Source organism: Meles meles, chromosome 1 (assembly GCF_922984935.1).
Source record: "Meles meles chromosome 1, mMelMel3.1 paternal haplotype, whole genome shotgun sequence".
NCBI classification, from domain to species: Eukaryota; Metazoa; Chordata; class Mammalia; order Carnivora; family Mustelidae; genus Meles; species Meles meles.
Window position 1 is genome coordinate 171130816 of NC_060066.1, and position 130291 is coordinate 171261106.

At 38.4% G+C, this 130291-nt stretch overlaps 1 protein-coding gene across 5 annotated transcripts; it reads right to left on the reverse strand.

Moving 5' to 3' along the window:
• Positions 1 to 1572: 1572 nt before the first annotated feature.
• PRKAA2 (protein kinase AMP-activated catalytic subunit alpha 2) lies at positions 1573 to 70754 on the reverse strand. 5 transcript variants are annotated; one of them, XM_046017318.1, is made up of 10 exons: positions 70510 to 70630; positions 52396 to 52552; positions 38884 to 39025; positions 22098 to 22191; positions 20883 to 21027; positions 19358 to 19445; positions 17450 to 17674; positions 6279 to 6783; positions 4284 to 4410; positions 1573 to 3075 (listed from the first exon to the last, which is right to left on the reverse strand). In XM_046017318.1, the coding sequence occupies exons 2-10, from the start codon at positions 52403 to 52405 to the stop codon at positions 2837 to 2839; spliced, it is 1575 nt and encodes a 524-aa protein (XP_045873274.1). In that variant the 5' UTR covers positions 52406 to 52552; positions 70510 to 70630; the 3' UTR covers positions 1573 to 2836. The 5 variants fall into 5 exon arrangements, with proteins under 5 accessions (XP_045873274.1, XP_045873265.1, XP_045873289.1 ...); XM_046017309.1 differs by lacking the exon at positions 52396 to 52552 and having other exon boundaries at positions 70510 to 70752; XM_046017333.1 differs by lacking the exon at positions 38884 to 39025.
• Positions 70755 to 130291: the final 59537 nt, after the last annotated feature.

The window sequence follows — 130291 nt, forward strand, 5'->3', positions numbered from 1 at the left end:
ATCCCGGACCCCGGGATCATGACCTGAGCGAAAGGCAGAGGCTTTAACCCACTGAGCCACCCAGGCGCCCCAAAGTTTTTAATTCTCATATCCACTGCCATCCTCAAGCAAGAGTGTGGTGTATAACACTTTCCAAACTTGCTCAATGGACTCATTTTTCAGTACAGCACCTCAGGGATACAGTGTGGGAAATGCTATTGTAGAACCATATGGAGTTCATTTCCATGATGTAGCTAACTCTTTATAACCTAATAATAGAAGCTCTCCTCCAAAATCTTAACTTGAAGAAATTCTTCCCACTGCAGATCTAACAACCACATACCACACCCTTGATTAACCAGCTTACAAGATTGAAATGTGGGAATTTAGCAACTGATTCTTTCCCTTTTTCTGCCCATTAGCAACAAAAGCCTCCTGTGACATTGTTCCAGCCCCTATTATGCCATACTAAGCCTCCTGAAATCTCCTCAATATAAAGCAATTCACTGTGCCTTCTAAATTCAGAGTAGCTGTGCTTTAAAAATATAAGCATAAGAGAACTGAAACTGCAACCCTGGTTCTCCTAAAATTCAACAGATAACCATCAAAATGTAGATATTCACAAATACTGGCAAGAATGAGAAAATAGTATATAATATTTTTAATTCTCAATAAACATGATAATCACCAATATAAAGTATTTTTATATGAATAAGTTCTTAATATCTGATTTATTCGACTAACAAAGCTAAAAACGCCACTGTATTCCTTGCTGTTTTTCCACCGTCAAAATTGTTAGGGATTTTGTCATTAGGGAATAGGAATCATCAGAATTCCTATTTCTAAGATCAATCATAGTCAAACAAATCGTATGAGGTGGACCTGTTCTTCCCAAAAGAGGTATTTACACATTTGAAGAGGTTAAAATTATGCCCTAGGTATAACGCACAGCAGGATGCTTATCCCTCTAAAAACAATCACAAAAAGTACCCTTTCATGCCACTAGATGGCAATCTTTCAAAGGTTTAAACAAACCCACCCTTTTTCCCAAACTGGCGAGCAAAGATTCCTTTAGATATTATGAAGTCAGATTTAAAAGTTACTTAACACCATTTTTAAAAAGTTCTATAAATCAATATGATGTGACACACTGCAAACTCCTGACTCGAAACTACTTAAAGACAGACATGCTTATCTTCCAAAAACACAAGAGAAACTTGGCCAAAGATTTTCATTTGCTTCTTGGTAGAAAACATTATTTTTGGCAAACAGAAACCTGTTTTCAAGAGCTTAAACTTATCTAGGGTAAGTCAGGTGAATGAGAGTGTTAATTATAACACATTAAACAAAGGAATAAATACAAATTAGATAAATTACACATAATTTAAAAATTAAATACTTTGACTAAAATAATATAAGCAATGAGCTATTATCTAATCTGCTGTATATAGGTTTCTTTTTAAACTTAAAAAAAACCAAAAAACCTGCACAAAGCAAAACAAAGAAACTGTTTGGTTTTTCCTTTAAAAGCCCTGGTGTGTGAATACATATATGTATATATGTAAACAACACATACATTTATTCAAGAGGTTTTTTGTTTGTTTGTTTGTTTGTTTTAATGTTTAAGGCTTCCCTAGCCTAACAGCCTCAATAGGTAAGGTCACAGCCTAATAAGCTTTGGAGGTACACAAAAGTCCTTAGGGCCAGAACAGTGTTTTCAAAATGGATGGCTAACAATCAATACAGAACAAAGAAAGGGAACAAGAAAAGCTAAGTAAATCAGCCACTAAGGATCAGACAACAAAGAAACTGGTGGTGGGATGGGTGGGGGGGACAGCTGTGATAAAAAACTTGAACTTTAGATGAAGAATTAGCATTGTGGGATGCAGGGGGACATATGCACACACTCCCCACCACCACATACATTAAATCAAAGGTAAAAGTTCTATTTTAAGGGACTGTTGGTATTTTGCTTTGTTTCATTCAACTATTTTATCATGCTTGGTGAAATACAAAAATAAATAGAGGCAAAAAGAACGTGAGAAAGGTAGTTTCGAAGGCATGTTTTAAAATGATGTTAAGTTTAAAAAAATGTTTTTTATGAAAAACCAAAAATTGTAATTTCAGATGTTCTAATACTGAGTAGAACACCGAAGACTCTTAAGTAAATATATTATCCAAGGAAATCTCGAATAAAATCTCTAGCTGGTTATAAGCTGTTTTTAAGAAACCTGGAAACCAGTTACCTGTTTCAGGACCACAACCCTTCTGTTAAACACTAGGCAATATTAACAAAACCTAAAACTACTAGAAGAACTTGCCTTCTGAAATTCTGGGGGCCAGCCTTTAAGGTTTCAACATTTAAATACCATCTTACTAATGGCTGTGTTAATTTTTTTTTTTTTTTTTAATCTTGTGCAAGAAGACTGGGTACATAACACAGCTTAAAGCCTGCTGAACTTTATGAAATAAACTGGATTTACCTACATTAAATAGTAAAGCAAAGAGCTATTGCCAAACCACCCTTTGACTGAGATGACTCACCAGTGAAGGTGTATTAATCATCTGTAGTGAACTCACAATTTTAAAGTAACAATACTCTTCATCGATGTTCGCCAATTAAAGATACTGCCTCTATGAATTTATCATAGGCAAAACAGAAGTACAGATAGGTAAATAAAACGTCGGACTTTTTTGTTTTCAATAATTTCAATGGCATTGAGTGTCCCCTGGAAATACTCATGACTCTCCATCAGTATTCCAGGGTGTATAATATCCATAAGTAAAATAATAATTTTAAGAATCTATCTGATTTTCACAGTGCTATAACAGAAAGACAGAAACGAAAGAAACACCATCAACGGGCTAAAGTAGTGATAAGACTGGCACACATTTCAAAAAAATCCATGGTGTGACTGCCTAGACGGGGTGGAGCTGAAGACAATGTGCTTCCAGTCAAAGAGCCAGTGAGAGAGCCAGAAAGTGAATGGCTCTCCGCAGTTACAGAATCAAAACTTGATCTTGGTCTATGTAAGCCAGCAGCAGAACAGGAACGCTGAGGTGTTGAAGAACCAGACCTCTGCTCCACCACCTCATCTGAAATGGATGAAAGAAGAGCAATTTATATGAAAGGTATAGTTGCCCAAGCCCTTCCTATGAAGATGCTATATTCAGAAAACTGAGTAAACATATCTGAACAAGGGAAACTTCATGGATGGCAGGTTTCAGAGTTTTAAGAGCAGGGGTAGCAATACCCCTTTCCTCTCACAATTATAACAGACATCACTCATCAACTACAACACTAACAGTCAAAATGTCACCCCTAAATCCTTCTTAGCATAGTATTTGGCATCAGCCTTGAAATTAAACTGATATCCCATTTGAAGAAAGAACATCCCTGAATGATTATTTTCTTGCAGCATATCAACAAAAACCCATTAAAATAAAAAGTTACCATTATATAGTGGTTCTGAACTTTCAGTACACAATGCCTGGGGATGGGGTGAGGAAATCTTGTTAAATATAAAGATTTCCAGTTTCTCAGGACTCACCTCTAGAAATAAATTCTGATTTGGTAGGTCTGGGGGTAGTTCCCAACAATCTGCATTTTACTAAGAACTCTGGGTAATTCTGATGAAAGGCAGTGATAGCTCAGAATAAAATTTAACTGTTCTACAACTTCCCTAACTCTGAACTCAGTTTTCCTGTGGTTCTGTCCTGCACCTGACCCCTGGTTTACTGTTTTTATCCCACTTGGGCCTCTGGACTGAACATCTGGTTCATGAGGGTTTTTACTTCTGGCACCCACTAAACACTTGACACAAACCACAACCATCTTCCTGACTCCTTCATCTCCTGAATGACTGGGGCATCAAAATCCAACCTGAATACAAGGAGAGACTCCTTTGGCCAACCAGGTTGAGGAAAGTTGATGAAGAGAGAAGTTTAGATATTATAATCCTAACAATAAGAAAATATGAATGAAGAAATGTGACAAAGAACCGGACAGCATCACACAATATTAGGTAAAAACTGCCTCCCTGTTATTCCTTACTTTAGCTCCACAACCAACACTGCAAGTGAGTTTTTTATGCCAAGGAAGCACATCTTTTGGAGAAGTGCTGGGTTAGAGATATTCCACGTCTTCAATCCTTTTCATTTCACTTGCATTTTTAGTTAACTCTAGATTACTTAAAAACCAGCATAGAAGACCTACCCACCATGTCTTTGAGATGATTTTAACATCTTGTCAACTAGTGCCAAGTTTTATCTTCTCAGAGCTCATGCCTGCATAGCTTCCTTACCATCAATGCTTTTAAAGTCCAGAAGATAGCTTCTATTGTCAACCAGATAAAGTTGTAAGCTCATTTTCACATAATTGCCAGTCACTGGATTTTTTCTTCTTACACGAAGATGGTATGCGTTCACTACCTAAAGTGAGAAACATTTTTTAAGGAAAAATGTTAAAAATAACAAGCTACAGTATCTCCCTTATTCTTACTGCAAAGAATATTGAAATAGCTGACAGGAGGGGTAGAGAAGGAATTCCTGAATCATCTTCTAATATTACATGACACTTTAGTATTTATTTAATCTCCACTAATAGGACTGTTTGTGCAGATCACCAGAAATTTAAAGGGAACTCAGAGATTATATAGAGTCTAGCCTTCATTCTAGCTATGCCTTTGCTCTAAAATGTCAACAACAGGGGCGCCTGGGTGGCTCGGTGGTTTGGGCCACTGCCTTCGGCTCAGGTCATGATCTCGGGGTCCTGGGATCGAGTCCCGCATCGGGCTCTCTGCTCGGCGGGGAGCCTGCTTCCCTCTCACTCTCTCTGCCTGCCTCTCTGCCTACTTGTGATCTCTCTCTGTCAAATAAATAAATAAAATCTTAAAAAAAAAAAAAAAAAAGAACCAGCTTCTTTAAAAAAAAAATAAATAAATAAAATGTCAACAACAATTCTGGTCACCCAGCCTCAACTTGAATACCTTTACCTATTAATATGGAGTAGGAGGAATGAAACAGAACTAACTTGTTAACAGTTTGTATTAGGCAGTATAAACAGGTACTGTCACAAAATTTATGTACTCCAATAATTCTGTGAAGAAGTATTATCTGCCCTTTGAACAGAAGAAAACTGCAGCTCAGATAAAGATGATTCTGGGTTTTCAAAACATCTATCAAAGGAGTTCCAGGACGCCTGGGTGGCTCAATCTTTAAGCGTCTGCCTTCAGCTCAGGTCATGATCCCAGGATGCTAGGATCAAGACCCACATCGAGCTCCCCGCTTATTAGTATGAAGCCTGCTTCTCCCTCTCCCACTCCCTCTCTCGTTGTGTCTCTCACTGTCAATTAAATAAATAAAATCTTTAAAAGAAAAATGAGTTCCAAATTTTTTTCAGTATGGAATTTTAAAGAAATTAATGTCTTTCTTTTAACCAAATTGCTTAAGAAAAAGCGTATCTGTTTTTAAATGGTTTTAAGGAACTATTATCTTGTTTATTCATTTCTCATACAAATAAAATGAAAATGATAGATGTTTCAAACATGTCAAATGAATAAACACAAGGTATATTTGAATATTTTTATTCTGCCTTTAAAAATACATTCATAGTCCTCAAGAAAGGAAGAAGAGTAAAAGATATCTGAAATGAAAAAAAAAATGCTTTCCCTTCCACGTATACTCAAACAGAATTGCAATGAATTTGAGCAGTAATTTAAAAAAAAGAAAATTGGGAGCTAAGAGTAAGAAAAATATACCATAACCAAGGATTAAAAGCACTAGCCAAATAAAAGAGATTTTCTTAACCTAGAGAAAAGTATTTGTTGACTGAATAAACATGTCCTGATGATATCACTTGTATTGACCCCTAGCTGTTATAGCTAGTGGGAAAAAGAAAAGAGAGAAAAGTAAAAACACAGCATCTTCAAAGACACATGACTTTTTATTGCTATGATGCAGACAGAAATAGGTAGACTATTTTCTCAGGTGATTTCAGGTTGATTACTTTCTGTTTCTTGGCCAAGAATGCTAGTCTCTAAAAATATTGTAGGTCCCCAGCATCAACAACTCTTCATGCTTTCAGAACTGTGTTTAGTTTGGAATATACTTGGTATATTAATGGAAAAAATGGGGTTTATCATCCAGAAACACAAAGACCACTAAATTTGTATCTAAATCAAAAACAACTTTTTTAGAGACCTAAGTACTCAACTCAGTAGATCAGAGCAGCTTACTATACAAACAAAAACAAAAAAGCAAACTTTTACAAATGATCTTAAGATATTACAATTTCCTACCTTCCATTCAAAATCCAGCTGCTTCATAGCTCGGTAGACTTCAGCCATAATGTCATACGGTTTGCTTTGACTTCTGATTCCAAGATGCCACTTGGCTTTTTTCACAGCTAAAGATTTGGGCTTAGTTGTATTCAGTGCATCCAATGGACATCTCGCTTTAGGACTGTCTGCTATAAGAGGTGGCATCCTTTCTGGATGAGGTTTCAGGCCTGGGGGAATATGCATGGTACTATCATCCATAAAAGAACCAGATGGGGGACTAGAGGCAAGGTAGAACTCACTGGCTTGGTTCATTATTCTCCGATTGTCAATGATAAGATGATAAGCCACTGCAAGCTGGTCTTGAGGGTCACCACTATATAAACTGTTCATTACTTCTGATTCTGTACACTCAAATTTTTCACACACTTCTTTCACAGCCTCATCATCAATGACGTTAGCATCATAGGAGGGGTCTTCAGGAAATAAGTAACTGGGCAAATCTTGTTTAAACCATTCATGCTCTCTAGGAAAAATACCACAATACACTATTGTAAGAACATGCTTTGGCAAGTCCCAAATAATTTAGACATGGGGCAATAAAATATAACAGAACCAGAAAGACCTGTTCTCTTTATGATCCTGAGTAAGCTAATTAACCCCCACCCCTGAATAACTATGATTATTCAGACTTGGGTATTTGGCTGACATTTCTGAAAAATTAGTAAAATGAGCCTGTCACTTCAAAGGAAACAACTAGCAGTATTTTTTGCCAATGATAAAGTTCAACCTTTCAAGCAAAATTTTAGAATTTTATATAATTTGTGTCTGCCTCCATGAGTTTGACAGCTTCCTACGACTTTAAGACTTTTCTAATAACTTTATAATGATAACAATGAACATGGTTTCTAATACTTTATAATGAACATGTCACCATTTGGAAAATCTTTTTAACTCAATAACCCGGTATTTTCAGAATGACCAAGATAAAATATCCACAAAATACACACACACACACAAAAAGACCAGTGAATTTTAATGTAATAAAGTACAAATATACACTGAAATGTTTTCTCATTTGATACTGTAACTAACAAGTTAAGCTTTGGCTTAAAATCAAAGAAGAATATCCACAACTATCTGAAAGACTGTTAAAATGTTTCTCCTTTTCCAATCACTTATTAGAGTGGTATCAGATTTTCTTCATAGACTGCAACCAATACAACATATTGCAATAGACTGAATGAAGAAGTAGACCTAAGAACCTAGCTGGTGTCTCTTAGTAAAGCCCAACATGTATGAGATTCTGAAAATGTAAAATAATTCTATTCTTATTACCATTTTTTTATTTTTCATAAAAGATGTGTTCTTTAGATTAACATGTAGTAGCTTTACTGTTATTTTTAAGTGAATTGTTTTTTTAAGTTTCAATTTTTTTTTAATTTTCAATTTTTTATTTCTTATTTTTTTATAAACATATAATGCATTTTTATCCCCAGGGGTACAGGTCTATGAATCGCCAGGTTTACACACTTCACAGCACTCACCATAGCACATACCCTCCCCAATGTCCATAACCCACTCCTCAGTTTCAATTTCTTATATGATAAATACTGATATAACCTGCATTAAACAACACAACTCTTTGGAAGCCTCAATTTTAAGACTATAAAGGGGTACTAAAACCAAAAAGTTTGACAATCAGTCTCCTAAATCTTATTTTCTCACACTTCTGGGCTTTTGCACATCCAAGAACATCCCGCCTCTTTTCATCTGACTAACTAAGTACTATTCCTTCAAGACTACATAAGCATTGCTACATGACAGAACTGGGCACCCTCTAAACTAAATTCAGATCGATCTATATTTTGCTTCCATGCTTTCTATTGACTGATTGTTTCATTTATGAATTTAAACTAAGAGTATAGGATAGCAAAAAGACATTCCTCCTCTCAGATTATATTCTAGAAGAATACAGATAAAATATTCACAAAAATATATAATTTCAAATATACAAATGTGAAAATCCTGTGATAAAGATTATAAGAGGAAAACACAGGGTAAAATAAAAATATATAAATCAGAATGGGAGCCATGTAATTAGAGAAGCTACAGAGTAATATTTAAGCAGATATCAGAATTATTAGAAGTCAGCTGGGAGCAAAGAGCTGGGAAACAGGTATTCCCAGCACAAGAAACAATGCAGGTGAAGACTGAGACAAAGAGTTGTGCCATGTTCCAGAACAGGACTGAGGCCACTATCATGAAAACAGGAGTTATAGGTTGGAGGGGCAAAAGCTATCAAATATTTCTGACAGCTATAGGCTAGAAGAACGATTCTGGGACTAGAAACTATGCTTGATGAAAATCACTGAAAGATTTTACAGAGACAGGGGTGACATAATCTAATTTGCATTCTGTAAAGATAATCTTGCTTGTGATACAGAAACTGAAAAGACAAAAATGATGATGTTGATGATGCTGATGAAATAGTCCAAGTAAGAAATGATGGTGTGCCAGGCCTTGAGGATGAATCTTCTACAGCTTCTAGTAGATCTTTCTATTGTAACACTCACACTTTCTTATAGGTGTTGATTTTTTTCTTAATCTTACTCACCAAACTCAGAGCTCCTTGAAACAGGGACCATGCCTTATTTAGTTGTATTCAACTACCCAACACTATGTAAATGTTCAATAAATGCATAATAAATAAGTGACAAATACATAAAATATGAAAGCCAAAATTAATCCAATAATGTGTTTATTTCCGATATCATACTAAGCACCAAAGGCTTGGTAATAAAGATGTGATATATTAATTTCTCCCATAGAAACAGGAGACATTATATATCTAACATTTTAAAAATAGTAATAAATAGGGAAGATGAGCATTTCCAAATGAACTCCAAAAACTCACTCTTCCATGAAATCATTCAGAGTACTAGCAAAAATCATCAAAATCAACTTTTCTAAAACCATGGAAATTTACCAAAAGACTGCAACAATCTGAGAAGTGTTTACTCAAGAAAATAGCCGATCTCAGTAAAAACAGTGAGATCTGAAACATTTTAAGTTGCCCTATACCCATCTTCCTTTTCCCACTTCTATGGTAGCCTTGAAAACCAGCAGTCTCACAATCATGGTAGCCCAGAACACCTAACAACCTAATAACGACCTAACAACCACTAAGGGGAAGATAGGTTTAGAATTAGAGCAGAATAGGTTTAGAATTCTCCAAAAGTCCTAGCCTCAGAAAACTGTAATTATTTGACATGTCTGGAAGTTCCCTGGAAATCTCCATTTTGCAAGACTTGTCTTTTTCCGACCTGATTCAGAGTTCCCTCACTGCAAATAGCCTTCTCCCCAGGACATTTGTCAAAAACAACCAATGGCGGGCGCCTGGGTGGCTCAGTGGGTTAAGCATCTGCCTTTGGCTCAGGTCATAATCTCAGGGTCCTGGGATCGAGCCCTCCATCGGGCTCTCTGCTCCGCAGGAAGGCTGCTTCCCCCCCGCCTCTCTGCCTGCCTCTGCCTACTTGTGATCTCTGTCTATCAAACAAATAAATAAAATCTTTAAAACAGAAAACAAAAAAACAAAAAAAAACAAACAAAAACCAACCAATGGTAACTGTGACATCCCAACTGACTGAAGAGGCAGTAAGATTTGGGGCAAACAAGAAGCTAACCATAAACCTTAAAATGAAAAGTTCAGGAATAAGAGTTCCACTGAGGTCTTTGAAATACTCTGATATGGGGCACCTGGGTGGCTCAGTGGTTTAGGCTGCTGCCTTCAGCTCAGGTCATGATCTCAGGGTCCTGGGATCGAGTCCCGCATTGGGCTCTCTGCTTGGCAGGGGGCCTGCTTCCTCCTCTCTCTCTCTCTCTGCCTGCCTCTCTCCCTACTTGTGATCTCCATCTGTCAAATAAATAAATAAAATCTTAAAAAAAAAAAAAAGAAAGAAAGAAAGAAATACTCTGATATATTCCTGGGACTCAAGCAGGCCATGCATATATTATGCAGGGCTGTGTGCTTACCCAAGAAAGACCCTCATTTCTTTTTTTTTTTTAAAGATTTTATTTATTTATTTGACAGAGATCACAAGTAGGCAGAGAAGCAGGCAGAGAGAGAGGAGGAAGCAGGCTCCCCGCTGAGCAGAGAGACCGATGTGGGGCTTGATCCCAGGACCCTGGGATCATGACCTGAGCCGAAGGCAGAGGCTTTAACCCACTGAGCCACCCAGGCACCCCGAAAGACCCTCATTTCTAATCACTGGCTAACTTTGAGGCTCTCTGCTAATGTGGAATAAAGACTACATCAGAGTTATAAGCTTCTCTTCAGAGCAATGAAGATATACTCCAACATGTACACATAATCACTTAGCAAAGACTGTGAGACTTATTAGATCAAGGCATTTAAGGACAGCTCTAATAATAAATGACCATTAAGCTAACTAATCAGAGATTTCAGTGGCCAACCATGACAAAAAGTACAAAATCTGGGGAATTAATTCAGTAAAATCACTAACAAAAGGAACAGCAACAAGAATTACAAACTAAAGGCATACATCCAAAAGAAATGGAAACATGTGACCATAAAAAACTTGTACATGAATGTACATAGCAACATTATTCTTAAGAGCCCAAAGCAGAAACAACTCAAGTATCCATTAACTGATGAACAGATAAACAAAATGTAGTGTATCTGTACAATGGAGTATTTTTAAAGAACAAAGGAATGAAGTACTATACATGCTACACCATGAATGAACCCTGAAAACATTATGCTGTGTGAAAGTAGCCAGACTCCTGGGTGCCTGGGTGGCTCAGTGGGTTAAGCTGCTGCCTTCAGCTCAGGTCATGATCTCAGGGTCCTGGGATTGAGTCCCGCATCGGGCTCTCTGTTCAGCAGCGAGCCTGCTTCCCTCTCTATCTCTCTGCCTGCCTCTCTGTCTACTTGTGATCTCTCTCTGTCAAATAAATAAATAAAATCTTTAAAAAACAAACAAACAAACAAACAAAAAACAAAAAACGAAAGTAGCCAGACTCCAAAGGCTACATGCTATAGGATTCCATTCATATGAAATGTCCAGGACAGGCAAACCCATAAAGGCAGAAAGTAGATTACTGGCTTCCAAGGGATAAAAGGAGGGGGAAATGGGTAATGACTGATAATGGGTATAGAGTTTCTTTAAGGGAATTAGAAAATGGTGACGACTGTACAACTTTGTAAATATACTAAGAACCATTGAATTATACAATTTGAAGGGACAAATGTACAGTATGTGAATTATATCAATGATATAAATGTTTAAAAAATGATAAATAGGGAAATAATCTAAATTTTTATTTCTAATTCATTCATTTACACAAAGGACCATAATTCTTTACCATAAGAAACTGCCAATTAAAAAGTCACACTCAGCTTTTGTTTTCAGGAATCAGTTTCTGAATTAACTCTATCAAGATAAGCAGTAACCAGAATGTTTATGAGAGTTGGCCTGAGACAATATCAGTTCATTTCCCCATCAGAAATTAAGTCTTTCTATCACTCTTACCTGATATTCTATTTTTGATACTTAAGACTAATGACTTAAATGAGTTATGGAAACACATGAAAATGAGAACACAACAATCCAACATCTTTGAGATGCAGCAAAAGCAGTTCTAAGAGGGCAATATATAGTAATACAGCCCTACCTCAAGAAATAAGAAAAAGCTCAAACTACCAACCTAAACTTGCACATAAAGAAATTAAAAAAAGAAGAACAAAGTCCAAGGCGAGTTGAAGAAAATAATAAAGATCAGAGCAGAAATAAATGACATAAAAATTAAAAAACAATAGAAAAAAATCAGTAAGAGGCACCCAGCTTGCTCTTCAAGCCTCACATGGGATGTAGAGATTACTTAAATAAATAAATAAATTTAAATAAAAAATTAAAAATCATTAAAATTGAGAGCACTTTTATTCAATATGGTCCTGGAAGTCCTAACTACAGCAATCAGAAAAGAAAAAGAAACAGAAGGCATCCATACTGGTAAAGAAGTTCTTAAACTGTTACAGTTTAATATCCATCTAGTATGGGTGCCTTTGCAGATGATATGACATTCTACATAAAAAATCCTAAAGACTCCACCAAAAAACTACTAGAATAAATTCAGTAATTTATATTTATTTATAAATTATTCAGTAATAATATCCTGCAGAAACTGCAGGATACCTAGAAATCAGTAGCATTTCTATATGCTAATAACGAAGTACCAGAAAGAGAAATTAAGAACATAATTCCATTTACAACTGCATCGGAAATACTAAAATATAACCAAGGAGGTTGAAGACTATACTCATGGATTGGCAGAATTAGTATTGTTAAAATGTCTGTACTACCCAAACCTATCTGCAGATTCCAAGCAATACCTATCAAAATACCAAAAGCATTCTTCACAGAACTAGAACAAACAATCTTAAAATTTGTATGGAACTATAAAAGACCTCAAATAGCCAAAGCAATCTTGAGAAAGAAAAATAAAGCTGGAAGTATCACAATCCCAGATTTCAAGATACACTATAAAGCTACAATAATTAAAACAATGGTATTGGCACAAAAATAGACACATAAACAGAACAGAATAGAGAGCCCAGAAATAAACCTATGCTTATATGGTCAATTAATCTAAAACAAAGGAGGCAAGAACATGCAATGAAGAAAAGACAATCTCTTCAATAACTGGTGTTGGGAAAACTGGAGAGCTACATATAAAAGAATGAAACGGGACCACTTTCTAAATCATACACAAAAAATAAACTCACAATGATTAAAGACTTAAATGTAAGATCTGAAACAATAAAATTCCTAAGAAAAACAAAGACAATAATATCTCTGACACCAGCCATAACACTTCTCTAAATATGTCTCCTAAGGCAAGAGGAACAAAAGCAAAAATAAACTATCAGGACTATATCGAATAAAAAGCTTTTGCACAACACCCAAAGAACAAACAATCCAATCAAGAAATGGGCAGAGGACATGAACAGACATTTCTGCAAAGAAGACATCCAGATGGCCAACAGACACATGAAAAAGTGCTCCACGTCACTCGGCATCAGGGAAATACAAATCAAAACCACAATGAGATATCACCTCACACCAGTCAGAATGGCTAAAATTAACAAGTCAGGAAATGACAGATGCTGGCGAGGATGTGGAGAAAGGGGAACCCTCCTCCACTGTTGGTGGGAATGCAAGCTGGTGCAACCACTCTGGAAAACAGCATGGAGGTTCCTCAAAATGTTGAAAATAGAACTACCCTATGACCCAGCAATTGCACTACTGGGTATTTACCCTAAAGATACAAACATAGTGATCCGAAGGGGCACGTGTACCCGAATGTTTATAGCAGCAATGTCTACAATAGCCAGACTATGGAAAGAACCTAGATGTCCATCAACAGATGAATGGATAAAGAAGATGTGGTATATATACACAATGGAATACTATGCAGCCATCAAAAGAAATGAAATCATGCCATTTGCGATGACGTGGATGGAACTAGAGCGTATCATGCTTAGTGAAATAAGTCAATCGGAGAAAGACAACTATCATATGATCTCCCTGATATGAGGACATGGAGAAGCAACATGGGGGGGTAGGGGGATAGGAGAAGAGTAAATGAAACAAGATGGGATTGGGAGGGAGACAAACCATAAATGACTCTTAATCTCACAAAACAAACTGGGGGTTGCTGGGGGGAGGTGGGATTGGGAGAGGGGGAGCGGGCTATGGACATTGGGGAGGGGAGGCGAACCATAAGAGACTATGTACTCTGAAAAACAACCTGAGGGTTTTGAAGGGTCAGGGGTGGGAGGTTGGGGCAACCTGAGGGTTTTGAAGGGTCAGGGGTGGGAGGTTGGGGGAACAGGTGGTGGGTAATGGGGAGGGCACGTTTTGCATGGAGCACTGGGTGTTGTGCAAAAAGAATGAATACTGTTACACTGAAAAAATAAATAAAATGAAAAAAAAAAAAAAAAAAGCTTTTGCACAGTGAAGGAAACCATCAACAAAGCAAAAGGACACCCTACTAAATGGGAGAATATACTTGCAAATTATATATGCAGTAAGGAGTTAAGTCCAAAATACATAAAGAATACAACTCAACACCAAAACAAAACAAAACAAAATAAAAAATCCAATCAATTAAAAACAAGCAGAGGACCTAAACAGACATTTTTCCAAAGAAGACATGCAGATAAGCAATAGACACATGAAAATATGCTCAACTCCTATAATGAGGGACATGCAAATCAAAACCACAATGAGATATCACATTACACAATTAACATTGCCAAAGACTAAAATAAAAAAGACAAGAAATAATAAGTGTTGACAAGGATGCAGAGAAAAAGGAATTCCACACTGCTAATGGGAATGTAAATTGGTATAATCACTGTGAAAAATTGTATAGAAGTTCCTCAAAAAATTTAAAATAGAAAAACCAGGGGCACCTGGGTGGCTCAGTGGGTTGAGCCCCTGCCTTCAGCTTGGGTCGTGATCTCGGGATCCTGGAATCGAGCCCCGCATCGGGCTCTCTGGTCAGCGGAGAGCCTGCTTGCCCTTCTCTCTCTGCCTGCCTCTCCGCCTACTTGTGGTCTCTCTCTGTGTCAAATAAATAAATAAAATCTTAAAAAAAAAATAGATATACCATATGACCCAATAATTCCACTACTGGGTATTTACCCAGAGAAAACAAAAACACTAATTCAAAAAAATATAAGCACTCATATGTTTATTGCAGCATTACTTAAAATAGCTAAGATATGGAAGCAACCTAAGTGTCTATCAACAGACAAATGGTAAAGAACATGTAGTGTACATATACAATGGAGTACTATGCAGCCTTAAGAAAAGATGAGATTGGGGCGCCTGGGTGGCTCAGTGGGTTAAGCCTCTGCCTTCGGCTCAGGTCATGATCTCAGGGTCCTGGAATCGAGTCCCACATCGGGCTCTCTGCTTAGCGGAGAGCCTGCTTCCCTTCCTCTCTCTCTGCCTGCCTCTCTTGTGATTTCTGTCAAATAAATAAATAAAATCTTTAAAAAAAAAAAAAAGAAAAAAGAAAAGATGAGATTGGGGGTGCCTGGGTGGCTCAGTAGGTTGAAGCCTCTGTCTTCGGCTCAGGTCATGATCCTAGGGTCCTGGGATCAAGCCCCACATTGGGCTCTCTGCTCGGCAGGGAGCCTGTTTCCTCCTCTCTCTCTCTCTCTCTCTGTTTGCCTTTCTGTGTACTTGTAATGTCTGTCAAATAAATAAATAAATAAATAAATAATCTTAAAAAAAAAAGAAAGAAAAGATGAGATTGTGCTATTTGCAACAAAATGAATGGATCTCAAGGGTCTGTGCTAAGTAAAATAAATCTGAGAAAATAAATACCATATGATTTCACTTACAGGTGGAATCTTAAAAAAAGATATGAAAAACAAATAAACAAAAAGCAGCATCAGACCTATAAATTGAGAACCAATGGCTGCCAGAAGGGGGGTTTGGGGGGATAGGCAAAATGGGTGAAGGGGAGAGGGAGATGCAGGCTTCCACCTATAGAATGAATAACTCACAGGAAGCATATCTAATTTTCTTTCTAAGGAAAAGCCAATTAAGTGACTGAGGCACCTAGCTAGTTTGGTCAGTAGAACATGTGACACTTGAACTCAGGTTTGTAAGTTCAAGCCTCATGTTGGGTGTAGAACTTATTTTAAAAAAAAAGAAAGAAAGAAAGAAAAGAAAAAAAAACTGTGAACACAAAAAATTTTTTTCCTGCTAAGTACATATCTATAACTAAACTTGGTGCTATATACAATTACACATTTCGTTTATGTAGGAGGTCTGGAGCACTTAAGAAAAATAAGCCCCTTCTTGCAGTCTAAGAGATAGGCAGCAATCACATAAAAAACCATGTCATCATTTAAACATTCCAGGAGTCATAGTCTCTAAACAGCCATTTTGGCTTATGAAGATAAGAGGAGAGATTCTGGAAAGAGGGCAAAAGAATGTGTTTGTAAATGAATAAACGATGAAATGTTAGGTAAGAATTAAAAAAAAAAAAAACTCTAAGAAACATAACCTGGTAAGTAAAGAGTAAAAGGCAATGCATTATTGTGGCTTGTGTGTGCTATATAAAGGTCATATTCATAATAACACCAGCCACTGCAAGTTCCAAAGTTTCTCACATAACAAGAAATCCTTCACAGTGCTAGCAGCTATTTTTGGATTCAAAATCTTTTTTTTTTTTAAGATTTTATTTATTTCTTTGACAGACAGAGATCACAGTAGGCAGAGACAGAAGAGGAAGCAGGCTCCCCACTGAGCAGAGAGACCGATGAAGGGCTCGATTCCAGGACTCTGGGACCATGACGTGAGCCGAAGGCAGAGGCTTTAACCCACTGAGCCACCCAGGCGCCCCTGGATTCAAAATCTTAACAAAACTTTTAATGTTTCATTTCATCGACCATATGTAAAATACATTATTAGTCAGTCTGTATTACGCATAAGATTTATTCAGTTTCTCAGCATATACTACATTCATGGGCCATCTAGCATTGTGTGTACTAAGATGAGTAAGACACTCTCTCTACCCTTATGGAGTTACAATTTAGGACTGGAAAAACACACACTGACATTTGAAATGTTAATGAAAAAAAAACAAATAAAACGTGAAAATCACGGAAGTGGAAGCAATTAACTTTGCCTAAGGGAATCCAAATTGATTTCACAAAGGAGGTCATATGTAAGCAGAATTTTAAAGGATGAATGGAAGTCTGTCAGGTCAAGAGAGACAGAAATGGCATCAGAGGTAGTAATATAAATTAAAACCTGAAGACATAAAATACATGTTATACTTGATGAAGAAGGAAAAGCTGAGTGTAGCTGAAGCGGGTGTGGTGGTGAGTGCAGGAATGAAACCTCAAAGTAGGAAAAGGAGCCTCCTTAGGAAGGGCCTTAAAGGATTTGCTACCTCAAGGAAAAAGTATGGGAAACAATCTGAAATATTTAAAAGATAAGTGACATGATCAGGTCTGTGTAAAAAGGAAAGCAGAATTCCTATACAATAAGTATTAGAGAGTCTAACATAAAGCAGGCATTCAATTAGTGATACAATTATTAATATTCTAAAATGTACATAACAGTAACAAAAAGAAGAATCACCTTATATCTTTGATGGTCGCTCGTTTCAGGGGATCAACCTGCAGCATATGCATCAAAAGAGTGGCAACAGAACGATTAAGATATTCTGGGATATAAAAAACACCCCCTCGGATCTTCTTAAATAACGTAGGTACATGCTCATCATCAAATGGGAGGGTGCCACAAAGAAGAGCATACAAAATAACACCACAGCTCCAGATATCAACTTCAGGACCTGCATACAATCTAAGAGAAAAGATGACAACGCCAACCTGAAATGCAAGTGCCATTTGTTCTCATCCAAGTATACCTGCATCTGTATACACATGGTGTAGACTCGGTGTATATTCATTTGCAAGCCTTTAATGAAGTCCATGGCCACACCTCAACACTCAATGCTTGTTTGCCGTAGAGAACTGGTCTCAGCAGTTACTATTCAAGCTTTCCAAAAGAAAGTGTTACTTTATTTGTCACAAACTCACAACTTACTAATTAACTAATTAAAAAATATAAAACTTACTATGGTTGGTTTTTTTTAAAGGAAACATCAAAGTAAATGACTGTAAACTTGAAAAAATACTACTATAGTGTTTAGGCTACATCCTTTTACCACATAACTATAAGAAAGAAAATGCCTATAAAATAGAATTTTCCTCCCTGACATGCCTATTTTAAAGAGTTTCTAAAGAATTAAAGGGCTAGGGGCTCCTGGGTGGCTCAGTGGGTTAAAGCCTCTGCCTTCGGCTAAGGTCATGATCCCATGGTCCTGGGATCAAGCCCCACTTCGGGCTCTCTGCTCAGTAGGGAGCCTGCTTCCCCCTCTCTCTCCCTTTGCCTGCCTCTCTGCCTACTTGTGATCTCTGTCTGTCAAATAAATAAACAAAATCTTTAAAAAAAAAAAAAAGAATTAAAGTGCTGACCTAGTCCTGCAGCAATCTCTTTGACAGTATTTGTCCTGTATCATGTTATCCTGAGTATGACTTTCATTCTAATCACTTGTTAGATTAGCTCATGGGACTAAGATTAGCTTTGCTCCATGTAACCTATGTCTGGAATATTATTCCTTTTTTCTCTCACCTTTCTGCAGTATTAAAATGCCTCTGATACCCCATTGACAAATTCAAACCTGGGTCTGAGGTAACAAAGTAAATCTCTACAATTCCAATTAAAAGAATATAAGCCATTTCAAAAAATTGCTGTCCACCATTTATATCATTTGCGGTACTTGTCCAAAACTCCTATACCTGCTCCTTGCAATAATACCTTTTATTTATTTTCTCTCAGCGAGTTCTGTTAACTTTTTAAATCAGACACTGGTTACTGTAAAAAGTCTTCTGTTTACTACTGCAATCTGTATAAACATTTTTAAATGTTTATTTTCATGTAACTGAAAATATTTACATGTATATTGTCAAGTGTTTACAAGTATACTGTCATGTAAATGAATATACCAATGAGTAAGTTCTAATCCCTACTTATAGTTTAATTTCAGGAATGACAATACTGTCCCTGAAAAATCTCATTCTTCTAAAGAAAAAACAAAAAATAATACTCTATATAGTACCTTATAAAAGAATATATAAAATATTATTTAAGGACAGTGTCTAGTAAGTAAATGATGACATTAAATTTAACAAATGCTTTCTCTTATCCATACTTTTCCAAAATGAAGAAAATCAAGATTTGTTTCAGTCATTTTTTTTTAATGGAAGAACTCCTTAAATATACTCATAACAAAATCTAAACCAAATGTTTAAAAAAATTGTTTAATATAACTGTTCTCTCTTCAACAATGGGAAAATTAAAGGGACAATTTGTTCCTATTATGTTAACAATCTCATCCTCTGAATAGAACATATTTTAATTAAATGTTATTAGAATGAACAAAAGATTATAAAGAGCTTACTCTCTCCACTGATCTATTATTACCTGCCTGAGATGACTTCAGGTGCTGCATAATTTGGAGACCCACAACTAGTTCGCAGAAATTCACCATCTGACATCATATTAGACAACCCTGAAAATAAGAGTAATATTTACTTTGTGCTAGATATTTTTATATGGAGCCATAGATAAATGCATGAAGAAAAATGTCAAGTCTTCAATGTTTTGTATATCATATTTTATAATTATTTTGAAATAGTGGCAAGCACTTGAGAGACAAGAAGAAGACTATTTCAGAGTGTTTACACTCTGACAAAAAAAGATAACACACATCATATATGATTGGAATTAAATTCCTTTTCTAACTTAAAATGTTGATTCACTTGGGTCACCTGGGTGGCTGTTTGAGCGTCCGACTCTTGGTTTTGGCTCAGGTCATGATCTCAGGGTTGTGGGATCAAGCCCTATGCTGGGCTCCATACTCACAGAGAATATGCTTGGGATTCTCTCTCCCCACTTCCGAGGCCCTTCCCCCAACTCGTACTCTCTCCAAATAAATTAACCTTTTTAAAAAAATGTTGATTCACTTCACAAATATGAGGTTATTCTAAATTACATGAACTTTCCCAAGCATAAAAGTATCAAAATATTATTTATCTATTTCTACAGTTGAAAGAAAGAAATAGAGACCATTACTTTTTATCCTGTACTTTCAAAGCCTTTTAAAACAATCTCTAAGTAGAAATCAGACAAGCTCCAATTTATAAAGATTACATTACATTCCAAAACCTTTTAGTTTGGAAAGCTTTAATTCAACATAGAAAAAAATAATCTACGGAACCAAAAATCTAGTTGAAGTATCATACTAAGGAGTTTTGCGATTTAGAGAAGGAAGAGAAATAGGAAAACTAGTTTCCTAGTTTTTAGATTAAAGACAAGGTACAGACAAAAAATTTATATAAGTAACACTGAACTGTGGCACATTTCCATCTCTCTTTCTATAACCTCTTACTTCCTAATCCTTTTGCCAAACACCCTACTTTCCAGGAATGTTTACCCCAGAAACTGTTTGGTGCATTTAAATCTACATTTTGTTTTTTGTTTTACTCCTGACAAAAACTCCTATTCTTTTTAACAAGTAGTTAGATTTTACCCTGAAGTCAACCCTTGATCAAATGAGAAAGGCTGTAAGTCTTCAAAACCGCATGCAAATTTTCAGGTATTTCTCTTAAAGTGCATTCATCAAAGGAAGTGCCCATATTTTCATTAGATTTTCAAAAGAGTTTGTGACCCCTCTCCCCAAAAAAGACAGGTTTTCCTTTAGGAGAAAATGCAGATTAAATGGATGTACCTTGAAACTGGCCCTCTAAACTTCTCTAGAAGCATGTGCATTTTATAAATTGTGTTTAAATGAACCTAACAAACCAACATGGAGACTGTGCATTAACCCCTTTTTCATGGTATCAGATTTATAAAATTGAAACTGCAAGTTCATAGTTCTTTAATAGTTGCTACTGACATACTTTAAAAGGCAACTAGTACATTTCTGAACAACCATGGAGTTACATACCAAAATCGGCTATCTTGGCATTCATGTGAGCATCCAACAGCACATTCTCTGGTTTCAGGTCTCGATGAACCACCATATGCCTATGGCAGTAGTCCACAGCTGATAGAATCTGCTGAAAAAGCCGCCTTGCTTCCACCTCTTCAACCTAGCAAGTATAAAAGAAGCTGCACTAAGAATATTTGAGACATGTACATAGCAAGAGTTTTAGTTTCATAATCAGCCCAAATGTAACTGAGCAAGCTAATTAAATCAGGCTAGAATTCTCAACAAATCAGACAAACGAACCAGACACTTGCATTAGAGTTCAACATGTCAATCAATAAGGTTCCTTTTTTGCTGCTAGGCTAGGAAGATTTAATTTTCAATTAATATTACTAAATTTGTACAATGTTTTAGGAAATTAACAAGTAAAACATAATGTAAAACAGAACTTATGTGAAAGTGCTAAGAAAAGGAAATCCTTGAAGCTTCAACATAATGTTCTGGAACAGATTTTTCACTGACATCATGTTGGAAATTAAGTGGAATATGTTCCCTAAAATCACTATTTTTTTTTAAAGATTTTATTTACTTGAAAGAATGATGGCAAGAGAGGGAATACAAGCACAGAGGTGTGGGGGAGAGGCAGAAGCAGGCTTCCCTCTGAGCAGGCAACCCCATGTGGCCTGGGATCATGACCCAAGCCAAGGCAGAAGCTTAATGACTGAGCCACCTAGGGTCCCAAAATCAGTATTTTGGAAGGTATATATGTATATTTTTAAGATTTTATTTATTTATTTGAGAGAGCAAGAGAGCAGGGGGAGGGGCAGAGGGAGAAGCAGTTTCCCCTCTGAGCAAGAGACCCGACACAGGTCTCCATCCCAAGACCCCGGGATCATGACCTGAACCAAAGGCAGATACTTAACCATACGAGGCACCAGGTGCCCCAAAAGGTGTATATTATTTTAAGATTTTATTTTTAAGCAATCTCTATACCCAATGTGGGGCTTGAAATTACAACCCCAAGTTCAAGAGTCCATGCTCCACCAATTGAACTGCCAGGCACCCCTGAAAGGTATATTTTTTAAGAAAGAAAAAAATGTCTAATATTCTGTATCTTTAGTTATCTTTATTACAGAAGCAACCCTGACTTTGAAGATATCTTTATGGTTTGCTATTTCCTACTATCCTCTTCTTAGCTTAGGGGCTTATTGTACTAGATAGTAAATTACTCACCCGTCCATGTTTACAGATGTAGTCAAATAATTCACCACCAGACACATATTCCATTACCATAAAAAAATCTGTTGGAGTGCTGATCACCTGGTATCTTTTTTGTAAATGAAAAATATGATAAAAAAATGTTAGTTTTTTAAAAATTAAGCTGGTATTATTATTGCTACAATTTTGTATTTCAATGTTTTATAATATTTTAAGACAGCCACAAATTATGTTATCAAAACAATCACAGAGATATAAACATAGCCTTACAAAATTCTCTGCTTTCTGAGGCTTATGGACTTTTCTTCAGATCCTTCCTTTCATATTTACAAAATCTTTGAAATCCTTCATTCTTCAACAACTAAGCATTCATTTCTCCATTTAAACAAAAAAATTTTTATGGCCCATTGAGATCAGGTATCATATTTAAACATAATTTAAAAATATTCTTGCTAAGCTTAAATGATACCACAAGAGATTTAATCAGTGAAATGCAGAAAGTGGTCAAATGACACTTTCTCCAACAAATAAAATGTGAGAAAAGGAAAGAGGGAAGGGAAGCTATAGATTTATAGTAAATCAAGAGACATACTGACCTATTACACTGCAGAGACTTGTTTTGATTTTTTTAAAGATTTATTTATTCTAGAGAAAGAGAGTATGCACACGCACACAGGCTCATGTGCCAGGGGGAGGGGCAAAGGGACAGAGAGAGAGAGAGAATCTCAAACTGACTCCGCCCTGAGTGAAAGCCCAACCATGAGCTGGAGCCCAAGACCCTGAGATCACAACCTGAGCCAAGAGCTGGATGTGTAACAACTGAACCACCTAGGCACCCCAAGACTTATTTTGATTTTGACTCCAACAAACCAGCTTTAAACCACTTATGAAACAAAGTCTGAATACTGAGTGGATGGTTGATATTATTAATTCATTTTTTAAGGTGTGATAATGAACTGTGCTTGTATTACTAAAATTTAAAGAAGGGTATGTTTCAGAGTAGAAATTGATGAGTTTGCAGATTAAAATAGTAATATTTAGGATTTGCTTCAAAATAATTTGTAATGGGAGAAGTGGGAAGAAGCAGATAAAACAATACACTGGCAACTGCTGAAGCCAAATGACAGATACATGAGGCTTCATCACTTTGCTTTTGTATATATTAAAAACTTTCCATAATGGGTGGGGCATATGGGTGGCACAGTCAGTTAAGCAACCAATTCTTGGTTTCAGCATGACCTTAGGATCCTGAGATCAAGCCCGGCATTAGGCTCTAGGCTCAGCATGGAGTCTGCTGCAGTTTCTCTCTCCTTCTGCCTTTGCCCCTCCCCCGTGCTGCCTCTCACTTTCTCTCTCAAATTAATAAATCTTAAAAAAAAAAAAAAAAGTTCCATAGTAAGAAATTAAGTAGACAAATGATTGTATTTTTTTTTTAATTTACTTCTAGGCATTTAAAGCTGAGACCATTAAAAGTAAGACTCTTAAAAAAAAAAAAAGACTCTTAGTTGTATTTGAAAAAAATTTTCTTAAAAGACAACTTCCCCCCCATATAACCAATTTTACCAAAGTTTTAAAAACAAATTAAATACAATTAATATGCACAACAGCAATTATGTGCTACATGGTGGTTCTGGTTACTAATAAAGAGGAAAGAAAAAAGGGCCAGGTCATTGGTGATATAACTACATACTGTACATTTTAAGAAAAGACACATCCTGTATAAACACTTAAAAAAAGTAAAATATTAAAGGTATAGTATGAAAATGATTATAGAGTTTCAGAAGAAATATTTCTAATAGCAATCTTTAGTCTTTGGGATGAAAAGTGACAAGGTAACTCACTTTATATAAAATAAACTAACATAACTGAGGAATAAGGTTGAAATTACTTCAAATGAACTATGAAATGGGAATTTTACCTGAGAACTCCAGAAGAAATGGTTCTATAAAAGCAATCTCACCAGGCACCAAACTCTAATTGAAAATAAATGAATTGCGCGAAGCAGGGGTACCTAGTCACCTTACTGTAGGCTAATCTGATTTATTAACAGAATTCTCCATCACTTTTCTACCCTGTTACATCTTTGGGGCTTATTAGAAAAAAGTGATGAAATTTTAATATATTTAGCTGCTGATTCTTCCAAGTATATCACAGGTCTTCAGTGAACACTGTTGGACAGAACTATTTCATGAAACCTCTAAATCCACAGTAGCCACTGTTCATGTCAAAGGCCAATCTAGAGCAATGAAAACCACAGCCAGCATTACTGAGTACTTGCCATGTGCCAGACACTGAGCTATTAAGTAGTGCTATCCACTCTTTGTTGAAAACCTATTTGTATTATACTTCATGAGATCAACAGCTCCTCTTTCTACTTGTAGAGCTTACAGCCTATTCAGGAAGACACATATTAGACAATAATTCTTTTCAAAATATGAATCTGTTCTTCAATAGTCTCCTAATCAAAAATCTTCAGGGGGTTCCCATTGCTCTTAGGTCCCGAGTGAATCAGGCCCCTGCCTGAGTCTGTACTGTTTCCTGTTTGATATCCCACCGTCACCATGTGTATTTCTTTCTTTCACTCATTGATTGTACTGCATTTCCTTCTGCCACAGCATCTTTGTATAAGCAGTTTCCGCTAACCTGAATTCTGTACCTGACCTGTACTCCGCCCTTTAACAGTCTGCCAGTCATTCTTTCTAGCTTCACTTAAAGGTAACTTCTTTAAGTCCAGGTCAGCCCTTTTTGCTTTCACAAAAGCATTCCATTAGCATCAGAACATGTGTCTCAGTTTGTGATTAGACAATGATTGGGTGTGGACCCAGCAAAGTATCTGTATCCAAGTAGGAATTTAAGTAAACATATAAAGTAGCACTTTTAAATAATGTGAGCAGCTTGGAGGAAAACCAGAATAATCTGAAACAGAAATTACTGCAACAATACAACAAAAATTCAATGAATAAAATGTCAATTAACCAGAATGAAGCCAAGACAAAAGAAAACATGATTTTTAAAATAAAGAAATCCAAATCCAGCTTCATATGGGGACTTAGGGAAAAAAGGCCAATTCTAGGACTATGTTCTTAAATCTAGCCAAGTAAGCCAAATTTTGTGCCCTCCAAAATAATAATCACATAGAAGCATTATAAGAAATTCAATCATGAAATTCCTATATTTAATACAATAATTAACGTGCTTTAAAAAATTTTTTTCAGAAACAAGTATTTCTAATTAATAAAATAAAATTCAAGTATCCACAAAAACCTCAAGCATTCTCCAGCTGACCAAGTTATATGCATTTTTAGGCAATATCCATTTATACAGCATATAGAACTCAGGAAAAATCTTTCCAAAGTTAGGCAAAAGTCAGTATTCATGAGTATGCCTTTTTGATGGTTATATCCATAGAGATTTCAAAATATTATTTCTATAGCTACATATACAGAATAATATGTTTCTTTATTTAGAAATCAGTTATTAAAGAAATGTAGTAACCATTATCCTTGGTTCATGCCACCTGTCTTTACTGGTTCTTGAATGGCATACTTTTATTTAGCTAATTACTATTTTTAATATTATAATAAACACCTACAAACCCAGCACCCAAACAAAAAACCTAGGACCTCAACAATACCTTCCATCTAACCATACAGTGGAGTAATCTTCCCCCTCCCACTGCTTCTCCTTAACCAAGTTACCCATCATCCTGAATCCCCTTCCTGCTTCCCTTGTTTTCTCTTTTATACGGTTTATTTATACATGTATATATGTGTGTATCCCCCTGTCTTCATATATATGTAAAATTCATATTCTTATGTATATTTTTATTTTAATTGCTCTTAGCTTTAAAAAAGGATATGATGTGGGCCCCCTGGCTGGCTCAGTCAGTTAAGTGTCAGACTCCTGATTTCAGGTCAGGTCATGATTTCAGGGTCCTGGGATAGAGGAAGTGTTGGGCCCCACACCCACCCCAGCAGGGAGTCTCCTTAAGGATTCTCTCTCTCCCTCTCCTCTGCTCCTTCCTCCGCTTGCATGCCCTCTGTCTCTCAAATAAATAAATCTTTAAAAAAATAAAAATAAAAAAGAGCATCAGGATATATGTAGTATTTTGGGACCTGTTTTATTGAGATTCATCCACATTGTTGTGTTTGCTAGTTATCTGATGTGACCAATGTATAAAATTTCATTGTATTTATTTATCTACTCTCCTGTTAACCAAGAAGCTATTTATTCTTTCAATCTAGGGCTATTTATTCATCCAATCTAGGGCTATTTATTCACCCACTCTACTACTAGAGGGTAAATTGTTGCCACATTTTGCTATTATAATAGTGCTGCTGTAAACATTCTTGTACATGGCAAATTTTCTCTTTGATATATACCTATGAGTGGAATTGCTGAGTCATAGTTCACATGAATGTCCGATTATAAGAGGTAATGCCAACTATTGTCCAAAAAGATTTTAGTAATGCTAAAATCCTTACAAAGTTTGTGGATTTATATTTTCTCCAACTCCTGCAAAATACCATACACATTTCTTATTAAATGCTCACTCCTGCATCCTGTCCATTTTTATTAAGTTGATCATGCTTTATTTATGCATGGATATACAGAATAAATCAGTATCTTTTCTTACACTCTAGAGTATAAGATTATTAATATGCCTTGATTATTAACTTCATAAAAAGTATGTTTTCAATCAATTCACACTGAATGTGGCTTTCAGACACTCTGTAAGGAGATCTGTATATATCTCTAAAAAATAATCGCCTTAGGGGCGCCTGGGTGGCTCAGTGGGTTAAAGCCTCTACCTTCGGCTCAGGTCATGGTCCCAGGGTCCTGGGATCGAGCCCCGCATGGGGCTCTCCACTCGGCAGGGAGCCTGCTTCTCCCTCTCTCTCTGCCTGCTTCTCTGCCTGATTGTGATCTCTGTCAAATAAATAAAGTCTTAAAAAAAAAATCGCCTTAAAAAATGTATGTGTATATACCTGTGCAATACTACTGTCATGCATAAATTTAACAAATCATGAATGTCATCATATATTCCATCAGGTTTCCTGATTAGCTTTTACAATGCTTTTCTGGTATTTGTTTTAATATTTTGATTGAATTAGGATCCAACTATAATCTATACATTGTAATTGATTGACATATCTCATGTTTCTTTTAATTTATAGGCTGCTCCTCCATCTGTGGTTTTTTTGTTTGTTTGTTTTCCCTCATGCATTCATTTGTTGAAGAAGCCAGTTGGCTTGTCCTGCAGAGGATTTCATGGTCTCATATGACTGATCTGTCCTCTATGGCAACAAAATGTACAGTTTATAGCACCCTCTTAGATCTAGAGACTAGATCAGATTTCATTTTGATTTTTATTTTCCTTTGAAAGACTAGATGATGCTGGGCACCTCCAAGCAAAGGCATATAATGTCTGTCTCTCTTTTTTGAGGAATTAGCAGCCATTGCTGATCAGATCCTCAATTTATTAATTCACAAGGAAATTGCTGGCCAATTTGCAGAGTCTGATAATATATTATGATCTAAAGGAAATCCTCACTCAAAATCTCCTTCCTCAAAAACTCCACTGTCTCTGAAGCACAGGCCATTGGATTACACACCCAATACCTTTTTTTTTGTTATAGGCATCAACCTAACTCTCCCCACTCCCTTTCTTTCTGACTTAATGTCTTTTTCCCCCATTGCTACTGTTGTACATGATATACACATGGATGACCTGTACAATATATGGCCTCTAATTTCCTTGACCGCTTCATCCTCCACCATACCCAGCCACTCACACCATGGTCATATACTATCAAACACTAATTCTTCAATTATTCTTCCCACCTACTAAAGGACTTGGTTTCTACAATTAGCTCTTCTTCCTCCTGTATCAGTCTCTCCATCTTGACCAAATTATCCCTTTTGGTGTACAAGCATTCTATAACATCTTTCATCTTTAGAAAAAAAAAAAAAAAAGAGAGACAACAAGCCCTGTTTAGACCCCATATTTCTTCTCATTACCACTATTCCTCCCCTCACCTTTTAATAAAATTCCTGAATTACATATTATTACTAAGTCCCCTTCTTCAGCTCAAATTCTCTCCTAACCCCCTCAAAACAAGATTTTGCCTTCATTATAATAAATTGGCCCTTTGGAAAGACACTAGCAACCTCCACGTTGCCAAATCTAATGGGTCAATTCTCAATCTCGTCTTACTCAATACTCAGCAGTATAAGCAACAGCTAAAAATCTTTCTTTCTTCAAACATATTCTTCACTTGGCTTCAAGATACCATATTCTCCTGGTTTTCCTCCAACCTCTTAACTGTTCATTTTCATTCTCCTTTGCTGGTTCCTCCTCATCTTGGACATCTTAATATCATTATGCCCTAGAGATCAATCCATAGACTTCTTGCTTATTTATACTCACATCCTTGGTGATCTTATCTAGTTTTTGGACTCTAAATATCTTAAGTACCATCTACATGCTGATGACTTTCAAATTTATCTCTATCTTAAACCTGTCCCCTTAATTCCGGAGTCATATATTCAATAACCTATTTATAGCTCTACTTAGATGCCTAATAAGCATCTCAATAACACAAAACCAAAATCAAATTCTTGATACCATCCTCCAATACCCCATACCTCGAACTTGTTTCTCCTATAATCTTCTCCATTTCACTTAATAGCAACTCTATTCTTTTTTCCCCAAGCCAGATAACCATGGAGTCAATCACTGCCTTCTCTTTTTTCACAACCCTCATCTCTGTTACCCTACCTCAAAAGTATATAGAAAAGATAGCTACTTCTCAACATCCCCCAGACTTTGCTCTATTCTAAGCCAACAACTCTTTTACCCATAGTACTGCAACTGACTCCTAACTGGTTTCCCTGCTTCAATATAAGTCAGGTCATATCAGACCTCTGACCAAAACCTTCTAATGGTTTCCCATTTAGCTCAGAGTAAAAGCCTAAGTCCTTACAATGGTCTATAATACCCTACAAAATCTGGTTCCCCTTTATGTCTCTGTCCTTATCTCTTAGTACAATTTCCCCTAGATCACTTTGCTCCCTTGATCTCAGACCTGTATTTCTACCTCAGAGCCTTTATGTTCCCTCTATTTGTTATTTTCTTCCTCCAGATAATCTGCATGGCATATTCCCTCACCTTTTCATGGTCTAACTTACAATTTATTTTACTAACTTAAGTTTCATTGTCTACCTACTCACTGCCCCCCACCCCCTGCCGCCCCACTATACCCATACACGTGAACAGAAGCTCCATAGCAGCAGAGATTTTGTTGTCATCTTTTTGTTTGCCAGTATATCCCGAGTGACTGAGTGGTGTCATTTGCTAAATGAAGGGATGAACAAGCTAAATTTCTGTCTCGCTTTCCTCCATTTCCCTACACATATTCTATTTGCCATCCAAACAAGACAGCTGCTCCCAACATAACACGTTCTTTACATTTTCATTATTTTGCTCTTATTGTCCTCATACAACCATCAGGGCTTTGTTCAATTGGCACCTCTTTACTTATATATGCTGTATGTAATTAGTAAATACCTATTACTGTACTAGGTGCTAGGGACATAAAGATGAAATCTAATATCTCTATTTAGACGTCTAATGGGATTCTCAACTTAACATGGCCAAAACAAGTATCCTTAATATCCACCTGTACCCCAACATGACTCTCCACCATTCTTCCTACCTCAAAAAATAGCCTCATTATCAGCACTTAGTTGCTCAAGCCAAAATAAAAAATCCCATTGCTTAGCCTCCCTCCCAAAAAACAAAAAGAGCCCCGAAAACCTCAGATACTTTATTAACCTCAGTAACTCATTAACTTAACCTACAAAACACATATATTGAATCCATAGATTTCTCTCCACCTAGATCAGTAGTATCAAATAGAACTTTCTGCAATGATAGAAATGTTTTATATAGCCTTACAATAGTCATTAGCCACAAATTGCTATTAAACACTTGAAATATGGTTTGTTTGACTAGAGAATGAAATATTTTAATTGATTTAAATTTATGCAGTGGCCACTGCACTGGACAGCACAAATCTATAGACTACACTTTGGTTAAAGCCACCATAATTATAATCTCTTGGACTACACAACAACAGATTCCTTACTGGTCTGCTTCCACTTCTGACCCCATACCCGTTCTATACTATAGTCACATCATTTCACTAGATGGCTAGATCTTAATAATCTTTCAGGTCTTAGCTCAAACTCTACCTCCTCAGTGACGCCTTCCCACAACTTAATCTGAAGTAGCACTTACTGCTTGCTAGTCATACCCTAGAACAGTACTACCTTTCATTCTCCTCAAGGCACTTATCACTGCCTAAAGTAATCCTGTTAACTTGCTTGTCACTATCTAGAACTGTTAGATAGGTCTAGAACAGAGGCTCCATAAAGGCAGAAACCTTGTTTTTCACTATATTATGCCCAATGCCTAGAACAGTTCCTGTTAGATATTAGGTACTCAGTAAAAGTGTGTTAAATAAAAGAAAAAACAAACATAATTCCTGCTTCTAAAGAATGTGGTCTTGTGGGGGATACTAATAAAAACAAATGAGCAAGCGTAAAGTAATGTCAAGGGCTTTAGAAGGCTGACTACTGTGGTACACAGGCAATGATGCCTAACACAGACTTACAGAGTCACCTATAAAGGCTAAGACCTAAATGGCAAATTGGAATTGGACGCTTAGGGAAAAGGAGTTGTGGGAAAAGCTTTCCAGGCAGAAAAAAATAGCTGAAGGACAATAAGCAAAAGACAGTGGTGACAATAAAAGCAGAAAGAAATAGACTAAGGAGATATTTAAGGAAAGGGGCTGAAGAACTCAATGATTAATTATATGTACAGATGAGAGAAACAGAATTAAAGATGATCCCCAAGTTTTAGGCTAGAAAATTGCATGAAAGGTATTGTTGCTCAAAACAAAACAAGACATTGGGGTGCCTGGATGGCTCAGTCATTAAGCCTCTGACTTCAGCTCAGGTCATGATCCCAGGGTCCTGGTACTGAGCTCCTCCTTGGACTCCCTGCTCAGCGGGAAGCCGTTTCTCCCTCTCCACTCCCCGTTTGGGTACCCTCTCTCACTACTCTGTCAAATAAATAAAATAAAATCTTTAAAAACAAAACAAAACAGAACAGAAAAAGTCTGGGAAAGAAAAAAAAAGTTCAACTTAGTTTCAGATGATTCTATGACTTAAGAATGGAAACATCCAATACAGAGTTCAATAAGTGTGTTCAGGATTCAGGAGAAATAGCTAGCTCAGAAATATAGTTTTGGAAATCTTTAGCACAAAGATGACAAATGACAACCATCGTAATAGATGGGGTCAACCAAAGGTGGTTCACTAACATTACCCTATCTCACAATGCTGACATGCATCAATATTTAATGGCCATAAAGATAAAGAGGCCCATAAAAGAGAGTCTTAAGAGGAGGAGAGAATGAAAAAAGAAAATCAGAACACTGTGATGTTATCGAAACCCAGAGAATACAACATTTTAAGGTGGTGATGGTGAACAATGTTAAAGAGCTGTCTACAGGTTGAGTAAGATAAAACTTTAAAAAGTGAACAGATAAAACTAGGTCTACCAAATAAGTAAGTATTGATCTTCTGATTCGTTGAAGTGAAGTTCCCTAAAGCTAGAAAAGAACAGCAAATAAAACCTAAACCCAGCAGAAGAAGAGAAATGATAAAAATCAGAGTAGAAATCAATGAAATAGAAAGCAAAAGAACAGTAGAACATTAACAAAACTAGGAGCTAGTTCTTTGAAATATTTAATAAGACTGATAAACCCCTGGCCAGAACTATCAAAAAGAAAAGAGAAAGGACCCAAATAAAAAAAAATCATGAATGAAAGAGGAGTGATTCCAACCAACACCAAAGAAATACAATTATAAGAACACATTATGGGCAACTATATGCCAGCAAATTAGACAATCTGGAAGAAATTGATGCATTCCTAGAGACATATTAAACTACCAAAACTGAACCAGGAAGAAACAGAAAACCTGAACAGACCCATAACCAGCAAGGAAATTGAAGCAGTCATCAAATATACCCCAATAAACAAGAGCCCAGGGCCAGACAGCTTCCCAGGGGAATTTTAAAAAAACATTTAAAAAAGAATTAATACCTATTCTTCTGAAACTGTTCCAAAAAATAGAAATGGAAGGAAAATTCCAAACTCATTTTATGAGGCCAGCATTACCTTGATCCCAAAACCAGACAAGGAGAATTGCAGACCAATATCCCTGATGAACATGGATGCAAAAACTCTCACCAAAATTCTAGACAATAGGATCCAACAGTACATTAATATATATATTTTTTAATTTATTTGACAGAGAGAGGTGCCACAAGTAGGCAGAGAGGCAGGCAGAGAGAGAGGGAGAAACAGGCTCCCCGCTGAGCAGAGAGCCCGATGCGGGGCTTGATCCCAGGACCCTGAGATCATGACCTGAGCCGAAGGCAGAGTCTTAAACCACTGAGCCACCCAGGTGCCCCCCAACAGTACATTAAAAGGATTACTCACGGCGACCAAGTGGGATTTATTCTGGGCTGTAAGGTTGGTTCAACATCCTCAAATCAATCAATGTGATAGAACACATTAATAAAAGAAAGAACAAGAACCATATGATACTCTCAATAGATGCAGAAAAAGCATTTGACAAAGTACAGCATCCTTTCTTGATCAAAACTCTTCACACTGTATGGATAGAGGGTACATACCTCAATATCATAAAAGCCATCTATGAAAAACTCACAGCAAATATCATTCTCAATGGAGGAAAACTGAGAGCCCTTCCCCTAAGGTCAGGAACACAGCAGGGACGTCCACTATCACCACTGCTATTCAACATAATACTAGAAGTCCTAGCGTCAGCAATCAGACAACAGAAAGACATAAAAGGCATCTGAATTAGCAAAGAAGGAGTCAAACTTTCACTCTCTGCAGATTTTATGACACTTTATGAGGAAAACCCAAAAGACTCTACCCCAAAACTGCTAGAACTCATACAGGAATTCAGTAAAGTATCAGGATATAAAGTCAATGCACAGAAATCAGTTGCATCTCTATACACCAACTATAAGACAGAAGAAAGAGAAATTAAGGAGTTGATCCCATTTACAGTTGTACCCCAAACCATAAGATACCTTGGAATAAACCTAACCAAAGAGGCAAAGAATCTGTACTCAGAAAACTATAAAGTACTCATGAAAGAAACTGAGGAAGATACAAAGAAATGGAAAAACGTTCCACGCTCATGGATTGGAAGAACAAATATTGTGAAAATGTTTATGCTACCTAGAGCAATCTATACATTTAATGCAATTCCTATCAAAATACCATCAAGTTTTTTCAAAGAAATGGAACAAATAATCCTAAATTTTGTATGGAACCAGAAAAGACCCCAATAGCCAGAGGAATATTGAAAAAGAAAAGAAAAGCCAGTGGCATCACAATTCCGGACTTCAAGTTCTATTACAAAGCAGTAATCATCAAGACAGCATGGTACTGGCACAAAAACAGACACATAGATCAATGAACAGAATAGAGAGCCCACAAATGGACACCCAACTCTATGGTCAACTAATCTTCGACAAAGCAGGAAAGCATGTCCAATGGAGAAAGACAGTTTCTTAACAAAATGGTTTTGGGAAAATTGTAAAACCACATGCAGAAGAATGAAACTGGACCGTTTCCTCACACCACACACAAAAGCAGACTCAGAATGGATGAAAGATCTATATGTGAGACAGGAATCCATCAAAATCCTTGAGGAAAACACAGGCAGCAACCTTTTTGACCACAGCCATAGCAACTTCTTCCGAGATGCATCGCCAAAGGCCAGGGAAACACCAGCAAAAATGAACTGTTGGGACTTCATCAAGATCAAAAGCTTTTGCACAGCAAAGGAAACAGTCAACAAAACCAAAAGACAACCGAGGGAATGGGAGAAGATATTTACAAATGACTTATCAGATAAAGGGCTAGTACACAAAATCTATAAAGAACTTAACAAACTCAGTACCCAAAGAAAAAATAATCTAATCAAGAAATGGGCAGAAGACATGAACAGACATTTCTGCAAAGAAGACATCCAAATGGCCAACAGACACATGAAAATGAGCTCAATATCACTCAGCATCAGGGAAATACAAATCAAAACCACAGTGAGATACCACTTCACACCAATCAGAATGGCTAAAATTAACAAATTAAAATTAACAAGTCAGGAAATGACAGATGTTGGTGAGGATGTGGTGAAAGGGGAACCCTCCTACACTGTTGGTGGGAATGCAAGCTGGTATAGCCACTCTGGAAAACAGTATGGAGTTTCCTCAAAAAGTTGAAAATAGAGCTACCCTATGACCCAGCAACTGCACTACTGGGTATTTACCCCAAAGATACAAATGTAGGGATCCAAAAGGGAAGGTTTACCCCAATGTTTACAGCAGCAATGTCCATAATATCCAAACCACGGAAAGAACCTGTCCATTGATAGATGAAAGGATAGACACACACACACACACACACACACACACACACACACACAATGAAATATTGTGCAGATTTCAAAAATGAAATCTTGCCATTTGCAACAGTGTGGATGGAACTAGCTGGTATTATGTTAAACGAAATAAGTCAATCAGAGAAAGACAATTATCATATGATCTCACTGATACGTGGAATTTGAGAAACAAGAGAGAGGATCATAGAGGAAGAGAGGAAAAAATGAAACAAGATGAAACCAGAGAGGGAGACAAACCATAAGAGATGTTTAATCTCAGGAAACAAACCGAGAGTTGCTGGAGGAGAGGGTGGGTGGGAGGGATGGGGTAGCTGGGTGATGGACATTGGGTAGGGTATGTACTATGGTGAGTGCTGTGAATTGTGTAAGACTGATGAATCACAGACCTGTACCCCTGAAACAAATAATACGTTATATGTTAATAAAAAAAAAAAGTGAAGTTCCTTAAGAACTACAGGGAAGAAAAGAAAACAAAGACAAAAATCAAATCAACAAATTCTAGTTCATGGGAAAGTTTGGAGTTTCCTTTGATTCCTGTTTACTCTTTTCAATTTTCTCCCAGTGGGATTGTACAATATGAATTAATAGAGAAATCATGCAATAAATATCCTACATTCTTGGTTTTTGGTTTTCAAGCTTTCTTGCTAGAGAAACTAGAGGCCAATTCTGTAATAAGGGACTATTCTTGGCAGTTAGTCCAAGACTACACAAAACAAACAAAACCACTAAAAGGATCAGGTCTCTCTCCCTGTTTAAATCACTAACACTGTTAGAGGCTATGTCAATAAGCTTGTTCTATAGCAAGGATACATGAGTACTTTTCTTTTAATTCAATCCGCAATTAAAGAGGCAATCTGGCTGAATGGATTAAGCCCAAGGCTGGAAGCCAGAAGCTTTAAACATTAAATTCACCTCTGCTAATTACTTTCTGATCAACCCTGAGAATGTTCTACATCTCCCTCACAAAACAAAATAGCAAATAATTAAATAATTCTAAACCTCCATAAGATAATTAGCTAAACCAAAATTTGAAATTATAATTACAGAAATGAAAGCAAGAAAACACTGGTAGATTTGACATCAAAAATAAGCTTTTAAATCCTTTTACAGTTTACAGTTGCAACTGTGTACTTACAAAATCTGATTTGCATTTATAGGAACAGAACAGGAACAAGGACTCATACTCTAAGTGGGCAAAATTTCTCTGGGGTCTTTCAGGTTGGCATTCTAAAAAGGATGAGGTCAAGGAACAAGACGAACATAGAGATCTATCCCTTCACATTCATTCTGGCATGTAATACTTTTAGTCTGGCTTTCCAGCTTTCTCCTCTTATAGAAGTGGTTGCTTAGTAAGGAAGAGCAAAGAGATTTAGCTTAGAAGCCACTCAGTAACCAGAATCAAGTCATTATTAACATGGAGTCGAAGTCAGATACGAACTGCTTCCAGTAGGGGAAAAACAGTTAAGAATCATGCAAATGGACTGAAATCAGCTTGTAGGTTACCTATTCCTACTTTAAGCCAATTTTCATCAAATACCAGGCATTATACCACTGCAAACACATCCCCATTTTAAAATTAAGGAAACAAAGAATAGGAGAGGTGGGTTACCAAGATAGTAGCATAATTCTTATGCTAATCTTTTTTTTTTAAGATTTTATTTATTTATTTGACAGATGGAGATCACAAGCAGGCAGAGAAGCAGGCAGAGAGAGAGGGAAACATGCTTCCTGCTGAGCAGAGAGCCCCATGTGGGGCTCCATCCCAGGACCCTGGGAGCATGACCTAAGCCGAAGGCAGAGGCTTTAACCCACTGAGCCACCCAGGCGCCCCTTCTTATGCTAATCTTAAAAAGTCTGCATATACATATTCTGGATCATCTGGAATATAGGTCCTAGACGATAAGCTTGTAGTCAATCATGCATTGCCATGATCAGAGACCTCATTTCTTGTTTATGTCGATGAAGTGAACTTCATGTGAAGATGAGAGGACACTGAAGCTAACTGTTAGAATCCCAGCTACCCAACAGCAGAACAAGCCCCTCCAGAAAAAGCCTTCTTGAACAGTTAGGCACATATACACATTGCTGGTAAGATGCACTGAACATACCAATTTGCAATACTTCACTAACAATAAATGTAGCTAGTATGAGTAAAGACTAAACACATGCTCCCAATCCGAGCAATAATTACTGGATAAGCCACTCGTTTAAGGATTTCAGGAATGCTCCTGTATTAGTTTCCTACCGCTGCCATACTTCAAATTTGGTGGCTTAAAACAACAAAATGTATTATCTTGTAGTTTTATATAAGTCTGGCATGTCTCACTGGGCTAAAATCAAGGTTGGCAGCAAGCCTCTAAAAAGAGAACATTTTTATTTTCTAACTTTTAGAGAGCCTGCATTTCTTGGCTCATGGCCCTTTTCCTCCATCTTCAAAGTCCACAACAGCCAGTTGAGTCCTCACATTTTATCACTCTGACTTCACTTCACTCTCAAATCTCCTTCTGAGTCTTGACTCCCTCTTTCACTTTTAAGGACCACTGTGATTCTACTGGCACACCCAGAAAAACAAGGAAAATCTCCCTATTCTAAGATCAGCTGATCAGCTACTTTAAATCCATCTGTAACTTTAATTCCCCTTTGCCATGTAATATAACATATTCGAAGATTCTAGGGATTAGAATGTCTTGTGGGAGCGGGGCATGATTCAGTCTACCACAGCTACTATGCTAGCCTTGTCCCAAGGCAAATAATGTACCTCTGCAGATTATCTAGCTGTTCCTCGTTAACACTGACATCCAAAGACTGCTCACTAACAAAGTTTAGGCTAAATATAATATCTGATTATAATGAACTAGCAAACAAAGCCTCGGGGACATTAATGATTTTTTTTTTTACTTTCAATATTATTTGAATCAAAACATAAATAAGGATGTCCTTCTACTATTTAAATAACAATGATTTGGTTTTTGAAAACAACATTATTTATCACATTATATTACAGATACTACTTCAAATTTCACTGACTTCATTGTCTTATATTTAAATTGTGAATTTATCTTGGTTTCATAGTTATGTCAAAGCTCTAAGCATATGAAGTTTATTACACCTAACTTTTACTAAGTATATTAATATACTTAAGTATATACTTAAGTAACAATATACTAAAATTAAATCAAAACCAGGGATCCACAAATTTATTTTTTCCCTAAAAGGAATTCATATAACTTTGTTTTGAGAAAGACTGGAGTACTGGAGTAAAGCATTAATAGCACGGCATTTGGAGTCAGTTATGAACTCAACTACCAGCTCCTCAACTTACTGGCTCTTTGGCCTTACATACATTACTGATACTCTTTAGATATGCAATTTCTTTATTTATAAATTGAAAACAATAATACATACTCTATAGGTATCATGAGGATAAAGTGAAATTGTATCTGTAAAATGTTCAACACAGTTCCTAGCCACAAGCAGGTACTCAACAAGATTAATATTTATTTTACAAAACTCTATCCAAGCTTTAAGATGAAAAAGAAGACAATTTTCAGTGTTTAGCATATTACAATTTCTCAATAAATATTATACTGCAACTTTAAATGATTTCGAAGAATACTGCTACATACTCAATCTCTACTTTTCCTAGGTCTAACCAATTTTAAATTATTTCTTTCAATATAATTAATCAGCTTTGTCAATCTCTTCATATTACCTTTTAAGTTTGTAACTTGTCCTATCAAAAAAAAAAGAAATTCAACTGCCTTCCTAAGAGCTTTGCTATCAGTAATCACAGTAATTACTGCAGTTTTGGAAGTAATATATGATGACGGATAATCTTAAGCAGTTACATTTTATCTTTTCCTAAAAGAAATCACTGTGATGCTAATGAAAAAAAGACTAGAAAAAAAAATTATAAAATGAATTTAGGAATATCAGAGTCCTAAGTGCCCTTCAAAGTGAATACTAGAGTAGAGTCAACTTCCAAGGCTGCATTCATCACTTGAAAACAATACTAATTTTGAAAAATGACTTTTGTTTATAAACTAAAAGTATGCAAGAAAGAATTGATGGAGGCTAAATGAATTATTATTTGCTGAATGTAAATACTAAAAAAATTTATATTTTCATAACAAGTTAACTAATGATACACAATTTTTTTTGTAAATTCATAGGAAATATTTCAAGACAGTTTCTCTTTTGCATTTTCAGGTACATAAATACTTACAGTTTGATAATATGAGGATGACGAAAGAGTTTTAGGTTTTGAATTTCTCGTTTTATTTTTCCAACAACATCTAAACTGCGAATCTTCTGTCTATTTAAGATTTTAACTGCCACTTTATGGCCTGTCAATTGATGTTCTCCAACTAAAGAAAAGAAAAGGAAAAAACTTGCTGTCATAGCAACGTAATCATTTATTCATTCTTCCTTCCACTGTAACCCCAAATCTCTCTACTCATATACACCAGTTTCATATCATCTACTGCATAGAACTTAAGTTCTTTTACTTCTGTTTCTCTACTAGAGTATGCACTCCCTGAGGAAAGAAACTGCATCTTGGTCTTCTCTGTATCCTAGGTACCTAAGAGGAGATGTTCATTAAATATTTGTTGAAAGGATTACTGAATTCTTTAACACTACAAAAAAATAACCAAGTTTGGAACATCTTTTGGATAGAGCAGAATTCACTATGTTTTGTTAATCTCTTTATTTCTTCATTTCTGGTTAATGCTAGTCATTGTGTTATAGAATAAATGACTGCTATAATAAATTAAATACTTATAACTGGTTTCATTACTTCTTTATCAGAAAATACACATGTAGCCCTTATTTTATGTAGTTTTATCTTTTCCATAAAACTTTCCTATTTCCTCCTATTTAATGGGGTCTCTACTTCTTTCAAACCCTTATAGCATGTTTACAAAGCTCATCTATCATTTATCATTTTTAGGCTATGGTAAACATTTGTGGTTTTAACAAAACATAAGACATGAGCTATGAACACATACCCATCCCCACCTTGAGTAAGGCAGTCAATATTCATTTGACTCTCCCAGAAGTACAAAGAACAGTATTTTGTACATAATATATGCTAAATAAATCTACATGGCATTAAATGAAACATAGTCCTTCCCCTTTCATAAAACACATAGTATCCACACTACTAGTAATATCCAAATACTGCTCAGATGAAAAATCCGTCTATCAGAAAACAAATTTGTCAGCCTCCCCTCCTATTTCCCTCAAGTACTATTCTAAACATTGACCATTCACCTCACAACACATAGTCAACCATCCACTCCTTATAGCAAATTCCCCTTTCATTTCTTAGGGGGCAATCAAGTCCATAGGAGTGATTTCCTCTATCTTAAAGGCTTGGTTATATCCACATCTCTCTTCACTCCAGTCTTAGATGTTTCCACCCTTCTCCTGTTCAAGGCCAGTATCACCAACTTGTGGCCTTGAACTCACCTCTTCTACACTCTCCTGATACTCAACCATTTTCTTTTCTAATAGCTCCTTTTCCTTAGCCCATCAATATCCTGTCCATCTTCCTTCAGTTTTCAACATTTGCCTCACCAACATTTCTGAAAACAGCGGTGTACATTTATTGTCTGTGCCTCCTCCTCTTTCACCCTTCTAACATCACTGCTATCTGGCTTCTGCCTCCACTCCTCTACTGAAACCAAAGGTTCACAAAAGACCCTTTAATTATCAAGCCATGTATACCTTCTATTTCTCAGATCACTGCAATCTCTGTTGCAATAGACAACATTGATTATTCCCCCCTTTTGGTGGCACTTCTCACTCCAGTTTCTTCTACTCTCAGATGGTATGCTTTATGGCTTTCACCTGTTCTTTAAAGTTTAGGGTCCCCAGGTTTCTAATCTATAACCAAAGTAGATCCTTAAGTTATCTAGCCCATCTCTCATAGTTGTAATTATCAACCATGTGCCAAGGACTCTGCCCTTTTCTTCAAATTCATGTACCTCGTATAGTATTGTTCCACAAGCACCTCAAATTCAGCATGTTCAGAAGTAAACTCAGCATCATCTTTCCCTTTCTCTACCAAACCTATGTCCTCTATTTCACTTGATGACACACAGCTTATACACTAGAAATCAAAGAGCCAGTTGACAATATCTCTTAACTATTTCTTGGAGTCGAGTTTCAAAATCATTAAAATAAATACATTAATAACAATAATAGACCTGGCAACAACAATTATTGCTTATTCTGTGCCAAGAATTATTCTAAGTACTAACTACTCTGCTCACTCAACCCCACAACTCTATCAAGTGTTACTGTCCTCCACTGTAGTAATGAGAAACCTGAGGCACAGAGAAGTAACTCAACAGAAGTGATGCAGTACAAGCTGGCACAACATGTGATCCCAAGTTTCCTCACTTCAGTTCATAGGAAGCATGGTTAACTACACATAAAAATGCTCCCAGTCAGAACAATTCAAACATGAAATGTGCTGACCTAGGAAGAACTGAGTTTCTTGTCACTGGAGATTATTTTTACCTTTATAACTTTCTCAAGTAGTAAATTATCATCTCAAAAACTTTAGTGAAATTTGAGAGTTATTTTACCTACATATAAAATAAACTGGTAGCCATCATATCAAGTTCAAGCAATCTATCCTAACATTCCAAAATATGTTTCTAGAACTCCAGAAAAATATCAATTTCAGGGACTTCCTTTTTTCAGTTAATTTTTTAAATTCCAGTGCAATTAACATACAGTGTTATATCAATTTCAGGTGTAAAATACAGTAATTCAACAATTCTAAACATTACTCAATGTTCATCAAGATAAGTGTACTCTTAATCCCCCTCACCTATTTCACCCAACCCCCCCACTCTACTCCCCTCTGGTAACAACCAGTTTGTTCTTTATATTTAACAGTCTATTTTGTTCTTTTTCTTTGTTCATTTGTTTATTAAATTCCACATATGAGTGAAATCATATGGCATTTATCTTTCTCTGACTGACTTTACTTAGCATTGTATGCTCTAGATCCATCCATCCTGTTGCAAATGGCAAGATTTCATTCTTTTTTATGGTTGAATCAATTCCAGGGAATTTCTACTCAATAAAATAATTTAAATGGTTTCTTAATCCCTGGATAGTTTAGTACTCACCTTTGGGAATTTCATAAAACCCAAACACTTGCCTGCATGGCCTAAAAAGTAGTTCTCTCTCCTCAAATCCCAGACAACCTCAATGAAAGTAACCAATGCTGCACCTCCTTGTCAATTAAAAAAAAAGAAAAAAAAAAAGAGTTCAATTCCTCTTTCCCCATTTGATAATTGAAACTACTGACTACTGAGAACATATATGCTCTTTCCAGAGCAAAGAGTGTAAGAGCAAAGACTGTAACAGTCAAACAGATGGATGTTTCGTTTTTTAATGTTATATGCATAAATCAAACAACAAAGAAACCAGAAAGTGAATGAAATTACTCAAAAAACCCAATTTAAAGATGAAGTATTACTGGGGCACCTGGGTGGCTCAGTCATGATCACAGGGTCCTGGGATCATGCCCCACATCAGGCTGCCTGCTCAGCGGGAAGCCTGCTTCTCCCTTTCCCTTTCCCCCGACTTGTGTTCCCTATCTTGCTCGCTGTCTCTCTCTGTCAAATAAATAAATAAAATCTTTGAAAAAAAAGATGAAGTATTACTTTGTCAACAAATTCAATAAAGCTGCAGTATACAAAGTCAATATACAAAAATCAGTTGTGTTTCCATACACTGAAAATGAATTATCAGAGAAATTAAGAAAACAATCTCTTACAATTGTATCAAAAGAAAAAAATACTTGATAAATGTAACCAAGGTGAAAGATCTGTACACTGAAAATTTTAAGACACTGATAAAAGAAGACATGATACATCACGCTCACAGAAGAACTGATAATGTTAAAATGTCTCTACAGACAAAGTAAACTACAGATTCTACACAATCCCCATCAAAACTCTAATGGCATCTTTCACAGAAACAGAAGAAACAATCCTAAAGTTTATAAGGAACCACAAAGACCCCAAAAAGTCAAGGCAATCTTGAGAAAGAACAACAAAGTAAGAATCATACTTCCAAAATTCAAACCATATTACAAAGCTATAGTAATTAAAATAGCCTAATACTGGCCTAAAAATAGACACACAGATCAACAGAATAGGATTGATAATCCAGAAATAAACCTATGCATATATGGGTCAATTAATTTACAACAAAGGGATAAAGAACATACAATAGGTAAAGGATAACCTCTTCAATAAATGCTGCTGAGAAAACTGGATAGTCACATATCAAAGAATGAAACTAGAACCCTATCTTACACATTACACACACATCAACTCAAAAAAATTAGGAAACCATACAACTTCTAGAAGAAAACATAGGTGGTAAGCTCCTTGATGTAAGTCTTGACAATTTTTTTTTTTTTTGGATATGACAAAAAAAAAAAAAACTAAAAAAACCCAAGACAACAAAAGCAAAAATAAACAAGTGAGACTCCATCAAACTAAAAAATTTTTGCACAGAAAAGGAAACAAAATGAAAAGGCAATCTACAGAATATGAGAAAATATTTGCAAATCATCTATCTGATAAGGGGTTAATATCCAAAATATATAAAGAACTCACACAACTAAATAGCAAAACAAAAACAAAAACAAACTGATTAAAAAATAGAGAAACTGTATAAACGTTTTTCCAAAGAAGACATACAAATGGCCAACAAATGCATGAAAAGGTGCTCAACATCAATAATCACCAAGGAAATGCAAATCAAAAGTACAATGTATATCACCTCACATCTGCTAGAATAGCTGTTACCAAAAAGACAAGAGGTAACTGTTGCCAAGGATGTGGAGGAAAAAGGGAACACTTGTGCACCGATGGTGGGAATATAAATTGGTGCAACCACTATAAAAAACAGTATGGAGGTTCCTTAAAAATTTAAGAGAACTACCATATGATCCAGCCATCCCATTTCTGAATATATATTTAAAAAAATGAAAACAGGATATCAGAGAAATACCCCCACTTCCATGTTCACTGCAGCATTATTCACAACAGCCAAGACATAGAAACTACCAAGGTGTCTGTCAACAAATGCATGAAGATATGATACACACATACAGAGAGCAATATTATCATGAGAAAGAAGAAAGTCCTGTTTGCGACACCATGAATGGACTTTGAGGCATTATGCTTCTGGCTTATAAGCCAGATAAAGAAACACTGCATGGTATTGCTCATATGTGGAATCTTTTAAAAAAAGCAAACTTGTAGAAAAGTGGAGCTTGGTAAAAATATACAAACTTTCATCTATAAGATGAATAAGATCTGAGGATCTAATGTAAACTTGGTGACTACAGTTGAAAACACTGTATTGTATAACTGAAATTTGCTAAAGAATTTAAATGTTCATCTGTATATAAATATATAGAATATATATACCTATATATTATTTTTGTATGTACTTTTTAATAGGTATTTTTTTTTATTTATTTTCAGCATAACAGTGTCATTGTTTTTGCACCACACCCAGTGCTCCATGCAGTACGTGCCCTCCCTATTACCCACCACCTGGTTCCTCAACCTCCCAACCCCCCGCCCCTTCAAAACCCTCTGGTTGTTTTTCAGAGTCCATAGTCTCTCATGGTTCATCTCCCCTTCCAGTTTCCCTCAACTGCCTCTCCTCTCCATCTCCCCATGTCCATATGCACTTTTACACGCATAAATAAAAAAGAGGTGACAGGTGTGTTAATTAACTAGATGGGAGAAATCTTTTCACTATATATATATCAAATCATCATGAGATACACTTTAAGTATCTACAATTTTATCAGTCATACCTTGATAAAGCTGAGAAAAACTTCTAAAAGTAATTTTTTTTAAAGCATGACTTTATGACATCTGAGAAAATAACTAACTCATCTCTCTATCTGAAGAAATTTTTCTCCATGAAACATTGGAAAAGAAATGACATTATCTCTTGAAACAGGGATGCTGATATGTTAATTGGATATCTGATATTGAGTCAAATGTACTGGGGGAGCCTGGCTGGCTCAGTCACTGGAACCTACCGACTCTTGATCTTGGGGTTGTGAGTTTGAGCACCATGTTGGGTATGGAGACTGCTTAATTTATTTTATTTTTTATTTATTTTTTTCTTTTTAATTTTTTTTCTTTTTTTTTTATTTGTTTATTTACAGCATAACAGTGTTCATTGTTTTGGCATCACACCCAGTGCTCCATGCAGTACGTGCCCTCCCTATTACCCACCACCTTGTTCCTCAACCTCCCACCCCCCTGCCCCTTCAAAACCCTCTGGTTGTTTTTCAGAGTCCATAGTATCTCATGGTTCATCTCCCCTTCCAGTTTCCCTCAACTCCCTCTCCTTATGGAGACTGCTTAAAAATAAAATCTTAAAAAAAAAAAAAAGAGTCAAATATATTATGAATGCCTCTTTTTTTGCTGAACTATATTGCCCCTATTGCCTAATAACATAGGTGCATAAGTGCATTAGTACTTTTAATAATTAAATACAAATTATCTCATCATCATATTCTACATGAAAGCCAAATGAATATTCCTAAAAATCTTGTAAGAAAAACAGATTTAAGACCAAGAATTTCTTCTGTATTACAGCCATAAACTCTTCTAAGGAAGTAGTTTAAAAAAAAAAAAAAAGACTTGGATTCATCAGTTTTATTTCCATTCATTTATTCAATCTAAAAACATTTACTGAATACTTTCCACATGCCAGGACTTTGTTGACAAGAAAAGAGAGGTTTCACAGGACTCCAAATTTTACTAGGGGAAAAAATATCAGCAATAAAGGAGCTAAAATGAATTAGCTAGTATTAAATCTGTCTGCAGGTTATTAGGAATACTTTCTTTATAAAGGGAGAACACAGATAAGAAAGAACATTTAAAAAAAAATAACAGGGATGGACAAATTTGCCATGATTTATCATTACTCAGAGTAAATATCCAGATCAATATAAGCAGTAGGGGATGTCTATCCATGGAACAACTATCTAATGAATGCCTACCATGGTAAGCACTGTACTAAACACATGAGAAGTGAACAAAGTATTTCTGTCATACCCAGTATTTATTCCATCCTTCCTTCCCAGACATAAAGACTCCTGAATTACACCCAAGCACATGGCTACCCAGAGTAGAGACTGCATCCTAGCATCTCATTTAACTAAATGTGGCCCTATCACTATATTCTGGCCAATAATATGTAAGCAGAAATGACCCTCATAAGCTTATTCATTCCTTCCTCCATCCTAAAGCCTGGAATGCCAAAACCACCACCTTGAACCCTGAGGACAGGGTTAGGCAGGTGGGAAGCAAGAGAAGAGAGAAACCCATGTTTTTTATGTCACTGGGTACAACAACATTCTGACTACCTACTCAGATTGTTGTAAGAGAGAAAAATACTATCTTGTTTAAGCCTTTTTCTGAAGCTGTCTGCCATTCAACTGAATAGAATTAATTCGCTACTTAACATACTTTAAAATTCAAAAGGTTGAACTTACTTCAAATGTTCAGTTTTGCTGAACTACCATCCCTGAACTAATAGAAATAAATTTATAGCCCACACAATTTCTTGGATTAAAGAGTTCTACAAATTTACCACTCATTCGTGTTTCATTTTGCTTTTTCTAAATTATAGCCAAATTACACAAAATCCTCCCAAAAGCCATGGCATTTTATGGGAAAAAATCCATACCTACACTATCTATGCCTTTTAGGATTTTACATTTGATAAGATGAAGAGCTGTCACACAGAAGAATGAAACTCATTTATATTGTTCAAGAAGCAGAGCTGCGATTAACTGGGGCATCTGGGTGATTCAGTCCGTTAAGCGCCACCTTTGGCTCAGGTCATGATCTCGTGGTCCTGAGATCGAGCCCCACATTGGGCTCTCTGCTCAGTGGAGAGTCTACTTTTCTTTCTCCCTCTGCTGCTCCCTCAGCTCGTACTCTCTCACTCGGACTCTCTCTCTCTCAAATAAATAAAATCTTTAAAAACCTGATAGAAATTCTTTCAACAGTCAGCTGCTCTAGGAATCCTCTCCACACCTCCCTTTTCACCACCCAAAGAAATTTCCCACTTAACATAACACTGTAGCCTGACTATACATTTTTTAAGTTATTTTATTGAAGTTTAAAATTTGCCCCTCATATAGTACCATAATTTTGGCAAACATGTATGGTCATGTAACTACTACTAAAATCAATTGTAGCTCACTGACATCATCACATAAAAATTCCACCATATCCTTTCGTAGTTAGTCCCTTTCCTCCACCCCAATCCCTGCCAACTACTGATCTGTTTTCTATTATTGTAGTATTTTTCTGAATATTCTATAAATGAAACCATACAGTATGTAGCCTTTCAACTCTGGCTTCTTATGCGTTAATGCTTCTGAGATTTGTCCACTTTTGTGGATTTTTTCTTTTCGTATACATCAATTTACTCTATTTTATTGCTGAATAATATTCCCTTGTATGTGTATCTTATAATTCATTTATCCATTCACCAGTTGATGGACATATGGGTAATTTCCAGTTTTCAGAGATTATGAATAAGTCTGCTATTTGTGTCTGTGGTGAGAGTGGGTAGGTGAGGCCTATGTGTCTTCATTTCTTTTGGGTAGATTTCTATTTCTATCCAGTATTGGATTGCTGGGTTGTGTGGTAAGTTTATATTTAAATATAAATATAAAATAAATATAAAAATTTTATAAATATAAAATATATATTTAAATATATAATATAGAAATATAAATATATTTATATTTAAATAAACTTATAAACAAGTTTATATTTAAACTTTCCCAGCTTTGTACTCTCACCAGTGGTATATCAGAGTTCTAGTTCAGGGATGCCTGGGTGTTCCAGTTAGTTAAAATACAGTGTCACATTAGTTTCAGGTGTACAATATAGTGATTCAGCACTTCCACACACCACCTAATGCCCTTCAGAGCAAATGCCCTCCTTAATCCCCATCCCCCCACTGACTTCCCCTAAGGTAACCATCAGTTTGTTCTCTGTAGTTAAGTGTTTGTTTCTTGGTTTGCCTTTCTGGTTTTTTTTCCCTTTGCTTGTTTGTTTTGTTTCTTAAATTCCACATAATTGTGAAATCATATACTGAGTGTTCCTTTTTCACAGGCTGTGCAACACTAACATTTACTTGATTCTCAGTTCATCTCTCAGTGGCAGATAGGAGGGGCTGGAGATCAGATCCCCTGTAGTCTTCACCCACTGCAAGGGACAAAGCTACTACTAATAAACAGCAAGCCTGGAAAATGCAGCACAGAGAGGTTAAGAATTTTCCCACAGTTGCTCAGCTATGAAGTGGTAAGGCCAGGATTTAAACCCAGCAGCATGTACCGTCCAATACTCAAACAAAAGAAGCTCACCCATTTGTCAGGATTACCATTCGACAGAATCCTGCATTAAGTTACAGGTTGGACTAGATCAAGTCTAACTCCCCTTCCAGCTCTAAGATTTTTCTAATTATGTCCCTAAGAGTCATTCCACACTGAAGGATGTAAGTCTTTTATGCCACTCTACTCTCCTGATGATTTTAGTTGCCATATCCTGGATGTTTTCCAGCTCTATATTTTTCTGGATGCACAACATGTGGGACTTCATATAACTGTGGTACGTAGTTGTAAATACATGACTGTTTTATAGAAAGATGAAATAAACTTTTCAACTTTCTAGTCTTATCCTCAATAAAGTCTAGCATTTTTTACAAGCACAGACCCTATAATTTTATCAAGTATAATGGAAAACACTCTCTTCCTATACATTATTCCATACTACTTCATAGTAACTACTTCCCCATTCAATTTTAATATATCGTATAAGATTATTACTACATCCAGGGGCGCCTGGGTGGCTCAGTGGGTTGGGCCGCTGCCTTCGGCTCAGGTCATGATCTCAGGGTCCTGGGATCGAGTCCCGCATCGGGCTCTCTGCTCAGCAGTGGGCCTGCTTCCCTTTCTCTCTCTGCCTGCCTCTCTGCCTACTTGTGATCTCTTTCTGTCAAGTAAATAAATAAAATCTTTAAAAAAAAAAAAAAAGATTATTACTACATCCAGTAAAACAAAGAAAAGGAACAATTACAAAATAAAAGTATTATTTTAGGCCTGAATTATGATCTTTTTCTCTGCTAGGCTCAAGAAAAAGCAATGGGTTGTCAAATGTCCCTCTGCTGTAAAGGTCATGTACATATTATATAATAATTTGAACTATGTCACCTAAGACAAAGTTTCAGTCCACAAAAAATTTATTTAATTTTATATACTTCAGGCCCAATGACTTCATATGATATTTCCTATTCCTATACAAAGTCCCTGACCTATGTACAAAATGTGTAAGTTTTTTTGACCCTTGAAAAGTATCACCTCATTGGAACATGACATGTGTAATGCTATGCTCCCACAAAATTATTAGCCTAAACAAATAAAATCAAGTCTATCACCATATTACTCAGTATAGCTAAAGAAGTTTCCTAAAAATTTCAGGGTGCATTTGGGATGACCTGACTTAAAATTTATGCTACAAAAATACACTAAATCCCTCAGGAGGGTCTCTAAGTGAAAGCACATGACCAAGTACAAAAGAGATGGGCATCATTCTTCAACATGACTACAGGATTTTTTTCTTAAAGATTTCATTCATTTATTTGACAGAGACAGACAGACAGACGGAAAGAGAACACAAGCAGGGGGAGTGGTAGATGGAAAGGGAGAAACAGGCTCTCCACTGAGCAGGGTCCCCAATGCAGGGCTTGATCCTAGGACCCCATGATCATGAGCTGTGCCAAAGGCCAATGCGTAACCACTGAGCTATCCAGGTGTCCCATGACTACAGCTTTTAACTGCAACCCAGATCTTTCTCAAAAGCATGTACAAACTTCAGATAGCAAGCTCCTGTGTGATTTTTAGTGGGGATTATTTGAGGATAGCTAATGGCTCTTTCCCACTAATCTGAGAAGGACAACTAACAGCTGTATGTCTATATATATCCACACATGCTAAACATTTTTACATACATTACTTCATTTTAACCTTATAACAACCCCATGAGGAAATTTTACAGAAAACTGAGGCTTACAGACATTAAAAATGACTAGTGATAAACAAAATCAGTATTTAAGAAGCATATGGATAGCTCAGCTGGTTATGCAGCTGTCTTCGGTTCAGATCATGATCTTGGGGTCCTGGGACTGAGCCCCTGCACTGGGCTCTCTGCTCAGCTGGGCGCCTGCTTCTCCCTCTTCCTCTGCCTCTCTCCCTGCCACCTGTGCTCGCGCTCGTGCACTCTCTCTCTCTCTCTCTCTCTCATTCTGCATCTCAAATAAATAAGATCTTTTTTAAAAATCCGGATTTAAATCCAAGTCTGTCTGATTCTAAAACCTAGGGTCATAATGATTATATATTGATTACAGAGTACATTGCATCCCATGATTACCCAACAGATTTCACTCATGTCTAAAATACTACTACTATGTTAAAAGTACTATAGAATCTAAACACTATATATAATAATGACTTGGGGTTGGGTGCAGTGGGACTCAGAATTCCAAGTTGAGATGCTAGGGACATAGCTCTTCTAGTTGGAGTGGGATTTTTCAGGTGAATGAAAGATTCCTTTCATGGCCTAACAATCTTAGGGTAAGACCTTGAAACCGACCCTAGGTTTAAGGGGCAAGGGAGAAAATTTGGGGATACATTATGAAATATTCAATAGCAAGAAAGATTAGTCTTTATACACCCTCCAGGTGCAGATAAGGCAAGATGACTGAAATAAAAAGCAAAGGGAAGATTCAAGAACTTTTTATAATGGTGATGGACAGAAGTTCCGAGATAGGTCAAATTATGGTACCACACAAAATGAAGGTTCCACTGATACTACTAGTAAGCTAGAACCTATTCTAATATGTTCTGTGCACATAGTTGGAAAACTGGAACAAGGAGGTAATTTGAATGACTAATAGTGGAGGCTTCATTTAGTTTCATAGATAAGAATAGTATTTATGTTATACATAGTTAGGCACCTGTGTACATTTCCAGTATCATCTTTCACCATTCCTTCAACTCAAATGGTATACTTCAGTCATTTAGAACCATTTTGAATTCCCCATCAGGGCTGTGCTTTCTCTAATTTCCAAGGCTAACAATATATCTAGATCATGATAAGCATTCAGTAAATTTAAGTAGAATTTTGTTGAGTATAGTAAATGAATTCAGTTAAACATCTGAACTGTTTGTGTCCCTGATCATCAGTCTCCAATGTCTCACTTATCCAAGTTTCATTGGTCTTTTGAAGTTTACCTCAAGTACCATTCCAGTTAGCATTCCTGAAACACCACCCCCATTCCCCCATCATTCCAACAACTCAACTGCCTGGATTAAATGACCTCCAATGCACAACTGCACTCCTCTCCATGATAGCACTTAACATCAAGGGCTATAATTACCTATCTAGTTGTTGCTATTGATCTCCCTCTTTAAACCAATCAGCTCCTTCAGAGCAGGGTCTGTGTCTCATTTTTCTTTGTATTGCAGCATCTGGCACAGTGCCTAACATACAACTGACGTTCAGTAACTATTTTCTGAAGGATGGAATGCATGACTGACATTAATGGTTGTTTGAACATATAATTTAGGTTTCATATACTACTTGTATTGCAACTTTAGAATTTGAGAGGGGATTTCAAATTGGGTGTGCTTATCTCTCATATATGAGAAAAACCAACAATTATCTGTCAGAGACAAAGTATAAAAGTATTATCTACACATTATAAGTCCCAAGGAATCCCTTGTGGTACTACATTCCAGGAGCTCCTAAATGTGGAAAAGTATTAACAGAAGAGATCACCATCAGCACCAGGACTGCAATTCATTTAAAGTCTAGGCATTTCAGAAGAAATCAAATATCTTCCAGGAAAATAAATTTAGTAAAGAGGAGATGTAGCTAGTCAATAAACACATTAGAAGGTTCTCAATATGTTTAGTCACCAAGGAAATGTAAATTAAAACCACAATATAATACAGTATCACAATATGCCTACTCAGCAACAATTAAAAAAACAAACAATACCAAGCCCTGGTGAATATACAGAGTAATGAACTTCTATATTGCTGGTGGGAATATAAATTATTGCAAACACATGGGAAAAGTGTAAATTGGTGCAGAATATGCAGTACTAAAACTAAACATGTATATTCTGGCTCAGTGATCCGCTCCTAAATTTCTGCTACGTATATACAGCAGAAATGTAAACAGAGTTCTCAAGTGCTTTGAGATCTTTATAAAAAGCTCTCTATTGTCCTGGTCCATGGACTTATGGTTTTAGTACCAAAGATCCAAGAAATGGAAGGAAAAGTATAGGGTGCTAAGGAAAGGAACCAGAGGGGTCTCCAAAAGCAAGGCAAAAGGAGCATACAAGTTTGGGGCTCAGGAAGTAAAGGAATTTGGAGAAAAGTGGCTATGATATTAATAGGAAGAAAGATATTTCTCAAAGGCATATGATAATAATAATAATGAGTGGTTACAGCACACTGGGCACTTCATATATACGTGTGTGCCTACACGTGTGCCTACAAGTACTTTGTATACATTTTCTTATTTAAACACTACAAGGACTTGTGGGAAAAACTGAGGATCACAGAACTTAAGAAACTTACCCAAATTCATATAAGAAATTAATGCTAGAGCTGTGATTCAAGTATCTTGCTATCTCCAAAGCTATTCTCGGGGGGCATAGTTTGTTTCTTTCTCATTTTTCAAGAGTCCTAAAGAGTTCTGTTGCCACTGGCAAAATGACTGGAAACAGCACGTGGACTAAAAAATAAAACAATACAACAAAATCCTTTTCTCAAAAACATACCATATATTCCAAATAAAACTTGATTTTTTAAAACCAAAAATTATACTTCAGAAAAAAAAAAGATTCTTCTCTCAAACTCAAGGTCTCATAAACCTTTCATATTTAGAAAGGTTACTTCTAAATTATTTTGAACAAATAACTATGTAAAAAGGACACATTTGTCTAAACATTTATCAATCATTAGCTGAAAAAAAAATCACTTGACCAAATTTGTAAACAACATAAAAGATATTTATCAAGGATATGATAATATGACAATTATTCATTCCTGAACAGTGATTTCATACCTACAAATGTAGAGTATCTTAAATAAAATAAGCCTTATAAAGATCAAAGATTTTAAAAAGCAGTATACTATGTATTTACAACATTGTGAAATTCCTAAGTGTAACTCTGTAGGACAAATGAAAAAACCCAAAGCTCTAATGTTATGTCAGTGGATACCTGTTACAGTATCGTTCAGAGATTCAAAATAACTTAAATAAAAACTGATAGGTATTCTAGAAAACTATGGTTGATGATTCAAAAAGTGGCCCTTGTGGGTGCCTGGGTGGCTCATTCTGTTAAGAATCTGCCTTCAGGGTGCCTGGGTGGCTCAGTGGTTTGAGCCGCTGCCTTCGGCTCGGGTCATGATCTCGGGATCCTGGGATCGAGTCCCGCATCGGGCTCTCTGCTTGGCGGGGAGCCTGCTTCCTTCTCACTCTCTCTGCCTGCCTCTCTGCCTACTTGTGATTTCTCTCTGTCAAATAAATAAATAAAATCTTAAAAAAAAAAAAAAAAAAGAATCTGCCTTCAGCTCAGGTCATGATGCCAGGGTTCTGGGATCAAGTCCCGCATATGGCTTCTTGTTCAGCAGGGAGCCTGCTTCTCCCTCTGCCGGCTGCTCCCCGTGCTTGTGCCCTCTCTCTCTCTCTGACAATTTAATAAATAAGGTCTTAAAAAAAAAAAAAGTAGCCTTAGTAACGACAAAAATCTGAAAAGTAGGAAAAAACAGTATTTCTGAAATATATATAGGATATTCTTTTGAATATGTATGCTTACCCATACAGCAATATACTATGAATAGAAAAAAAAAAAAAAAAAGACATGTATAGGAATGTGTAAAGCATAGGCTCAGTCGTTAAGCGTCTGCCTTCAGCTCAGGTCATGATCCCAGGGTTCTAAGATCAAGCCCCACACAGGGCTCCCAGCTCCACAGGAAGACTGTCCCCCCACCCCCACACACCTCCTGCTTGTGTTCCCTCTCTCGCTGTGTCTCTGTCAAAAATAAATAAATAAAATCTTAACAAAAAAATGTGTAAAGCAGCAGTATTCATTAACAAGCAAAATGTAAGAATTATCCACAGGCCTGTCAGTATCAAAATGGATAAAAAGGGGCATCTGAGTTGCCTCAGTGGGTTAAGCAGGTGACTCTTGACCTCAGCTCAGGTCATGATCTCAGGGTTGTGAGTTCAAGCCCCTCCACAGTGGGCTCCACACTGGGCGTGGAGCCTAATTAAAAAAAAAAAAAAAAGGATAAATAATGGTATAGTCTTAATGTCATAATATACAGCAATGAGAATTAACAAATTACAACTAAATGCTGCAATGTGCAACATAAGTTGAAGTGAAAGAAGCCAGTCACAAATAGTTACTCTTTCTACAAAGTTTTTTTGTTTTGTTTTTTTAAAATATTTTATTTATTTAGTTGTCAGAGAGAGAAAGCTATCACAAGCAAGGGGGAGCAGCAGGCAGGAGAAGCAGGCTCCCTGCTGAACAGGGAGCCCCATGTGGGACTTGATCCCAGGGCTCCAGGATCATGACCCAAGTTGAAGGCAGACACTTAACTGACTGAGCCAGCCAGGTGTCCCTCTACAAACTTTAGGTGAAACTAATCGGATAGGAGTTACCCCTGGTGGGGGTGGAAGATGGAAAGAGTAACTAAAATGGGTCTCAAATAGGGGGTTTGTGGGATGCTGGTCATTTTCTGTGTCTTTAGTGGTTTTATGTGTTTGTTTAGTTTGTGAATATTCACTAAGAATATAGGTTAAAAATCACTTAGAATGTGTGCATCTTTGTATATGTGGTAGAGCTTAATAAAAAGGTTAAGAAAGAATGTTTGGATAACATTCTATCCATACTTGGGCTCTGACAAGTCTGAGAGGCGTCGTATGTGTCAGCAAGCAGGGCCCTGACAGGCAGCAAGCCATCCTTACTCAATTGTATCAAGAGCTTTCACTCTGGAGTCAGGAGAGTCATCTGAGGCACATATGTTCTGAACTCTACCATCTCCAGACTTCTGCCAAAATAACACAAGGCTCCTTTCTTCTTCACCCATGGTGAAACAAAACACAGACTCATTGCTTTTCTCCAAATTTCCTTTCCCTGAAAGCCCTTTAAAGTTCTCTAAAGGATAGTTCTGAACAGGAAGCAAAAAGACTTTATTCCTTTTTATCCACCACTGATTAAACAAGTTCTGTTAAGTGCTTTATGTGTCTTATTTAATTCCCAGAACTCTATAATGTAAATATTATTATACTCAGTTTACAGATGAAGAAATTAGGAATTAGACAACAGTGAGTGGCAAGATGCTATACCTGCCTGCAGTGCCCATGCTCAAAATTCACATTCTTTTACCTCCCAACCACCAGCCTCTCTTGATTATAACATAACAAGAGTGTTTACTCCATGTTAATCCTTTTAACTCCAGCACTTGAGTTGAGAAATTAAGGCACTGAAGGAATGAAGCCTAACCATGATAGGCTAAGGAAGGAGGGACAAACGATGAGAAGAATCAAGTAAGGAAAATTGCTGTGTTGTGACAAAATGCAGGCCGGGGTAAGGCTGTACCCTTCACTGTGGATCAGACAGGCTAAAGGTATTCATCAAGAGCTGCCAAATATCAAGAAAATCAAACATGGACTCAAACAGTCCCGTAATACAGTATGTAACATTCACTCATATTTTTATTAACAGAACAAACTCATATACTTGAAGATCTTTTTCTCCTAGTTGTTTTTACCCTCTGAGCATCCATTTGTTCATTCATTCACTTGACAAATATTTTCTGAGTACCTAATGTGTACTAGGAATTCCTCCAAATGCTGAGAAAACAGGTATAAAGGGAACTTATATTCAGGCGGAGAATATAAACAAACATAATGGTAATATAATGGAGAACAATGAAAATAAAGTACCATACGAGTGACAGGCTGGAGGTGGGAAAATGTGCTATTTTAAATAGATCAGGAAAGCCTGAAGGTGTGAATTTTTGGCAAAGACTGTGCAGCTAACTTCTTTGAGAACTGCTTATGTGGTATGTTGTATTCAGCTTCATTGTTAAAACTTATGTTTATACTGGCTTTACACTGTAAAAGTGTTCAAGAATTTCTCAGCAGAGCTTATATAAAAAATAAGTTTAAACTGTGGAATGACTTAGCATTCCAAAACAAAATGAGAACCAAACTACCTTTTTTTTATCACTAGGGTCTTTAGATTTCCATTTCAGTGGTTACCCTAGAGATTACAACAAGCATCTCTGGCTTACCAGAAATCTAGTGTAAATTAGTATCTTTATCTTTTCCTAGACAATCAATGACTTCAGAACACTTTGGCTCTGTTTCATCTCCCACTTTTTCTGTTGTATTTTACTCCTATATATATTTATATCACACAAAACATTATTATTTTGTATAGTCAGCATCAATTTAGTTACCCACATATTTGCCCCTCGAGATGTTCTTCATCTCCTTCTGCTTCCATCTGGGGAAGCATGGTTTTTGTTCCATCTGAAAGAATGCCCTTTGGTGCTCCGTTTACTGTGGATCTGCAGGTGACAAGTTCTCTCAAATTATGCTAATCTTAAATTATTTTGCCTTTAATTTTGAAGGATATTTTTGTTGGGTACAAAATTATAGGTTGGTGGTTCACTTCTTTCACCTCCCTGAAGATACCATTCCACTGTTTCCTTGTTTTGTTGAAAAATTGGCTTATTGTTCCTTTGAAGATAGTATCTCCTGGCTAGTTTTAAGATTCTCTCTTAAGGGGCACCTGGGTGGCTCAGTGGGTTAAGCCTCTGCCTTCAGCTCAGGTGATGATCATAGGGTCCTGGAATCGAGCCCCACATCGGGCTCTCTGGTTGGCAGAGAGCCTGCTTCCCTCTCTCTCTCTTCCTCTGTCTGCCTCTCTGCCTACTTGTGATCTTTCTGTCAAATAAATAAATAAAATCTTTAAAAAATAAAAAAAAATTCTCTCTTAACATCATCTCTCATTTCTGCATAGACAGATTCAGTCCACTCCAGTACAAAAATCCTCAAGCAAAGAGAACCAGTTTTCAGCAGTTTTCCAATGATGTACCTAAGAATTATTTTCCTCTATTTTTTCTGCTTAGGCTTCAAAGAGTTCTGAATCTGTGGATTGATACACTTAGCAGTTTTGGAAAACTTTCTGCCATTATCTCTTCAAATACTGCTTCTTCCCCATTCCCTCTCTCTTCCCTCTGGAACTGCATAGTGTCCAAATCTGTATGATCATCAGTAGTCTTGGGTTCAAAATAACATCCGTGATCACAGGGCACAATAGATAGTGATCTAACACCAGTTTTACTTAGTTTTTTAGAAAGATTTGGGACTAGAAACACAGCATATCAGTAGGGCAGAATCAAACTCATCTTTATCAGTTCTTAAAACATCTAATCCCTGCTTCCAGACCCCACATCAACACACAGAGAGTAGGTTGTGGGGGATGACACTCACATGAACAGATACCATCTATTCCAGCATTTGTATGTCTCAAACAGTAAGCACATCAAATAACTGCCCATTCATGAAGCTTCTAAGCCTCCCACAAGGGGATGCACTGAGTTAGAAGAGACATCATAAAAGGAAGCTGGGATATCTTTTTCTGTACAAGTTTTAAAATGGTGGAATAATGAAGTAGTAATATAGTTCCTTGGAGTATTACATGTCCCTTAAGAGACCTCTCAGTCCAGCTGTAATTTAATAATCACAGGTTATTTTCAAAATAAATATTGGTATTATGGTAACAGAATTGAGAAACCACATTTATCTTGGAAACTTTATCAAAAGAAGGTAAACCTGATGTCATCTTTCCATCGGGGAAAAAGATCTTAAGCCTACAAGGAACTGTTAACCTACAAGTTCCATTAATACATGTTAGACTTTTCACTTTTTCTATAGGTATCTTTAATTTCTATCGTTTTGTCTCCCTTTGTTTCAGTCTGGATATTTCTTCTGACCTATCTTCTAGTTCACCAATTCTCTCTTCGACAGAATCTAATCTGCTGTTAAAGCATCCATGGAGTCCTAATTCAATTATTATATGTTCTAGTCACAAAATTCCTTTATTTATTTATTTTTAGAGATTCCAGATCTCTGCTAAAACTCTCCATCTTCAACATAGTAATTCAGTTAAAGTGCATGTCTGGTAACTTTAACATCTGATTCACCCATGAGTCTATTCCTATTATCTTAGTATCTCTTGGAATGTTCAACATTGTACATGAAAAAGCTTTAGAAGCTCCAGCTGGTATGATTTTCCTCCAAAGAATAAAAATAGGAGCCATATCATCACAAGTGTGTAATTACAAGTGTGTAATTAAGCTGATTCTAAAAAGAATTTTAGTCCTCAGAGGGCTGTAACCAAAAACCCAACTGTTTACCAGTGGCTCTCATCCTTAATAAGCTGTGAACTCCAACAGCTTTCTCTCCAAGACTCAACTTCTGCTTATCTCCTCTGCCTTTCAGCAATTGCTGTTTGGCTTCTTATGTGTATCATAATTACAAATTAGCAAATGGCTCAAACAGAAAAGCCAAACAAAAAGCAGACCTGTCCCAGTGCATTTTTCTTCTCACTGGGAAGATACTGACCACCCAAGTCCTGGCTGATTTCAAACAGATTTTTACATTCTCCAGGTTTTATAATTTTTTTTAATTGTTCTTGACTACAAGGTTGATTTAATACAAGTCTGAAGTCATAGCAGATGTGGAAATTAATCACATCAGAAAAACTATTTTTGCAATATTAGAATATTAAAGTTTAAAAAGACTTTATAAATTATTTATGCCAACCTTCCATTCAAAACTGGAATTTTGTGGGGGAACCAGGGTGTTTCAGTCAGTTAGGCATCTACCTTCAGCTCAGATCATGATCTCCAGGTCCTGGGATCAAGTCCCACATCAGGCTCCCTGCTCAGTAGAAAGTCTTCTTATCCCTCTGCCCCTGCCCTCCCCACCCAGTCATGTTCAAGTGCATGCACTCTCTCTCTCCCTCAAATAAATAAATCTTTTTTAAAAAACTGAAATTCAAAAAATATATGAATAAAAATCGAAATTTTGTAGTAAGAAACTTGATAAACATCTAGAATCTAAGTAAATATGTCAATGACAGAAATCTTATGTCTTTCTTTCTTTTTTAAATTTTATTTATTTATTTAAGAGATTGTGAGAGTGGAGAGGTCAGAGGGAGAGCAGACTCCCCACCGAGCAGGGAGCCCAATGTGGGACTCGATCCTGAGACTCCAGGATCATGACCTGAACTGAAGTCAGTTGCTTAACCAACTGAGCCACCCAGGCACCTCTTTTTTTTTTTTTTAAAGATTTTATTTATTTATTTGGGGGGGGAGGGAGGATACAGAGGAAGAGAGAGGCACACTCCCTGCTGAGCAGAAAGGCGAATGTGAGACTCAGTCCCAGGACCCTGGGATCATGACCTGAGCCGAAGGCAGACACTAAACAACTGAGCCAACCAGGTGCCCCAGTGGTACCATTCTTAAACAAGTTCCTTGACAGAAACATCCTCATTATTCTGGATAATTTGCCTCCCTAAAATATTGACCCAATAGTCACAGTTGTATCCTTCAAAACATCACTAAATATGATGACTTATTTTTTTAGATGATGGTACTTTAGTTATTTAAAAACTGCTATTACACTTAAAAATACATGTTCTAATAGTACAAAAAATGTTTGCTTTACACTATCTCATATGGCATTCTTTTGGGGCTCACCTTATTGGTCATTCTCTCAATGAAATATAATTGGCCAAGTTTTTCAAATTGCAGCATCAAGAAATGAACTTGGTATTGAAACTTTAGCTTAATCCAAAGTACAGCAAGAACTATGATCCCTCTAAAACTACCAATTAATATACATCTATTTCCACTCCAATAACAATTTTTACATTTAAAGCATTTAAAACATATACTTCCTAAGCTTGTGGTAAGTTAAAACTCCAGCATCTCAGGAACTACTATCAACTGTTCTACTTTTATGTGCCTGTTTTTTGTTTTTAACTTAAGTGCTAGATTTGACACCTGTCCCTATTAAATTTCACCTTCTTGGGTTTTTCCTAGTAATCCAAGTCAATATAAATTTAAATTCTGCTTCTGTAATTTGTCTATTAATTACCTCATCTAGCTTTGTACCATCCCCAATAAGAAATATTACTATAATTATTAAAGTCAATGTCCAAGATTTCCCTTTAGGATGACACCTACTTTCCTTGGGAATAGTTATTTAGCAGCAATAAGCCACATAGAGCACATTTCTTCATCTTATCCACAAAGCTACTGTAGGACATAAAGTCAAATTCTTGCTGAAATCAAGTTTATAGCATACAGTATACCTGTTATGTCATCTAACTGTGAATTAGTAAAGCACTAAGGACAGCCTGGTGTAAATCTGAGTAAAACGTAGATTTATCATATATTTGGCTTCAAATTCAAATGTGAGACAAGACTGAGTTAGGTAAATTCTCAATGATTACTTCCCCCATTGTTTTAAATTAGTAAATCATCTATAGTAGTATCACTGCCACATTTTTAACTCTGGTAAAAATATTTTGCTTTAAATCCAATATGACTAAACACAGAAATGTTAAAGATATTTTGACTTTATTATCTCAATAACTAAGTCTGGAAGAAGTGAATGATGGAATAATTTATAGTGCCAAGTCATACTCAAATACATTTAAAAAGAAAATGAAGTTAACTAATATTTATGGTATGTATCAAGCAAAGTAAGAATTTGGAAAAAAATTATGGTATATTTAAAATTTTTAATTCCAGATTTTCAATTATGACAGCTAGATAATTACCTTGTAACTAATTTGCAATTTAGGAATTGAGTGATGTTAAATGAGAGCACATGACTCATGTTTTTAATACTACATAAAATTATATGAATAATATGAAGAAAAAACTCTGAAAAAGCATTTTCATAAGTCAATACATTGGCATTCACAATGAGACATGTTTATTGGATGATTTGATAATTTCTTTAACCATATAAAAGGTTGTTTAAAAACAAATCTAAGGGGCGCCTGGGTGGCTCAGCAGGTTAAAGCCTCTGCCCTCGGCTCAGGTCATGATCCCAGGGTCCTGGGATCGAGCCCTACATCGGGCTCTCTGCTTGGCTGGGAGCCTGCTTCCTCCTCTCTCTCTCTCTGCCTGCCTCTCTGCCTACTTGTAATCTCTATCTGTCAAAAAAATAAATCTTAAAAAAAAAAAAATCTAAGGGCAGAATTAAAAGGATTATTACCACTCTAAAAACAAAGCCACCACTTAAAGAAATATGGTGAAATTTATCAGAGGCAAGGCAAACATGGTTAAACATAAGACAGCACTGTTCCCTTGAAGGGGTGAAAACGTTTCTATTATTAGCAGAGATAAGAGCTGCCTGAAATTCTTTCCTTAATACACTATACTAAAAATAAATGGTTCACTACATTTCAAAATAAACACACTGCTTTATATATGCAGTTCAGTCATTTAATAAAATCCATAAAATCAACCCGATTCAAGGTGCTCTTGTATTTTTGTCTAAGACGTACCAGGTAGATTTGCTCTATTTATAACATATTCAATATTTTAGGAGTCTTGTGCCACCCACTTACTCATTAGAGTAATCACTTAGAGGATTTGAGATTAGATCTTCTGCCAGGTCAAATTAAATTATCACCTTGATTTAAAAAAATTAACTACTTTCTCTACAAAATACTTCCCCTATCATCAAGGAAACTACAGGAATCTTGGAAGAATAAATGGGGCAGTGTCACCATTACAAATACTACCAATACTTTAAGGAAAACTGACATGGATGACAAGATAAGTGAATATTTTGGCATATTTTTACCAAAACCAAAACCAAACAACAATAACAAAGACAACAACAAAAGCAAAAACACTAGATAAAGCAGCGCTGTGTCAGCACTGGAAATGGATCAAAGTCCAAAAAAACTAAGGTAATTGAGATATATGATCAAACTTCAAAAATCCTAACTTATGTAGATATATTAAGAGAAGTTTATTAGAAAGACATTTTTAGCTCAAAGTACATTTTCTCTAGTTAAAAAAAAATGAACTGTATAACTGTGGTTCTTCTCTAAGAAGACAGGATGCTGAAAATGATCCATAAATAAAAACTGCCAGCTGCTGCTCACATTCTCTTCCTTCTTACTTTTGCCTCTTCCTTTCAGGAGATCTGTGATTGCTAGCACAGGATCTGGAATAGAAATTACATGTTCACACACATGCATTGGGAGCAGGGTATGGAAGAGGGTGACAGTGAGCCGCATCTAGAGACTGAGAGTTTTCTGACCATATCAGGATGAAATATAAAAGGAGACCTGAGAAAAACAAAAAGCAGAAGATAGTAAACTCTTCCTCCCCCTCATTAAATAAATTTTGGTCTCAGAACCAGACCACAGGTTATTCTCAGAATTCAGCTAATTGTGAGTGTAATTACATAGCAAGTACATAATTACATAAGACTACGTAAGAGTTAAGTACTTATGAGTATCTTTTCACCTACATTTTTTCATGTTCTTCTCACAATAGTGTAAGAAAACATGTGTTATTATTTTCTTTTTTACAGATCAAGTCTTTAGTTTAAGGCCACACAGCTGGTTTACAACATAGCAAAAGTTCCACATCACGTCTTCCAAATCCAATGTTCTTTATACTATATAGGATGTTGTCTCTGTGGACTTAGCCTGAACCTATCCCCTATTTATGACATTGTTTCTTATGGGAAAATATCTTTTCAGAGTCAGTGAATTGATTACACAAAATGAACAAAATCCATTCAGAAATTAAGGACCAAATTACCTGTGTTGAAATCATATCAATGATATTTAAGTCAGCAAAAAAAAAAAAAGGCTTTATTAAGAGTCTTTTGATTTGTGATTAGATCTTCTATAAGTCAAATTAAATTATCAGCTTGACTTAAATTAACTACTTTCTCTACAAAATACTTTCCCTGTCATAAAGGAAACTATAGGAATCTCAGAAGAATAAATGAGGGCAGTGTCACCATTACAAATACTACCAAATATTTTAAGAAAAACCAACATGCATGACAAGATAAGTGAATATTCACCTAATTTTTGAGAGAATCACTGAACTGATTTTGATTCAACCCTAACCTTCTAATACTTGAGAAGAAATATAATTTTATTATTTGGAACTACTGTTTAACACTCATTTAGAATTTGCATAATTTTAAAAGTAAAATCAATTCAGCTAATAATTTAAATGAATATTCATTATTATTTCTCTTTCACTCTTATTTTATTCATTTTTCAGATGGGGGGATTACATGACTTATCCAAAAAGGACTAGTGGATTTTAATAAAAAACTAATAATTAAGTATTACATAACAAAAATAAGTTAGTCATTTAGAACTTTCTTCAATGCACACATCCAAAACACAATGGCAGATTATTACAGCTCTGTCTCAATGTCTCTATCAGAACTGAAGACATTTCTAAACACAGCAAACATTTGTTATCACTTAACACATGGTACGGAACTGACTCACAAGAGCCATGTACCTAGTCATCTCCACGATACTGCCACTCACCTATATGGCAATTTATCATTTTTAAAGCCATTTTATGTACCTCGGCTAATTTAATGCTCATAAATTCTGGAGGGTAGGTAGACCAAGCATTGTTTTGCCATTTTACAAAGAAGAAAACAGAGGCTTAGAGAAATTTAATAGTTTTCCCAAAGCCATATAACTCATAGTTGATTGGACTTAAAATCCAGGCCTAATGCCTTCCTACACCAAATATTCCTCTTGAACATCAAATCGTTTTTGTAAATTCTCTTTACTCTGGTTACTAGAAGTTAATGGTAATCTTTAGTCAGGGCTACTTTCATAACAAGAAAAAAAAAGTATTACCTGGTATTTTAAAGAAGTTTGGGTTAAAATTGTCAGAATTCAGCACATTCAACCACATAAGAAAATAAACAGGCATAAGAGTAAAAGTTAGGAATATGAAAATATAAATTTTAAATATTCCTTTTTTTAAAAAATATTTTATTTATTAAACAGAGAGAAATCACAACTAGGCAGAGAGGCAGGCAGAGAGAGAGGAGGAAGCAGGCTCCCGGTGGAGCAGAGAGCCCGATGCGGGGCTCGATTCCAGGACCCTGGGATCATGACTTGAGCCAAAGGCAGAGGCTTTAACCCACTGAGCCACCCAGGTGCCCCTGAAAATATAAATTTTAATCACACTTGTATAGGGCAGGTTTTTCAGGTAAAAAAAAAAAAAAAAAGCTTTATTCTATCTCAATGTGGACTAAAAAAAAAAAAAAAGACCTTTAAATCATTTTTTTAATTATTGATAAATATCTACAGATATGTAAAATCACTTTCTTATAGATTTGAAACTCAAGATCATATGCTACACATTTTAACTTTACATTGCTTATAGCACAGATTCTGAAGTCAGAAAATCCTGGTTATGATTGCCAATTCTGCCACTTAATTAGTACTCTGGCCTTGGGTGAGTCACTTAAGGTATAGGGTTCTCAATTTCTTCATTTGTAAAAATACCAAACTCACTGTTACTCTGAGGAATACATAAAATCAAATTCATTACATAGTATTTAAAATACAAAAACTGGGTCAAGTTGTAGCTTCTATCATTAAAGTGTTACAAATGTGTTTCCCTTTCCTTTTGTTCTCCATTATATCTACATTTCAGCTCTGATCTTCAGTAACTAAAATTTCCATTAATCTAGAAGGAAAAATTGGGGCACCTGGGTGGCTCAGTGAGTTAAAGCCTTTGCCTTAGGCTCAGGTCGTGATCCCACGGTCCTGGGGTTGAGCCCCGCATCTGGTTCTCTGCTTGGCAGGGAGCTTGCTTCCCTTCCTCTCTCTCTGCCTGCCTCTCTACTCTGCCTACTTGTGATCTCTGTCAAATAAATCTAGAAGGAAAAATTTTAAATATCCATTTGGGGGAATTAAATCTTTTTTAAAATCAGTTTAATGATAAAGGACCTAATATATTATCTGTTCTAGGGCTCTCCTTCAGGAGAAAAAAAAAGACAAGGCCTAGGGAGCTTAAATGTCTGTTCAGGACTGTGACACTACATGGAATCAAAAAACAATCATAACAAGGGTCCAATATGCTACATTCAGGTCCCACCACCAATATACAACATTCAGATCCACCAAATGACCAGATATTTGTCCAAAATTCAATTTATCATTTAGAACTTGGTATTTACATTTCAAAGAAGGTAAGACAGCTTTTTTTTTTTAATGTAATAAAAATTCCATCTGTTTATCTTTCCTATTATATCTCAAAAATAAGTGAGGAGGGGCACCTGGGTGGCTCAGTGGGTTAAGCCTCTGCCTTCAGCTCAGGTCATGATCCCAGGGTCCTGGGATCGAGCCCCACATCGGGGTCTCTGCTCTGCGGACAGCCTGCTTCCTCCTCTCTCTCTCTCTCTCTCTCTCTCTCTCTGCCTGCCTCTCTGCCTACTGTGGTCTCTGTCAAATAAATAAATAAAATCTTTTTTTTAAAAAAAGTGAGGAATTAGTAAAATAAATATGTAATTTCTTGAAAGCCAATTCTGTGGGTCATTCAAATAACTGAAAAACAGAGAAGGTAATTCCTTGATGAGACTTTACTGGCTAGAAAGAGGCTAGTGTGATTGCAAAGTATCTCTTGGTGTACAATTCTGATGAAGAATAAATATTTCATAAAGTAAATCTATCGGTATTCACCTTGAAAAATCAGGCTTCTTTTTAAATAAGTAATTAGCATATTACGTATATTTTTCTTGAACCAGTCTTTTCATAACACAAGGAACAAATCTATTCTTCCAGCATTTCTATCACCTTTACTATTTAGCTAAGAATTGAACAAGTCTAATTATAAGAGCTCGTAAATAGCAGTTCTACCCTGTCCTGAAAAGAGTATGAACTAAATCAACGTGGAGAAAAATTAAATAAAGAAAAAGCATTACTTTTAAATCCTAGCAGCCCCAATAATTTGTTTTGATAGCACTCCTCTAGAAATCTAACAACAGAACAATGAAGAAAATCAGTTTAGAACATTAAAAATAAGCCTTCCATTATTTAACACCAAATAGAAGATTTCTACATACTTTTTATGTATGATTTCTACATACTTTTTAAAAATAACTGGAGGGGCACCTGGGTGGCTCCGTTGGTTAAGTGCTGCCTTTGGTCATGAAAGGCATGACCCTTCTGGGTCCTGGGATCAAGTCCTGGTATCTGACTCCTTGCTCAGTAGGGAGCCTGCTTCTCCTTCTCCCTCTGCTACTGTCCCCGGCTCGTTCTCTCTCTCTCTCTCCCTCTGTGTCAAATACATAAATAAAATCTTTAGAAAGAATAAAAATTACTTGAAATGAGTGCAATCAAATGAAAATTATGCCATTCTGAATTTACACTTATTGTACCCAACTTCAATCTATAAACTGGTACATCTACAAGGGAAGTTAAATTTTTCAAAATCTACAATGAGCCTAACAGTTAAGAGAAAAGGCAAAAAAACCTATTCATTCCTCCATCTCCATGTTTTTACAGCCATATAAAACTAAATTACCTATGGGATGCCTCGGTGGCTCAACTGATTAAGGTCATGATCCCAGGGTCCTGGAAGAGTCCTGCATCAGGCTCCTTGCTGAACAGGGAGCCTGCTTCTCCCTCTGTCTGCAGCTCCCCCTTGCTCGTGCATTCTCGTGCGCTGACAAATAAATGAAATCTTAAAATATATATATATATATATATATATATATATATATATATAAACAACTAAATCACCTATTACATTTTTTAGTAAAAACGAACTTTACAAAGTCTAAATCTATGTAATAATTAAAAGTGCAAGTGTTTTCATCACATACATTTCATTTCCACACATACTGTGCTGGGACAACTGGACAGTCATTCAAAAAGCTGATCTTAGAACCTCATCTTATACCATTCTCAAAAATCAACTCAAAATGGGTCATATACTAAATGTAAGGGCTGAAACAATAAAAATGAGAAGACTTTTAGGAGACAACTTAAGAAAAAACCCTTGAAACCTAAAGCAAAGATTTCTGGGCTGTAACACCAAAAGCAAGGTCCTTAAAAAGAAAAAAAAATCAATAAATTGGACCTTATGAAAATTCAAAACTTTTATACTTCAAAAGACACCATTAAGAAAATGAAAAGTCAGGGGCGCCTGGGTGGCTCAGTGGGTTAAGCCTCTGCATTTGGCTGAGGTCATGATCTCAGGCTCCTGGGATCGAGCCCCACATCCAGGTCTCTGCTCAGCGGAGAGCCTGCTTCCCCTTATCTCTCTGCCTGCCTACTGTGATCTCTCTCTCTCTCTCTCTGTCAAACAAATAAATGAAATCTTTAAAAAAAAAAAAAGAGAGAGAGAGAAAGAAAATAAAAAGTCAGATTAGGAAAAAATATTTACAAATTTCATCTAATAAGAGACTCGAATCCAGAGTTTACAAAGAATAAGGAATGAAAATTAAAGCCACAATGGGACATAATTTCACACCCATTAGAATGCCTTTAAAACAGTCTACAACAAATGTTGGTGAGGATGTAGAGGAAGGAGAACCCTCATTCACTGTTGGAAGAATTATAAAATGGTAGGACCACTCTTGAAAATAGTTTGCCATTTCTCAGAAAACTAAACAGGAAACTACGATATGACCCAGCAATTCTTCTCCTAGGTGTCTAACCAAGATACATAAAAACATGTGCCCAAAGACTTGAATGCAATTACTAGTGGTAGCATTATTTGTAACAGCCCATAAGTGAAAACAACTGGTGAAGTTATAGACACAGGTGGCATATCCATGCAATGGAATATCATTCAGCGATAAAAAGGAATAAACTCTTGACACATGCAATCTCATCCATAAACCTAAAAACACTGTTAAAGGAAATATGAAAGACTCCATATTGAATGATTCCATTTATCAGAAGTATCCAGAGAAAACAAGTTTATACACACAGAAAACAGATTAAGGGTTTCCTGAAGCTGGTGGTAGGAACATAGATGAACTGTAAATGAGCATGAAGGATCCTTACTGTGGCAATAAAACTGTTTCAAAATTGATGTTTGTTCCATCTATGGTGATGGTTGCATCATTTAGTAAAGTCACCAAAAAAATCACTGAATTGTACATTTGGAATGAGTGAATAATATGTAAAATATACCTCAATAAAGGTGTACTTTTATTTTTAAAAATACATGTTCTTTTATTTCTTGTCCCCTGAAGAATTAAATGACTGAAATGTAGCAACTTCCATCATTTTTATTGAACAATAGTACTAATTCTAATCCTGGTAGGAAATCACAGCATAAATTAGAGGGGCTGTAACATAGTGTTAAAAACACCCTTCTGATTGGGTTGCTCGCTAGACTGGGTCCTCCAGGAAAAAGATTTCTCATAAACCACGGTGCCTTCCATTGGTTTATATTTTAAGAAGCCAATGCCTGGAAGCCGCAGAAGAATATATGCGAAAGAGATTTACATCGGCCTTTGACAATGGGCCAATTGATTTGATGGGTGTTTTAGTCTACATACAGAGTACAGTAAAAGAATTCAAAAAGACAAACATTTTAACACCGTTTGAAAGGATGTAGGCAAAATTATGTAATTTTGAGAGTGTACATATCCAGATGGCAAAGGCACAGTTTGCTTAAGTAACTGTATAATATGGTAACACAGTAGTCCTCAGTAATGATATTTAATGACAGGTAACCTTCCAGGCATTAGGTTAATGCCTGGATCTTCCTATATTCGTTCTGAACAGATTCTCTTAACTATCCACTCAATTTATGAAGTCTTTTATAAATACCCCAGGGCTGTATCGCCCACATAGGACTTCAAAGATTTTAATAAACTTTTCAGGTCTTTTTTTTTTTTAAGTTTTTATTTTCATTTTTTTAACATTTTATTTATTTGACAGACAGAGACACTACAAGAGAGGGAACACAAGCAGGGTGAGTGGGAGAAGGAAAAGCAGGCTTTAGGCTGAGCAGGGACACGTGCAGGGCTCAATCCCAGGACCCTGGGATCATGACCAGAGCCAAAGGCAGATACTTAATGGCTGAGCCATCCAGGCGCCCCAGCTTTTCAGGTCTTTACACAAATACCACCTTGTCTGTGAGACTTTGCCTGACCACCTTATTGAAAATTGTTAACCTCACAAAACTCATTCTCCCTTCCCCAATTCATTTTTCTCAGTAGCACTAAACATACTACATATCTTACATACATATTCTGATTATTTTTTGTGTTCCCCTACTGGAATATACGCTCCACAGGAGAGATTTTAATGTGGTTTATGTTCCTTACTGTATACCCACTGCCTAAAACAGTGTGTAGCACAATGTAGGTGCTCAATAAGGGTTTTCCGAATAGAAGAGCGTCAGCTATGTGGAAATAAATAGAAGCTGATCTCTGCCATAGAAATGAACGAATCCCTTCTACCTATTCAACATGCAAGGCTTGAGGCTAAAATACGAGTTTTACAAGGAAATAGAGGCCTGAGAGTAAAATCTCCAGAATGCCTACCCAACACCTTTACAGCAAAAAGAAAAAAAAAGAAAGAAAAAAAGCTAACGTTTGACTTATAATTCTGAATTTACAACAATCAAACGTAAAATATTAATAAACTGGCTCTAGTTCAGAAGACAGGGCAGATTAATTAAATCCCATGTGACTCATAAACAGCCAAAAGGGGAAAGTTCAATACTTAACTAGTAACAAGTTAATTTTTTTTTTTTTTTTAAGAAGCCCGTTTTTCTACACCCAAAATGGGATCCCATCACCTCAGCAAAGTATGTCTTAGCAGTTCTGGCCGCCTCAGTCCCCAACGCTCCCAAGTCCAACCCCAAGGAACCTCTCCCCATCCCAGAAGGCTTCCTAGGCTTCCTTCCACAGGCCAAGCCCCCTTCGAAGAGACCCACAGCTCTATTAAGCCCTGAGCTTAATAGATGCAGGCCTTCCTGCATCCACGCCCCCACCTCCAGGCCCCTGGAACCTGCCCCAAAGCTTCGGCCCCAGCAACCCCGCCCGAGTCCTGGAGCACGAACGAGTCGGATGGCAGAGCCGTCCCCGGCCTGGCCAGAACTGGAAGACATTTTACACTTCATCCTGGTTCTGCCAATTTCTGCGTGACCTTGGGTACGTTCCCAAGCCTCTAGGGGTCCGCGTTTTCTCACCGTCAAGGTGAGGACAACACCTGCACTGAGTGGCTGTGAGGATTAAATGAGATCCCACTCGAAGCACCCAGCAGGGCACCTGGCGCGCTGGAAACTCAATCACCAGCGGCGGGTATTACCCCGGCGCTGCCCACACCGTCTCAGCTGGAAGGCACCCTGCCCAACAGCCGGACCTCCGGTTTCACGCACCCGGGCTCTGAGATCCGCGAGCGCCCCACAGACCCCGGGACGCCCCTCGTCCCCATCGCCGCCGCCGCGCTTCCCCGCCCCGCCGTCCTCGCGGGGCTCCCGGGCCCGCTCCACCTGCCGCCAGGCCCGCGCCCGCCCGCGGCCCTGGGAGCTGGGCTCCCGCCGCTCGGCCCGGCCTCCCGCGAGCGGACAGCCCCGAGCGGCGGCCTCGGGCGCGTACTCAACTCTTCACTTTGCCGAAGGTGCCGACGCCCAGCGTGTCGCCCAGCACGTAGTGTCCGATCTTCACGCGCCCGTCGTGCTTCTGCTTCTCAGCCATGTTCGGCGCGCGCAGCCTCGCTCCGCCGCGGGCTCCTCAGTGCGAGTGCGGCCGCCGCCGCTGCCGCCGCGGGCTCTTCAATGCGGCCGCCGCCTACCCACAGTGCAGCGGGCCCGCGGGGGGGCCGGACGGGGGGAGGCCCGAGACGCGGAGGGGCGCGAGGCAGGCGCAACGCGCGGGCGGCGGCGTGGGGGAGACCGGGCGCGAGCAGCGGCCGCGGCGGCTGTGGGCCGGGCGGGGAGGCGGAGGGGACAAGGAGGGCCGCGGGCCGCCAGGTGTGCGGGGGAGGGGCGGCAAAGGGACCGCCCCTTCACCTGCGGGGTCGCAGAGCGCGGGGTGGGCTTCGGGACCAGCTGTGAGAAACCGAGCGGAGCAAACGTGGGCGCGGAGAGGGCCGGAATCTCGGCGTGCGGCGAGGTGGGAGTGGAATTTGAAGAGAAACGGGCCTGTCGCGTGAGGAGAGAGGGACGTAAAGACTAAAATGTGGGTGTAAGGGAGAATCAGTGGGAGGCGGCGGTGGGGAAGGGCCGCGAACGGAGGTCAGTCTGGGAAGCGCGGCGAGGAAGTTTCTTGAGTCACGGGCGAGGCATTTCTGCTGCAGGTCGTGGCACATGGAGGACACAATCCTGTGCTCTCCTCCCGCCCCGCAGAATTCTCGGTTCTCCCGTCCTGTGGATGCAAGAGCCCTCCCCCCAGAGCTCTCCATTCTAATTTGCGCTAAGTTCTGCAATGAAGTACAGTCACGAAATTTGCTCAATTGTAATTTAGCACATGCTTGTATAAAGTGTAAAAATAGCTTGTCGTAGAGCTGCGCGAGAGGGAAGTAGTGAAAGAAACGAGGAAACAATGTAGGGAGCAAAGCAAATATACATAGAGCACAAAGAGAATGGTAAAGAGCAAGGGCAATAAAAGGTCACAGTTTAAGAGAAGTAGAAGTGGGGGAAGAACAGTAAGAAGAAACTAGAAGCATGACGCCCAGGCAGAATATTAAAAATCGACCAGAAATTCGTAATGAATTGATTATCACTTCCCACTCTCCTTTCCTTTCTTCCTTCCATGTTGTCCTAGTCTTCAATGTCACCTTTCATGGCTTAAAAAGTATTTGCTGAATGGAAATAGATGTTTAGGAGTAGCTGAACATTTTTAACATTGTACATTACCCTAAAGTTTCAAGGTCATGTTCCTCAAACAAGAAGCCTCTTATCATACTGTTTATATATGAAGAGAGAAATGCATTGATCAGGAACTATAAGATATGATAAAAAAGTTTGTTTTCTGAGGAGTGACAAATATACAAATGGCAAACAGACATTCTTGTTTAGACACCAAGACAATCTGATGAGAGATGATCACAGTTTATAAATTATAAATATCACAGCTGTTGAACAGAGGCTATTTTTGTTCATTCTTGGGATCATCTTTCTTGCTGACAAGAAGTATCATTTAAGAATCACTCTGCCTAGCTGGCAATTTGGAGAAAATAGCCAGTTATTTTTGATGATGAACCTTCATTGGTTAAGGGTCTCCTTCAGTATCCATTCAAGTGAGTAAGAAAACAAAATACCTATTTTTGATTTTGAGATATAAGACATATGTCTGGGGGCGCCTGGGTGGCTCAGTTGGTTAAGCGTCTGTCTTTGGCTCAGGGCTCAGGTCTCTATCCCAGGGTCCTGGGATTGAGCCCCACATTGGGCCTCAGTTTAGTGGGAGCCTGCTTCTCCCTCTCCCTGCTGCTGCTTCCCCTGCTTGTACTCTGTCAAATAAATAAAATATTAAATAAAAAAAGTAGCATGTCTGTTTCTTTAAAAGACATTGAAAAGTCTTAGATTGTTTCCTCGAATAGACCTGAAGGCCAATTATAAACAGAGATTTTTAAATCATTTTTCATGCTATCTTAACTATTCACTGATAATTACAACTTAAGTTATTATGTACTTCATAACTGTGATCCTTACCTAGCAACTGTGAACAACCTTGTAGCTTTAATATTATGCCAACAAAAATATAACACTTTGTTGATTAAAAAGTTCATTTAGGGTGCCTGGGTGGCTCAGTCGGCTAAATATAAATATCTGCCTTGAGCTCAGTTGATGATCGCAGGGTCCTGGGATAGAGTCCTGCATAAGGCTCCCTGCTCTGGGGGAGTCTGCTTCTCCCTCTCTCTGCCCCTCCCCACTGCTTGTGAGCTCATGCTCTCAAATAAATAAAATCTTTTTTTGTTTTTAAGTTCATGTAAACACAATTATCTCATTTGATTGCCATAAAAGAAACTTACTATTACCCCCATTTTATAGATGATAAAATTTAGTTTTTTACTTTCTGGTTTACCCAAGGCTAATTAGCTAAGTGGTAGACTCAGAACTCTTTTCCAGTTCTGACTTGTCCTTTTGTTTTTCTACTATACCACCACTGCCAAAGAAAAACAGACAAGCATGGTGCTCTAAGAACATTTAAAATTTTCACAATTATAGTCTTATTCTCATAGTTATTACTTCTAGGGAAGCCAACAATGTATACTTCAAGCTTAGATTTTTAGCTGTCTTTCTGACTTCGTTAGCACGATTGAATGCTAAAGGGGCGAGAATGGTGGGAAAGGACCAGTGTCACTATCAGGGGCACCGAGCAGCCTTCTCTTGCCCATACATTTCAGATGTGATTCCCTATTGCTTCCCCCTACTCAGCATTAGTTTATCAGACCATGTCTCCTTCAGTCCTATGCCCCTTGGAGGTCTCACCTTCACTACCAGAGATGTTCTAGTAAATATCATATTCCCCTTTTCATTATTTTTCAGTGATGTTGTACTGTCCCTGTGTTCTTTAGTACCAATCTCTATAAGCAGTGCCCCAGGCGGCCATTCAGTTCTTAACCCTGATCCAACTGTTACTGCTTTCCCCACCAGTACAGAGTCCTTGGGGTTATTTTATTTCAAATTCTCTATAGCAGGACCTGAATAAGAGAATAATGGAGTGCCACTAAACTAATATGCTACACTAGATTCCACCAATATTCTCAATAACCAGTTCCTTCAAGTCTTTGCTCAGAGTCACCATCTCCATGAGACTTCCCCACTCTGACCACCTTAACACTGCCATTGTAGCTCACCCATGCTCCCTGCCCTTCACACTCCAGCCTCTTAACTCTTCACAACTGTTTTCCATGGCACTTACCTTCTAATGTACTATTGAATTCCATTGTTTATTATGTTTTTGTTTTTTCTGTCTCTCCCAACTAGAATACAAGCTTCATAAGAAAGAAGATTTTTTTCTCCCTTTTGTTCACTGTTGGATCCTTAGCACCCAGAACAATGCCTAGCAAATTATAGGCGCCCAAGTGGATTCAGGCTATGTGGCATCTGAGGTTTATATAATGAGGAGGAACTGTTTAAGAAAAAAAAAATACAAAATTGGGTATGGGGGTGAAAATTTATTTGAAATGAGAGGACATAACTATAAGTTTTTTGAAGCTGGCAAATAACACAAACATCCTGAAATCCAGAAAGATAACATTTTTTATGAATTAACATCCCATATACCTTTATAATACTTGTTTCCTACAGTTTTGATTGTGCATTCTTTGATTATCTCTCCATATTTTTTTAAAGATTTTATTTATTTATTTGACAGACAGAGATCACAGGTAGGCAGAGAGGCAGCCAGAGAGAGAGGAGGGGAAGCAGGCTCCCTGCCGAGCAGAGAGCTCGATGCGGGGCTCGATCCCAGGACCCTGGGACCATGACCTAGGCTGAAGGCAAAGGCTTTAACCCACTGAGCCACCCAGGTGCCCCACTCCATATTTTTTTATATTCTTTATAGAGAGTAGAGAAAGATAATTCTGTCCTTCCTCTGACATTATTGATCAAGTTTTATTTTTTTTTAAGATTTCACTTATTTATTTGACAGAGAGAGAGAGAGAAAGAACAAGAAGAGGGAGCAGCAGGTAGAGGGTGAGGGAGAAGCAAGCTCCTTGTTGAGCAGGGAGCCAGACGTGGGGCTTGATCCCAGGACTCTGGGATCATGACCTAAGCAGAAGGCAGACGCTGAACCGACTGAGCCACCTAGGTGTCCTATTGATCAAGTTTTTGATTACATGTTTCTCTTCAGGGTGCCTGTAGGACCTTTTTCATACAGCTAATATAGCATCTATTAATTCTGTTACATATATTAATATCTCATACATTTTTCATATATACTTATATATAAATGAATATTTCATAGATATGTATAAAAATCACATACCCTCTCAGCTGTTCCTGAGCCCAACATGTTGAGGCTGAAATATGTGTTGAATTGAAATAAACAAAATGTCAGTAAACTAAAGAAGAAATAAGAATACAGGGCAGAACATTTTAAAAAAGCAGTCGGATGGAGGCACCTGGGTAGCTCAGTCTGTTAAGTGTCCACTTTTGGGGGCACCTGGGTTTTAACTAATTAATTAATTAAAATTAAAATAAAAAAGAAGTTGGGGCACCTGGCTAAGTCAGAAGAGCATGTGACTCTTGATCTCAGGGTCATGAGTTTGAGCCCCACATTGGGTATAAAGATTACTTAAATAAAAAAAAAAATTAAGATTTTATTTATTTGACAGACAGAGATCACAAGTAGGCAGAGAGGCAGGCAGAGAGAGAGGGAAGCGGGCTCCCTGCCAAGCAGAGCCCAATGCAGGGCTCAATCCCAGGACCTTGGGATCATGACCTGAGCTGAAGGCAGAAGCTTTAACCCACTGAGCCCCCCAGGGCCCCTTAAATAAAAAATTTTAATTAAAAAAATAAAATAAGGGGCACCTGGGTGGCTCAGTTGGTTAAGCGACTGCCTTCAGCTCAGGTCATAATCCTAGAGTCCCGGGATCAAGTCCCATATTGGGCTCCCTGCTTGGCAGAGAGTCTGCTTCTCCCTCTGACCTCTTTCCTCTCATACTCTCTTTCTCTCTCATTCTCTCTCTCGCTCTCAAATAAATAAATAAAATCTTAAAAAAATGAAAATAAGAAAGGAGTCAAAATTAATTGCAGCTTTATACAAATGCATATTAAATACAAAGCATAATTTTCCATCTCAGTGCAGTAGTCATGAGATTGAAAATAGGCATAAGCCAGAACACACAGGACATTATAGATTCATGCTAACGTGTTTCTGTTATTGTTCTCCAAATTAAAATAAGAAAAATTGGGCATTCAGTGATTAATGAACTGTGTTGGTGGTGCCTTTTATATATTACAAGTTCAATAATTACTTCCTTTTTAACTTTTATTATGAAAAATGTCAAGCATACACCAAAGTAAAGTAGTAGAAATAACCCCCACCCCTTGATGATTATCAATACTGTTAACAATAACCAATCTATTTTTGTACTTTTTCATTTGTTTGTTTTTGGGGGTGTTTTAAAACAAATAACCAGATAGAATAGTTCACTGATAAATCCTTTAGTGTGGAGCTCTGACAGAGAAGGATTTCTTTTTAGCATCACCACACTACCACTATCACATGTAACAGAATTAACAGTAATTTCTTACTATCCTGGAATTCCCATTCTGTATTCAATTTCCCTTGATTGCCTTAAGAATGTACCTTTTTTTTTTTTTAAGATTTTATTTATTTATTTGACAGAGAGAGACATAGCGAGAGAGGAAATACAAGCAGGGGGAGTGGGAGAGGGAGAAGCAGGCTTCCCGCTGAGCAGGGAGCCGGATATGGGGCTCAATCCCAGGACACTGGGATCACGACCTGAGCTGAAGGGAGAGGCTTAACCCACTGAGCCACCCAGGTGCCCCAAGAATGTACTTTTATGTTTGGTTTATTCCAATCAAGATTTTTAAAGTGTACAGTTAGCATTTTGTTGAAATACATCTCATGTTTCTTTTAATCCATAATGATTTTTCCTTCCCCCCCCTTTTTTTAAATGTCATTTATTTGTTAAAAAACTGGGTCATTTTACCTGTTGACTATCCCAAACCCTGATGGATTTAGTTCAATAATTATTCTTGATCATAAGCTATACTAAGGTATTTTAGATGAAGCACAGTATTTAGAAACAAAAATCCTGAGTTATGCCCCAGCTTAGCCACTGGAGCACGGTGTCCTTAAACAGATCATTTCATATCTCACTGGCAAAACTAGTAGTGTTGAAATAGATTATGTTGAAAGTTCTTTTCAGCTATTAGGAAATTCAACTCCCAATCCCACTCCCCATTTTAGAATGAAACGAGCAAAGGGAAAAGATAAGATTACTATAAAGTACTATGGGCGATAGTCCAAGGTATCCATAACCTGTTTGATCTTGGTATGTTATTTTCCCTACACACATTTTACCTCTTGACATTTATGGGGCCCAGCCTTCTTCAAAAAGAGAAGTAGATGCAATTCCGATGACAATATTTGAAACCTTTTCAAGGAAATGTACTATATAACTCTGAGGTGTAAATTTTAGGAGGTACCCTAGTATCATATTAAACTTAATGTAATCCATTTCCATTTTGTGGCTGAGTACATTTCTAAATTGCTTCAATATGGGTCAACCCTGTAATTTTCAGTGTGGCTGAGAAAAATAAAACATTTGGGTGGGATTTCTTCCATGAGCAGATGCATTAATTGGAATAACAAAGGTTGTTTGTTTTGCTGTATAAACATTATGGATCTGACAGCATTTTTAGAAATTTGCTTTCATGTGTGTGTTGACAGCTTGTCTGAAAAAAGCTCAAACACACTTTCAGATCAGTTAAATCAATTATTTCCCTCCTGGCACGGGTTCAGTTCCTATCTATATTGAATACTTTAAAACTGGTGAGGTCGAATAAGGAGATACCACTGTCACCTTGAACTGATTATCCACTTTGTTATGGCTATGCTTTGGAATTAAAACAAGCCTTGACAAAACAATACAGTATATATATTATTTGAAGTCTTTTGTAACCCACTTTTAATGACCTCAAGTGGGTGTTAATGCTTTGGTTTGTAGGCTCAATCCTGTTAACATTAACTACAAAGTTTTGACATGATTAATTAGTGTAAACTTAAGATCAATTAGGTAATTTCAAAATTTCCAAAGGCTCTGTAAATGATAAAATAATTCACCGCCTAATAAAGACCTTTAAAAAGTAAACAGGGAATTCAGCTTCTTTTTTTAATTAGAACATGGGCTTGCACTAGGTACCCTTAAAGAACTCGTAACTCTAAGGTTCTCATTTTATGAAATTAAATGTGTTAATACTTTTTTTTTAAGATTGTATTTATTTATTGGACAGACAGATCACAGCCAGATGCCGGGCTCCATCCCAAGACTCTGAGATTACGACCCGAGCCGAAAGCAGAGGCTTTAACCCACTGAGCCACCCAGGTGCCCCTAAATGTGTTAATACTTTTTAAAATATTTATTGATAAACTTTTCACCCTCTGTTTTTAAAATATTGAAATGTTTTAGAAATGTTATGAAATTGAATTTACCCATTAAAGATTCCCAAATTCTCTGAGTGTATCATTCCTTGTTCTAAATATATTCATTTATTAAACAAGGATGTTTTGAACACCTACTGAGAGCTAGGTACTGAAGATATAGTTGTTGTTTTTTTTTAAAGATTTTATTTATTTATTTGACAGAGAGAGAGATCACAAGTAGGCAGAGAGGCAGGCAGAGAGAGGGGGGGAAGCAGGCTCCCCGCTGAGCAGAGAACCTGATGCGGGGCTTGATCCCAGGACCCTGAGATCATGACCTGAGCCGAAGGCAGAGGCATTAACCCACTGAGCCAAGGTAAGGTTTTATTAAGGACTGTTGCTCTATTTGTATATATATCCCTATAGGATAAGGACCACTGCAATGGGGTTTATAGTCAGGAGAGATCTGGCCCAATTCTGAATACAGTAATGAAAAGTACAGTTTTATAGCCAAGGAACAAGGTGGGAGAGTCAGTGAGTAGAAATTTACTAAAAGGATAGGGTAATTCAGGGTGCCTGGCTGGCTCAATCAGTAGAGCATCTGACTCTTTATCTTTAAGTCTTGACTTTGTGCCCCACATTGGGCATAGAGATTACTTAGAAAAGAAAAAAAAGAAAAGGAAAGGGTAGAGTAATTCTTTGCTAAACTGACCTAACAAGTCATGTAATCTCTATGCATTTCCTGGTAAGTCATTTTGTTGATATGAATCTTATGTTTCTTTTGATTAATTAGTTAATTAATTAATTTTCATTATTTTTTGACAGACGGAGATCACAGCTAGGCAGAGAGGTAGGGGGAGGGGGGGCAGAGGAGGGGAAGCAGCCTCCCTGCTGAGCAGAGAGCCTGATGTGGGGCTTGATCCCAGGACCCTGGGATCATGACCCGAGCCGAAGGCAGAGGCTTTAACCTACTGAGCCACCCAGGTGCCCCAAAAACACAAGGTTCTTTTCATTTATAATGATTTTTTCCTCCCCCTCTTTTTTTTTTTAATGTCATTTATTTGTTGAAAAATTGGGGCAATCCCAATTTCATACAATTACTAACAAGCCAAGGTGATGATAAAGACAAGGGATTTTGTTGGGTAGTGAGGGTGATTACTCTGGCTGAACTAACTTAGTAGTACTCTTGCTAAAATTGGGCTCTTGAGGACATGCCCAAGGATGGGGCCTAATTGGGCTCAGAGGAGTCTGACAAGAATCTGGTCAAGGAGAATTCTCTTACACCGTTCACAAAGATAAACTCGAAATGGATAAAAGACCTCAACGTGAGACAGGAATCTATCAGAATCCTAGAGGAGAACATAGGCAGTAACCTCTTCGATATCAGCCACAGCAACTTCTTTCAAGATAAGTCTCCAAAGGCCAAGGAAACAAAAGCAAAAATGAACTTTTGGGACTTCATCAAGATCAAAAGCTTCTGCACAGCAAAGGAAACAGTCAACAAAACAAAGAGGCAACCCACGGAATGGAAGAAGATATTTGTAAGTGACAGTACAGACAAAAGGTTGATATCCAGGATCTACAAAGAACTTCTCAAACTCAACACACACAAAACAGATAATCATATCAAAAAATGGGCAGAAGATATGAATAGACACTTCTCCAACGAAGACATACAAATGGCTATCAGACACATGAAAAAATGTTCATCATCACTAGCCATCAGGGAGATTCAAATTAAAACAACATTGAGATACCACCTAACACCAGTTAGAATGGCCAAAATTAGCAAGACAGGAAACAACGTGTGCTGGAGAGGATGTGGAGAAAGGGGAACTCTCTTACACTGTTGGTGGGAATGCAAGTTAGTGCAGCCACTTTGGAGAACAGTGTGGAGATTCCTGAAGAAATTAAAAATAGAGCTTCCCTATGACCCTGCAATTGCACTGCTGGGTATTTACCCCAAAGATACAGATGTAGTGAAAAGAAGGGCCATTTGTACCCCAATGTTTATTGCAGCAATGGCTACGGTCGCCAAACTGTGGAAAGAACCAAGATGCCCTTCAACGGATGAATGGATAAGGAAGATGTGGTCCATATACACAATGGAGTATTATGCCTCCATCAGAAAGGACGAATACCCAACTTTTGTAGCAACATGGACGGGACTGGAAGAAATTATGCTGAGCGAAATAAGTCAAGCAGAGAGAGTCAAGTATCATATGGTCTCACTTATTTGTGGAGCATAACAAATAACATGGAGGACATGGGGAGATGGAGAGGAGAGGGAGTTGAGGGAAACTGGAAGGGGAGATGAACCATGAGAGACTATGGACTCTGAAAAACAACCAGAGGGTTATGAAGGGGCGGCGGGAGGGGGTGGGGTGGGGTGGGAGGTTGAGGAACCAGGTGGTGGGTAATAGGGAGGGCACGTACTACATGGAGCACTGGGTGTGATGCCAAAACAATGAACACTGTTATGCTGTAAATAAACAAATAAAAATAAATAAATTAATTTTAAAAAATAAAAAAAAAAAAGAATCTGGTCAAGGAGAGAGTCTTTGTCACATTCTAGTGAAAAAGGCAGATAATAAACAAGCGATCAAATATATAATACAATATAATATAATATAAGTGACAAGTCCTATAAAGAAAAATGAGCAGAGTAAATGGATGCACAAATGAAAGCAGGGGGAGGGTTGGATAGGCATTTTATATAGGTTGTCAGAGAAAACCTCTCTGAGAATGTAGAATTTGAGCAGAGACCCGAGAATTATATGAAGGAAGGGGCCATTGAAATATCTGGGGTTAGAGATTCCAGGCAGAGAGAAGAGCAAGTGCAAAGACACAATGCAAATAGCATATAGGAGATGTAGCAAGAAGGTCAATGTGTCCAGACTGGTAACTACAAGAATGAGAATGAAAGGGTTTGCAGTCAGAATCCTTAGAGCCAGACCATTTTGGGTAGACTATATTAAAAACTCTGGACATCTTAACAAGTGTGATCATTTTTTTGGAAGATTTTTGAACAGGAGAGTGGCATGATATAAATTATAAATTTAAAGGATCTCTCTGGATGACTGTGTGAAAAAAGTTTAAAGGGACAAGGGTGAAAGCAGAGAAACTAAGAATCCAATGTAGTAGACCAGATGAGGGCTAATAGTAGCTTACACCAGGGAGGGTGGCAGTGAAGGTGGGGAAAACCAGTCAAACTTAGCATATACTTTGATGTTAGCAATTCAAGAGAACTTGCAAATGGCTGGATGTGAGGTGTGAGGAGAATCACTAAAAAAGGAGTGACAGACTTAAATATTTTTGGCCCAGACAGCTAGTGGATTGAAATCCAAAAGTCTTTGTGAGAAATACGTTGGAAAGAAGGGAAAGATGAGAGGAGCAAAATTCTGTTTTAATCACGGTAAGTGTGAAATGTTTAATAGAAATTCAAAAGAACCTGTCCAGTAGGTCGTCGACCACAAGAGTGTGAACTTCAGGGGATAGGTCCAGACTGAAAATGTAAGTTTCATAAACCATCAGTATGTATACAACAGAACTAGAGATCCCTTAGGAGATAAATATAAAGAGCAAAAAGAAGAGATTCTTTCACTGAGATATCTCAGATTTAGAGAACTGGAAAAGGAAGAAGAGTTTGCAAAAGATAAGGAATACCTACTAGGATAGGAGGAAATTTGAGAAAGTATCAACTTTTTCAAGACACTATTATTAGCCATCTCCAGTGATACCAAGGTGTGGAGTGAGATGAGGATGAAGAGTTGACTATTGAATTTGATAACCTTAACTTATGACTTTATAGTGGAATAACGGAGCTGAAAGTCAGAATGGAGTGAGTTGATGAGAAAATTAAAGTGAGAAAATAGAGAAGATGATTCTATATGATTCTTTGCTATGAAAAGGAGCAGAGAAATTTATGAGGTTTGCTGTGAAGGTGGCATTAGGAACCGGAGAATGTGGAGACAAGAGTAGATTTTTTAGGAGGAAGAAAAATATAACATGCTTGTGTGCTAATGGGAATGATCCAGTAGAAAAGTTGGGGGGTGGGGGTGGGTTGATGCAGTATGACAGAATGACTAACTGGGTAACATTTAGCGGTGAATCCTGATTTGACACTCCTCAGGACCTCCCATACCAGCTTTCAAGGGACTTGTTCTCTAATGGAAATCATATACATTTTAATAAATTTCAAAAATCATGCAGTAAGTGGTATGGTTAACCAAAGTTATAGATAGAACTGACTAGAGAGTATTGAAGAGTAAGTTAGAAGGCTCTTGTATTTGACCAGGGGGGGAAAACGGGTAAGACTTGAACCACTGGCAGTTCCAGTAGGGAAGGAAGGGAATGGGTAGATTTGAGTGATATTTAAGAGGAAGAATGAATCGGATTTAGTGACTGCTTATTTATGAATGAGGATAGAAATGGGAAATTTTGATGACTTCCAGACTTCTGGCATGGTATTGTAGATGACAAATCTTCCTAAAATAGTTCTTAGCCTATCACTTCCTTCCTTAAAAATGTTCACTTTACATTGCCTAAAGAATAATATCAAAAACTCCAGAGTCTGGAATTCATGGACTCCTAAAATCTGCTTTTTTGACATGCTTCCTTACATACTTCTTAGAACTCAAGAACTGGAATGCAGCTTGAAATACTGGTCTACAGAGTAGAATTCAAAGTCTCTAAATCTGCATTCAAGGCCTTCTATAATCTGGTCATTGCCAACCCCATTTTTTTTTTTAAGTTTATTTATTTATTTTCGGCGTAACAGTATTCATTGTTTTTGCACCACACCCAGTGCTCCATGCAATACGTGCCCTCCCTATTACCCACCACCTGGTTCCCCAACATCCCACCCCCCACCCCTTCAAAACCCTCAGGTTGTTTTTCAGAGTCCATAGTCTCTCATGGTTCATCTCCCCTTCCAATTTCCCTCAACTCCCTTCTCCCCTCCATCTCCCCATGTCCTCCATGTTCTTTGTTATGCTCCACAAGTAAGTGAAACCATATGATACTTGACTCTCTCTGCTTGACTTATTTCACTCAGCATACTCTCTTCCAGTCCCATCCATGTTGCTACAAAAGTTGCCAGCCCCATTTCTTGCTTCATCTTCCTTACCCAAAGCTCTTTCCATTCTGCATACACACCACACTGTAGTAGAACACTGTTCCTTTACTCTTATTGTTTTCATTGTGTGGCTTTAGCCCTTGGTACTCCCAATCACGATCTACTTAAGAAAGATGTCCACATTTCAAAATTCACCTTCTCTTTACAGCCATTCTGCAACCTCCCAGATACATCTGACCCCTCTGTCTTTAATAATGCCATGTGCTTTATACTTAATTAAATCCATCACTGTGCTTATCTATTTGTAGTCTTGTTCAGCATTTGACTATTAATCCCTTGAGGGCAAGCTGCGTGTATAGTACATGTTAATTGTACTTACTATATCTTAATTCACTTACTTAATACGTGTTATTTGAATGAATGAGTAGCAGATGAAATCTCATTTCAGACATAACATTATCTTGATTCACTTATCCTCTCACACGCAACACTAAAAGGTTCTTCCTTCCCTGGAAGCTCCTATACCTGTTCTAGCACCCTGTTGGGCTTTAACATTATATTTGCTCTATCGCATTGTTTTTTTTTCCCCCCTTTTTTGGTGCATATGTCCCTCCCTGAAATATTCAAGGACAGGGATTTTATCCTGCTTATCTTTGTATTCCAATCTCCTAGGTTCTCAATAAATGTTTTAAGAATGTATTGTTTAATAATTAAAGAGCTATCTTACCTTTAAAGTCTTATGTCTCAGGATCATGCCCATCTTTTTCCACTGTCACAAAGGATTTCCTAATCACTCTTGGCTGGAATTCGTCTTTTGCTCTGCATTCTGTTAACCTGTGGCTGTATCTCTTTTGTGTAATTATCACTTTCTAGGACAGTAATTGGCATAGAGTGACTACAAATGCCTAAGAACAAAAAACCCATCCTTTTATTCCCATACAATTGTAATTCTCAACTCTTCTTTTTTGTGCACAGTTATCCTTGGATAGTACACAGCCCTATACTAAGGTTAGGCATAATTCTACCCTTTCCCAAGGGAGAGAACTATAAAAACAACACTCCAGAATGATATGATTTATTTTGTTCAAGTAAACAATTATAAACTACTTCATTTATACTGTGATTAGTAACTATTTATGACAATCTCTTGTCCCCTGGAGCCCTTACTTTGAAGGCATTCTTTGAATGTTTGATGAATGACTAAAAGAAGGAAGGACTGTTATTTCCATTTCCAAGTTCAGAGGCAATTCAGAGTTTACCTTTTGTACAAAATTAGTCTTCCCATTTAACCTATTACTACTTAGATTCAGAAATCATTTATCTGTATGGGCTAGAGGAAGATAGTATTGTCCCTTATAAACTAAATTTGAAATAAAATAATAGTTTTGCTTTAAAAAATTATGCTTCTTTTCTCAGGCTATGCTAGACTTGGAAACAAATAGAAATGTTACAGGAACTAAGTTCTCCCTGAGGTCTTAGTATGTTCTGACCTCTCTATTCTCTGTGGAACTCAAGTAACCAGTATTCATTCCTTTTGTGGGAAACAAAGGCAGAAGAAAAATTATTACATTTCCTTACTACGTGCAGCCCATTGACAAGTCCTTCAAACAGGCAGAGTGACATTCCTCTAGGAACTCAGCTGCCCAGATGTGAATACTTTGCTAAGGGCAAAAGACACTGGGGCCCAACCCCCAGGATCCCATAAGTTTACTTCAACATATAAAAATTCCTTTGGAAACGTCCTTTATCTCTAAGCCACCTAAGATGCATACTGGCAATCAGTCCCAAGCATATGACTCACTGATACACATGTGAGGGGTCTCATGACTCAGGTGTTATTAGACAGTAATAAATGACCTTTCCCAACAATAGCTAGCCCCCTCCAGATCCTGGAAACCTTGTTCCAAAATACCTGGGAGTTTTACACTATCCTTAACCCCCTCCCAACTTGAAAGTATATAATGGGCCACTCCTTATGACCCCAGTGCAGCTATTTCTGCCCCGGGGTCCTATTTTGTGGTTTAATAAAACCACCTTTTTGCACCAAAGACATCTTGAGAATTCTTTCTTGGCCATCAGCTTTGAACCCTAATGTCTTTCCTACATCAATTCCCGTTTCCCGTGTCCTGCAGCATGACTTTTCCATCTGGTGCCTGCTGTTGCCTTCATGATCTTAAAAGCTGAAAAAGAGGTCTTTTTAAAAAAAAATGTTCTCTCTCCTGGTGACTTCAACTCTTCAACAATGGAAAAGGTGATTTGGTTCTTTTAGTTTACAACCCCTCACAATGCAGAACTTGAAACCAAAGGACTGAGCATGCCCCATGGAAAGTAGCATCCACAGGCAGCCAGAAGTGGTTATGCCTGCAAGCCATTGCTGAGTAGCCCAGCTCCCGTGTGCCTGTCTTTCTGCTGCTTCTACCGCATGGGGAATCCTCACCTTGCTGGAAACAACTTCCATTTTTGCTGGAGGCAGCTTTTATTCCCCTCACTTTATTTTTCCTCTTTGTGTGATCATCCTAGTGCCCCAGAAGACTTCTCCTGTCACTGCGACAAAGGGAGAAGGCAGGAAGGGAGGACGACAGTGTGCAATTTCGACACTTTGGTTCCCTTGCCCATATTCAGAAAGTGAGCATGTGCTTGGCATCCCCAAGCTCTTAAACTCTTCCATTACATGATCCACTTGGATCTCATAGATTATGAGATCCACATAATCTCATAGATTATGTAATACAGTGTATGGAATGTTGGGTATACTTGGCTATAGATATAGAATAGGGAAATACTTACAAATCATTTTGTATATGGGACACCTGGGTGGCTCATTTCCCTGCCACCATATACATGATTACAAACCATCATGTATATGGTGGTTAAACATTTGCCTTTTGCTCAGGTCATGATCCCAGAGTCCCGCATTGGGCTCCCTGCTCAGTGGGAGTCTGCTTCTCCCTCTGCCTCTCCCCCTGGTTTGTGCTCTCTTGCTCACGCTCTCTCTCACTCTGTAAAATAAATAAATAAATTCTTTTTAAAAAATCATACTGTATAATGAGAAACTTATCATAGCATCTCTCATGAGTTTTTCCAGGAAAAAAAAAATTTCAAAGCAACCTTCAGTTATATTCTTGGAAATAAGGCTTTACAAATTTCCTCAAGACAAAAAAGAAATCACCTTAAGCATCATCCTGATTTTTAAAAATATATTGTCTACAGCCTTTTAAAATCTTTTTCAAATATTATTTGGAATAACAAAAAAAAAAAATAAAAATAAATTCGAAGGCATTCCTTTTTCATTTTAGATCTGATTCTGATTCTCTTTTATAAAACTTACAATCATTTTTAATTTTTTTTTTTTTTTGGTAAGTATTATTAGGTTTACTGTAAAGGTGAATCATTAGAGGGATTCTTTTGGTAAGTTAAATTTTTCAGAATGTCTTTCAAGCCTCAAGAATATTCTAGTGCCTACCATGCTACTTACAAAAGAAATATCCTACAAACAATAACTCTAGGCTCTCAAGAGCACTTGTACCCATAGAAAAATTAGAAAAAAGTCATTATTTTTTGACTTATTCCTTCTTAACTCCTCAAGTAAAATGGCACCTCCTATTTTTACCACCAAACTCTTTTAGCTGTATAGGAAAGAAATTACTTGATTCTGGGGCGCCTGGGTGGCTCAGTGGGTTAAAGCCTCTGCCTTCGGCTCGGGTCATGATTCCAGGGTCCTGGGATCGAGCCCCACATCGGGCTCTCTGCTCAGCAGGGAGCCTGCTTCCTCCTCTCGCTCTCTCTGCCTACTTGCGATCTCTGTCAAATAAATAAATAAAATCTTTAAAAAATAAAAATAAAAAAAAAAAGAAATTACTTGATTTTTGTTAACAATCTTCATTGCCTATGACAAATACTCTCAAAAACATGGGCTTGTAAAAAAGTCTGATTATACACCTTTCCTGCCCTTTTCTTTACTCCCTCCTTTGAAAATCTAATGTATCTTTATGATGCCTACAGGGAAAAAGCTGAATCAAGTGGTGATTGCTTAAAGTAAACAACCTGAAGGCAAGGAAGTTTGGTTTTGGGTTTTTGGTTTTTTGAGAAGAGAGAGAATTAATCAAACTAGTCTTTACTAAATCCCATGTTTCTAAGTCCCAATATTGACTCTATTTCTTGAATCCCAAACTCAGCCTCCACCCTGAATTTCTGGGGCAAAGGCTTTCTGCATTGGTCCTAAGGACGCCTGCTGTTAGCTCTCACCAGTTGTTCCATTTTTGTTCTTTAACCAGTTAGTTTGCTGGTTAAATCTGTTCTGAATTTGTATATTTACCTGGTTTCTATGGCTCCTCCATCCAGGGCCTGAAAGTCTCAACAACATCCTGCTCCTCCCCACCACTGCAAAATTTATTCTACAAAATCTGGACGCACGATGGCAAAGTCCAAGCTTTCGCTGGAGAAAGGTTGCCATGGTATCAAACCAGGAACATGCTCCTCTGACAAGTTTGTTGTTGTTTTTTTTTTAATTTTTTTAATTTATTCATTTGAGAGAGAGACCATAGCAGGAGGAGAAGCAGAGAGAGCGAGAAGCAGACTCTCTGCTGAGCTGGGAGCCCGAAGTGGGGCTCGATCCAAGGGGCTCCAGATCATGACCCTAGCCGAAGGCAGATGCCCAACCATCTGAGCCACCTGGGTGTTCCCCCTCCCAACAAGTTTTCGTCACTCTGAGTAACCCCCAACTTTGTAGCCCACCAGAATTTATCAACGTTGAAAGGGGATAGTTTTTTCCTCTTTACAAAAGAGGGTGCCATAAACACTTATTCTTGAGTTTCATTTAGAGTCAGGTCTCTTGAGGAGTACAGATGAGGAAATGTTTGGGTTGGTAGTAGAAGGAATGAATAGCTTTTATAAATTGGAGGAATGAATTCTTAGTTTGGTTAAAAGTACATTCTACACCTTATTTCCTGTTCAGTAAATGGAACATTTTTGAGGAAATAAGCCAGAGGTTTTATGAATAGCTCCTTACTTTTTCTCATCTGTTAGGAATATTTTTCAAATATAAATTAAAAAAATAAACCCCTACAAGAATTTTATGTTCTCACTCCTTTGCTGCTGGGGCTCTGTATCGTAGCTTTATGTCGTAAGTCTTGGCTGAGTTTGTATCGGATAGAATCCTCAGCACAGAGCCAAGCATCAGCTAAAAACAGCTTGATCTTACTGTATTGCAAATATTTCTCAGCATTTAGCCAAGAATTTTGAGATTTCTTTTTTTTAAGTTGTGTGTGTGTGTGTGTGTGTGTGTGTGTGTGTGTTGAGTGGGTAAGGGAGAGAGCACAAGAGGGAGGCGGAACAGACGGAGAAGGAGAAGCAGACTTCCTGCTGAGCAGGGAGCCTGACTCAGGGCTCAATTCCAAGACTCCAGGATCATGACCTGAACCAAAGGCAGGGGCTTAAAGGACTGAGCCACCCAGGCGCCCCAGAAATCTTGAGATTTCAAATGCGAAATATTTTGAGTCACCTAACTATTTCTGCCATGATATGTGTGGGTCTCTAAATTAAAATCTTCTGAATATTCATTATAAATTGGATATTTCACAAAGCTCTGATTTTTGGATAATTCACTTGGTCTCTAAATTGTCATCACTCTTTTATCCAAAAGGAAAACAAAAGCCAAGGTCACTTGCACTCAGAAATCATATCCATTTGAATCTTCAAAAGTTTTGTCATGAACAATCAAGTTTCCTATAGTAAGATGATATGTATATGTAAAAGTCATGAGCAAATTTTGTTCTTTTGTGTAGCTGCATAAAAATAATATTTTCTACTCTTGTCACATACTTTGCCTCTCTAATATCAGCTACAGAATTGGAAAGTCATGGTTTGGAGAAGCAGGGGGAATTGCAGAGATGATATCTCTATATTATTTCTGGATGACTCGCAAAGATGCGATTTCATATGAACTCCATTTAAAAATATCTCATGACTTTAGTGTGAAGTTTAAATCATGAAAAATACACAGCTGAACCAAGGGAGTTTAGCAATAATTTTATAGAAATTGAAAGGTTTATTATATGTGTTGAATGGTAATAGAAACCAGTTTGCATTCTACTGTGTCCATTTAGCGGGGGGATACCATCACTTTCTCATTCTTTTACATTGTTGTCTGTTATTTACTGTAAGGGGACTGCGTTATACAACCTATTTTGAAATCTTTTTAACTGTGCTAGTGTGGTAATGGTCCTCCTGACAGGATCAGAACCGCATAATGTGACTCTCTGAAGGTTTTCCCAGTAAGCAATCACAAAATAAATAAACGTGGAAAGAAGCCAGTTCAAGAACTGATTTTCATCATTGGTAAGTAAATGAATAGTGACTACCCTAAAGACACGTGGTAAAGGTATAAAAACTATTTGTACAGATCTCTCTCTCTCTCTCTCTCACACACACACACACATATGCACACACTGGCACATATGTGCACATGCACAAAGCTTATCTGCAGGAAAATCCTTGAGGTGTATTGAACCAAGTGTGTTCAACTAATTTTATTCAAAATAAAATCACCTCACTGGGAGGGAGGAAAAGTGAAAAGTCCCATGGAGAAAAAGAAAATGGGGAAGAGAAAAGCAAATGTGTTCATTCCCCCATGTTATAAATATAAATAGGTTTAGCATTGAGAAGAAACAATAAGGGGCTCCAGAGTGGTTCAGTGGATTAAGCATTCGACTCTTGGTTTCCACTCAGGCCATGATCTCAGGGTGGTGAGATGGAGCACAACTTCCTGGGGTTCCATGCTCAGCATGGAGTCACAGCGTCCTTCTCCCTCCGGGTATGTACCTCCTCCCAAGACTCCCAGGCTCACTCACTCTCTCTCTCAAAAAAAAAAAAAAAGAAAAAAGAAAAAAGAAAAAAAAAAAAAGAAACTATGAAAACATATTCTGGATTATGTATGCATGGATTCACTGAGAGCTTACTTCCTGCCAGGGATTTTACTAGGCCCTGGATATGCAAAGATAATAGACCCTACTGCTGTCCTCAGAAATGAATGATCAGACAGCACAGTAATAAGTAAAATGACAGAGGTAAGCTTAGGGGCTAAGGAAGCCCCAGAAAGAAATTAAGATGTTTTGTTTTGTCCTTTCTTAGACTTAATTAATATATCTGGTTGTTTCCTCTAAACTTCCACTCTGGCCCCCAAATAATCATGCCCTTTGTAAGTAGATCTCCAAAAATTAGGAAAATTTTACTTAAATCTGCAATGATATTTCAGTGTTTAACTCTTTTTGTAATGCATGGGTATGATTTGGCTTTTTAATCTGTAGTCAAGACAGACTGTATTCCTTTTCAACTAGTATTTATACCCCCATCCTACCTGCGGGGAGATATGCTCTATTTCTATCACTCTTAACACAATGCCTACCTTTTTGTACCAAAATGTGTGCATAGAATCCAAATATTTAGGAGCCAGAAAATAACCTGCAGCTATGTCTATGTGTCTGGATGTTTGTATTAATAATTAACAGTTATGTATTTGTCATGACCCCCATATGATATAAAATTAAAAGGATTCCTTTTACAATGAAATTGATTGCCCATAATCCAATTCAATGAAGAAATGGACATGAAGAGAAAGAGTTTTATTCTAATAAAATAGAATTTGGGGCATATTAAATGTTCAGACAGTTTTCACTACCCGCTAATGGCCACATGAAATGAAATAAAGGAAAGAAACCATGTCACAGGTCTACAACAGTGTTATATATAACTCTACCCTCAGATACACACGGTACTAAACATAACACCAAACGTTAGTAATATCCTCATTTGTAGCAAGCTTCTGGTTCTGCCACTGAGAAAGATTTCTTATTCAATAATGTGTATTAATAGTAGATCTCAAAATTTTTAAGATCATCTGTGACTAACACTCAACTTTTTTATATTTCTGCTCTATGGTATTTGCATATCATAGTTATTTGGCTATCTCAAAGCAACCTCCCTGTTCCAAAATTAATTCTAATATTGAAGATTTGTATGTGTGGGTGGAGAGAATGTAAGCATATAAAACATAATGATATTATGCGATTTCCAGCATGAGTATTTTTATAAACTCTAAAATCATGCAGGAAAGCATATTTTTATAAATTGAGAAATGTTTTATAAGCACCAGTGGGATATAAACGTTCTTCACAAAACACATATTGGCTCATTCCTGAACTATCTGCTATTTTTCATCTAAATGAAAATTATTTTTACAGCTGATTTTTGTAGCAGTTTTTCATTGTACCCTGCAGATATATTAATGTGTTTTTATCACGTTGACATGTTATTATAAATAAATCCACTTTACATTAAACTGACGGTGTTTCTCCCATGCTTATATTAAGAGGAAGTGGGGGACGAGCATGAATCAAAAGAAGCATCTGTAATAGTCCCTCCAGGAGTCCCTCTAGACCTTTGCCAGCTTGAGGCTGATTTGAGGTGTGTGTGGTGGGGGGGATTGTAGAATGGGGAAATATAATAACTTAAAATATAAACAAGAATGTTTTCCCAAAGTTCCTTGAATCAAAAGAAAAAAATATGTTTGGGATGAACTATATGAATTCATTTAAATCCCTTTGTTTGTTCCACACGAACCCACAGCCAAACAAGGAAAGCTGATGGTAGCACAGCTGGAGACTTATTACTTCTTCATTTCATAAAAATAAAACCACAGGTGATTGTGTACCAGTTGGTCTGAATTTGTACATGTATCAAATAGGTCATGAATTATTTCCTCCACGTCCTCTAAGTACTGAATAGATGCATTTATCATGAATCTGTCGTATACTGAATGCAGGAGACTAGATATCAAGGTTGAAAATAATGTGTTGAGAGGACGTTTTGCCTATTCGTTCCTTGATTCATTCTTTTGTCCTTTTCTTCATTTATTTATTCATTTACTTAACAATAAATATTTATTGAGCTCTTCCTGTGAAGTTGGCTCTGTGCTAAGTTCTGGGAATACAGCGGTAAATAAATAAACACAGGAGGAGCTCAAAAGACAATTCCAGATCCTTCTCAAATTCACTCATCCATTTATTCATGTTTATTTCCAACACATAGTACAATGAACAGAGTCAAACAAACATGGGTTTAATTTGCACTTAACAGCGGGAGGATCTTGGGCAAGCTGTTTAAATTCTCTGAGCCTCAACTTTCATATCTGCTGTTTACCTTGAAGAATGACAGAGTGGATTACAAACAAAACAGATCAAACTGCTCTACGTTTTATTCTCTCCTGCCCCCACATCAAATCTCAATTGCTCCCCACATGTTACGTCCTAGGGATATAAAATGGTTAGGATGCATTTCCTAAGTACTAGGCTTAGTTGGAGCTAAGAATATGGAGGAATAGCAAATGTGGTTCTTGTCTTTGGGAAAATTAAATTTAGACTCATATGAGTAACATTTAATATATACCAAACATTGTCCTAAGCACTAGTACGTGGACGGACTCACTCTTCTTCACAATAACCTACGAGATAGGAATTATGCACATCTTGTTTTCTGTGTGAAGTAGGGACAACACAGGAAGATTAGACCACTTGGCCAAAGTCACACAGCTAATGAGTGGCAAAATGGAATTCCCAAGCCGCCTGTCTCAGGATTCTGGGTTCTTAGCCAGTGCCCCTTGAAGGGAGGTTACTAATACAAAACAATAGAAGGTAAGCATTTTATAACTTGTCTAAGCAGTTAGGGAATGAGGGAAAAGAACTCAGGGCATAGGGTCCAGAGCCTGAAAAACATAACATTTTAGTAACAAATGATAGAAACGATCCCTGAAAGTATAGTCTTTTTTTTTTTTTCAGTTTTGCTGCTTTATTTTTTATTAGTAACACATAGTACTTCTGGCAAATCTCACAGTTCACTGTGGCACACAAGCCAATGGACTTCAACATGGAGGTTAAGAAGCACACTCTGGATTAGGGCGCCTGCCTGGCCCAGTTGGTAGAGCATGTGACTCTTGATCTCAAGGTTGTGAGCTCAAGCCCTATGTTGGGAATAGAGCCTGACAGTATAGTCTTAACATAACATTTCAGTAGAAGGAACAGTGAATCATGGTAAGAGATATTATTGGGCATTTCAAGAAGGTTTTATTTTATCTTTTGAGAAAATGATTCTTCTATACATCTAACACAGAAGTATTACACTGGGTACAAGCCACTCTATTTGGTGAAGATGAAAACATATTGAGAAAAATGACTAAAACTTTTTATTGCTTCTGATTTATTAAAGTAATATATGCTAACATAGAAAATTAACAAGATAACAAAATAATAAAGAAAAGCACTTTAAAAATCACTCCTAGTTTCATCAACCAAGACGACAATCACTTTAAATATAGGAATATTTCCTTTGATTCTCTTTTCTGTGCATAGTGTATTAAATATATTTTTACATAAAAATAGGCAATATACTTTATGCAGTTTTCAGTCTCGTTCTTTTTTTTTTTTTTTAGATTTATTTATTTATTTCAGGGAGTGGGGAAGGGCAGAGAGAGAGAGGCTCAAGCAGACTCCCAACTGAGCCTGGAGCCCAACGTGGGGCTCAGTCTCATGACCCTGAGGTCATGACCTTAGCCAAAACCAAGAGTCAGTCACTTAGCTGACTGAGCCATCCAGGTGCCCTTCAGTCTTGATCTTTTCACTTAATATCTTATCCTGAGCAAAAAATGTTGTTTTTTTTTAATTGATACCCTAGTAGTCCCTACCCTTCTTCCTTGCTTTACCGTCTCTGTAAATATCTACCATCATTGTTATGCTGCAATGTTTTTATTTTATTTTGTCCATCTCTTGTTTCTCTCGTCCTCACTCCCTACATGCATTTAAGATAGAAATATCCATGAGAGAAAGAATAGGTTTATTCTGTTTTCAACTGTCCCCAGCGCCTAAAGAGTGCTTGACACACAGTAGGTGCACTATTTCTGGAATGAATACTGTCAAAGAGGAAGGGATAATAGCACCATCACTAGAAATAATTCCTGGATTTAAAAGTTGGTCAGGGCATGTCTCGGTGGCTCGGTTGGTTAAACGTCAGAGTCTTGGTTTCCACTCAGGTCATGATCTCAGGGTTGCGGGATCGAGCCCCATGTCAGGCTCCGTGCACAACGTGGAGTCTGTTTGAGATTCTCTCTTTCTCCCTCTGCCCCTCCCCCAGCTTGTGTACCCTAAATAAAATAAATAAATAAATAAATAAAATCTTTAAAAGTTGGTCAAATAATGTAACTATGAAAACACATATTCATTCACCATACAGAGTAAATTGTTCTTACCATTTATACCATTTCTAGTTATTCGAGCTAACATACATAGGTAATACGATGAGCAATTCCTCTTGAATTAGATGATTGTAGTTTGCATGCAATTGTTTTCTCAGAAGGAGTTCTTCTTAAAACTCTCTTTTCTCCCAGGGTTTTCTCTTATACCATCTTTTTTTGTCCTGTCTTTTCATTGTGCCTCATGCATTTCCAATATTCCTGTTTCCTAACTTTACTGTTTTCTAAAATTTGGGGTTTGTTTTCAGTGATAGTCTATGATAACGTCATGCATATGTACTTTCTCTTTGAATTTGATTTCACTTTGATTGTTTGTTGGTTTGTTTAGCAAGCTAAGTCTTGTAATATCTATCTAGCTAGCTAGCTTCCATATATTCAATTAAATTAACCAATTCCCTGCATTTCCCAGATGTCAGGTGGTCAGGCACGCGTCTGCCCATATGAACTCCCATCGTCCTACCTAATTAAAACCTGAATCATTGGGGCACTTGGTGGCTCCGTCGGTTAAGTGTCTGCCTTTGGCTTGTTCGGATATCAGGGTCCTGTGTCACATTGGGCTCCCAAATCAGGGGGGAGCTTGCTTCCCCCTCTGCCTCTGCCCTTCCCCCTGCTCATGCTTTCACTCTCTCTCTCAAATAAATAAATAAAATCTTTTAAAAAAATTAAAAACCTGAGTCATTGAGTATGTTTATATCCAGTAGTCTTTTCTCCCATTTTTATCAGTGATGATTGTTTTTCCTTCATCTTTTACATAGGTACATAGCAAGATACATATAACCGCCATTTTGAACTCAACTCAATGCTATAAAAATTATTAAGATGAAATAATGTATATGAAAGTTCTCAGTAAACTTTCAAGCTCTATACAAACATTACCCTGATGCAAACACCATTAACCCACATTATCTCTGACTACATAGCATGTCACATGTACATACCATTCTCTGTGTGAAAATCTTTCATACGCTAGAAGGCCACTATCAAATCCTCATTCCAATTTCTAAGCTGAATAGCCTGCTCTATTTATAATTTCTTCTTACAATCTTTTCTCAAACTCTTAACACTTTCCATGTTTTGTAACTTCTCTCTGATCTATCGTTCATTCTGTCTTTGTTAGCCTAGCAATCTGACAAGCGTACCTCACTTTATGAAATAGAGCTCTGTGAAAATAGAGTGTTTTATAAATTGTGTCCTATTACAAATGCACTAAGTTACTTAAACACCCTCTGCAGAGGGAAGTTAGGAAAAGACTTCTCTTTCTGGAACACCTACTCCACGGCCCATCTATAGTATGACTTTAATTCTTCACTTCTCCAAGCTCTGGTTTCCTCATCTGTAAAGTAGGGGCTCACCATCAACCCCTCCTGCAGTGGTTTTCAAAGGTTAGGGTGCTGGGGCACATTTGAAAATGTGTGGGAGTGTTTTCAGCCCACAGTGCCCAGAGGGATGTAGGGGGGAGACAGGGATATAAATACCCCCAGATGCTTCCGTCAACTAGAAATTGCCTTGCCACAAACTGTTGGTGGTGCCATTTAGACACAGATAAAGCACCTCCTTGCAGATGTCCCTCTGAGAAACCAGTGAACACTAGATGGCAGGACAGGGAAGCTTTAAGATTAAGGAAAAGAAGTCAGCATTCAAAATCCAGGAGATTCTTCTGCCCTGTTAAAATAATAACAGTTTTAAATAATAATGTAAATAATTTTAAAATTTAAATCTAAATAAAAATTTAAGTAATTTCAAAATAATAACAAGTTTTTATTTTTATTTATTTTTTTTAATTTTAAAAAAGAGAGAGAGACAGTGAGAGAGGGAACACAAGCAGGGGGAGAGAGAGAGGGAGAGACAGGCTTCCTGCTGAGCAAGGAGCTCAATGTGGGGCTTGATCCCAGGATCCTGGGGTCATGACCTGAGACGAAGGCAGATGCTTAAACGACTGAGCCACCCAGGCGCCCCTAAAATAATAAGTTTTTAAGTAGAAACAACTTTTTTAAAATTTTTAAAAAGATTTTTATTTATTTATTTGAAAGATATCACAAGTAGGCAGAGAGGCAAGCAGAGAGAGAAAGAGAGGTGGGAGCAGACTCCCTGCTGAGCAGAGAGCCCGATACGGGGCTCAATCCCAGGACACTGAGATCATGACCTGGGCTGAAGGCAGAGTCTTAACCCACTGAGCCACCCAGGCGCCCCAAATAGAAACAATTTAAAAATTGTTTCCTGGTGCAATCCCGCCTCGGGCAAAGACACTTGAGAGTCACTACAACAGGCCCCTCCCCCAGAAGATCAACAAAATATCCAGCCAGAACGAATTTCATCTATCAAGGAGAAAGCAGATTCAATTCCTAAGACAGCAGAGCAATTCCAGAGGAGGAGAAAGCAAAGCACGGAACTCATGGCTTTCTCCCCATGATTCGTTAGTCTTGCGGCTACTTCAATTTTTTTTTCTTTTTTCAATTTTTTTTTCTTTTTTCAATTTTTTTTTCTTTTTTCTTTTTTCTTCTTCTGCTAAATTTTTTAAAACTTTTACCCTTTTCTTTTTTAACATTTTTTGACTAGTTCATCTAAATATATATATTTTTCTTTCTTTTTTGTATTTTTTTATTTTTTTTATTTTTTAAATTTTTTTCTTTCTTTTTTTTTTTTTTTTTTTCTTTTTTCTTTTCTTTTTTTTTCAGAAGCTGTTTTATCCCCTTTCTCCCCCCCACAATTTGGGGTCTCTTCTCATTTGGTTACAGCGCATTTTTCCGGGGTCTTTGCCACCCTTTTAGTAGTTTATTTGCTCCTTCATATCCTCTTATCTGGACAAAATGACAAGGCGGAAAAAATCACCACAAACAAAAGAACAAGAGACAGTACCGAAGGCTAGGGACCTAATCAACACAGACATGGGTAATATGTCAGATCAAGAGTTCAGAATGACGATTCTGAACATTCTAGCCGGGCTCGAAAAAGGCATGGAAGATATTAGAGAAACCCTCTCTGGAGATATTAAAGCCCTTTCTGGAGAAATTAAAGAACTAAAATCTAACCAAGTTGAAATCAAAAAAGCTATTAATGAGGTGCAATCAAAAATGGAGGCTCTCACTGCTAGGATCAATGAGGCAGAAGAAAGAATTAGTGATATAGAAGACCAAATGACAGAGAATAAGGAAGCCGAGCAAAAGAGGGACAAACAGCTACTGGACCATGAGGGGAGAATTCGAGAGATAAGTGACACCATAAGACGAAACAACATTAGAATAATTGGGATTCCAGAAGAAGAAGAAACAGAGAGGGGAGCAGAAGGTCTATTGGAGAGAATCATTGGAGAGAATTTCCCTAATATGGCAAAGGGAACAAGCATCAAAATCCAGGAGATGCAGAGAACCCCCCTCAAAGTCAACAAGAATAGGTCCACACCCCGTCACCTAATAGTAAAATTGACAAGTCTTAGTGACAAAGAGAAAATCCTGAAAGCAGCCCGAGAAAAGAAGTCTGTAACATACAATGGTAAAAATATTAGATTGGCAGCAGACTTATCCACAGAGACCTGGCAGGCCAGGAAGAGCTGGCATGATATATTCAGAGCACTCAACGAGAAAAACATGCAGCCAAGAATACTCTATCCAGCTAGGCTATCATTGAAAATAGAAGGAGAGATCAAAAGCTTCCAGGACAAACAAAAACTGAAAGAATTTGCAAACACCAAACCAGCTCTACAGGAAATATTGAAAGGGGTCCTCTAAGCAAAGAGAGAGCCTAAAAGTAGTAGATCAGAAAGGTACAGAGACAATATACAGTAACAGTCACCTTACAGGCTAATAATGGCACTAAATTCATATCTCTCAATAGTTACCCTGAATGTTAATGGGCTAAATGCCCCAATCAAAAGACACAGGGTATCAGAATGGATAAAAAAACAAAACCCATCAGTATGTTGCCTACAAGAAACTCATTTTAGACGCGAAGACACCTCCAGATTTAAAGTGAGGGGGTGGAAAACAATTTACCATGCTAATGGGCATCAGAAGAAAGCTGGAGTGGCAATCCTTATATCAGATCAATTAGCTTTTAAGCCAAAGACTATAATAAGAGATGAGGAAGGACACTATATCCTACTCAAAGGGTCTGTCCAACAAGAAGATCTAACAATTTTAAATATCTATGCCCCTAACGTGGGAGCAGCCAACTATATCAACCAATTAATAACAAAATCAAAGAAACACATCAATAATAATACAATAATAGTAGGGGACTTGAACACTCCCCTCACTGAAATGGACAGATCATCCAAGCAAAAGATCAACAAGGAAATAAAGGCCTTAAATGACACACTGGACCAGATGGACATCACAGATATATTCAGAACATTTCATCCCAAAGCAACAGAATACACATTCTTCTCTAGTGCACATGGAACCTTCTCCAGAATAGATCACATCCTGGGTCACAAATCAGGTCTCAACCGGTATCAAAAGATTAGGATCATTCCCTGCATATTTTCAGACCACAATGCTCTGAAGCTAGAACTCAATCACAAGAGGAAAGCTGGAAAGAACCCAAATACATGGAGACTAAACAGCATCCTTCTAAAGAATGAATGGGTTAACCAGGAAATTAAAGAAGAATTGAAAAAATTCATGGAAACAAATGATAATGAAAACACAACAGTTCAAAATCTGTGGGACACAGCAAAGGCAGTCCTGAGAGGAAAATATATAGCGGTACAAGCCTTTCTCAAGAAACAAGAAAGGTCTCAAGTACACAACCTAACCCTACACGTAAAGGAGCTGGAGAAAGAACAAGAAAGAAACCCTAAACCCAGCAGGAGAAGAGAAATCATAAAGATCAGAGCAGAAATCAATGAAATAGAAACCAAAAAAACAATAGAAAAAATCAATGAAACTAGGAGCTGGTTCTTTGAAAGAATCAATAAGATTGATAAACCCCTGGCCAGACTCATCAAAAAGAAAAGAGAAAGGACCCAAATCAATAAAATCATGAATGAAAGAGGAGAGATCACAACTAACACCAAAGAAATACAGACAATTATAAGAACATACTATGAGCAACTTTACGCCAACAAATTGGACAATCTGGAAGAAATGGATGCATTCCTAGAGACATATAAACTACCACAACTGAACCAGGAAGAAATAGAAAACCTGAACAGGCCCATAACCAGTAAGGAGATTGAAACAGTCATCAAAAATCTCCAAACAAACAAAAGCCCAGGGCCAGACGGCTTCCCAGGGGAATTCTACCAAACATTTAAAGAAGAACTCATTCCTATTCTCCTGAAACTGTTCCAAAAAATAGAAATGGAAGGAAAACTTCCAAACTCATTTTATGAGGCCAGCATCACCTTGATCCCAAAACCAGACAAGGATCCCACCAAAAAAGAGAACTACAGACCAATATCCTTGATGAACACAGACGCAAAAATTCTCGCCAAAATACTAGCCAGTAGGATTCAACAGTACATTAAAAGGATTATTCACCATGATCAAGTGGGATTTATTCCAGGGCTGCAGGGTTGGTTCAACATCCGCAAATCAATCAATGTGATAGAACACATTAATAAAAGAAAGAACAAGAACCATATGATACTCTCCATAGATGCTGAAAAAGCATTTGACAAAGTACAGCATCCCTTCCTGATCAAAACTCTTCAAAGTGTAGGGATAGAGGGCACATACCTCAATATTATCAAAGCCATCTATGAAAAACCCACCGCAAATATCATTCTCAATGGAGAAAAACTGAAAGCTTTTCCGTTAAGGTCAGGAACACGGCAGGGATGTCCATTATCACCACTGCTATTCAACATAGTACTAGAAGTCCTAGCCTCAGCAATCAGACAACAAAAAGAAATTAAAGGCATCCAAATTGGTAAAGAAGAAGTCAAACTATCACTCTTCGCAGATGATATGATACTATATGTGGAAAACCCAAAAGACTCCACTCCAAAACTGCTAGAACTTGTTCAGGAATTCAGTGAAGTGTCAGGATATAAAATCAATGCACAGAAATCAGTTGCATTTCTGTACACCAACAACAAGACTGAAGAAAGAGAAATTAAGGAGTCAATCCCATTTACAATTGTACCCAAAACTATAAGATACCTAGGAATAAACCTAACCAAAGAGACTAAGAATCTATACACAGAAAATTATAAAGTACTCATGAAAGAAATTGAGGAAGACACAAAAAAATGGAAAAATGTTCCATGCTCCTGGATTGGAAGAATAAATATTGTGAAAATGTCTATGCTACCTAAAGCAATCTACACATTTAATGCAATCCCTATCAAAATACCATCCATTTTTTTCAAAGAAATGGAACAAATAATCCTAAAATTTATATGGAACCAGAAAAGACCTCGAATAGCCAAAGGAATATTGAAGAACAAAGCCAAAGTTGGTGGCATTACAATTCCGGACTTCAAGCTCTATTACAAAGCTGTCATCATCAAGACAGCATGGTACTGGCACAAAAACAGACACATAGATCAGTGGAACAGAATAGAGAGCCCAGAAATCGACCCTCAACTCTATGGTCAACTAATCTTCGACAAAGCAGGAAAGAATGTCCAATGGAAAAAAGACAGCCTCTTCAATAAATGGTGCTGGGAAAATTGGACAGCCACATGCAGAAAAATGAAATTGGACCACTTCCTTACACCACACACAAAAATAGACTCCAAATGGTTGAAGGACCTCAATGTGAGAAAGGAATCCATCAAAATCCTTGAGGAGAATGCAGGCAGCAACCTCTTCGACCTCAGCCGTAGCAACATCTTCCTAGGAACAACGGCAAAGGCAAGGGAAGCAAGGGCAAAAATGAACTGTTGGGATTTCATCAAGATCAAAAGCTTTTGCACAGCAAAGGAAACAGTTAACAAAACCAAAAGACAACTGACAGAATGGGAGAAGATATTTGCAAACGACATATCAGATAAAGGGCTAGTATCCAAAATCTATAAGGAACTTAGCAAACTCAACACCCAAAGAACAAACAATCCAATCAAGAAATGGGCAGAGGACATGAACAGACATTTCTGCAAAGAAGACATCCAGATGGCCAACAGACACATGAAAAAGTGCTCCACGTCACTCGCCATCAGGGAAATACAAATCAAAACCACAATGAGATATCACCTCACACCAGTCAGAATGGCTAAAATGAACAAGTCAGGAAATGACAGATGCTGGAGAGGATGTGGAGAAAGGGGAACCCTCCTCCACTGTTGGTGGGAATGCAAGCTGGTGCAACCACTCTGGAAAACAGCATGGAGGTTCCTCAAAATGTTGAAAATAGAACTACCCTATGACCCAGCAATTGCACTACTGGGTATTTACCCTAAAGATACAAAGATAGTGATCCGAAGGGGCACGTGTACCCGAATGTTTATAGCAGCAATGTCTACAATAGCCAGACTATGGAAAGAACCTAGATGTCCATCAACAGATGAATGGATCAAGAAGATGTGGTATATATACACAATGGAATACTATGCAGCCATCAAAAGAAATGAAATCTTGCCATTTGCGACGATGTGGATGGAACTAGAGCGTATCATGCTTAGTGAAATAAGTCAATCGGAGAAAGACAACTATCATATGATCTCCCTGATATGAGGACATGGAGAAGCAACATGGGGGGGTAGGAGATAGGAGAAGAATAAATGAAACAAGATGGGATTGGGAGGGAGACAAACCATAAATGACTCTTAATCTCACAAAACAAACTGGGGGTTGCTGCGGGGAGGTGGGATTGGGGGAGGGGGAGCGGGCTATGGACATTGGGGAGGGGAAGCGAACCATAAGAGACTATGGACTCTGAAAAACAACCTGAGAGTTTTGAAGGGTCAGGGGTGGGAGGTTGGGGCAACCTGAGGGTTTTGAAGGGTCAGGGGTGGGAGGTTGGGGGAACAGGTGGTGGGTAATGGAGAGGGCACGTTTTGCATGGAGCACTGGGTGTTGTGCAAAAAGAATGAATACTGTTACGCTGAAAAAATAAATAAAATGAGAAAAAAAAAAAAAAAAAAAAAAAAAAAAAAAAAAAAAAAAATTGTTTCCTGCATAAGTTTGCCCAAAGCAAATCTGAAATTCTCCTGCTACATGCAAAGCATCTTAAAATCTCGGATCCACTCACTAACCAGATGAGAGGACTTCTCTTAATGACTTTAGAAACGGTGGGCTCATTTCCATTTTTGTCTGTATTTCTAAAATGTTACTTGACTTTAGTGAAATCAGTAAGTCATTCTAAGTTATCTAAGATACTTCTTTGGATGTATCTACCTCATGCCAGCTGCTGCTGGGCAGGCCAGCTCTGTATGAGCTCTGACAAACTTCACACTGGCCAAAGCTGAAAACATTTCACGTCCAGCCCTGCCTTGCACGTCTCTCCTCCTATCCCAGACCTTCTTGTTACTAGGGGTCCACGCGTACCCAGACATATGCAACCTGGAGTTGCAGGGGGTGAATCCATGATCTCGTAGATCATAGCCAGTGGATAAAATCTTCCTCCTTTCTACCCCCTTCCCTGGTAAGTAAGTAGCTCTGACATACAGCATGTCCTAATTCTTAAGAGCCCAGTGTTCACATCCAGCAATCAAAAGCATGCTGCCACAACTAGCATGTACAATTTCACTTTGGCTTTCCCACCGTCTTTGCTTTTCTGTCCTTGTTCTTCACTCTCCTTCCCTGGGATTGTACTCCTTAACAAAATAAGAGCACATCAGCCCTCTGATTCGGGCTCTACTTTTGAGAGTTTCAGACTCAGACATAAGTGGAGAATTGAAACAATCACCTGCTTAATTCAGACTAAACTCTTGCAGGGATCAATTTGGATTAGTTTACAAGACAAGATGTTAAATACAGAAGAATGGTAATGCCAACTGACAAGTTCAAGTGAGCTGTCAACATCGTGTGACCATCATATCACCTTTCTCTTAGAAGCTCACATTGGAATTCTCTGGTATTGGTTTGGTAGACTGTCTAGCCTCAAACTTCTATCCCTACCAAGATCACCTTCACCTGACAACCTCTCTTCCCATTTAACTGGGAAAAGAAACACGCTCAGATGGGCATGCTCTGATCATCTTATCACCAGATCAACAAGACCATCTGCACCTGAATTCATCTCCTTTCTTCCTGTTCCATCTGGTGAGGTGTCCCTTCTCCGATCACCAGCCAAGCCCTCAGCATAGATCTGATTCCCTATGGCCTTCTCAGTGACTTGGTTTCTTATTCCCCTCCTCCTCCTTCTCCTTGTTTTTTTTTTTTTTTAATATTTTATTTATTCCAGAGAGACAGTACATGAGCAGGGGGAGTGGCAGAGGCAGAAGGAGAAGCAGACTCCCCGCTGAGCAGGGACCCAGAAGTCTGGCTTGATCCCAGGACCCTGATATCCTGACCTGAGCCAAAGCAAACCCTTAACTGAATGAGCCTCCCAGGCACCCTTACTCCCCTTCTTTTTGAAGCAATAATCCCTCTTGCTCTATTCCCATCTGCATTCGAAACACTCTATAAAAGACCCCCCCTTTACTGCACACTGGCTTCCAGCTATTTCTACACTTCTGTACTTGCTTTCCCAGCCACACTCCTCTGAAGCGAAAGCTGTCTCACCTTTCTCACCTTCTATTGTCTCCTCAGCAAACTGAGATGATCCTTCCACCTGCACCCTTCGCTGACAATGACCTCATGGAAGTTACTAATGACTCTTGCTTCATCTAATGATCATATTTTTTTTAATGGCTTCATTTTAGCCCAACTTAAAGCAGCAATCAACACAACCAAGCATTCTCTCCTTTAACCACTCCTTCCCTGGCTTCCTTTTAACACACTCCCCTCTCCCTCACCTGCCACGCGCCATTTCTTGATTACATTTGCATGCTGTGGTGAATGTCACCGGATGTCAAGACTTGATCCCCTCCTCATTACATACTGAGACATTCTGACATAGACCTATGATTCCAAGTTATTACATTTGCAGATGACTCAGAAATGTATATCACCAACCAGACCTTTCCTCTGACCTTTATTTCCCACCTAGTGCTTACTGTCTTATCTTAGAATTTCAAATGTGATGTAGGCAGCTCTTTCTGCCCATGGGTCCTGTCCCTGAGCTTTAATAAAAGCATATTTTTGGCACTGAAGAAAAAAAAAGAATATCAAATGCACCTTGGACTCACCATGTCCAAAAATCCAACTCACTATTTCTACCCTCCCTTCCACTCAACCCAACCTGGTTGTCTTTCAGTGATCAGATTGTTGTTCATGAAGTTACAGGAGCAGGAACAAAGTAAAGGGAAACACTCTCTTAACCAACCTATCACTGAGTCCTGTCTATTTGTAGAGATTCCAAAATATTTTAGTTAGTTTCATCGATGTTAAATCTATTTTTTTAAGATTTTATTTAGGGGCACTTGGGTGGCTGGTTAAGCATCTGCCTTGGGCTTAGGTCATGATCCCAGGGTTCTGGGATGGAGACCCATGTTGGGCTCCCTGCACAGCATGGGAGAGGGGCGGCTGCTTCTCCCTCCCGCCCTCAACCCCCACCTCCCCTTGTGCTCTCTCTTGTTCACTGTCTCTCTCAAATAAATAAATAAATACATTTTTTTAAAAAAATAAGATTTTATTAATTCATTTGAGAGAGAGAGAAAGAAAGAACACAAGCAGGGCGAGAAGCAGAGGGAGAGGAAGAAGTGGGCTCCCTGCTGAGCAGGGAGTCCCACTCACAGCTCGATCCCTGGACCCGGGGATCCTGACCTGAGCTGAAGGCAGATGCCCAACCAAATGAACCATCCAGGTGCCCCTATATCAAATCCATTTTTAAATATTTATTGACTGTCTACTTCGCCACCACCACTGCCATCATACTCTATTGGTATCTTTTGCCTGGATTACTCCGATTTTTGTTCACCCAGTAACCAGAATGAGGATATCACTCCCCAAATCTGATTGTGTCACTCTGTTGCTTAAGTTTTTAAAATGGTTTCTATATATTTTTAGAATTAACTAGGGAATCCTTCATCTAGTCTACGAACCTTGCATGTTCTGGCCTCTATCAATCCAGTTTGCTTTCTTGTACTTCATGCTTTGAAGTCATTAGCTTTCGTTCAGTTCTTCCCAGCCTTTACGCACCCTCCTACCACAGTACTTTGGGATATGATTTCCCTCTGCCTAGAAAGCCCTTTCTCTAGTCAATGTCTGTTCAGTCTTCAGGTATAAATTCAGGAATCATTTTTTTAATGCAAGCCTTCCCTGACCTTCCAGCCAAGTCTAATTCCTATTATACACTCTAATGGGTGTGTGCCCCAAGACACTAATAATACAGTGTGTAAGAAAGCATGTCCAAAGAGTTTACAAGAGTTTGAATTAAAACCATGGACTTCAGGGCTAAAAGTCAGAATCCAATCCCGAGAAGGCAAAATTATTTAAATTTTATGTGTACTTTGCTGGAGGCAGGGAATAAAAGGAAGGTTGGAGGAAATTTCCAAATGTCTGACTTGTTAGACTGGATGGAGAGAGATGCCTTGAAGGAAAATGGACAATTGAAGAGTAGAAATAGGCTTCATGGCAAACGAAAGCATGAATGCCAGTTCACACCCAGCAAACTTACATATGTATTTGCTCTTTGACTTGGCAGCTATACTTCTGAGACTCCATCCTCAAGGTGAACTGATGACCAAATGCTGAAAACAACACCATGTCATTGGTAGGGGATTAGAGGAACTTGCTGTACAACTTCGGATGATAGAATACCAAACAGATGGAAAAGAAGAATAAAGTTTTCTATATATTACAATGGACTTATCTTTAGAATATACTGTTAAGTGTAAAAAGCATAACATGGTATGTTACCATTTATCTAAGAAAGGGAGGAGAGGAGTCAAATATCTATGCTTGCTAGTATTTGTTTATATTAAAAAAACAAAATGACAAACCACAGATATGTTGAGTGGTCACCGATAAAGGGAGGGCATCAGAATGCAATGCAGATCATCAGTTTAATGAAGAGCTCTAGAGCAAACGCTAAGAGTTCTGGTTGGCTATTAATGGCCAGTACACTGATTTCATCTTCTTGGGTGGTGGTAACACACTGTCGTAGACTGGGAGATTTGAACAACAGACATTTATTTTTCTCACAGTTCTGGTGTCTGGGAGGTCCAAGATCCAAGTTTGAGAGCGTCCAGTTCCTGGTAAGAACTCCTTCCTGGCTTGCAGATGGCTGCCTTCTCTTTGTGTCCTCACATGGCCTTTCCTCTATGTTCATGGGGAGAAAAAGAGATCTCTCTCTCTCTCTTCCTCTTCTAAGAAGGCCACTAATCACATTATCAGGGCCCCTTGGTCATCATGACCTGATCTAACCCTACTTAGTGTCAAAGTCCCCATCTCCGAACATCATCCATCTTAGTCTGTGCAGGCTGCTATCACAAAATACCACAGACTTATAAACAATAAAAATGTTTCTTTCTTTCACAGTTCTGGAGGCTGGAAGCCTGAGATCAGGGTGACAGCATGGTCGGATGAGAGCCATCTCCTGGGTCACAGACCGTGCTGAGTCCTCATATGGTGAAAAGGGCAGGGAATTCTGTGGGCAAACTTTTTTTTTTTTAAAGAATTTATTTATTTATTTGAGACACAGAGACCACAAGTAGGCAGAGAAACAGGCAGAGAGAGAGAGAGAGGAGGAAGCAGGCTCCCTGCTGGGCAGAGAGCCCGATGCTAAGCAGAGAGTCCTCAATCCCAGGACCCCAGGATCATGACCTGAGCCGAAGGCAGAGGCTTAACCCACTGAGCCACCCAGGCGCCTCTGTGGGCAATCTTTTAGAAGAACATGAATTCCATTTGTGACAGTTCCACCCTCATGACCTAAGAACCTCCCCTTCATGACATAAGCACCTCCCAAAGGCCCTACCTACTACCATCTCACTGGGCATTAGTATTTGAACAGATGAATTTGGCGGGGACACCAATCCTCAGACAACTGCACCATCACCTTAGGGGTTAGGGTTTCAATATATTAATCGGTGGGAGGGGAACACAAGCATTCAATCCATAACATACATCCAGTGTGCTCAGTCATTGGCTTGGGATTGCCTGGAAAGAGTAAGTTTTAGGTTAAACCAAAGTGACTCTGAAGGCACTGAAAATGGAAGGACGCAAGATGCATCAATTTGCCTTTTGCTTTGGAGGAGATGTTCTGGGATGTGCCTGACCACTGGAGCTTTAAACACGTGACTAAAGTGGCATGTCCCCTAACCATTACAGGATGCGTCGTCTACCTCCTAGAGTACATGCACATGCTTTATCAAGGCTTCCAGTGTCCTGACCAATGCTCGCATATCCTGCCAAATCAGAATGCTGTTGTTGCTGTAATGAGTTAATATGATGTTTTGTGGAACATCCAGAAAGTTTGGATCTCTTTGGACCGTATTACTGTCAGATAGCAGAAAAGTTAACATAGTACAATGACAAAACTGTGAATGTGTAGAGTGGTCCATTTCATGTGAACTGATGCTGGACTTTATCTTGATTGGAATAGAAGAAAATACATCCTTTATGTTAATGGCCATATGCCATGTGTCTAAGAACATAATTAATCTACTCTAATTAGGATACCCTGTTTAGGGGGCACCTGGATTGTTCAGTAGGTTGAGCATCTGACTCTTGATCTCAGCTCACATATTGATCTTGGGGTTGTGAGTTTGAACCCCATGTTGGGCTCCATGTTGGATGTGGAGCCTACTTAAAAAAAACAAAAACAAAAATAGTATGTTTAGTATGTTAGCTACAGTTGAGGATATTACTTGGTTGAGCTTGCTGTGATCTACTGTCATTCTCCAGAATCTAGCATCTGGTTTGTACAGAGGCTAGACTGGCTGCATACATGGAGATATGGTTGTGGCCACCATCCCTGAACCTTGAGATCCTTAAGGGTGACACTAATCCTTTCCATCCTCCCTGAGATACAATGTTGCTTCTGTCTTTGTCAGGAATGAGGATGGGGCAAGTTCAGAGGTTTTTACTTGGCCTAGCTACTATCATATTTCTTACTTCTGCAGGCCAAGGGTTACTCCAAATGCTAAGTAATTCAAACTCAATTATGGATTCAGAAATTGGCGGGGGGTAGGGGAAGACCACAGGGTCAGTGCACAGACCTAGTATATTGATTTTTAGCCATACCTTGGCCATTAATCTACCTATTGCCTGGTTCACTTTTGCATCCACTCTACAGAGGGTTATGATGACACAGGGCTTCTAGGCATCTGTACTTGCTGAGATTTTTCAGGGAAACAAAATAAGTGTGTGTGTGTGTGTAAAGAGAGATTTTAAGGAATTGGTCCATGTGATTATAGTGACAGGTGCATTTGCAAGGAAGCCTGGCAGTCTGGAGACCCAGGGAAGAGTTGATATTGTAATTCAGGTCCAAAGGCAGTCTGGAGGCAGAATTCCTTTTTCTTAAAGACGACCTCAGTCTTCATTCTTCTTTTAGGATTTCTTTTTTTTATTGACAGGGAGAGAAAGGATAAGTAGACAAAGAGGCAGGCAGAGAGGGAGGGGGAGGCAGGCTCCCTGCTGAGCAGATAGCCCGATGTGGGGCTTGATTCCAGGACCCTGAGATCTGACATGAGCCGAAGGCAGAGGCTTAATCAACTGATTGGCTGAGGCCCACTCAGAATTATAGAGGGTAATCTGCTGGACTCAAAGTCTACTAATTTAAATGTTAGCCACATCTGAAAAACATCTTCACCATAACATCTAGGCAGGTATTACACCAAACACCTGGGCACCATAGCCCAGCCAAGCTGACACATGAAATTAACTCTCACAACATCAATGTAAAATATTAGACCCTGCTCCAATAGTTTTCAAAATGTATTGGTATTTCTCTTTTCCCAATGTAGTCACCCAAACCAATGGCCATTCGTCCCTTGGGAAAGAACAAGGAGAACTGAGGATATATTTGTGGGGGTGTTTCCGGGTCCTTCTTCCTGGGGACAAACCACCTCTTTATTCAGTGGTGCCCTAGTATGAATTTATTATCTCTAAGCTCCAAATTTACTCTTCAGTACTTACTCTATGATAACAAATGAAATTCTTTTAAGGATTTATCCTGTATTTACAGTGACGAAAATGTTAAGCTTTCTCAATGGCAGGTGCTAGAGAAATATTACAGGAGGAAGAAGCTTCTTCCACTCCTTCCACTCCTGGCTGCTGTGCTGTCAGTCAATGACGTACTCTGTGGTGCTGACCTAGCCTGTGCTCCCAGCTAGCACAACAATCTTCCCATAGCCCTCTCAATACAGATATTTTGTTCCCCAAACCTCTCACCTCCAAACCCTATAACTTAACCTCCTTCTCCTGGTCAGTGTCTCTCCCCCAGAGGTTTGTCTTCTACATCTGTGGCAGTGGTGCGGCCTTCCTGACATAGACACTGTGCTCTCCAGGTGTCCCATCTGCACTGGCCACTGTGGGCAACCCTCCCATACAATGATTGTCTCCTTGCTTATCCAGAAACTAGAGCAGCCCTGGCCTAGGAAAACCAGCACACTTCTTTGTCATTCAGTGGATTGCATCCATGCCTTTTTCAACAAGGTCTGAACCCTAGCCTTTGGGGGAACCCTCAGTAGAAGTTTGTCCTTCCTTGGATATCTTCCCTCAGCCCTAGGGTACCTTTATATTTTACACTTACTCTTTTATCATAACCTAATTATTCTTTTTAAAAAATTATTGATTTATTTGACAGAGGGAGCAGGAAAGAAAGAAGCAGGCTCCCCACTGAGCAGCGAGCCCAAGATGGGTCTCGATCCCAGGAAGCTGAGATCATGACATGAGTTGAAGGCAGATACTTAACCTGCTGATCCACCCAGGTGCCCCTAGCCTAACTATTCTTAAGACTGTACTTACCCTTTTTAAAATTGTGGTGTGGTTTCTGTCTCTTGATTGGACCCAGACTGATAACAGAATGGGAATGGCCCCAGACAGTTAAGATTTGGGAATTAGATTGTTCATTCTCTGGTCTTCAGTGCAGTGCTGAGCATGTTGCTAATGGGAAGCAGGAGGCTAGTAACTCATTCCATGCATGGCATCACAACGAATCAAGACTAATGGTTGATTGTGATGAAGTGCCAGATGAAGCCAGAGCCTTAGAAATCTAAGTGGCTATGGTATTTGATGATTATGGCTGTCTATAAGGACTGTGGTATGGGATGGATCTTTTTTTTTTTTCAGTATTTGCAGCTGAATTTTATTTAATTGAACTAAAAGGTGGTATTGTGGCAATTATTATATACTGCAGTTTTTAATTATTCCAATAGTTGCTCTAAAAAAATGAGTCTGCTAAATAATGAGTGAACAAACATCTGACGTTTCAAATTACCGTAATCCATTCATGAATGGTTAACTCCAAAACACCTGCATTAATGGGGGAAGGCAGTAGTACTGCATGTAGGCCACGGCTAGTGAGGCCCTGTTTAGTGTGTTTGTGGGTTTGACTGGTTTGTGCGAATCCGTTGTGAACGTGCCTTTCCAGCTCCTCATTCGGTGATGTCAGGTTGGTAGCTTGAAAGCAGCCATAGGGAGAATGTTTACATCACAAAAATTAGCAAATGTGAAACATCTGGGATCCTTCCTAACCAGGCCCTCCCTACCCCCCCACCCCCCGTCCTGTAACCCGTGTAGCCGTGTGAGCTGTTCCTAGGATAAAGGTTGGGGCTGGGCTAGGAGGCTGAGGGGACCCAGAACTGAAGAGCATAAGGTTGAGGTATTGCTGAACAGGTGCAGGGGTGGGCAGGCTCGGACCCTGGATAATCCTGAAGGTACCCTGGGGGTCTAAGGATGTCCGTAGGACAACAGCAATGGCATCTGCCACTTTCTGTGGCCCTTGGGCATTCAGCTTCTCTTCTTGAGCAAGTTTACCCTTCCTATAAGTTCAAGTGAGAGGAGGAAGAACAGGTGGGAAATTACAAGAAATGAGAAGGAGAAGGAAGGAGGCAAAAAAAAGAGACAATGAAAAAGAAAAAAAAGAAGTAGAGGGCAAAGGGAAAGAATAAAAAAAAAGGTGGGCAGGAAAAGGCAAAGAGAAGAAAAAGAAGAGAAAGAGGAGGAAGGATGAAGAAGGAGAGAAGAGAATGAAGAAACAAGATGGAGGGAAAGAGAGAAAAGAAGCAAGAGGAGGAGAAGGGAGGGAGTCGTAGGAAGAGCAGGGAGGGAAAGAACAGGGGCTTTCAGACTTCTCTGCACCAGCAGAAGAATGTCCAGAAATGCTAGATGCACCGTGAGCCCTTGGATCCAAACTGAAAAGATGGAGGCTCTCGAGCTGAAGAGTGATCCTTCCAGCACTCAGGTGTCTTTGCTAGAGGCCAGAGCTTAGGGTTCTTTCTTGAGGCAATGGTTGAGGAAAACCTGGCCATCTTTTAATAGGGAACAGAGGCCAGGAAGAAGACAGAGCCCAGGTTCTGGCCTCCTCGTGGGTTTCCAGGAATTTCCCAGGGCAGTGGTTTTCAGAGGTCAAGTGCATCAGCATCACCTAGAGGAGGATGTTCAAACACAGATTGCTGGCTTCTCTCTCAGCACTTCAGGAATGGGGCCCGCAAATCTGCAGTTCAAATTCCCAGGTTGCTGCAGCTGAGCAACTCAGTGGAGAAGTCTTGTCCCAGGGGTATGTAAATCTGAAGTACGAGAAACCTCTGGATCAGTCCAAGGATTTGCTTATTCTCTTTTGGTAACTGAATTTTGTTTGTCTGGCTGCTGCCTTCAAGGACAAATACAAAACTTTTAACTTCTTTATCAAACTCTTTCCAAATCACAGATGGACTGCCAAGGATCTTCCATTTTGCTCCAGGATTTTTGCCCTGGGCACTAAAGATTTCAACAAATGCACCTCCCTGGTACTCATTTTTGAACATTCCCGCAGGGGGCCCGGGGCTTGGGGGACACGGTGTTCAGGGCGTCCAGAGAGAGGCGTGACCCTGACGGCTGGAAATCGGCGGGCGGGAGCCCCGACGGCAGGGAAGGGCTTTGTGCGTCGCCCCGACTCTTCTCAGCCCCCCGTCAGCTCCACGTCGAGCCCCCGCCCGGTACCATCGCGGACCCCGCTTTCGGGGTGCCCAGGTATTGGGAGGGCGCAGCTATCCGGGCGGGCTCCGGACGGCCCTTCGGGAGTGACTGTATTCGTAACCTACGTAACGGGGCGCCCAGTCACAGAGCCACGGAAAACCGCCCGGTCGCCCGGGAAAGACCTGGGATGGATCTTTTTGAAAGCACTTCCTTTGGCACTTACAGAGAAAAAAAAAAGATACATTGAAGCCCATTCATTTTCAGCTCCATTATGGAAGCAGCTTTCTCCTGTACACTGTGCCCATCTGCTGACTGTGGCTTGCTTGTGTCCCAAAGGACTGCTTCCTACTTGCCTGGTGACAGTAGACCATCTCTGGTCAGATAAGTTGGAGAATTTTTCGCCATCCAGTGGACTGCAACTACACCATCTCCAGTGAGGTCTGAACCCTGTCCATGTTTGTCCTGCCTTGGTCATTCTCCCTCAGCCCCAAGATCTATATGTATCTTATATCATAGCCTGACAATTTTTTACATCGAACTTCCTTTGTTTAAATCACAGTGTAGTATTTATCTTCTGACTGGATCTATATGAAAATGGACTCCAAATTTTATACCTGGCACAGGTCCAGAAATGGAGTAAGGCATCCTGGATTTTTATTAAGACAACTTTCTGCACCCCTCTGTTTATCCATCCTTTCCTTCTTTTTTTTTTTAATTATTATTTTTAAAGGATTTTATTTATTTATTTATTTGTGTATTTATAGAAGGCGAGTGTGCAAGCAAGAGGTGGGGCAGTGGGAGAGGGAGAGAGAGAATCTCAAGCAGATTCTGTGCTGAGTGAAGAGCCTGACACAGGGCTTGATCTCAGGACCCTGAGATCTGACTTGAATTGAAATCAAGAGTTTGACACTTAACTTACTGAGCCACCAAGGTACCCCATATCCATTCTTGCTTTCTTTTGATTACAGACATAAACCAGCTCTTCCCCCCCCCCCCCCCCCACATATATCTTGCCCCTACGGACTCTGTGTTCTACTAACCATTTCTTTTTTTTTTTTTAAATATTTTTAAAAAATATTTTATTTATTTATTTGACAGAGAGATGTCACAAGTAGGCACAGAGGCAGGCAGAGAGAGAGGGAGAAACAGGCTCCCCACTGAGCAGAGAGCCCGATGCGGGGCTCGATCCCAGGACCCTGAGATCATGACCTGAGCCGAAGGCAGAGGCTTAAACCACTGAGCCACCCAGGTGCCCCTCTACTATCCATCTCTATAACCCTACAGGTCAAGTCCTCTGGAATGCCACATCAACTTTGCCCATCATGGCGATCATTGTGAACCACTGCCTTCCAGTGGTTAAGCACTACCACTTGTTTTCATGCTCTGCTATCAATGAATCAAGTTCTACTCTGCTACTGTAAGACCAAAGCTACCACTAGACTTCTTGGTGATGCTGATGCTTCTCACTGTCGTACATCTGATGGCCTTGGTAAATTGCATGATCTATGGGACGTCTATGAAACACAATTCTCTGATAGGTTTTTCAGCCTCACATGATATGTCCACTCAAGTGTGCTCATTGTCTGAGTTTTTATTCTTTCTGTTCATCATATGCTACAAAAATTTGAGCATTTCAACTTAGCTCAGCATAAGCATTTCTTTCTTCAGTCGTGCTTACATTGAGTTTGTATTGTCCCCTGCGTTTCTTGAAAGGGTGCTATACCCAGTATCTCAAGAGAATTCCCCCAAAGCATACCTGGGTGGCTCAGTTAGTTAACTAACTCAGTTAGTTAAGTGTCTACCTTTAGCTCAGGTCATGATCCCAGGGTTCTGGGAGAGAACTGCACCTCGGGCTCCAAGCTCAGTGGGGAGCCTGCTTCTCCCTCTCCCTCTGCCTGCTGCTCTGCCTGCTTGTGCTCTCTCTCTCTCTGTCAAATAGATAAAATCTTAAAAAGAGAGAGAGAGAGACTTCCTCCAAGTCAATAAATTCTACCTTACTTAGTCTTCAGTTTTAGCCCCTTTGATAAAATGTTCTCAAGATCTGGTCCCTCAGGTACCCCCTGGTTCCTTATGGAAAATTCTGGCTAACTCTCACAGCTCCTGTGGAGTACAAGCCCTGTCCTCTCTTATCAGGCTCAACATGAACCTGGCTGTCATTCCATGTGCCTATTAACTTGGTGGTTAAGTCCCAGTTGCGCTGTAGAGAAGAGGTCTCTAAAGTATCTTCCTCTATGAAGACAGTATTAATCTTAGCGAGGAGGAGTAGGCCACCTTTGCAGGCTCTGAAGATTTTCAGTGAGTCTGGAAACAAAAACTTCAAGAAATATGCAGATATCCTTATCCCATGTGTTGGGATTCCTGGTTTTCCCACGCAGGGCCCTCACATTGGCATAATAGTTCTTCTTGGGTTATGTGTTCAATTTTCTTTGAAGCTAGGGGCTCTATTCAATTCGGAGTTTGGCTTTAATCTTTTCTTTTTCTTACTATAAGAGAAAAGGGGCCTCTAGGATGCCAAAGAAGCTCTCTGGCTTTCATAGTTAATTTTCCATTGTTAATTGCCCTCAGCTTTTCTTTATCCCTGTGTAAGACAGACGATCTGTAAGATTCAACTTCATAGTAAAGGGCTAATTCCATTGTCCTGTGTGTATGGCTTCTCAATCCCAGGCCTCAGACCAGTTTTGCAACTTGTACATTACGAAGGGGAGGGGCTTAGATTCTATCACCCTTCCTCCCCTACAGATGTAATCAAATGACCTAGAGGCCAGATGATGAAGCCTAGAAGAATTTAGACAGCCTCCCTAGCTTTCTCAGAGGAAGATTTTTATTGGCTTACATGAGCTCTCAGGCTCATGTTTTTGTCTTCCACTCTTTTTGTTTGGAAGAATCTGTTTGCCTGATACGGAATAATATATTTCTTTTCCTCATTTGTCTACACATTTTAGAAGTTTGAGCATTTCAGTTAGTTGCCAAACATGGAACATGAATCCTCCCTAACAGAATGTAGCTGCTGGTAGTCTCATTCTATTACTGAACTGCGAAACAGTCACCGCGAATGGAGCATTTTATTTCAATGTACATTCTTTATTTATTCTGTGCCATAACACTACAAAACAGACTCAGCTCTCCTTATTTTACAGATCAGGAAACTCAAGGACAGGGAGCTGAGGTAACCTGACGATGATTACACATTCTAGCAAGTAGTATAGCCTATCTGACTCCACACTCACAATATCAAATGTAACCAACAGAATCATTTAGGTAATTCAAGGAAGACTTTCCCTTTCCTCCAAAATGAAAAATTCAGAGACATGCCTATTAGGGATTAAGAAACTTCTTCAGACATTAGCCTGAATATTTTGTCTTGTGTTTCCTTCCCTATTTTAAGACAGAATTTCTACATCAAGTCCTGGAATCTGCGTAACTACTAATTATCCTAGGAGAATGACCGGGAAAGAATGCTCAAGGGCATACATAAGCTTTTATGTGTGACTACCTCGGGATAGTCATCTCCACTCCAACCCGAACTTTAGGGCATCAGACAAAATACTTTGCCCAGATTCAGCTACAAAATAATGCCTTCTTTATTACTGCCATACCAACTGGGTTTAAAAAAATGAAAAAAATGAGTTTAAATAATAATTAAAAAGAAGATCTTTTATTAAGGCAAAAAGGCCTGTCATTCTTGTAAGAGATTGAGGGACAACAAAGTCCCTTTGTGTAACCCGTACTTCTTGTTACTATGGGACTACTTTCAATATTATTATCCTTTCCTAGTAAAGTCACTAGGATCCCAACCCTCAAGCGTACACCTGTTTCCATTGGCTCCTGGATGAATTTTTTTCCCCAGGGGTACTGTGGCTCCAGGTGTACCCCACTGCTTTGACACTTGCTGGGCTCATACCCAAACTGCTGCTTCATCCCTTCCCGATATCACTGGCATGCCAGGGAATGGAAAGGGTGTCTCCTTCCAACATCATACATAGCTTTGTATTTGGCTCATGAAGAGTTTTATGAATTTCCCTGTTGGCTGGAATGAAACACATTTGATAGTGAGTCAAAGGCCTACTTGAAACAATTCCCCTTGGGGAAAGATTGACTTAAGCCCCAAATTGCCTCCTGTGTCTTAATTCTTTCCTACCTGAAGATGATTTTACGCCATGAAATTAGGGATGATCTTTCTTTTCTCTTCCTCCCTTCCTTCTCTTCCTCCCTTCCTTCTTTTCTTTTCTTTCTTTCTCTCTTTCTCCTTTCTTTCTTCCTTTCTTTCTTTCCTTCCTTCCTTCCTTCCTTCCTTCTTTCATTTTTGAGGCTTAAACACCCACAGGCTAGATTCCCATTAATCACATTTAGAATTTACTTCATGCTTTCCTGGGACCCACAGTGATTATCTGTGAGCATCTTGAGGACACTTTTTGTTCTTAGAACTTAACAAGGGTCAACATTCAATTGATATTTATTTGCATGAATGGCCACATTGGTGAGACAAAGCTATTAGGTAAGCATAACAGTTAAGTTACATCATAAAAGTGTACTGCAGTATTTCTGTACTTAAAAATACATATGTAATCTATTTACATGTATTTTTTAGACATTATGATTCATTTATTGGGACATGTAATTTTTATTGAAGTATAATTAATCTACAATGTTAGGTTAGTTTCATATATAAACATAATGATTCAACAAATCTATGTATTACTCAGTGCTCACCATAGTAAGCGTAGTCACCGTCTGACACCAAACAACATTATTGCAATCTTAATGAAATCTGGCCATTTGCAACAACATGGATGGACCTAGAGGGTAATATGCTAATGAAATAATTCAGATAGAAAAAGACAAATACAGTATGATTTCACTCATATATGGAATTTAAGAAACAAAATAAATGAACAAACAAAGCAAAAAAAAAAAAATAGAACTTAAATACAGAAAACAAACTGGCGGTTACCAGAGGGGAGGTGAATGAGGGGATGGTTAAAATAGATACAGACGGGATTAAGAGATACAAACTTCCAGTTACAAAATAATTAAGTCCTGGAGATGAAAAGTACAGCACTGGAAAATAGAATTTTTAACAAAGTACAACTGCAGCTTTGTTTTAAAACACTTCTTATTGAAGAATCATACCCAGACTCACATTAATAAAATGATGGGAAACACTTAGGCCAAGGAAGGATGCTTCTGTATCTACACCCATAACTCTTTATCATTAGTTGACTGTACCCTTTCAACATAATGTCTTATATTTGCCTCAACACTCTTTCTTCATGTTTTTACTGTTAGTAATGATGAAGAGTGACATATACAGTTTAAGAATTCATTATAAATATATCTCCTAAAACACTCACAGAACTTATTAGGTGTTCCATATTTAGGCTTTCCATTCATTTTGTAACTGCATGGCAGACAATGACCACCCTGCTCCACGGGGCTGGGGCACCCACGTGAATGAAGATACTGGAATTGTGTAGCCATACATAGTGGTTCTGAGATTACATGCATTTCCCAAAGTTTCAATGGCATATTTCTCTGTCTCCTTCAGAAACAACAAAGCTTGCCTCTCAAGTCAAATTCCCATCAAATCTTAGCATTGACCTAGGAGTCTGGTAAACTCTTCTACTGAAGAATTTTGATTGTTTTAACAGTAAAAATGATGTAATAATAGTACATATTCTCAGAATTTTTAAAAAAAGATTTTATTTATTGGGGTGCCTGGGTGGCCCAGTTGGTTGGGCGACTGCCTTCGGCTCAGGTCATGATCCCGGAGTCCCGGGATCGAGGCCTGCATTAGGCTCCCAGCTCCCATGGGGAGTCTGCTTCTCCCTCTGACTTTCTCCCCTCTCATGCTCTCTCACTCTCTCTCTCTCAAATAAATAAATAAATAAATTCTTAAAAAAATATTTTAAAAGATTTTATTTATTTATTTGAGAGAAAGGGAGAGAGCACAAGCAGGGAAGCAGCAGAGGAAGAAGGAGAAATGGGCTCCCAACAAGGGGCTCGATCACAGGACCCAGAGATCATGACCTAGCCAAAGGCAGATACGTAACCAACTGAGCTACTCAGGCACCCCATAACTCCCCAATTTTTTTTAAGATAATTTTTTAATAGAGACATTTCAGGGGCACCTGGGTGGCTCAGCTGGTTGAGCCTCCAACTCTTGATTTCATCTCAGGTCATGATCTCAGGGTCCTGAGACTGAGCCCCAACCCCTATGTTGGCTCCGTGCTCAGCACTGAGTCCACTTGATTCTCTCCCTTTCCCTCTGCTCCTTCCCTGTTCTCTCTCTCACAAATAAATAAATATATATATATATATATATATATATATATATATATATATATATTTCGGGGCACCTGAGTGGCTCAGTTGGTTAAGTGTCTGCCTTCTGCTCAGGTCATGATCCTGGAGAGTCAGGATCAAGCCCTGCATCAGGCTCTCTGCTCAGTGGGGAATTTGCTTCTCCCTCTGGCCCTTCTGTATTCCCAAACCAACACAGGGTATAATGTCTATGATTTTTTACTGTACCAAATTTGGAACTGAGGTTTAGAGAGACTGAGCAACTTGACCAAGAGTCACAGCCACTTAGTGATAGGCTTGGGATTCAAAACTCTGAATCTATATGCTATAATATTTCCACTATCTACTTTTTAAGAAAATCAGAAATATCTTACCCGTGCCAGAGAGAATTCAATGACCGTATAGTTATGTATAAAATAAAAGGGGGTATTACATGAACAATGCATAAACAATATTACATTAAAAGCTCAAAAGAGCAGAAAAACCACCTGCAGACACCAGAAAGGAAGTTTTAGTTTATTCTTTTTTTTTTTTTTAGTTTTCTGATTTTTTTTAATTTTTTTTATTTGTTTATTTACATTTGTATATGAAGTTTTTAAAAATTTATTATAGATGGTTTGTTGACTTGCTCATTGATTAGGTATACATTTCTGGGGTATCTGTTATTGATGAGGCACTGAACTGAACACTATAAGATGGTAAAAATGATACAATTACTGGCCTAAAATATATCATCTCTAAGCACACAAATAACTGTAATGTGCGGAAAAAGCCATAGCTGACACATGAGTATAGGGTTATGAGAAATTAGCAGAGGCAACATAATTTTCATTTTTGTCTACATTAAACACATATTACTCTTACAATAACAATTTTAAAAGCTTCGTTTAATATTTAAAGAAGAGAGGGAATTATATTTATGGAAGAATAACAAAGGTACAGAAGTGGCCATGGTGAGTCAGAAATACAGGTCTTCCACAATTTACAATGGGATTACATCCTGATCACTCATGGTAAAATGAAAAATTGCAAGTTGAAAATGCATTTAAGGAGCCCTGGGTGGCTCAGTCAGTTAGACTTAGGCTCGGGTCATGATCTCAGAGTCCTGGGATCGAGTCCCATATTGGGCTCCCTGCTCATTGGGGAGTCTGCTTCTCCTTCTGCCCTTCACCCCATTCATGCTCTCTCTCTCTTAAGTAAATAAATAAAATCTCTTTTAGAAAAGGCCTTTAATACACCTAACCTACCAAACATCATAGCTTGGCTTTGCCTATCTTCAACATGTTCAGACTCTTACACCAGTCTACATCTGGACATAATCGTTTAACATAAATCCTATTTTATAAATAAAGTGTCTATAATAAAGTGTTGAATATCTCATGTAATTAATTGAATACCATACAGAAAGAAAAACGAGCATGGTTGTAAGAGTATTGGGTATTCATCCTCGTGAACCGCGAGGCTGGCGGGGAGCTGTGGCTCGCCGCCCCTACCCAGCATCACGAGAGTGCATTGTACCATGTACAGCTAGCCCAGGAAAAGATCAAGATTCAAAACTGGAACTATGGCTTCTACTGAAGGCATATCACTCTCACCCCAGGATGAAGATGGAAGATTGTAAGTTGAACCATTGTAAGTTGGGACTGCCTGTATATAAACCAACTTTTTCTTTGTCCAGTGAATTACCGGAAGAAGGAAAAATAGCTGCCTTCCCCAGCAAAGTTCCAAGGAAATGATATCACCTGAGGAAAAATGGGCTTCGGTTCAGATGAGCAAACTGAACAATTTTTTAGGGCTGGGTGGGGCCATCTTGACCATCCTCTTGCACAACCCCCGGTTTTAAAGTGAAAGAAACTGAGGCACAGATAAGTGAGCCTACTTGCCCAAGGTCAGGTAACTGGTTGGAACAGAGACAGAAGCAATATTCATGTCTCCAGACTCCACACGGCTTTGACTGATGACTGGCAATAGAAACGGTGGTAGATTATCTTCACAGGATATCCACAGTGCCTTACATATAATAGACATTCACTAATTCTTTATTGAATAAATACAGAAAATAAATTAGTAATTTATTTTGCTATGTGATGTAATAAAATTAGAAGATGTGTTTATGTTATGTGTTTATGCTACTTAGCATCCTCAATAACTAATAGATATTTTGAATTTTACATGGTTAAAACTGAGCACCTGATCTTCCCTCCACAGGTACGCTTCACTCTTACTCCTTTCTATTTAAAATAAAAAAAAAAAATTTCTTTTAAGATCTTATGTATTTATTTGTCAGGGAGAGAGAGAGCACAGGGGGAGCAGCAGGCTCCCCACTGAGTAAGGAGCCCTATGCTGGACTCAATCCCAGGACCCTGGGATCATGACCTGACCTGGAGGCAGATGCTTAACACACAGAGCCAACCAGGCACCCTTCCCCTTTCTATTGACAGCCCATTTATCTGTCCAGTTACTCAGGCTAATGACTTAGAGTCATTATTGATGTCCTTCTCCCACTACATATTCATTTTGTCAACAAATCGGATTGGGTTCTACTTTCAGAATATCTCCAGAATCTGCTGTCTGTCACCATGTTCTCTAGCAGCACCATCTTCAATCAGTCCACCCCTGTCCCTCTCCCAGATCCTGCAGTGGTCTCCAAACCAGACTCTGCTTCTCCCTGTGTCCATGCCCAGTCTGTTCTCAAAACAGCCAGAATTATTCTTTTAAACTTAGGTCAGATCACCACTCCTGTGACCCCAGCTCTAAAATCAACTTCTGTTCTCCTTCTTGTCAAGGCTAAAATCCTTTCAAATGTACAAAGCAGCATCATACCTAATAACTCAGAAGCGGAAGCAACCCAGATGTCACCTGATGGTACATGACCAACGCCGTATGAATGTGTAAGGGTTACTTCAACAAATTACTACAAACTGGGTGGCTGAAGACGACAAAAATGTGTTCCCTCACAGTTCTGGGGGCCAGAAATCCAAAACCCAGCAGGACTGTGCTCCCTGTGGGGGCTTCTCTGGGGAATCCCTTCATTGCCTCTCCAGCTTCTGGTGGATGCCATGGTGTTTGCCAGCTTTGCTTGCCATCTCTGCCTCTGCCATCACGGGGCCCTCTCATGTGTGTGCCCCTGTCTCTCCTGTTCAGTGTCTTCTAAGGACACTTGTCATTGGATTCGGGTCCCACCTGCATAATTCAAGATGATCTCACCTCAAGATCCTTTTTTTTTTTTTAAAGATTTTATTTATTTATTTGACAGAGAGAGATCACAAGTAGGCAGAGAGGCAGGCAGAGAGAGAGAAAGGGAAGCAGGCTCCCCGAGGAGCGGAGAGCCCGATGCGGGGCTCGATCCCAGGACCCTGAGATCATGACCTGAGCCGAAGGCAGCGGCTTAACTCACTGAGCCACCCAGGCGCCCCAAGATCCTTTTTTTAAAAAAAAAGATTTTATTTATTTATTTGTCAGATAGAGCACAAGCAGGGGGAGCAGCAGGCAGAGGGACCGGGAAAGGAGGCTCACCACTGAGCAGGGAGCCCAACACAGAACTCATCCCAGGATCCTGGGATCATGACCTGACCCCAAGGCAGACCAGCTGAGGCACCCAGGCACATTTTGAAGATCCTTAACTACATCTGCCAAGACCCTTCTTCCAAATAAGGTCATATTCACTGGTTCTGACAATTGGGACATAAACATTGTCTTTTGAGAGGGGACCATTCGGTCCACTATACTCAGGAAAGTAGTCTTAGTTCTACTTTGCCCCCGTTAGGGACTCCTTCACATTCCTCATCTTTTTTTCTTCAGGTTGAAAGGTTGTCCTGTAAGTGTGTGTTTTGGAAAGGTAAGGCCTATGCAGTACTAAGTGAGGAAGATGACTAAGAATGAGAGGAAGGAGAGATGATCGTATGGTCACAGCCATTAACGTGATCCAAGGGCAAGGTGGGGTTGGCATCTGTTTTGGAGTTGGGACGACTGGGTAAGTTAAATTTTCAGAAAAGTTATTGTCTGCTGGCCAAACATCAAATAGATAAATTTAATCAGTGGTAACAATCTGGAAAAATTGAAGAAATCCTTCCATTTCTCCCTTCTCCCTTCCATACCATAGAACTCTTCCCTTTCTTAATCATAAATCCCTCCTACTTTGGTGACCTTTTTACAGTTTAAGTCTCTATTGTGGTATAACATAGAAGCAACGAAGTATAAAAACTTAAACCCACATACTGATTTCACACTATTACATCTTACATATGTTCATATCCACGTAAGCACCACCCAAATTAGGCACCCAGAAAACTTTCGCATATCTCTGCCCCGTGAATAACCCCTCCCCAAAGGTGACCACTATTGTATCAGCATAGACTAGTTAGTTTCCTGTTATTGTACTTCTTTTTTTTTAAGATTTTATTTATTTGACAGAAAGAGATCACAAGTAGGCAGAGAGGCAGGAAGAGAGAGAGGGGGAAGCAGGCTCCCTGCTGAGCAGAGAGCCCAATGTGGGGCTCTATCCCATGACCCTAGGATCACAACCCAAGCCAAAAGCAGAGGCTTTAACCCACTGAGCCACCTAGGCACCCTTGTTGTACTTCTTTTAAAAAAATTTTTTTTTAAATATTTTTTAAAAATATTTTTAAAAATTTATTTATTAGAGAGAGAGAGAAAGACAGCGAGCACAGGCAGACAGGGTGGCAGACAGAGGCAGAGGAGAAGCAGGCTCCCCGCTGAGCAAGGAGCCCGATGTGGAACTCGATCCCAGGACGCCGGGACCATGACCCGAGCCGAAGGCAGCCACCCAACAACTGAGCCACCCAGGTGCCCCTGTTGTTGTACTTCTTATAAAGCAATATAGTAAGCATTTTTGTGTCAATTTATTTTATTATTATTTTAAAAAATATTTTATTTATTTGACAGAGAGAAATCACAACTAGGCAAGCAGAGAGAGAGGAGGAAGCAGGCTCCCTGCTGAGCAAAGAGCCTGATGCGGGGCTCGATCCCAGGACCCTGGGATCATGACCTGAGCTGAAAGCAGAGGCTTTAACACACTGAGCCACCCAGGCACCCTGTGTCAATTTATTTTTTTAAACATTATGTTTGAGAGACTCATCCATGCCCCTCAGGGGAGAGGCTGTTCATTTCTTTCTCTTGGCTGCACACTATTCCACCATGTATAACATAATTTAGTCATTCTCTTTTGGATGGATGTTTGTGTTGCTTTCATTTATGAGCTATAATGAGTAAAGCTGCTAGGAATCATCTTGCACAAGTCTTTTGGTGGACATATGCCCTTGTCTTTTTGGGCACATCCGCAGGAGTGGAAATGCTGGGCCACCAGAGAGGCATATGTTTAGTAATTAGCAGATATTGTCAAAGACTTTTCCAAAGTAGCTCTACCAATTTTCACTCCAGCTAGTCCACATCCTCATCAACCCTTGACAGTGTCAGGACTTTTCATTGTAGTTATTCTGATAGGTAGGTAGTGGTATTGAATTAGGTCTTAATTCACATTTCCCTAATGACTAATGACGTTGAGTATTTTGTGCTATGCTTATTGGCCACTTGCGTATCCTCTTGAGAAGTGCTTATTGAAGGCTTTTTCTTCCTCCCCCTAACTTTTTTTTTAAAGTAAGCTTTATGCTCAGTGTGGAGCCCAACATGGGGCTTGAACTCATGATCCTGAGATCAAGACCTGAGTGAGCTGAGATTAAGAGTCAGATGACTAACTGGCTGAGCCACCCAGACACCACTCCCTCACTTAAAAAAAAAAAAAAATTGGGCTTGTCTGTATTTTTCCAATTGATTTATAGTTCTTTATGTCTTAGATATGAGTTCTCTTTGTAAATATATGTCTTTTCCTAATCTACCCTAATTGCCTTCTCATTTTCTCACTTGTGTATTTTAGCCATCAGCAAATCTTTTCTGTAAAGGGCCAGATGGCAATTATTTTAGACTTTGTAGGCCTTGGTGAGGTCTGCTGCTACTTTTCAACTTTGCTACTGTAACACAGAAGCAGCTGTAGACAGCCATACATTACATGAATAAGCGCATGGCTGCATTCCAATAAAACTTTATTTATGGGCACTGAAATTTTGAATTTCATGTACATTTCACATATCATTACATAGTATTCTTCTTTTTACTTTTTCCCACCATGGGAAAATCTAAAAACCATTTTGAGCTCCCAGGCTCTACAAAGCCATGCAGCAGAATTAGGTTAGTATGCTGGCCATAGTTTGGTGGCCTCAGATGTATTTCACACATATGAGCGCTTAATTTTCATGAGTCTCAAGTTATATCTCTTCTTTTGTCATTAATATTTTTATTCCTATATAAGAAATCTTTGCCTATTCCAAGTTCCTGAATAGGCTTTCCTTTGTTTTATCCTAAAGCTGCATTTTATCATTCACTTTTATGTCAATGATCCACCTAGGATGACATTTTGTGTATGGTGTGAGGTAGAGGCTTTACCCTTGGTTTCTATGTACTTGAGTTTGATCGTAGATTTTTTTCTGACTTTATCATGTAGCCGTGAGTTCTCAGCTCTGTGAAACTTTCCCTGGTGGCCGAATGGGGAGCTTATACCTGTCCGCTAGTCATTCATTCAACAACTACCTTTAAAAGGCTTATAATGGGGACGCCTGGGTGGCTCAGTTGGTTAAGCGGCTGCCTTCAGCTCAGGTCATGATCCCAGCGTCCTGGGATCGGCTCAGGTCATGATCCCAGCGTCCTGGGATCGAGTCCCGCATCGGGCTCCTTATTCAGCAGGGAACCTGCTTCTCCCTCTGCCTCTGCCTGCCACTCTGTCTGCCTGTGCTTGCTCTCTCGCTCTCTCTCTCTCTCTCTCTGACAAATAAGTAAATAAAATCTTTAAAAAAAAAAAAGGCTTATTATGGACCATGCTAGACACAAAGACTTGGCTTTTGTCTGAAGGAGATTATAGTCTTTTAAAAAACAATAAATAAATAAAATGTGATAAGTGCCATGATAATATTGCAACTATTCATTTATGTTCATTATGTTTTTCATTATGTTTTTCTCCTACTGAAATTGAGTCATTTGAAGAAAGGGACCACAGGCTTTAATTTGGTTATCTCTAGCACCTCGCATGAACTCTAGTATAGAATAGGTGCTAATGAAAATTTGATGAGTGATTAAATGAGTGAATAAATTGTCATGCATATACAGTATACAAATACATATGTATTCATACAGTGCATATGTATACAGAATATGGACATATATGAATTCAGTGAATAACATGCACTACATATAAATGTACATATGTGTATACACACACACACGCACACACACACACACAAACTTCTACCTCTTCCTTCCAGACATACAAGCTAAAATGCCTCTTGGACAACCACTAATCTCTTGTATGTTAGTCAGAGGACAAAGTTCATGCAGTAAAGATTCATGGTTAGAGTCCTGGTGGTTCTTGTAGTAGACCGCCTCTGTTCAAATCCAAGCTCTATCACCCAGTAGCTGTGTAACGTTAGACCAGTTACTGAATCTTCCCGTGCCCCAGTAACCTCATCCATAAAATGGGAAAACTTTCCTCGTACAGTTGTTTAGAATATTAAATGAGCACATACTTGCAAAATAATCAAAGGCCCAAAAAGCTCCAAGAAGGCAGGAATTTTTGTCTGCTTGGTTCATTGTTTCTAGGAGTGTTTGATACATACTAGATACTCATTAAACACATCTGTCGCATGAATGACCAGTCCCTAGATCACGAAAAGCTCTAATTGTTGACAGGTATCATTTCATACATAGAGTCTGGATTTCCTTTCCAGCCATTCCCCATCCCCCACTGATGACAATTTCACTGTTTGGGAATCATAGCATTTTTTGACATTGACACAAGGTGGCAGCATCAGTCTCCTTTTGAGCCATCAGCCTCACTAGCTTTGCACATTGGAGAGACAAACTGGGCAACTTCTCTGCAAGGTCCTCCATCCCTTCTAGATTCTGTTATTTTAAAAAACAACATTAACCGAATCATTATAAGTCTACTTCTTAGCTGCCCTAATTTCTAGCTAAAGAAAAGTTGAATGCTTGTAAAAAGATAAAAATACTGACATTAACCCGGGCTGCCTTACAGTACCACTACTGTTTTGCGTTCTTAACACTCTGGCTTTGTAACAAATAAGTGCTTGGCAAATAATGAGCAAACCTCTTCCATTTCTGCTACACGAGGTGCAACAATGTTGTTCCTTTCCAAGTCTGTAAGAAAAGACAAAACACAATCAAACTTCTCTGTTTTCTAAATAAAGACAGGAGGTTAATTCCGCAGTCCTTCTAACTTACGCTGTGAAACCACTGTTGAGAAACAGAAAGTTCTGGGCACCTTTGAGGGTAAGACCTTGTGGCATAAAGAAAAGAATCTTGGTTTAGAAATGAAGAGAACTGGGATTCCAGGGGTGCTTCAAGGAATCTCCTTACCTCTAACTTTAAGCTAAGTTCCTTTCTTTCCAGAATTCAGCATCCTTATTTCTAAAACAACTTACCTACTTGAAATGAGATCAGTGAATGTAAAACTTAAGAAACCGTAAAGGGCTCTATTTTATACGGCATGAGCTAAGGTTAGAATCATTTCCATTTTACCAAGGGGGAAAACCAGTTCTAGCCAGTTAAATGGGCTTGCCTCGGTTTTCTCATCTATAAAATGGACTAATGAAAGCAACCCCACCTACTTCAGTGAGCTGTAAGGATAAAATAAGATAATAGATGTGAAAGTGCATTTAAAATGAACGTACTCTCACTTGTACAAGATTATTAGTTTAAGCAAATGTCTTCTCTCGAGTTTCACAAACAATCCTGAAGGAAGCAACATGTAACCAAGTAGTTTTTAAAGAAATAAGCATGTTTGATTTACTTCGGAATCTCAGGAAATTGCACATTTAAAAAAGAGGAATAAAGAAGCTCAAGGTATCACTGCATTTAGGGAGGGATAAATAAAATTAAATGGTGTATGCCGAGTTAGTTGATAAACACTTCTTGAATACCTGCATTTATTTTTTTAAAAAGATTTTATTTATTTATTTGACAGACAGAGATTACAAGTAGGCAGAGAGGCAGACAGAGAGATAGGAGGACGCAGGCTCCCCGCTGAGCAGAGAGCCCGATGTGAGGCTCAATCCCAGGACTCTGGGATCATGACCTGAGCTGAAGGCAGAGGCTTTAACCCACTGAGCCACCCAGGCGCCCCGAATATCTGCATTTAAATTAAGTATATTGTAGAAATAAATGTCTTCCCCTAAAATCTTAACATTCAACTAACATTCGTCAACTGCCTATTTCGTAGCAAGTATTTTAAAAATGTGTTCTTTCATTTTCAGTGTTTTGGTGCTCAAAATCTGAGAGAAACAGAAATTAAATTGAGATTTAAAGAAAATTGAAATTAAAAGTTGAGAAAAGTGAGATTCAGAGAAGTTGCTCAGCTTACCTCAGGTCAAACAGTGACTCAAGATACTCAGACTTCAAATCCCCTACTCCTTCCTGTCTTTTCTTACACGCATTACTGTGGAGGCTTTTAGTCACTCCTATGAAGCACTCTGGATACTGCATCTGCCCTTACAGAAGCAAGCTAGCAATTTTTGTTGAGTATAAACCAGAGGTGGAGCGTACTGGTTTTAAGGAAACTGGATAAATGGGGACTTCAGAACTGAAACTTACCTGTCTTCTTGTGTGAATTTCCATGGCTTGCTTTGACCTTTGGACTATACATTTTCCCGGAAAGGCACTCAGTCACATTTCCCTTAAATTTTCCTTTCCCTTGAATTTCCAGAGCCAATTCGGGCCTTTTCAAAAAAAAAAAAAAAAAAAAAAGATTAATTATTAAATGTTAGAGGTTAAAGAGAAAGAGAAATAAAATTATGAGGTAACAAGAGATCTTAGAAATGAAAGCCATTTAAGTCTCTTGGGAGGTATCCATTGTTTAAGAATGATGTGCTGTTGTTACCACACATAATAAGTTAGTCTTAAAAAGGCATTTATCCCCGCTGATGTTACAGTTTTTCTACAGACTAGTTTAGTGAATTGGATGCCATTCTCAGGTGTGAATTTTGGTCAGCTATGTTTAGCAGGAATTTTAATTACGTAATTACTTTGAAATGAAACCATTTTAACTACGGAGTCTGTTCCATTGCATTTAACTTGCTAGTTAGATTGTTCCATTTAAGGGTTAAAGCAAAGAGGCCTTCCTGTTTCTATGTCTGGTTGGGTGGTTTAACTTCCTATTATCTGAAGAATGATATTGACAATGTGCTTAGGACTTGTTCAAGTCAATTTAATGAGTATGTGTAGTATTCTGTTCCCTTGAAGAGTCATTCATAGATAATACTTGTTTGCATGCAACTACATGCATCGATTAACACTATGATCTTTTTGTTGTGGAAAAAAAAAATAGCCCACAGAGCCTTGTGAATGGAAATATAAAACTTATTTAAACATCCATTAATTTTCCCTCTTATCTGCTCCTGGAACACCAGACTTTAGTCTTACTATTAAGTGGCTGAGTTCAATCCCAAGGACCTGAATATTAGGTTCCTGGCATTCAATCTAGCGCCAGCAAAAATTAACAGTCTTACCCAATGGCTTTAGGGACCAACAAGATTGAGGAGTTGTAATACCATTTAGCTAGGGTAAAAGCCTGGCTTCTAAAAATGTTTATTCTTAAATGAATAAAAGTCATCTCACAGATAAGGAAGAACAGACAGGAAATGTAAAGGGAGGTAATGCTAAAATTCTAATGATAGAACGGAGTATTTATCATGGAAAAGAAGCAGCCGCCTGAGGGGCACAGGTGCCCAAGGAGGTGGGGAGGTGAGAGGGATCTGCAGTTCCAAGACTGGCATTGGCTTTGAGCTTAGAGTTCCAAAGATAGGGTTTGCTGACTTAGAACTTCGAGGATGAATATAATTACAAAGAGGGTTGGGTGGGCAAGGGAAAGGCACGGGAATCCCTGAATTCCTTTCAAAATGTCAATAATCACACTGTATTGTTTCTGCTATTTTAACTTTTCCAGAGGTGTTTCTCACTGAAAAGCTATCTAAGGAATTTGTTCTCTTAGTTATCCTGGCTTGGTTTTACCTGCTGCTCTTTGAATTGAGAGGGCAGTGTCTGATAGGCATCGGATGCCCCAGCTGCAGGACGGTCTTGGAGATTCCAGAAGACAGCGATGTTATCTTTCGTTGCCAGCCCCATTTGTTGTCCAGTCTGGACTTGAGCTTCATTCAACAGACACCAAACCCTGTGCTGGGTACTGGGTATATGCTGCGGAGCTGATAATCCACAGAATTGACTAGTTTTACTAACTATAATAAGCCAAATCAGACTGGGATAAGTGCCTCAAGAGTGTTCTAAACAAAGTGTTGAAGTTAATTCTGTCTGAGGGTCAAGCAACAGCTCAGAGAGAAGGTGACATTTCAGGGCACTCTAGAGGAAGAGAAGCATTTTGCTAGCTAGAAAAGGGATAGAGGTGTGACGTAAGCAGGGGGAGCAGGAGGGCAGGGGTGTGAAGTGTCAAAGGAGTGTTCCAGAAAGGACAAGTGGTTGATGGTGGCTGGATATAGCGGTTACTGAACCCCATATCAAGTCATTGT

Coding starts and splice junctions, on each gene's coding strand:
- PRKAA2 (XM_046017309.1), bottom strand. CDS start 70,603: ATGGCTGAGAAGCAGAAGCACGACGGGCGCGTGAAGATCGGACACTAC. Junction 21,028..22,097: donor ACATCTGTAAACATGGACGG/GTGAGTAATTTA, acceptor TATACTTGCTAG/GTTGAAGAGGTGGAAGCAAG. Junction 17,675..19,357: donor CCTGAAGTCATCTCAGGCAG/GTAATAATAGAT, acceptor CTTTTCTCTTAG/ATTGTATGCAGGTCCTGAAG.